Source organism: Argentina silus, assembly GCF_951799395.1.
Source record: "Argentina silus genome assembly, chromosome: 3".
NCBI classification, from domain to species: domain Eukaryota; kingdom Metazoa; phylum Chordata; class Actinopteri; order Argentiniformes; family Argentinidae; genus Argentina; species Argentina silus.
The window spans coordinates 5482626-5606917 of NC_139657.1; the positions used below are offsets into that span (position 1 = coordinate 5482626).

A 124292-nucleotide genomic window follows, 5' to 3' on the forward strand; every position below is an offset into this window, starting at 1 on the left:
TGTCCATTCTATTGAGAGCATGATGTCATATAGTCAGAATGCTCATCAGTACTACCAGACCAATGTAACATCAAGGCTCAGGGCCAGGGTTGTGGTCAAATTTCATGAAAGATTTAAAGACATTTGATATAAAACGCAGAACACATTGTTAGAATTATTATACAATACTCTCAATACACTCTTGGCTACCTTCTAACCTTCTATCTTTCCAACCTTTTATATATACGATCTGTCAACTACCTAGCATAATCCTTTTTTCTTTCCATCCAGTCACTACTGCTTCACTCAGTATAACCCATACTGATTAACCTCTTAATTGTATTTATCTATCTATACCTTCCCTTTCTCATCTATCCATCCTTCTCTTTTATCTATCAATTATCTCATCCATCCATCCATCCATCCATCCATCCATCCAACCAATTTAGTTTTTTAACTTGGCACCTCAATTCAACTTTAAAATGTGTAGTCTGACTACACTTAAATAACGTTCATTCAGATCTGTTATCGTATTTTCACTTTTTGCTTTACTCAAACTCATGCCGCTGAGTGCACCGCCTGAACCACTTAACCTATTAACTTCAAATCAACTTTTAAATACCCAGACTTGTTTAACTTGACTTGCTTGAAAACATCTTTTCGTATCATTTATACTTTTTGAGCTGTACTCGAATTTGCCAGAAATTCGAATGGCCATTTCCTCTGAATGGAGAATGTATCTCCTTTTGTATCTCATCTTTTAGGCTTGACCCCTCAATTCAGCTTTAAAATGTGTAGACTGACTACACTTAAAGAACTTTCAGATTTTTTAAACTTTAACTTTAAACCTTTAAGTTGCATATCCATCCATCCATCCATCCATCCATCTAACCATCTACCTATCTACCTATATCAATTCATCCATCCAACCAACTAACAAACCAACCATTCATCCATCCATTCAACCAACCAAATCAAATCTAACTACCATAATATCACACTTTCTTTCAACTACCCAGTTACTACTTTCTTTCAACTACCCAAATCTTTCTTCTGGAACTTATTTTTCTAGTTTGCATCTGCAATTCAGTCCTGAATTGACTGAATTTAAATTCAATTGATCAGAACATCCCTTTTGACATAAAGTAAACACATGGTTGCCATTTTGAAATTCTGAAATGGAATTTCTCATTTAAGTAGACACTTCTGTACTATGTGAGACATTTTTTTTAATAATAATAATAAAAAAAGAAATAACCCTAACTGTAGTAAACGTTTTCTTCCTTTCTCTAGCACTGTGACTGCCGATGGCACTTGTTGTTATCGAAGGTTTTTACTTACGATGAGTGATATAGTATGGTTGATTCAATTACTTAGGGTTGGGGTTAGGGTTGACAAATGTACTTGCTGTAAATCGCTTTGGATGTAACCATTTGAAAGCTCTGCAGCGATAATGTCAGATCACTAGATGGCACCATTGTATTGCTCTGGCTGCTTTGACAAAATGCTGGAGTACAGTACCATTCCGGCAGAGCTGACAACTGAAGCCTCAAAAAGGGACACTACAACATGTAGTTGTCCACAAGTAATGAAAGTAACTCAGCCACTATTAGATCACAAATTCATGCGTATTCCCTTGACTCACAAAACCAGTCGGTTATGTAGTGAGGTTAATTATATTGTTCAACAGCGGTGGCCCTGGTAACACTGATGTCTTTGTGTTCTGTCATCCCCCTGTTATGTCTGGTTTCGTCCTGCTGTGTGAAGCTCTGGAAATTTCCCTCCTGGAGGAGCATGAGTGGGTTTCACTCGACTGAGGCCTACCTGTGGCTGGGACTGAGGGAGGCATTCTCTGCCCCACTCAGTAGTTTTCTGTTGTGGTCAATGGACCATAATCCAGCCAGGCAGGCAGACTATGTTCATGCTGTGTGCACTTCAATGGTTCCACCCTCTCTGGAAGGTCCAGGGAGGTTGGGTGGCTTGTCCAGGCTAACTGTACATGCACAGTATATGTTTTTTTAATATATATATTTTTATATACAGAGAGTGCTGTTGGCCCTGTAAGGATGTTGTCTGGAAGTCTATAGAGGTCTTTTTACTTATGAAGTGTTACTGTGCAGAGCACAGTAAAACTTGAACAGGATATTTTCCAACAGTTGGCCTACTTTGCCTACATTCTTTGTCCACATGCTTGTTTGAAGCCGTTTATGAATACATGTACGATTGGTCAATTTATGTGTGCTTGGGTCATGCCAGTTTGATTCATTTAGGGCATCCTGTCACTGAAGTCATGCGTTGTGGATTAAGCTACCAAGAGAAGCATAGTGTCTCAATGTCTAACTGATGCTGTAGCAGTGAATAAGGACACTGTTTTAAGTTTCACTGCCGATTGTTGTCGCTTGCTTCAGGCCGTAATTTATTTGCATATTCATGGTATACATGAAGACTGAAATATCTCCTTGGAGCGCTGAAACAATGAGTGTATTACTCCACTGTTTGTCTCCCTGTTTCTGGTTTCCATGGTAATGCTGTGCCAACTACCAGGGGGGAAAAAAAAGGGTTAGCCTACAGTATGAGCAATATTGAGGCTTATGTATAAAAGGCCTCATTGAGAGAGCCTGTAGCATAGAATAACCCTGCTTACTACTCTACAGTCATGGTTGACTTTTAAGGCACTACGGTTGAAACGTTCATTCTCTTGATATTGGTCACTTCCTTCCTGTGCATGGTTTCAACTGCTCTTCCTAAGCCCCTCTCGACCTACTGTTTATTAGTAGTCCAAGGTGGCTGAAAATGACATTACGCAGAGGCTCCACAAGGCCTGTTTGGCAACTAGTCTTGTAACCCACACAGAGGCCCAGTATTCAGGCATGGCTATATCTACTTAACTACATGGCCAGATTCCTTCCTGTCTTCATTACCATTTTCATCAGATATCCTGACTCACACTGAATTGTTTCCCTTCCTTGGTGGACCTCATTCCCCGCTCTCATTAATCCAGTCCACCATAAACATCTGGATAGATTACATTACAGTAGCCTATAGGAAACTGGACACTAGCAAAAGTTCATGCTATTTTTTCATTTCTTTAGAAAAATAGCCGAGGACTACAGACTACAATCATTAACAGAAATATGATAATATACTGTTCAGTAGCCTACTGTATGTCCCATGGCTCGTTCAACAACACTTCTCAATCGTACATGCGACGAAGTGTAGATTCAACCAGTGTTCACCTTGAAGAAAAGAGGCCTGTGAACAGTGGTTCTTAAGCATGTGCTTAAGCAGCTTGTTGAGGAGAGCCACATCAAAAATCATATGGGTCAAACCATTATTTCAGCCCTAGGAGTATCCGAATCCATGGGGCTTGCCACAGAGTCAGAGAGCCTTCTCAATTCACCCATCACAGTTGAACTTTGAACAGGATACTTGACTGAATTCCGGTGTTTCCGTTTCCACTGTGCAGTACCCAGGTCTGGCCATTTATGCCTTTCATTGGGCCTGATACTCCCACTACTCTAGCAGCTGCGAATCGGCAGTGTTTGAGGTCTTTTAGCCTCGTCTCCCAAGGCTTTGATCCACAAGTTATTCGAAGAGGTACCCTTGGAACAGCGCGAGAGCAAGCGCACCGTGCGAGTTAAAACTTTAATAGAGCTCGGTGGCCTACGCCAGAGTGGTATATTACAACATATAGAATAATTTACCACTCTGGCCTATGTTTGTGCCACTGTCAGATCAACATTTCACCTTGCAAGGCGAGTGAGATAATCTTTATGACATCGTCAGTAGCCTATTTCATGGGCTAAAGTTACTTTCAGTTCAGGGTTATTTGTTTGCTGAATGCAGCACCTCTTCAAGTGAAGTTCTGAAGTGAAATAAGAATGTCCCACAGGACCCATGTCCACATCAACACAGTTAGCACAGAGAAACACAATACGAGTAGGTTGTATATTAAATTTTAATGTGCACAGCGTGATGTGAGATTGTGTACTGTAAAAGCAGGGAAGGAAAATGCATTTTATATAAAAAAATATTACCTTTTAGAGTTGAACTCATTCAAGCAACATGTGCTATATTACCATCCTCAAAAGACAGCAGGTAGACAAAAGGTGACTGAGTCAAAGTGAGCTTCATATGTCAGTATAAAACATACCCCCATTACCAGCAGTCTCAGGGGTGGGAGACGTCAGTTTGCTGCTAGTCTTTGCCAGCATGTGTCCACAGCGAACAAGCACAACAGAAGATCACAGCTAGGCGACTCAGGGACAAAAACTCAAAACTCATTCGGGACTAGGAAATAAAAATGACATGACAATGCAACCCATTGTGTGCATACATCGGAAAGGCTATAAAACACTGAATTAAAACAAAACCCATAACAAAATTCTTCATCCTCAGAGAGTGTAGAAAAAAAAAAAAAAAAAAAAGCAAGTGTGTTTTACCTACAGCTACAGCAATGTGCATTTACGTCGAAGGTCAGATCTTCACTGAAGAGGAAAGGCCTCAAACAAATGGTCTAAGAAGTCCAATAAAGCAAATAATAAAGCAAAGTTCAAGTGATATTTCTTTGAGATTCATAGGCTAAAACATTCTGTGTCACATATAAATGGTTACCATAAAAACTGTATCAAAGTAAGTAGACTAGGCTGGCGTAAATTTGAGGTGGCGATGGACCAGAAGTCGGTAGAGAGAGTGACCATGTCCATGTGGCTCTGGGCTGGGGGCAGGCTCTGCGGTGTTTTCCTAGCATTGTGTCTGTCCGGGCATACAGTGTGTTGGCTCGGTGGCGGGGTGCATGCAGAAACAAGGGCAGGTTCAGTGTGTTAGACTGGGAGGCAGGCAGGGGGGGCGGGGGGGGGGGGGGGGGGGTGATGGGGGGTGAGGGGGGATGAGAGGGAGGGGCATTCAGAGGTTTGGCTTTGGGTTTTTTGCTGCGTCAGGTAGGATTTGTCAGCTCTCCACAGCAGCAGGGACACTCATTTTCCCATCCCCCCCCACCCAAAGGCCCCAAACACACAACCCAGCAAGCCCCACAGAGGACACCAATATTGATCAATCAATCATTGCCCACCCCCATTTAACAAACTATCGTCAGAAAAAGGATCACACAACATTTCGGAACAATGGAAGGAATTGATAACATGAAAGAAAAAAAAATCCAGCAGGCAGAAAACCTAGGGGAGGCTAGTGTGGTGCTCCTGCAGGGACAAACAAATAAAGAATGAAAAAAAATAAAAAAAAAAATAAAAAAAAATAATCGAAGAACCCCAAGGAATGACCTTCGATTGAATCCTGTGCCCCTGTTGGTTAAACCAGCACTGGAGACGAAAATGGAGAAAGCAAGTCAGGGGGTCAGGTGCTCTGTGACCAACCCCTCTCACCTCGAACATGCCGCCCCGCTCTGGAAATGTCTCACCTCTAATTTTTTTTAGAGATTATATATCTTTTTTTTTTTAATCTTCTGGTGACTTTTCCCTCAATCTGTGGTTTTGTTTCCACCCCTCCCATCCTCCCTCCCCTTCCATTTTCTCCTCCTACACCCCCTTGGTGGTGTTGATACGGATGCTGCTGAAGCACTTGCCCATGGCCTCGAACAGGGGGTCGCAGAAGGTGTGCACGCAGATGGAGTAGACACGGCTGACACAGTGGATCTCGATCAGGTAGCTCTTGATGCAGGGCACCACGGCCCAGACGTGCACAAAGGAGAGGATGGCAAAGAAGATGCCCCAGATCAGCGCCAGTGGGATGCCCACCAGGGCTGTCAGCAGCCGGTAGCACCAGTACTTAGTCACGGTGAAGGTGGTGAAGCTGGCCTTCCACACGCCATCGAAGCTGTAGGTCCCCGGGGGCTCGGCGATCACATCTTCAAAGTCCACCTGTCAAAGGACAAATAGAAAGAAGGAGTCAGTGACAACAATCATTTGGGTAACTATGACGATAGGTAATGGCATCGATGTGTGTTCATAATTTTTTTGTTTTCGGAATCAGTAATGAGCCACGGGTAAACCGATGAATAAAATCTCAGTACCGATTACCAATGGATTTGATCAACTCAGTGAGCATCCATATTTTATGACATAAAAGCAATCATTGATTTCACAATATATCAAGCTAGCTTGTATCAGAGTAATTTATTGGCAAGATATATCAGCTCATTGAGCAATGTATAAGGAACATTTTGAAAAACACTGTCTTACAAAATAAAACCATAAAAAAACACGCTGATCCATCTCATTCAGTTTCATCACTCCCTGTTGTGAAGTTGCACAAAACACAAGATTGCTGAACTTTAGATTTAGATAATGACTGCTATGGGCCATCCCCCAGAGCAGCTGAGTGATTGCTACACTTGTCAAGGCTTTGCAATCCCTCCGCTGCTCTCTTCTCCTCTTCTCTTTCTCACCTCTCTTCTCCTCCCTCTGCTCTTCACCCTCCCAAACCATCTCGCCACATTCCTGACAGACAGGGCTGATACAAGAGACAGGGCCGGCCAGAACTGTTTGAGTCAGAGTTCTGTTGGAATGCATCTCTCCATGCAGAGGCTCTAATACAACCCAGTTCATCCATCACCTACAGGCCTCTTAGCTGCTGTTGAGAGCTCCCAGCTCTAAATGGAGCTCACTAGACACGACTGCAGTAAAGAGCAGCCTGATGGCCCCAGTGAGGTAAACCATGACATTTATTTCTTTTCCGTGTAAACAGACCTCACAAGCTATCAACGTTTTTTGTGTCTTGCCTCCAAGTGCCCATGACCTCATAGCCGTTTTAGTGCTGATTGTAAAGTGGAAAAACACACGCTGTGCACACACACACATTCACACACACACACACACACACACACACACACACACACACACACACTCTCTCTCTCTCACGCGCTCCCTTTCGCTTTCCGCAGACCCATGTAGAGCAAATATTTATTTTACAGTTACTTATTGAGTGTGTTTTGTCTGCAAGCGAAATTAAGCTGTGTTATGCCCGCAGTTTAAAATCACCTGTGTCTACATAAGAGCATAAGACTGGTAGAAAACGATCAATCAAAGTGAACATTCTGCCACGGCAACGGCAGGGTGATCCTAGCCAGCCCTTTTTATTAGAGACCTTCTCTATGTCTGACCATTTCAAACGGCACAGGCTAAACTTGTAGTATAAAATGCTAGTAGTTACAACCCTATAATATAAACCTCATCATTCTAAGCCACTAAACCCAGAAACGTCCGTTTAATTTTCTCGTGCTATACATCATTGAATTGGCAAAACTTTTCCAGCCCCTGGATAGAGACCAAAGGAGAGCCCTCTTTAGAATAACGTGAACATAGAATCACAAGACAGGAGGACATTTTACTTTTAGAGGGCTGTTCAATGTCACTGCAGCTATGATGGAGCAGCAGTGGAACAGAGGACACTCCCCCCAGAGAGACGTTGGTGGCTGGTTAGCGCTGTCCGCGCGGATGTGTCTGCTGCTCGGCGAGCCGGGCCGGGCCGGGCCGTGGTTAGACAGCAGCCTGGCCCTCGGCCTGCACCTAGAGCCACTCCAGTGTGCTATATAAAGAACCCTGCTTTACGAGAGGAAAATATTCTATTCTCAGGGAAAAAACGCATGGATTTCGGTGACGGTGCTTCTTTGATGTGGCAGGCTGAGTGAGTGCAGCTGCCTAACTGTAAGATCACTGCTAACATTTACAGTTCCATGATTCAGTTCCATGATGGAGGGAATGGTGTGTGTGTGTGTGTGTGTGTGTGTGTGTGTGTGTGTGTGTGTGTGTGTGTGTCATGGTGGATGATTTCAGTGTGGGATAGAGGGGGATTCCCTGCTTTTTTCTACGTAACATCATAGTAGGGTGCCCCAAACACACGCCTCCATTCACAGCATTACACACTAACCTAAACCACTCCAGGCTCTGAGAATACATGTGATTTCATATGATTATACTAGCAGCCTGCAGATTTCATTAGTGGAGGCCAAATCATAAGGCTATGTTCTATTCTGAGCGCACTTGGAGAGGCTGACTCACTATCACAATGGGTGGGATACTGCCAGAGGGAGGGAGGGGGAGCAAGGGAGGGAGGGGGAGCAAGACACTGTCAATGGAGGACGGACAGTTAGAGAGAAGCATTTTTTTTTAATTTTTTTATCATCACTACTTTGATCTAAATGACGTGCAATAGTCTTGTGAATCAAGTTCCATTTTACCATTACCAAAAAATATTCTGTAGGTTTTGTATGAATGAGCCAATAGAAAATGAAACCAAGACAACACTTGAGGGGGAAAGGTGGGGGAAGAGGTAGTATTTATCACTTCAAGAGAGGGAGAGAGGGGGGAGGGAGGGAGGGAGGGAGGGAGGGAGAGAGGGAGGGAGGGAGGGAGGGAGGGAGGGAGGGAGGGAGGGAGATCCCTTGGCCTGCCATTGCCCAGCTACTAGGGTGTTTCCCTCTTTTACAAAACCAAAGTTCACCACTTCAAATCACTGACCCTCTCCCAGTGTGGCCAGTGACCTCTTACAGATGAAAAAATACCCCAGCTGTACATGACCATAGATCTATCTGGCAGTTGTGCCTTGCAGTTCTCACACTATGCATGACAGGTGGTCAGTGCTGCTAAAGGATTTCTCTCAGCAAACTCATATTTTAAATAAACACAACATTTAACTGCGGCTTAGGGAGGCTGTATAAAACAACAACTGTGAGAAATGTTCCAACAACAGGAAATTCGTAATGTGTCCTCTGGTCCACACCGGGGCAAGTATGTTCAATTAGTCAAAGCGAAATAGGGACAGTGGTTCTGCAGACTCCAACTATATTTCTAACACCATTCTGTTTCTGACACTATTGTGGTCCTTTTGTTAACCAGCTCGGGTTCATGAACCCGAAAAAGGCTCTTAACTAATAGCTCATTGTGCGCGTGTAGCCACGGAACTTTGGTGCGCCTTTGACGCGCGCAGCTTACAGTGCATATTTGACAGCTCCTATTGTCAGGCGATCTCAAGTCTGAATTTTCCGTGCCTATTGATATACTGTATGGCAACACACTGACAATCGAACTCAAAACAAACTAAAATATAAACATGCTATCCAGTGATTTTCAAAACCCATGGTTTGGTTAAATAATGAATAATCCATAAATGAAAAAGAAAGTCTGATTATTTACTAATGAGGACAATTAGACAATTCCAAAATATAGAATAATGCAGATCCTCCGTGTGTAAACTTGTCTATGGGGTGGATTTCAACTCACCTTTACAACGTCGTCGTTTAAGTGCTTGGGGTCCCGGTTTACCAGGTCTATTTCTTTCGTGTGGATGTCCTGCATCGTCTTCTCGTTAATACTGTCGTTATCCATGTCTTTGTTATTTGGTTTGTATATGTTCCCTTGTTTCCTGATAAATGGCGAATGCAGAAATTCCTGTGAATCCGGAGGGAAGACGAGAAGTAGGGGGTAAGTTATAGGAGACGGGCAGAGAGAGGATAGACCGGAGCGCAAGTTAGAAGCTTGCCCCAGCCTAGGATGGTTTTAAATGGATAAAAGGGTAGCACCACACCCCTCAATAGCAGAGATCCGACTCCCACCGCAAGGGGTCATCACCAAGCGCTCACACAATGCGTGCGTAAAGATTGTTTGGCTACGCTATTCTGTTCAGTCAGAACCTGTTACACATTTGGAATAGTAAGCACATTTTCACTTACAACCACGAAGATTTCAGGATAGGGAGTTCGCAATATATTTGTAACAAAATAACTACACAGTTGCTACTGAAGATAACTGGAAAATTATGATTGTGGACACATATTACGCATGCAAATTAAAGAAAAATGTTTTGGTGTATTAAAATGGGGAACAAAACGCACAAAGTAGGAATGTAGATGAGAAAGCAATGTCTCATGTCAATGTTAATGGACGCGAAGAGAGCTGGCACATTCTACCCGTGTGAGTGGGAGCTGCGTTCTCAGCTATGTGCCAAAATAGATAACTATTGCCAAATATGAAAATGCTTCAAGGACGTTTTCGATAACATCCGAAAGAAAAAAAAACTGCCTGTGAACATTTGTAACACTCAGTCTAGGAAATATAACATAAACATAAAAATATGATATGAAACTCTAAAAAGGTTCAAAATGACAGTGCGCCAACTTTCTGATGAGAACCGTACCTCGTCTGTTTCGCCGTCCTTGAGTCCGCTAGTCATGCTGTCCTGCGCTTGAAGTGCGACCAGATCAGTGTGTTGTAGAAGCAAGACAATATCTTAACAGAGGAAGCAAAGCAGGAGGCGTGGGGACTAGTTACGACTGTGTCTCCTCCAATGATACTGGTATTACCTAATCATGTCCCTTTATCTTTACATTGCAGTCATTAAAGCAAAGTTGAGGTGAGAACTGTGAGAAATCTCAGCGCGTCGCTAAACTGAATGCGCATCTCTCTCAAGTCACCTGTGTAGACAAGCATCTGCGGGTATGAATCTGTAACCTGCCATTAACATGCCACTCAAGAAATTACGAAGCGCTAGTGGTGGAGAAACTGACGTGATTTTAACCAAATGGGAATTCATATAATTGGTCAGTGAATAGGGAAAAGAGCCAAAATACATATGTCATTTCTGTTACTGTAGCTTGCTTTTGAATAAAGCTACTGATTTCCCCCCCAGTGCAGCAGACAGTACTACCTGCCCTGGTACTCTTGTATGTTTACATTCTTTTCTCTCTCAGTTCCCGGGAAACTCACATTGGTTTGGAAATAACACCTGATACTGGGTTGTTTTGTTTTCAGGCTGTTTTCGATATGGGTGGGGCACCAGCAAAGACATTATAAATTAATTAAACAAAAGGTGAATTGAATCTCCACATCCCGATTTCAGCGGGAAAAAAGTTGATTTTGTTGAATATTTGTTCGCCTTTCACACCAAATCACTTACTAGAAATGTAGTATGTGAGCCTAGTATTATCTATGGAAGAACATGATCTGTGGGAACCAAATGCAGTCAGCTAAAATCTATGCGACTATGCAAAAAAACATGCAAATATACCACAATCAAAACAGTGTCGGAGCATTAATCAGAGAACAGGTTCTTTAAAGAGTGAGACATGCACCTTGTGTGTTTGTAAGCGTGTGTGTGGGTGTGTGTGTGTGCGTGTGTGTGTGCGTGCGTGTGTGTGTGTGTGTGTGTGTGTGTGTGTATGTGTGCATCATGTGTGTGTTTATCCATTATCAGTGTGAGTGCTATTTGTGTGAGGGAGATGGTTTTGTTCTGGAAAGAATACCTTTTGGTTCAAGATCATAGCATGTGCCCAGATGCACAAGAAGAACCATTCATCTTTTATTTGGCATAGAGTAAAGTACATCAATGCACTTCAGATAGGCCATAGAGCTGTGAGTTGTGGTGATACTGTAGGCAGAGGGTACATGTATTGACCCAGATGCATTCATGGCTCATTTAAATCCAGAACAAATGCAGAGACTTATATCTGGAGCTATGGGGCATTAGATTACTAGACTGTGCTGGGCGTCTTGATGGGTGCACATTGTATCACTGTGGTGAGATATAATCACTATTCCACTGGCGAACATTCTCTTGGTGCCGGGTTAAGACCTCATGATCAATCAGAACCTTTCAGAGAATTACAGAATATGCTGTATAGAATTATAATTCCCGAGATTGCTGTGCAGACCTGTACTGTAGGTTATTAGCAAGCCCCAGGCCATGTTCCATAGACCCACAGCGCTTCTCTGTATAGGAAAGTGTCTTATGCAATCAAAGCTGAGAGTCAATGATTTATGAATGCGTGCAGGCATTGAGCCCTATATCACAGCCCTCATCTTCTCTGACATAGAAGCACACAGCCACACTCTGAACACTTTTGAAAAGAAAATCTTTATTTGGGCAAGAGGAACACCTTGGTTTTCACAAGTCTGTTTTTATTTTTGTGCTATATTGAGTCAACCATTTTTGCTACAGTGTGTCATTCGAGAGAGAGAAAACCCCCAGCTACACACGTGTGTGTTCTCTATTCTCTATTCAAATTTCCTCTCAGCAGTAAATAGCCAAGTACAGACATATTGGCTGGCAAGTTGTCAAGTGTCTTGCTTAGCGAAAGGATTAGAACTTCCTGACACTGGACCTGGTTGACAATTAAAACAAAACATTTAGTCTTGTGTGACTTCTGTCGTATGAGAAGGTGAACTTGTGGCACTGTCTCTTAGATTCTTTCTGTATTTGGTTTTGAAGCTAAGCATGCTAGCTAGCTAGCTAGCTGCACTATTGCTAAAAACAAGCTCAACAGCACCATTAAAGCCTATAGGCATGTACCTGACAGTCCAGTCAATCAAGGCTTCACTGAACAGAATAAACCAAAGAGGTTTACTTCTTATAGTGCATCCCTCTAATCTCAGCTCTTTGCTCTTTACTCACAACAGCATATTTCTGTCCATTTTAGCAACGGTGTAAGGTAACATGGACAATCTAGAAAAATTACAATTGAACATGGCATTAATAAGTTAGAGAGCCAATACCCAAGAAAAGCCCAAACCTTTTTATATTAGACATAAAGTCCACTTCTTGTTATGTAAATGTATACAACTGTCTTGGGTCTTTACTGTAGGTTCTCATTGGATAGAAGCAAATGCACCGCGAGGTCAACAGCAGCAGCAAAAAGAGATGAACCTACACAAAAAATAAGCCTTCAAAAGTATGCAATAAGCTGCATCTTAGCATCTATGATCATCTATGTACACTCTATTAAAGAAATATATGAAAGGATTCATTCATCACATTCAACTTTTAGCTGAATTTTCTGGCATTTATATATACACAACATAAAAAAAGCTGAACTAGACAAATATTACATTCCCGACCCAGAGGTTAATAGGTATGCATTAAGAGCAAAAAAGGTGGTACCCTCATCCAAGTTTCAGTATATCTTTTCTTTTCAACATTTCTTTCTTTACAAATAATGGAATGACAATGAATTTGAATAATGGAATGACATGAATTTGAATAATGGAATGACATGAATCTGTTTTGGTCACAGCAGCAAAATAACTTTCTTTTTGGCAATATGTATACATTAGCCCTTTCTAAAGTATAACACTATAAACATCGGCATTATCATTTCACTTTGATAAAGGTTAAATTCATACACCTCACATGATGTTATTTTCTCTTTACATAGGGAAGTTTACCCCAATCAATCTTTATGACTGTACATAACTTATCGTCTATGGGCGGCAGCTACTGTAGTTAAATAATTCTGCCAGATATTTGTAATAAGTGTTGATGTTGGCTTTATAAGGAGCTAAAGTATGAGCCTTTTATCCATTCTCTCCTCCGACATGCATCTTTACACTGTAGCAGAGGATCTTGTATCAGTTCTGTGTGGTCTTCACTTGGACAGAGGACAGACACCGGCCCATACTGTGGAAGAGCGGGGCCACGAACATGTCTGTCAGACTGCTCCACACCACCTGGACCGAGGGCAAGGCCATCATACAGCTCTGGATCACCGGCATCACCACCCTGGATAGAGAAGAACCACAACAAGAGGTTCATAGTTGTCCCACATGTCTATTCAAATACACAACACCAGGGAAGGTAGCTGGAGGGTTAACGTCATTTACGCACTTTTTAAAAAATACATTTCTCCGGTGCAATATTTTACATTTACATTTATGGCATTTAGCCTTTATCCAAAGCGACTTACAACAAATACATTTGTTTAAGTAAGTGAATCATCTATGCATCAGTCATCATAAGATAAAGTAATCAATGCTCACACCAGGGGCCATAGGCAGTCACAATGCTAGAAGAAGGAAAAATTACTCATTTACTTACTTCTTTTTTTCCTTCTTTTTTTTTATCCATACAACATTATACAGTACTGTTCACACATCCTCTAGCGAATTCCTAACAAGTTCTATTTGCTACAGAGAGCCTCAAGTCATGCTCTCTGGTGTAGGCAGATTGCTCTTGAGGGCAAAAATGAGTAAATCATGTATAATGTTTTACAAACACTTGTAACAGACTTGATGAATATTTTGTGCCCGGTAGTGACACTTCATGTGTGGCGCTGTGACGAGGTACTCTCTTAAATCCAGCACTCCTGATTTTTAAAAGGCTCCTTCCCTCTCTTCCTTCCCTCTCTTCCTTCACATAACTAAGGCTCCTTCCCTCTCTTCCTTCCCTCTCTTCCTTCCCTCTCTTCATTCCCTCTCTTCCTTCCCTCTCTTCCTTCCCTCTCTTCCTTCCCTCTCTTCCTTCCCTCTCTTCCTTCCCTCTCTTCCTTCACATAACTAAGGTGAGACTAAAGACAGGTAGAGGCCTCACAGCTGGCTGATTCAAGCATACAGATAGACTGTGTCGAATGGACACCTTTTCTTATCAAACACGTATGTTAATGATGATACCATGTACCATCCAGGGGAGGCTGGTGGAGGCAGAAATCGGAGGATGGGCTCACTGTAATGCATGGAACATTCCATTCCATGCATTACAATGAGCCTGCCCTCCAATTTCTACCTCCAACCTCCCCCGGTATCATCTACTGTGGCCTTACAGTTATACAGTGGTACACTGAGAGGTAATGGGGTACTAGAAGTAGTGAAGAACGGTTAAAACTCCAAAATGTCATCCAGAAGTAAAGTCTTGATTAACTAGAGCGCAATGCCTTTACTTTGTGATATCTGCCTTACTGCCTTTAAGCATTACAGCTCCATGTAAGGGAATCTGTGACTATTATGTTTTTAACATTGGGTGCTTTCAGGTACAACTGTTTGTCAAAGTCTATGAGACGCACCACAAACATCTATTCATGAGCCATGGGGTCAACTGCTTTCCCTAGTCACCGTTCCATCCCCTATTGATGTCCATGTGACTATAGATGACCCTGATGATCTCTGCCACACAACGATTTAAAAGAAGCCATTCAGCTTGGTGAGACAAGGCATGGTGAGACAAAGTGTCCTAAAAATCATACTAAAGTTACAAAACATGTACACTATCTGTATCTAGACTAGAGGAATGTTGAACTCAACTCTGAAAATAGGCCTGTGTTGCTGCAAGTCAGACTAGAATGCCAACAATCTGGCAGGGGTTATGGGGGCTTTTTTCCACTACCAGTGGAACACTACATTCCTCTTAACTTTCCACAAAGTGCTCACTTTTGGGTATAAATCTGGTGTTGCTTCAGCAAGCGAGAACTAAGTGACTCTTAGGCAGCATCATGAATGTAAGCAATGCATGTTTTCACCCCTGGAAGCACCTGATTCAACATGTTGGCATACATACATGTTGGAAAGCCATGACATAATAATCAAACACATTCAAAGTTGTGCATATGACACAAGCTATATATAGATAGCTTGTGTCTAACATGTATATGTATAACTTGGACTATGTCAATGCCAGTCTGTTTAGAATGGCCAAAACAAATAGGACCAGCAAAGCAGGCAATGGAAATGTTGGCACCTTGCCGAGCACTGAACCAACAAGATAATGTCCATACCAAATATGAATACAGCTGAGCACTCCGAAGACAATACCGGCGATAAATGCCATGGGGATGGCAAGGAGCGTGGTCAGTAGTCGGTAGAAGACGTATTTCACCAGTTCAAACACGGCGTGACTTCCTATCCATATTTTGTCAAAGCTGTGGGATGAGCTGGGCTCTGCGATGACATCGTCAAAACCAACCTGTGGAATCAGGAAACCAAGCATCCATTCATCACTTGCCCTGTACAAACACACACACTTACGAACAAAAAAGTTGTCAAAGACAGAGATGAGATAGAGGATTAAGAAAGTAAAAAATAGTTTCACAAGTGATGGATAGATAAGCAAACGAACGCCAAATTAAAACGCAACTGTACAGGTAGGCTTATGAGTGGTGCAGTATGTAAGCATCAATTACATATTCATTAGTAGTCTTATATATTTGACAGCGGCAACAACGTCAAACGTGGGACTTAAACTTGGCTACCGGTTACAGGCGCATATCTACATTTTACGTTGAAACCCCGTGCGCACTAGTGTGCTTACCTTACCTTTAAGTGCGCGTTTATGTCATTTGGATCTCTGTCTGTAGTCGGTGTGCAGAACTTCTCTTTCTTCGAAAGAATCGGTTCTATCGATCTGTTGAACTCGTCTTCGTCCATAATAATACTTGTCTCGTATTTCTCCTTTTCGAGACCCATTTTCACTTCACAACTGTCACGGTGAGAGCTCTCGCTGGTAGCGCGCTCTCTGCATTTGGGGCTGTGGGCATCTGAAACGAAAGGCCCACGCCCCGTGCGGAAAGCGAAGCGGCGCAACGTGGGGTAGAGTAGACACAACAAGCCGAAGTCACGTCCTCAAACAATCTAGACTCCCAGTTTGAGCCAATAAAACTGCTTTTGTATATTAATGATTGTGATGATTTAGATGTTCAGATAATAGGATCACATGGGATCACATGCAATATAACTAGATGGAGCAGTTCATATTCCATCCAATCTAATTAGATTAACAGATTCTATTTATCAATCCCAAATATGTATTGCCCAATTTTCCTGTGCAGCAACTCACAAACTCACTGCTTGTGTTTTAGGGTAGCTTCCAACACATCCTATGCTCTGCACAGTAGTGCAATATTAGGCTTATTAGACATCCTATAAGGTGTTTTTCAGGGGTAGATGGTGGTGGTAGAAATCAGAGGACATGCTCATTGTAATGCATGTAATAGAATGATAAATGGTATCGATACCATTCCTCATTCCATTGCATTAATTACAATGAGCCCATCCTCCGAATTCTACCACCACCATCTTTATGACTTATTGCCTGGACACTGAACACCCATGGTCAATATGTTATCATATCAGTGTCATTATACACATCTTTCAAGTACAGAAATATATGAAGAAAACAAACAAACAAACTCAGCACATAACTGTTATTCCCAGCACTGCCAGTGAGAGATTAGATAATCATTGAGTATGGTGGATTAAACATGGGTGTTGCTTGAGAAAGGTTCACACACCGTGGTTTGCTCCAGGTGCTCATAGTGCATAGAAAATGGTGTTTATGTAAGAAAGAAACCATGAGCAAAATAGACACACACATACACACACACACACACACACACACACACACACACATACACACACACACACACACACACACACATACACACACACACACACACACACACACACACACACACACACACACACACACACACACACACACACACACACACACACACACTGACATCATGCCATGCAGGGCTACCCTTTACCAGTGGTGGGGGCAGAGGGGCACTACCACATTCAAACATAGCCTGTGTGTGTGTGTGTGTGTGTGTGTGTGTGTGTGGATGTCTTTCAGGGGAGTCCTGCAGGGACTGCCAGGATACATTTAGACCCCCCTCTTCCGCAGCAGAAAGCAGTTTGTTACACAGCAACTGAATACAGCTAGCACATTTCTTCAGGGTCCTTGTTCTTGCAGATTTGTTGCACTGAGGAAAGGTGACCTCCACCTGCTTTCTGCAGGTACTGGACATACCTGTGCACATTTCTAGAATTTCTAGAATTCTAGTTTTCAGATTTCTATACACGGTATACACAACAGTGAGTTGATTTTTCTCTGATGTTTTTGCACTGACATAGTGATCTTTATTGACACATAAGCACACACAAGCATCAACATACACAGTACAACTGTACACTGCACACATAGGAAATTGGTATTAATTATGTGGATTGGAATGCACACACAGTAGCCATCCTTTCCTTTAAAGCGTCAACTTCAAAGTTGCTCAACATGAAATTCCTTTAGAAGATATGTTCCTCTGAAGTCTCATTTCATACTGAAAGTGTGTGTGTGTGTGTGTGTGTGTGTGTGTGTGTGTTTGTTTGTGTGTGTGTGTGACCATCAACTATTTTTTCCAACACTTTGCATCTCATTTGGTGATGGGTGTCCTGTCTGTTCAGTGGACACATAAACATCTTTTGTTTAGAATATTTTGAAAAAACAAACACAAAAAAGTAGGCCAGGGCCATGACAGCGAAGCAGAAACCCAGCAGGGAGAACAGAGGCGCTCCCAGCCCCCAGCGCAGTGCACAATACAAACCCACAATCCCCCTGGATTAACCGTCAGGGCATTTCTGAAAGCCAAGCATTCGAGGAGGGAGGCCTGGCATGCTGGTTGGGTTCAGGGTTGGAATGGGGTCAGGGCTACTGATGGGGTGGGGTTTGAGGGGTGAATTGGGGGGAGGGGTTACTCAACAGTGTGGTTGATAGTAGGTAATAACAATAATAAGGTAATAACAATAGGTAACATCTAACGGATGTCCTTGATGCCCAACATGTTTCCAGATATTATTCAAGCACAAACACACAGGAGGGCTGCTATTTACGGAAGGCTGGAACTAGTGGTCATTTTAGCAGAGAAGCAGGCGCTGATCAATGACTGGGTGTGGTGTGACCATGTTAAGTCCTCAGTGATGTGAACTTGAAGCTGCTGACTCTCTCCACTGCTACCCCCCCCCCCCCCCCCTCCGCTTCTTCCTGAAGTCCATGATCAGCTGCTTAGTTTTGCTGATGTTGAGGGAGAGGTTATTTTCCTGGCACCTTACCTCTTCCCTGTAGGCTGTCTCATCACTGTTAGCGATCAGGCCAACCACAGTGGTGTCATCAGCAAACTCGATGATGGAGTTGGAGCTGTGCGTGGCCACACAGTCGTGGGTGAACAGGGAGTACAGCAAGGGACAAAGCAGGCTGCCCTGGGGGGCCCTGGTGGCACTTTTTGGTCACCTTAAAACAGGCGGGGATTACAGACTGGGACAGGGAAAGGTTGAATATGTCTGTGAAGACATCTGCCAGCTGGTCAGCGCATGCTCTGAGGACGCGGCCAGGGATACCGCCGGGGCCGGATGCTTTGCGGTTTAACACGTTTAAAAGTCTTACTCACTTCAGCCACAGTGATCGATAGCACACTGTCCTCGTGGTTAGCGGGAGCCTTTGTGGGGGGGTCCTTTTGTTCCCTCAAACCGAACGTAAAAGGTGTTGAGCTCGAAGCATCGTGCACATGCTGCCAGGCCCCCCTTTATAATCCGTGAACGCCTGCAGCCCACGCCACATACCTCTCAAGTCAGTGCCCTGATATTGTGATTCTACCTTGTCCCTGTATTCCCTGTTAGCGTCTCTGATAGCATTCAGGAGGTCGCATCTGGATTTCTTGTACTCGTCCAAACCCCCAGAGTTGAAGGTGATGGGGGTGCTCAGTGGCGTAGCACACTAAGGCGCTTACCATGTCATCGCAAGGTCCCTGGTTCGATTCCGGCCATCGACATATCCTTCAGACACAAGCAGAAATGCCCTAAAAATATATATATATAAAAAAAAGAGTTAAATGTTATGGTTCATGCTTTTAGCAAAGCACGGATGTCGCCGTTAACCCATGGCTTTTGATTGGGGACCGTCCAAACAGTGACAGTTGGGACAACGTCGTCGGTCCATTTCCTGATGAAGTGACAGTGACAGTGTCGGTGTATTTGTTTATGTTATCGTCTGCGGCGACCCGGAACATGTCCCAGTCGGTGCAATCAAGACAGTCCTGGAGCACAGAATCTGACCGGTCGCTCCAACGATGAACGACTCGCATCACTGGTGACGTTTGTATCAGTCTCTGTTTGTCGGTAATAACAGGATGGAGGCGTGATCAGATTTACAGAATGGGGGCTTTGCAGCACTCTTGAAATGGAGTGTAAAAATGGTCTAGTGTGTTGGTAACTCGCGTGGGGCAGGAGATATGCTGGTGAAACCTAGGTAGAAATCTCCTCAGGTTTGCCTGGTTGAAGTCTCCAGCCACAATGAAAGCGGCCTCTGGATGTGACGTTTCCTGTTTGTTAACTATCCCGTACAGTTCTTTGAGTCCAATGGTAGTGTCAACTTGGGGTAGGATGCAGACAGTAGTCATGATAACAGACGTGGTAAATAGAAGGGTCTGCATTTTAACATCATGTACTCCAGGTTGGGGCAACAGAGGGTTGATTGTGTCTCTAGTTGTGGTAAGTAGTAATCAATCTAATGTCCAGAAGTGCTCGGTGGTCATAAGAAATATTAGCATAAACGCAGAAACAAAAGGCAACAATTAGCACCAAAATCAGGAACAAAGACCAAAGTTGAGCATGCGCTGAAGCCACGGTGGCCATCCATGGCGCCATCTTGACACAAGATGCGCCATCTTGAAACCAGATGCTATGTATTCATGATAATGTTTAAAGTGTCTGAAACAGAACTAAATATACTGAGTAAAAAAAAAAAAAAGGTCACCCAGTGGTCAGATTTTATGCCCAGAGCTTTAAGTGATGCTTTAAGGAGTGAAGGACATTGTTTATCATACTGTAGATATAAATAGACATATTGTCAGCTAGCATACACCTGCTAATTGCAGCGCTGCTATTGTTTCCTATGCACATTGTTCCATGGACATTAGCATTTGCTGCTAATGTGACCAACAGATGATGATTAACGCTGCATGACTCCACAACAAGCGTCATCGATGACCTTCCTGTGTGCATGCCTTTGGTCGCTGCTTCCTGTTAATGTTTAATGAATTCACCAAACGGTCGCATTCCTGGACCTCTGGTATTCTCTGGAGTACTGGAGTTCTCCTACAGCATTGAATGCTTCCTCTCGCTTAATGAGGAATAATACGTGCATGCAGGGGACGGGGGGGGGGGGGGGAACAATGATATCAGCGCACTCACTGTGGACGGGGTACTTCCCGTTGGACGCAACCCAGAGGACCGCATCTCCCATAGTTCCTCCCGGCATGTGTGACGCTCACAGCAGAGTAGAAAGCAATCTGTGGTGTGGTTTATGACTAACACCCTTGGGCTTTTGTCACATAACTTCCCTAACTACCCTCTCTGGAAGAGAGAGTGAATTCCATCACCACACTTGAACCCTGGGTGACAGTTTGTTTGTTTATTTGTGTATATCCATACTCTTGCATGTAGGAGGTTTGTTTGTGTATGGTTCAGTGTAGGTTTGGGCATGTTTATGAACGTTTGTGAGTGTGTGTGTGTGTGTGTGTGTGTGTGTGTGTGTGTGTGTGTGTATGTGTGTGTGGGTGGGTGGGTGTGTGTGTGTGTGTGTGTGTGTGTGTGTGTGTATACATGCGTACTGTATAATTTGGGGTTGAGGTGTGTCTTTGCAGGACTTGAGTATGTCTTTTCAGCGGTGGGCAGAGCTGGCGGGGTGGCCTTGCCCAGTGTTTGGCATGCCCGTCTGCCATTTTCTGTTCCTTCTCTTACTCCGGGACTGACGCATTGAAAATTCTTTCCAGTAATAATGAGTGTGGCTTTCTGGCAGAGAGCTGCTAGTTAAAATAAGGCTATTCAATAAAGAAAAGCACCTCAACTAAAGCAAAACAGGGCCTCATATGCGTCATATGTGTGCCACAGAATTACATAGACTACATAGATACCCAGAGGAGAAGTCGGTTGAAGTCAAAACTGGTCTGAGTGACAGCATACTGTAGCAGCATTCAACAGACTAGAAATAAATGTGATTTCCATTTAATCTACTAGTGAGATGTCGATAGTGTACAGTACATTCAAAGATCGGTTAAACAACAGGTTATTTGGGTTAGCCTTGATATCCTTGATATCTCTAGGAGTATCTAATGTTTGCCATGGCAGAGGAGAGAGAGAACAACACATGAAGCTGTAAACCTGTCGAGCACAATCTGTTAATCGAGGCTGGGGATATAACCCTCACCGCTTTGGTTCACATGTAAAAACACACCTGGGCCACACCCATCGCCCTCGGCAACGTACTGTAACCGGAGGATACACAGCTTTGAAAAGAGAGATAAATAAAGTTTGGCCAGGTAAACAACTGCAGAGGACAGAGGAGGAGGAGGGGAATTCATGCCCACCCTCCGATCCCCCCCCCCCCCCCCCCCACACACACACACACACACACTCGTCTCTTTCCTTTGCTGCTGAGCTCAGTTGGATGTGGTGGGGGGTGGAAGGATGGGGGTGGTGGGAAGAGGGAGGGGAGATGGTGGTTTGGGAAAGAGGAGGGTGTTCTGACAGGCCTAGCATACTGAGGCCCTGACGTGGTCACCTTGTTGTACACGGTGGAAAATTCATAAGGTGCTCGACAGCCCCTCTAACCATTTTCCAAAATAGCCCAGATTGTGATCGCAAATGTTGGGCAACGCCTCAGACTCTCCTTTCAATCTCCTCAATCTCTTTTTTGACTCTCCCTTTATTGCCATGCCAGCTTCTCCTTTGTTCTTGCACTTCTCCATGAATGTTACCAGGGTCACAGACAGGTTGTCTGTGTGTTGTTGAAATGTTTCGCCGTGTCGCTTTCTGAAGCAACAAGCAGACGCAACAAAGCTCTGTCCAGTTCGTGAGCAATGATGCTGCTCTCTTCCCTCCCGGTTAATTTCACCACAGAGCATCTCTTTGAGTTAATGCAAGATGGATGATGTCGTTTCCTGTTGTCCCGTGGAACATTTGCAGGTGAATAAACAACTGACTTCAGAGAGCAGCTGTGCTCTCTCTTGCGCCTGGGACCGGATTGAATAAAAGATAAACGTCATGAAACCAGATGGAATTAGTTTTCCTTCCTTCTCACTAGTCCCTTATAAGCCAATGCAATAGCCTACCCATTCTCCCTGCACCACTCATAGGTGATAAAAACACAGCACACAATTGAGATTAGTCCCTTCTTGCCCTGCGGGGTAAGTGGTTAAACAATAGGTACGCCAACACTCATGTATCATCCACAATGTACCACAATGTACCACAATGTACCACACAGTTACCACGGTTTTATGTGCTCAACCTCAGAGACTCTTAAACCGTCATTTGTGGAACTTGCCTCCTGTATGAGATATGAGCAGTGACGTAGTGGAGGGTAAACACTTGTAAACACCATTTAAACAATAACATAAATCAGCATATTTTTGTATGTAACATTTATGTTCTTAATTTTCTCCATTGTCCAGCGGTAACCCGCCTTTTTTCTACCACTTCACGTCTGGGCATATGATATCACTGGGCAAGGCATTCATAATGATTGACATATGGACACTCTAGAGTTTTACCTCTCTGAAAATGGAAAATATTACCTCACGGTGGCATGGAATACTATGTACACCTGTAAACGGCTTCTTTCCTCTGTGAAAAAATAAACAGACTCTACCGAAGGGCTTTGGGGAAAAACTGAACGCTACATGACTTTGGATGTGGAGGTCACCATGCATGTCTTTAGCCTTTAGAGTCTGGGAAGCCGGCAGTCCGGCACGCTGGCGCAGGCTTATTGGCTGCTAAAGAGAAAGTAGCGACAACATTGTTTACACTGCATTCACTCTAATCTTTTTGTAAGCCCCTTGTCATCCGTAGACTGGCAGAGATTTCACGCCTCGTGGCAGGGGAATCTGAGCTGCAATTACCTCTCCCAGATGGGGTAAAACGAATACCTTCTCCCAAGTGATGTGTGCGAGTTCAAACCAGGTGGAAGACACTGGTGTTTTTTTTTTCTCCCTTTCTAAAGATTCCGTGAACCCGCAGCACATGTGAACCAAACATGACAGCATCGGAAGGTATGCACAGCAGTTGGGCTATGTGAAAAACAACGCTACCGATGTAGAGTCACCAAGGATTGAAAGACCGATTGAACAGTTGGCACCCACAAACATTTTCCATCCTAGTGAAGATTCTGGCACAAGATCTAGCCTCAGTTCCACACTGATAAGTGTTTACGACCGTTTATGACTGTCACTCAGTGTCTCCCACACAAAAATGATGTCACTCTTCATAACCAGTGAGAATTCATTATAATTCCCATTAGATGGCAACACAGCAACTCTCTGTGCAGTGCGAGACTGCTGAATGTACTGGTGTTGTTGCTTTCACCAGGCTTAAAAAGACTATACTCAGTGGCACAAGACGTCTTCACGCTTCTGTCGTTCTCAGTATTAGCAGTGCTTGACTTGATACCAACGGTCATTAGTGTGCGGCATCTCTGCTGTGGGATTCCCATCTGCAGCGCTCAGGAACCCTCTTAGAGGGGTAGACTAGGGCTGTGACGGTTTCACGGTGGTTGCCGGTTACACGGTTACAAGTGGACGGTCGTGAAAACAATTCGATTTACGCCTCATTGGTTTAGTGGTTTCTGTTGTATGGTGATGGTGATTGTAAGGTTTTCACCACCCCACACCACCCCACTGCACAGTAAACACATCGTCCGTGCTTCCGACCGTATGATCCCTCCCTGGGCTTTTGTGTTTGAGAGCATTGCACCCATAAAGGATGGAACAGTTCTATGCATCCCACCACCTGACACAGCCAGGTACAGGCATAGGGGTGATAGTACATCATTCATTTATGTGTGGGTAGGAGCAGCACTTGTACCTCCAAAGTGCGCCCAACCCAACGTAATGCTCCCCGTTTATGCTCTGTTGAATGTATATTCTCCACTGGGAACTATTACGCTCACGCTAGGCCATGCAGAGCAACCATACACAATAACACACACACACACACACACACACACACACACACACACACACACACACACACACACACACACACACACACACACACACACACACACACACACACACAGCATTACTCATAGTGGACCTGAAATGGAAAAAATTAAGTCTACAATGTTTGTGTTTCTCCCTTAGTGAGCATTTAATGGTTGATGGCTGAAAGACCTTCATCACTCCCACTCTGAACATTCCTAAATTGAAATTGCTAAAATGACAATTTTCCTTATTGTAAAGGGAGGGAAGGGAAGGGATCGGAAGGAGGAAAGGGCGTTGGGTAAACAATACAGTGCCTAGTATCCTCAGGTGTATCCATGATATTTATCTCTGTCTCATGGCCATAATCATTGTTGATATATTCTGGAGATTGTACATCTCCATTATAGTGGAGTATTTAGTTTTAATAGTGCAGTAAGCGCCCACTTATTCTGAACAATAAGGGAGTTATTCATGCGTTCATCCCTGACACAAATATGGGTTGGGGCACCACACCCCTCTCCCCCACGTGACTCATCACTCCCTCTACGGGATGCACATCTGTCCTGGTCCAAGCCACAAAAAAATCCACACAACTGTCTCCTCACTTTCTCTGAGTAAGTGTTTAAAGATGTTCGCTTTTTAAGAGGCATCCATGTTCCTATCGCTCCCTCTGTCAAGAGGAGGAATGCAAGACTTACTTGGCAAGAAGACGCTTGAATAGTGAGACATAAACAATTACTCTTGACTGAACTTTAACTGAAGAAATATTCCGCACTCCATATCCATACTACAGTTCCTACGACTTCAACATGCCCCAAATAGCATGACACTGGACGGTTGTATCATTGCAGTATTTGCACTTTACAAATGGACTGCATCCTCAGTTTGACTTTGTGTTGAGTTTGCCAAAGCTGCCTCATTCCCTGGCACAGGAACGAGCACACCTGATAGACACATGAGGGTGTGGTGTTGAGAGAGCCAATGGAGACACTTGGCTTAGTAACCCAGTGCCTCCCTGGTACTTTTCCACAGAAGACTTACCCTGGGATGTGAATGATGCTTTCACATAAAATGGTGGCCACCGAAATGACTGCTTTCGAAAAAAGGCACAGAGCTTTCCTTTACGGGAAACCTCCTGGTTTGATGATGCTCTGCTGTGGTGGGATACCCCCAAGGCAAGGCCTCCCAAGAGTCAACGAGGCAGCCTGGGTTATGGCAGGGACAAGGACGAGCACAGTATCTGGTTGTCATTTATCGAAAGGATACATTTACCGTGGAATCTCCCCACAGCGGAGGGCGGTTGCCATGCTGCGAACAGGCGGTTGCCATGTTGGGGATTGACCGCAGAGCCGGTCAAACAAACAGCCCTTCACTGAGTCACAGGCCTCCCCCAGTATGGAATCCCCTTGCTAAATTCGGCTGACTTGCCTTTAGCCTGTAATTACGCTCTCTCTCTCTCTCTCTCTCTCTCTCTCTCTCTCTCTCTCTCTCTCCCTCCTCTCTAACTCTCTCCAACCACACTATCTGCCTAAACACAGCTCACTCTGTTACTCTCCCTCTCTCTCCTCCCACTCTTCTCCCTCTCTCCTCCCTCTCTTCTCTCGCACCTTCAGGCTAGATCGAGTCAAAGGCTCTAGTGGGATATTTTTAGGGGTTCCCCTCCCATTTCTTTCCCTCGCCTCGTTCCACAAACACGCACTCCACTCCACTTCTGGAGGTAAACTCAGTTCGCTCACTCACTATACCCTCATCTTGCATGCAGAGTTTGTTTCTCTCAACCAGATGCCGGTGTTTGCTTTCCCCTTCCTTGTCAACGGACAGGCGAGACCAAAACCAGATCAGAGCTCCCCCTGGGGTTCTACGCTGTTTAAAGAGGATTGAGTTGGTTTGTGTGAACGTATATAAACAGGAACAAAAGTGCAGTGTCAAGGGCAGTGAGTTTTCTGCCACAGTATACAGTTTGCATCCTGGCATTTCTCACACTTGACTTGGAACGCTAAGTGTCTGGTCGATGTCTGCTGAAAGTCCAACACTTCTTTGACTTTTGATGCACATCAGCCCTGCGGAAAATAACCCTGGCATAAAAGAAGGTCTCTGACATGTGTCAACATACGACTCCAATCACCTGCATCATAGTTAAAAGACGTTTGTACCCCACTGGAAAACACACTTCTGTACCCCAGTAGAGAGGTGTGGCCACTCCGTGAGTATCTATGGGGCAACCAATGTTCCAAGGTTGTTCCACAAGGTCATCAAAGACCCCTGCAGACATTCAGGCTTTGTGTGGAAGGCGTTGGCCGCTGGGCCTTATTGTTGCACAAGGAATGTAAGAAAAGCCATAGCTGTTGAAATCAGACCACACACTTCCTCTGTTTATGAATGTAACCTGCAGAGAGTTTGAGGATGGGCTCAGTGGAGTTCAAAGGGCCTGAACCCGGTGACTTCTCATGGGAAGAATGGCTCGCATTCAACAGTAGTGCTGTGGGCCTGTGCTTGGTCAGGGGTGTTGTTGATGCTGAAAATGTTTTGGTGTGTGTGGTGTCCATGTGTGTGTGTGTGTGTGAGAGAGAGAGAGGGAGGGGGGGGGAAGAGAGAGAGAGAGAGAGAGAGAGAGAGAGTGAAAGAGAGAGAGAGAGAGAGAGAGAGAGAGAGAGAATCCGGTAGAGAGAGAAATAGACAAAGTGTGGGTGAGAGTGTGGAATCACCACTCCCCCTGTACAGTTCAACGATATGATATGAAACAAAAGGGAGCTGGGGTAGGTACGAAGCAAATCCTTTGCAGTCGGGCATTGCACACAGGAAAGGATAATTTGCATAGTTGTTCAATGAACACGCCTGCAATGGATGCAAGGTGAATTTTTGCATTTGATGCAGATTCTGTTGAAAATGTACTTGTAACTATATCTAGTATGTGCAAAAGAACATCCATTACCTCTGGTAACACTATTTGGATGAAAGCATTTGAAACCATCAGTGTCATGCTGTACAGTGAGTAGATACACACAAATGTGATTCAGTGGAGTCATAAATTAAAGTCAATATGTAAGTTGTCAAAATGTGTTGATATTGATATGCCTGGGGAATTTAATTTTGCATACCTGCTGGGGAATAAATATGATAACATTGTCTCGATGTCATGATAACTTGCTGGGGTGCTGGCATGAGCATGGTTATCATGGTTAGCTGTAAACAGACACAGAGAGAGTCTGAGTTGATCTGCAGAGCTCATATTTGATCTGAACAGTGTCCCTTGAGATGAGGAGAAAGGAGGAGTTGGTTTAAGGAGACAACTGGCATTAGTTCGGCTGGGTTTCCCAATGAGAAGGTTGACATTTCAGTTCATGCAGGTCATTGGGAAGGGCCTTTGTGGCCGGATCTTTGAAGTGTGTTCAAGCATGTTGATTGACAGTTGCCACTTAACTGTGTAATGTTGTTGCTCCTGGGCAGCGGTAAAACGCATGTCTTGTTCATAGTAGCACACATCTGAGTGTGTGTGGCTCATCTGTGTGTCTGTGTGTGTGTGTGTGTGTGTGTGTGTGTGTGTGTGTGTGTGTGTGTGTGTGTGTGTGTGTGTGTGTGTGTTTAAGGGGAATATGTCATTAGGAGGTGAGCAGTAGCCAGGAATCCATTAGTCTCTGTCAGTCATTATTGTGTAGCAGAACTCAGTACTTTCTTTGACAGCTCACGGAAAACTTACATCCGATTATGGAAAAGTCGTGTGCATGCCTGCCTCTGGCTACATTCCTTAAAGGGGAAATTTACCTGAAATGCATTTTCCTTTGTATTTTTGGTCAATCCACGATGCACGTAGTCTAGAACTATCATCATTTTTGCGTGCGCTGCATCATAGCTATCGAAACGCTATGAAACGTCCATTTGTTGATTGTTAGTGTAACAGTGTAATCATTGAATTAGATCAATACCATGATAATACCAAAATAATGAACTGGTTGAACTGGTTTAGTCAGGAAGAATCATGAGAATAACACAGTATATGTGAAGCACAAATGCTTGATAATAAGTGAAACAGAACACAAATCAAAAGCAATAATGACATATAATTATAATGATGTAATTGTAATGAAATATAATTTTACATATTTGCAAGAAAGTCTATACACCAGTAATTTCCAAGTTAAAAAAGTAAAAGTGGACACAGAATCGCTTCTTCTTTCAGTGGCTGTGCGTCTTTACACAAATGCATCAGTGAAGTACAAAGACAAATCCGTCAGCTCTTATGCTCCGCCATGCAAACCACATTCAAAACAAGTATTAATGTTGTCTCCTGGCTTACAACAAGCAATCGAGTTGCGCACAAAAGTGTTCCAAATGTCAAATCGGACCAAATTTGTCAGTCTCCCTGCACGTGGATATCATGCCCTTAAACATCAATCAGTTCTAATTGACTGAGAGCAAAACTATGGCTTGAGTAGAACGTAAAAACCTACATTTTGAAATACGAGTGTGGTAAAAAGGTATGTGTCTGTTCCTCGCAGGCTGGGTGTGCGCTGCATGGGCTTCTATTCACATGTAAATGCTTTGATCATGAAAATAACTTGTCTGTCGGTCTATGTTGCTGATATGGCTATTACGGTTGAAATGGGTAAGCTATACATAACTGTAAGATCAATTTCATAGACCCGCCAGACACAAAAACACACACATACACACACATACACACACATACACACACATACACACACATACACACACATACACACACATACACGAGACAGCAAATTTGTCTCATCCATTATCCTTATCATTACACATTGACTTCCCATTTTCGGATTGTTATCAACATCACTGGCCTTTATGCAGACACACAAAATATAACCTACGCACACACACAGGAGGAGATATCATAGGATGCTCATTGAAAACAAGGTCTAAATAGACTTACCTACAGTACAGGTGTCTCTGGCTTCTATTCACATGTAATAGCAAATTCATCATGCAAATAACTGTTATTTTCTGTCTGTCTATGTTGCTGATATCGCCATTACGGTTCAAATGGGTTAGCCATTCTTAACTGTAAGGTCAGTTTCGATTCACCATGATGAGCGTAAAAGCTACAATGAGGAGCGTTTTGGGAGCAGGTGTTAATCACGCCTCAGGACGTGACTTGGAGACGGGCAATTTGGAACATCAGGATTGATCAGCAAGATATCTTGATTCATTTTAAAATGCAGTTTTTTGTGAATGTGTCTATTATTGATGAATGAAAACAACAAATCTACTGGATTACAGGGTAAAATTCCCCTTTACACAGCTAAAATACACAATGAAAAGGTACATACCAGTACATACATACAGTATATTCATGTTCAGATTATTATATGTAAACAATCAGTCAGTCCTCTGCCAACTCATTCTACCTTAAACATTTTGTCTCAAATTCTGTTTGTCAGTTCCCTTCAAAATCACTAAGCATTTTATACAGCCAAATGTGAAATGGCAGCTAAATTCAACATTAGGCATTTTTTTCAGACATTCTTTCATGCCTTTGTCATACAAATCGACTCAAACAGATATATTACGTGTGGAGTTTGACATTCTCTTTCAATTTGTGTGCGTGTGTGTGTGTGTGAGAGAGAGACCGTATTTTTTTCTGCCCTGGCCTATTTTTAGTTACATTTCTTCTCTTGCCTTAAATTAAGCTTTATTTTGGACTCAAAGGTCAGAAGTAGAGACCGGCTCTCTTGGGATCGGTGGAGATTGAAGCAAAAAACGCAGTCCATCATTTTAGGGTTTTCGAGTCGACACAGCTCGTTGGTTCACATCCATCCAAAGATGGCTTTTTAGTCAGAGCATAGTGCCCTCCCATTTCTCATGGAAGCCCATGGAGGAGATCTAATGTGTGACAACATGGGGGGAGGACTCTCACCAGGGAGTTCAGACTTCAGGGCTCAATCTCTCTGCGTCACAGGGCTGGATACCAATACAGAGCTTTCTACATTTGATTAACACATTCTCTTCCCTTTGGTATTGCAACACAAACAGGAGTATTACAGTTTAACAGTTGTAGGCTACTTTTTCTAAACTGTTCCCTGCTGAGGTAATGGCAATCCATGGTGCACCATTAGGGGTGGTTACACGGGTACCAAGTGGCTAACTTAATGTACCTAGCTACTGTGCTAATGCTAATGAACTACAATAGAGTTAATTAGTCTGGCTACGCATGGCTGAAGTTGACTATGTTAGGCTAGTAAAACATTATAACAATGCCACAGCATATAACCACCCACTACATGACTAAAAAGCACCATAGTATTCATAGACGGATTTGGTGGTGCCAACTTGATTTACAATTTGATTTAAATGTGGCTGAGACAAAGACAGTGATCATTAGATCTTCCAGTGCGGACGGCGATCAATGCCCCCCTATTTCATGGTTAATAATGATTGATATTGATTTGCTTATCCCTGTGTGACAGACACTCGATCATATCGGATCATAGATTCCATTACGAATACCCAAAATGCTATTTTACCATGCCCTCAAGTTAAGATGAATCGCGAGGAGTTTATGCTCAAGCCAATACCTGCACATCACATTAATGCACATAGGAAGAATGAGAATAGTGTATCAACAAATTAAGCAATTTAACAGTTTGAAAGCAAACATATGACTGTATGTTTAACCATACGTTTAACTCTATGTGTGTCAAGGACAACACGAATAAAAAGCACCATAGCACCAACTTAACTAGTGTATAGGCCTATGGTTGATGAGACTTTACATAAACCCTCTGAGCCAAGCATGAGCTCACTCCCCTGGAATCCACCTCTCCCTCTTTCTCTTTCTCTTTCTCTCTCTCTCACTCTCTCTCTCTCTCTCTCTCTCTCTCTCTCTCTCTCTCTCTCTCTCTCTCTCTCTCTCTCTCTCTCTCTCTCTCTCCATCAGTTCACCCCTCTGGGATTTGAGGAGGCAGATATTGAGAACAAAGGTGTTTTGGGGGATCATTCTTTCTTGCTTACTGATAATGCTTACTTACTTACTGCACTTTGCCCATTGACTCAACACAAGATTCAACCTGTGTGCATTAGACAGTAAATGAACACAGTACTCTGAGAGACCACTCACACTTTCACTAGCAGCCCACGTAATGCCGATGCGATCAGCCGTCATGTTTTTGCTACTAGTTACTCTGATACTAGTAGCAAAAGTTACTAGTTAAAATCAAACTGTGCCACCTCAGCTGTCACCATGTTACACAGAATAGCATTTCTCCTGGATTCCTCCACACACTGTTATTGACTGCTATGTTCATTATCAAAGTTAAAGTAGGAGGGTCAATCCATTCTTGACAGAGCAGTTGTTCAATCACAGGAAAGTAAAAGTACTGCCTCCTATCACATGACTTTCAATATGAATTTTGGGCATTGCCCATTCATAATCATGCATCCTGCGTCTCCTATCTGGAGGCGAGAGCTCACAGAGAGGCAGAATCTAACTTTTCTAATCGTCTGAAAAAAACTCTGTATTCATTTCGTACTGCCTCCCTGGCCTCCACGCACCACACGCCCCTGCTCTCCGTACACCGTCGTACTGTGCCAGGGACGTCAACATCGTGCCAGAGCGAGACGGGCCTTCCTGGGCATTCCACTGAGGAAGTGGCGTACGGCAGATAACAAGGGAGTGGGAGAGAGGTGCAGGGAGAGGGGGAGCGTTAGCCAAAACTCCAGACGTGGAAACGTCGACTGGGGAGCTTGGGTCTCGGCTAATTAATAATGACCAGGAAACACGCTTTGTTTTTGTTGTGCAGCTGAACATGAAATTAGGGGCTTTATCTCAGCCTGTCAGGCGCCCCGTCCCTGGGGGTCAAAGTCGTGGACGCCGACCAGATTACACACCCTCCCACCAGAACTATCGGACCACCGGACTGGCCCACTCCAAACAAGAGGTGGGGTGGAGGAGGAGTGGGAGAGCTAATTGCTGTTCCATCCGCAGGAGGATGCGGTCACACGAACTGTAGTACTCCACTCAGGGAGAGCCAGGAGGTCCTGTCCACTATTCAATGGGTAACTGACTCCTTAATCGATATTTAATTCTCAGTTTTATATTCTCTCTTCGCCTTGTAGACTTGGTCTTCCTCCCTCTTATCTCATTGCTTTCTCTTGGCCCTGGGAACTTTCAGTCTGCCTTTCTCTCAAACTTTTATTTATTTTTTCTCATTCTTGCTCTCCCTCTCATTCTATTTATCTCTCTCTCTCTCTCTCTCTCTCTGTGTGCTCAGTTAGCCGTTAGTGCTAACAGTAGACCAAGGTGTCTCAGCCAGAGATGGAGCGTGGCTATATAAAGCCTCAGAGCGCAGGCCCTCCTTGCTCCATAGTCTTCCCACAGTCCCTGCTGCCAAGCCAACACAGAGTTTCCTGGCCCCAGTTCAGGAAAGTGCTGCTCTAAGCTGAAGGATGGAAACTTAGAGCGCTCTTTGCCTGGATACAATAAAACACACACAAACACAGGGTCTGGTGATTCAGAGAAGGGGGCAGACACTGCCACCTTTATCATCAGGCTTACCCTCCAGACAACCCTGTTATCAGGACCCCATATGCCCATTACCGCTAGACACACTGACGAAATCACTAATGATTTTTTTACTTTTTTTTCTCTCTCTCTCTCTCTCTTTCTCTCCTTTTCTGTCTCCCTTCTATGCTGAAGGGGAAAATGTCTGCTTTTTTTTTTTATTTTTTTTTATTAAAAAAAAAATAAAATGTGTCCAGTGAGTCACTCTTGCCTTGAAAAACAGAGTTCCCTTCTCCTCCCCCTCCTCCCTTCTCCTCCCCCTCTTGGTGGTTGGCGAGGAGGTCGTCATGCTGCCTGCAGCCGGCCAGCTCTCGAGTGGACAGTGTGTTCTCTAGTGGGTGTGTGTGTGTGTGTGTGTGTGTGTGTGTGTGTGTGTGTAGGTGTGTGTGTGTATGTGTGTGTGTGTGTGTGTGTGTGTGTGTGTGTGTGTGTGGGTGGGTATTCATGCTTATGTGTGTGTGTGTGTGTGTGTGTGTGTGCGTGTGCATGCCCTATCATGGAGACAGAACAGAGGGAGAACAACCACCTCAATCGACACCCAACTCCACATCCTCAAACAGAGAGAGGGAGAGAGAGAAAGAGAGAGCAATTACAAGGATGACTGGCACATCAAATTGTGCACTCAGAGCAGAGAGGTGATTTTATTGCTTCTGTTTGCTCATAGACCTTGGACAAAGAAAGTATTGTGAGGGTGAAGTCAGTCTGATGGACCAGACACTCACCTTATATAGATCCGTTTGTGATTGACAGTATGAGGCAATATACTATAGTACTGTATACTACTGCGGCCCAGACCTCCCTGCTGCACCTAGAATAGGATGGGCTTAGTACTGCTCTTTAGTGTGACTGCCCTTTGACCTCATGCCCAGCGACAGACATTTTGGCTCTTTGTCACAGGTCTTCCCTCATCTCTCAGCCCTTTGATGCCAACTGTGCTTCCTCACACCCACATCAGGAAATGGCATGGCCTTGGTCCATGCTTGACACACACACACACACACACACACACACACACACACACACACACACACACACACACACACACACACACACACATACACACACAACACACACACACACACACACACACACACACACACACACACACACACTCACACACACTCACACACACCACCACCACCAACACCACCACCAGACTGACAGCCAACATAGTCTATAGATGACGTATATCCTACCCCACCACAACCCCCCTTCCAACCCCAACCTTTCCTGGCGGTGGAGTTCTCTCTCCGTCAACACCGGTGTCTCCCTTTTCCCTCTTCCCGCCTTTTGCAAACAAATGGAACCCGTTCACACTGGGTTGCCATGACAGTGGTGAAGCTGTTACATAACTAAGGAGTGACCTACTCTTTCCCTCCTGCTATGTGGGTTTGAAGGCAGGATGTGTTCAGACTGACCGACATAACTGGGCTCTCTCCTACAGCAAGGGTTCCACTCACTACAGTGTATGGCTTCACTGGCGCACAGTTCAGTGAATTCAGATATGACGATAGCGAAATGGATCCTCTGTGATGTGCAGGGTCTGTGATCTGTATTTGTAGTGCAGACACATGCTCATATTAGACCGGTCATGTAGGGCACTGACTGGTTTACACTGACAGTACTGCATAGATGTGCTTCTATTTTAGCAAATGTGAGAGCATGTATTCACAAATCGTTTTATATATCATCATTTGTCATTTCACATGTATTTAAATACTTTTTACAATGTGTGAGTTGTACACTTTTCACTTACAATACTATTGGCAGTAATCCATCTCCATACAGTATGATTCCACCTGATTGGATAAGATACCAGAGGCTGAGTAGGATTGGGTTTTACAAGAGGGTGCAATCTATTCCCCCACAAGATATTGACACTGAAAATGTACTGAAAGGAATGATGGATTAAAAAGGAAAGGAAAGCCACATGATGGAAAATGTGGAGCTAAAACATCAAAGGATGAGGGAATTCCGTTGGAAGCAGGAGTGTTTATCAAAGGCTTGAGAGGGGAAACCCTATCATTGACGAAACCTCCTTCCAAGGCACACATAAACCCACACACACACACACACACACACACACACACACACACACACACACACACACACACACACACATGCACCAACACACACACACACACGCATGCACCAACACACACACACACACACACGCATGCACCAACACACACACACCCACCCACACCCACACACACATACATTTGGCTAGACATTATATCTCAGAGACAAAAAAAGCCATGGAAAAAAGACTAGACAAGCAGATGTGAAGCATAGGCGAAGTGGACGTCAGCGGCCAAAACCATCCGAGGACACCCCTATGGCCACGTGGGCCGGTCCAGATGGGCGGATGAGGCGGATGATGGAATATACCATGTGCGTCTGGCTGCGAGTCGGGAGCTGGGATTTCCTCCACATGTTAGTGGAACTAATAGTCTCCCTGAGTGTGTAAATCTCTCCGTCAAGCCAGCCACACACACCCTCATCCTCTGGCTCACATTGTCCTCCTCCTGCAAGCCTTGTGAGCAGAGCTCAGTAGCTGGAGGAAATGACGGCATGTTTTGGCGCCACATGTGAAAACTACACCCCAGAGAGCACTCTCTTGTTACCCCGCAAGGTCTCGGCTGACAGCTTCCGAGCATTGTAGCTGTGGGGGGTTAAGGAGGCTATCCCTCCCCTGTGATACTGTCAATAACTTCATCAGAGGAGGATGAAGAAACACAATAAGTTGAAGGGAAAACAATGCCTGAGGGCCAGCGTTTGAGATGGTGTAACTTTTCCATCAAGTTACAACTGAGGAAGAGAGCGTAGCCAAAAGAAGGCTTGTGGCGTTTGGAAGACCATGTCGGCCTTGCTGGTCCATTCAGTAAAGGGTGCACCTCGTACATGCACAGTACTCAGCATGACTTTGGGGTAGACATATTCTAACATATTAGAACTGATTTAAGCACACTGTGAAGCAAATTTAGGTTGAACAATGTGATAGGGTTTTAGGTCAGGGCAGTGCATCGGAGGGTTGAGTTGGACTTGTTAGTTGTACGTTGGTGTCTGTCAACATGTGTTGTAGCACAGTAGTGTGGGTGTGACATGTGGATGAAGCGAAGGTTAATAGGGACCAGATTTGTTAATAGGGACCAGATGTGACCAGATTTGTTAATAGGGACCAGATTTGACTAGATTTGTTAATAGGGACCAGATTTGACCAGATTTGTTTTTATCTGAGATAGACGCCATTGCAGCTAATCTATGCAGATCCAGCAGGTTGTCTACCAGATCCACCAGATCTTCTACCAGATCCACCAGATCTTCTACCAGATCCACCAGATCTTCTACCAGATCCATCAGATCTTCTACCAGATCCACCAGATCGTTTACCACTTCCACCAGATCTTCTACCACTTCCACTAGATCTTCTACCACATCCACCAGATCTTCTACCACTTCCACCAGATCTTCTACCACATCCACCATATCTTCTACCACATCCACCAGATCTTCTACCACATTCACCATATCACACCCGGAAAGATGTTAAACATCTAAAAAAACACATAAACATGATATAGCAAATTGCTGCGCGGCATAGCTCACCAGCCTCTGTTCTCTCTCCCCCAGCATGAGTGGGGCGAGGCAAGTGGGAGGGGTCAGAGTGGGAGGTGATAGGGCAGCTGTGGAGGTGGGTGTGGCCACATGTGGTCTGGCTTCTCTCGTTATGGTAAGCGGGGGGTTGGACTCGAGCCCAGGTCTGTCTCGGGTTCTAATTAATTCACTTACTGGATTAATCCGGCTCTGGTTATGATCAAAGTGTGGCTGACTATCCCTGGATGACCTTATAATCCACCGTATGTTCTTGTGTAACTAAATATCAAACTTCTGGCTTTAATTTCGGGGTTCCATGTCTCCTTTAATTACGTCTTTGGCAGGTCGGTGCTAGGCCTCTCTAGCGCCTTTAAAACATTATTTTGGATGTTTCCGTTGTGCAGCTGTGGCCACTCTATGCTGTTGAACTATAACTATGTTGTTAACTGTATATATGTATCATGATACGACTGTATAAAGTACATATGATGTGGTTCTTCTAGGTTAATTACCTCAGACTGCTGTGAAGCTATGACCACTGATCTTTCTGTATCTACAGTATGCAGTTGAACTTGTGTCAGTATGTTCCGATGTTGCTATGACTCAGACTGCAGATGGTCTGTCAGACAATGTAAACGTTCCATGTTAGATGGACAAACATATCTCACACAGGGCTCCTCTGGTGGAATCTAGGGAATGCCCTCGGCGAAGCCAAAATAAATATTTGAAACAATGGAGTGGAGATAATGCATTGCACCAGGAGGGAGAACAGCAAGTGCATGTTTTCCAACAAAGCTCAATCATATCGGTTTCATCTGGAAGCTGTGGAAAAGGTTAGAGTGTTTCTACTGGGTGTGGCTCAGGCAGAGAGAGATAGAGCGGGAGACACACACACACACACACACACACACACACACACACACACACACACACCACACACACACACAGATCCTGCACAAACGGATGAGCTATGTACACACACTCAGTCACTTCAGTGCACTTTGCAGCATAGGGCATCTTGCATAGCGACCAGGGAGAAATACGAGTGGTAATTCCAAAATCCAAAGCTCCATGGTTACATTACTACATTGTGAGTGGTTACGATTTATTACAGAGAGAGGGGCCAAGTGTATTCCCCAAACCCACACTCTCATACAGAAAAAAGGGACTCTGCCATCTAATGTCTCCCTGGAAGAGAAATGGGCAGGGACTAAACACTGGAGCCCACAAACCTCACATGCATCGTGAGAAAGAATCCCCCCTTACTGGCACCGTACCCACCCCTCGATGAGAGGGTTGCAATTCAGACTCGACTGTGGACATCTGGGAGTCAGAAGAAATTCTTTGTTTTAGAAGGAATTCATTTGGTCATTCTACTCCACCTCAAAACTGAGAAGGGAGGAAAGAACCCAGAACAATGGAGGATCTTAATGTAATGAATGCCATTGTGCCATTCATTGGACAGTGGCCGGCCCTTAGAATCGAACATAATGTACGCATCCTGATGTCATTAAGCTATGGAGTCTGATCATGGCTGTCTCCTGTGTGCGTTCATGACATGGTGTCAGAAGCTACAACAGCGTGGAAAAGAGAGACACATATTTACAAAAAGTGAATAGTTAGCATTGCGAGAGTAAAGAGAACATCCACAAGAGTTAACGATGGCAAAAGTTCCCGCCGCCAGAGGGTTTTCGCTTTGAGAAACTGAGTGAATGGCCAGAGTAGAAACAGTGTTTCATGCACTATAGGACAGCTACAAAATTAACACTAGGATGGAGACGTGCAGGTCAGCTTGTTGATATATGCCATGGGCAAAGCGGCGGAGAAAATCTATAAATCCTTAACCCTAACCCCCATTTGAGGATGAGGATGACAAGAATGATTTTGACACAGTCATTGAGAAGTTTGACGAGCATGTCATTGGAAGCTTTTATAAAGGGACTCTACAAACTATTTGAACACTTTGATTTCTTGGGAACTAAATAACAATACAAACCCTTTGGAATAACCAGCGCTTCAGAGATATTTCAAAAGAAAATGACGGAGTTGTTGAGTGGCCTCGATGGAGTAAAATGCTACATGGACAACATTCTGAGACGATGCGTCATGTGGTGGGGAGGAAGCCAAGACGAGGCCTTCAGAAAAGTAAAGGGCATGCTAATGTCTGCACCAGTACTAGCATTCTATGATGTCACCAGACCCTCAGTCATGAGCACTGACACCAGCAGTTATGGCATTGGAGGAGTACTGCTAGAGCACAAAGCAAAGATGCTGCCTGTAGACTGTCACTGCAGGCGGAGATATGATGTGGCCAGATAGCGAAGGAGTGCCTGGCATCAGTATGGGCTTGTGAGAAGTTGTCTCTGTGTTTCCTGGATATGTTCAAAGTGTTTACCAACCACAGACCATTGTCTTTGATCAATCACAAAGATCTGGATGAAGTCCCTCTGCGAATTATGTGGATTAACCCTAATGATGTGGTTCAACCCTAAAGCAGAATACCGCCCCTCAGGCAAGATGCTGCTCATTGCCGACACTCTCAAGACACCCGTCATTCCTCATAGAGCGCTCAGACATGGAGGAGGAAGTTGCAGCCTTTGTCGCGGCACTGGATGAGCACAGACCAGCTTCATCAGATTGTGCAAGAAAGCAGAGAAGATGAGGAAATACAAACAATGCCAACGCAACGCCAAGTTGATGATGACTGAGTTTCCCGACAGACCTTGGCAATGCATCACAGGTGATCTATGTGAGGTTGACAGACAGCATTACCTGGTTGTTGTTGATTACCTTTCGAGATTCATAGAAGTCGCACACATGCCAGATACATGAAGCTAAAGTGGCCGGGAAGCTGAAGAGCATGTTCACATGTTTCGGCAATCCATAGATCTTGGTGTCCAATAACGCAAAGCAGTTCAAGTCTTCAGAGTTTCATTCCTTCAAGGAAGAGTATGATCAGCAGCCCTCACTTTCCACAAGCTAATGGAGAATCTGAGAGAGCTGTCCAGATGGCTAAGAAAATCCTAAAGCAAGAAGACCCCTTTCTCGCTCTCCTTACCTACTGAGTGACACCATTGACAGCTACAGGCAGTAGCCCATCAAAACTACTCAGAGGTAGTTACAGATGACACTCCCAACCCTGGTAAAGACCCTAGAATCTAAGTGGCCAGACTTGAAGAATGTTGCCAAGCAGAACTGCAAGGCAAAAGAATCCTACAGGATCTACTACAACAGGTGCCACAGAGCCAGTCCCCTGCCACTGCTTCAGCCTGGTAACCCTGTGCATGTGAAGCTGGACAAAGACCAAGGCTGGACAACCACTGATAGCCTAGTGTCCTCCCTCTCACAATATGGTGCTGCTCTGCCCAGACCTTTGCTGAATCAGATTATGTAATGTACCACCTAGAGACAGGAGAGGAAAGAGCGATGTAACTGAGTGGGTCACATTCTTCACTCCCAAAGGTTACATCCTGCATAGCCTCCACCCTGACAGAGAGGAAGATTATGAGTGTGTGTGTGTGTGTGTGTGTGTGTGTGTGTGTGTGTGTGTGTGTGTGTGTGTGTTGTGTGTGTGTGTGTGTGTGTGTGTGTGTGTATTGTGTATGTGTGGCTTTGCATGTGTGTGGGTGGTTTGGGGGAATACCTTTTCCTAAAAATATACAGCACATAGGAATTTTCCAGCTGTCGAGTGAAAGTTGTGTGCGTGTGCGTGTGTGTGTGTGCATGTGTGTGTGTGCGTGTGTGTGTGTGTGTGTGTGTGTGTGTGTGATCCCCTTCCCCTTGGTAGTGCTTTCACGCCCCATGTGATTTAGTGAAGGCCTGTAAGGGAGGGTGAGCCAGGCCTTGACAGGGATTAACTAATTACATTGTGGAAAGCGTGGGGGCTTGCTCAATGGGGGCTTGTTCGCAGGGACCGGCTGCCACCAGGGGGTAATTATACAGGCAGGGCCTTAGAGAGCCGTCTGTCTGGGCACTGGAGTGGTGTTGGGAAACACATGACCCAGTCAGCAGAGGTTGCTGCCAGGATTGCTCAAACCCAGCCAGATGATCTGTGATAGATCACCCTGTAGCCTATGAAACAGTCAGCTCATCATAATCAGACAATTCAGTCAGTCAGTCAGTCTGTTAGCAAGTCAATTATCTAGTCTGTCACTCAACTAATCAGTCAGGTTACCAGTCAGTCAAACAGTTCAGTGAATGTGTCTCAATGCTTCCGAATGTGTCTTAGTGATCTGTCTATTGTTGTTACACATACAAACATGCGGGAACATATTTCAACCTGTACACAATATCTTCAGCCCCAAGTCTGTTTGTTTGTCTTCAATAATGTTGTCGTTGAATGAATGGTTGGCACGGTGATGTGAGTACACTGCTCCCATGCCTTGAGGAAGTTATGCAGCAGAGACAGAGGCGGAGACAAGCTCTGTTCTATCTGTCAAGCATGGATGTGTCCCAGTCAGGGGAGGCTGGTGGAGGGAGAAATCGGAGGACGGGCTGATGCATTACAGTGGGCCTCCGATTCCTCCCTCCACCAGCCTCCACTGGTCCCAGTGATTACCTCACGGCCTCCAATCAGAAGAGCCCGAGGTCAGACGGCAACAGCTGCCTAAACACATCTTCAACACGTCTCACTTGATTGAAAAATCAATCTTCGACTCCTCTGAAACTCAGGAGAAACAGCTTCAAAGACTTACTCAAACAGCCAACGTCGGCCAAAGAATTTAACATAAAAGGTTAAACCGCCAATTGCTCACATTTCTATTACTCTGTCGTCAATGTTTTCGTTGCTGGTACTCCTTAGCATACTAATCCGCTTGTCTGTAGTATGAGTTCATAGCTGGAGTATGACAGCTATGCTGTGGAAGCCTCTAACTGTCGGCTGGGTGCAGATGATGTGGAGCAGGTTGCTCCAGCCCAGGACACACAGCTGACATCAGCGAACGAATGGGACATGACCTGAGTGTTGCGGAAGCCATGAGAATGAACACGATGAACAGAATGTTCTAATGTGGAAGCTTTGTTGGCACAATGCATTAAAGGGACATTTCACCCATTTTGTACATCACATTCATTACAGTATACCCAGCACCATGCTAGTGTCTACATGTGAAGAGATTTTCTACGTTCTACAGTCAAAGTGAACTGTAGAATGAGAAACGTTCCTAAGACCCCTATGATGTAAAAGCACATGGTTTAAGGGGACACAATTAGTGGGACACAGGTCTCACGAAATCAATTACATGTCTGATAGGGAGCACATGTATGCTTCATATGTCTCAGTATCCCACAGAGCATTAACATCATGCTCATGGAATGTGAGAGCAGTCTTATCAGGACGCCCCATTCCTTCAGAGAGGGAAAAAAAAGTAAGAATGCCGTTGCTGTTTCTGTTTCTCCCAGAAACAACACATAACATTCTGTCTCACTACCAGCCACGGTGTTGTCGTGGTAACAATAAGCCTTTGTGCATTCCGGGATGTGTGGACAGTAACTGATCAAACAAACCAACGCGTAACGGAACAACATTGACGGCCTATGAAGTTGAGTAACAGAGGGGGGGGAGGGTTTGGTCAGTGGGGCGTATCTGGGGTGAAGGGTTGTTCATGCTGGAGATGGCATGGGTATAATGAGACCTAATGTTCAATGCTACAGTAAGATACAGCCATAAGATAGCAGAAACATTGTCCCCTGTATCCCGTACTAAGAAATGCCTGGATGATGCTCTGTGGGCCTGAAAGAGATGCCCTTGGCTGTGTGCCTTGTCTCTTCACTCCTCTGTCTCTGGCCATTCAAGTGCATTAACGTGGGCTTCGATGACACGTACGCACAGCTGACTAGCACGCACAGGCGCTGTTACCCATAAACGCAACGTGCCAAGTCCCATCTAAGAGGTGTCTGAATGAATGAATGAATGAATGAATACATTAATGTATTCCGGATGTCTGCACCTTCTATGGTACTTCTCTAGGGTCACAGGTCAAGTGTCTTTCCCCACATCACATGCAGTGTTGGTGACAGATCTCCGTACAGCTGATAATTCCAGTGAAAAGGAAGACAATGCCATAGAAAGTGCAATAACAACATTCGCAACACCACATTCTTTCAGCAAGCATGGACCAGCGTACCAAAAACATAGAGTGAGTCAGAAGATTGGCCGGGAAGTGATCACACTGAGCTGTGTTGGAACAGGTCTGTTATTTGGAAGGGATAATGTCCCAATATTATATTTTTGAAAAGAAGTATGAGTAATCACGTGCAAAGATAATCTCTTTTATCTGTGTTATTTATCAATGTGTCAGAAATAGCCCTACAGGGACATATAATCACCAGACGTCAGCTGTCTCTTGTTATGAATCTCCAGATTTTGCGATTACTGTTAGCAATACATTCATTGATGAATAATTAGCATACTTTCTGGGGGGGGGGGGGGTTTGCATAGTAAAGTGTTGTATTTCTTTTGATTATCCACCAAAAACAAAGTCACATGTCAATCCCTGGAAATGTTCTATCAATTAGAGAGAAGTGTGGACTTTGGCCTAGGCTAGTGGTGAGAAAGGTGTGGCTAAAGTTCAAAGGTCATGAGGTGTGCACTGGGCCAGCTCCGACACTCACTTCATCACTCTCTATCGGAATTTGTCGGAATGTCTGGAACAGAAATCTTTCCACTTTCTTTCTTTCACTCTCTCTCTCTCTCTCTCTCTCTCTCTCTCTCTCTCTCTCTCTCTCTCTCTCTCTCTCTCTCTCTCTCCCTCCCTTCTGACTGTCCATGGTGGAGAAAATCAAAAATGTCCTACATTTGAAGGAGAGGAAAAAAACACCAGACGGTACAAAAGGAGGGGTCTGGCTGTCAGCGATCAGGAGAGGTGGATTTAAAAAAAAAAATATTTTTGAGAGAGGGGCTTAACCCCCGGACCCCCCACCACCCCGCGACTTCACGACCAACACGGAGATGATACTTCACGTCAGAGAGAGCGGAGCAGAGGAGTACCAGCCAGAGACAGGGGGTCAATCCACGGAATCCCCAGACCGCATTCCATAGGAACCTGGCCTGTGTACACAGCTCACCTATGTGTCAGGAGTCAGTAGCACCCTCCGCCTCGGCGGGTGGAGTTAGGGTGGGAGAGGAGATGAGGAGAGGGTTACACCGCCATGATCCTGGACATTTCTGTAAACATCACACCCATCACTCCCTGTTCACTGTATATACTCGTCAAGCTTTAAAGGCTTGGCTGCAGACCAGATACAACCACTCACGGATGCGAGGAGGGTTATGAGGCATGGAAGGGTGTGTGAGTGTGTGTGTGTGTGTGTTTGTGTGTGTGTATGTGTGTGTGTGTGTGTGTGTGTGTGTGTGTGTGTGTGTGTTCGGGGTGTTCCATATCATACCTCCCTCTCATGCCTGAAGGGAGGGTCAGGGATACCCCTCTTCACCTCCCTCCCTCCCTTCCTCATCCCTCTTTTTTTCACCGATGGGCATGGTTCAGAAAGTACGTCCCTGCAAAAGAAAAAAATGAAAAGAGTATAAAAGAAACAGCACTCATTTTTTATTACCATACAAGGCAGCCACACATTCCTGCTGAAGACATTTACTGGCTCTTAAATTTTGTTCCAGGGGCTTGCCAAACTCTGGGGAGGAATTCTTATCTTGCTACAGGAGCAGTTTAGAGACGGAGTGAAATGGGATGGTTAGGAGGGGATTACTGAATGAAAAGGTTTAAGGTAAACAACCTAAGATGAACAGCGGGAGGTAAAATAAACCTCTTGGGGTAAGGAGGGTTTACAGTGAGAAGTGCCACATCATTTCACACATTGTAATGGGCCACAAGGTGTTCTGGATGTTTAACAGCAGCAGCTATGGTTTTATGGATTCGCTAATATACTGTATAGGGTGGAGGGACTGAAAACTTACACAGTAGGAAAATATGAATAAAATGTATCTCCATCCAATTTGATTTGTATATTTCAGTTAGCCTGTGGCACGACTGTGTCAATGTTAAAGGTAGAGTCATTACTCATTACTCATTACTTGGTGCGCTTGAGTGTGAGATATACACTCATAAGTAATACATTTGTGTGTGTGTGTGTGTGTGTGTGAGTGCGGGGGGGGGGGGGGGGGGGTAGCTCATTGGTTTCTATTTTTTTTTCATCTGCTTTTAATGAGGGGATTACACTCTTCTGCCAGGCAGAACGGAACAGTGGAAAAAGTCATCCCAACGCTTCAAAGTAGAGGGAGACTTTGAGGAGGGGGAGACTTTGAGGAGGGGGAGACTTATTCATGAAACGGAACAGTGCTCCAGTGCTGAGTGTACAGTGTCTCTATGTGCGTACTCTGATGCAGTCTTTGGGTGGCAAAAAGTGTGTGTTGTGTGTGTGTGTGTGTGTGCGTGTGTGCGTGCGAGCAAAATATATGGGAGCGTCTGTGGTAAGCACATTTGATGCAGTGCTTGCTGCGATCCTGGTGATACTACTGAACTACAGGTTTGAGAGGAGGGCTGACTGTAGTACGTCTATGAATGCAAGCAGGCCTTTTCCAGCTTTGGAAAGAGGAAGTACTGTGTTTGACAATGGCAGGAAGGGGAAACTTGTAATGAGAATCTGGGTATGGCTGCTTGTGTTACTGGTCAGAGGGCCCCCGTGGTAGCAGGAAGCGATAGCCATCTGCACATGTAAACAGCACGGATTTATTCATCATTGAACTCAAGTTAAAAAAATTACACTTAGTGAGCCTTGAGAGTGAAGTCCTTCTCTAATACAGTTACATCCAACCAAGTGCTGAGAGAGAAAGTGAACCGTCATAAATTTGAATTACGATCACACAGAACTCCATGCATGTTACATATCGACAGGGCCCTACTGAAAACAACCCCTAGTCCTTATGATTTGCAAAGAGACTTCCCCCTTGCTCAGCCCCGCCCCTAGAAACGAATCCCTCTCCCTTTGTTACAGGTAGCCATAGCAATATGACGTAGTCTATATCTAATGAGCAGGTTGTGTACTGTCATTATGCTTCTATGAGCAATAAAAGGATCAACAAAGGCTAGTTCAGTTGTATCTGAGTCTGAGAGAGTATCTGGATATTGACATTCAGTTGATCATTACCATCATCACAGCTAATGTACACAGCAATCAGGTACACTGGGTAAACGTGTGTGTAGTCTTTTCCAAGCTCAATATCACCTCATAAACACGCTTCGTTTAACTTGACTATCCTGATGACAAAATGAACACCTCTGTTTTTAGCTTAACCTCACTGAAGCTATTATCTTGGGAGAACAATTCCTTCCCATAACTCAATGTCACCAAAAACACCTCGGTGTGGAGCCAATAACTATACTGTAGCTCTCAAAGAGGTCAGCGGAAGTGCCTTAGAGTGGGCTAGACAGGAGGGCGGAGGGTTGACTTCATTTGTCAAGAGAAAAATTAAGCACCTGTCGAGAAAGGCAGGTATGCGGTGAGAGATGGATGGCTGCTCCAGTTTTTGAGACCGACAATTTGAACCCTTATTAAAGGTTAAGTATGTAGTTTTGCACTTTGCTGTCTTCTTTGGCCACACTGAACATTTAAAAAAACGTGTATAACCTTGTGAACAAACTAAACGTAAAATAGGTTCGGCCTCATTGTGGCCACAGACCACATTTGAGAAAGTGCTTTGTTTGTACCAAAACAGCACTTCTTCACTGAAAGTTCTTTACTGTATCATGTGATCTTATTCCTTAATCATTGCCTATATATCATGGCTATTGAACACTATGTTAAAGATCAAATCTATGTACCGGAGCTTTAAGAAGAGAGTCCTCATTTGGTGATAGACAGTTTTTCTGGCTGAATGGTTATTTGAGAAACATTTTGGGAGCTTTGTATCTATCTCAAGACCATATGTGCATAACTTTACAACACTTCAACATTGTTTTAGCCCTGACAGTAAACCTACCTATTAGGGAATAGTTCTGTTTACCTTGTATGAAGTGCATAGTTTGTTCTCCTACAGCAAATGCTAATTATGTTTTTCATACAATACGGTGTACTCGTCATAACTGTATACAGTACATGGCAGCATTTTACTGGGTAACTGCACCGGTTTCTCCAGTGGTCGTTAGCAAAAATACACGAGAGGCCATGTGTTATGACATTTTTATTATGGCTGTGACGTGGTCGTAGCTCACCACAGCCATGATAAAAATGTCAGAACACATAATGTAAGGCCTATGTAGCATCAACTATGACCCCCGACTTTAAGCAGAGAAAGATTTGTGGAATTCACTGTGTGATTCAAATGATTTATGCAAGCCATTTCGCACGTGCACACTGATCACTGAACAGGTGCTGCTGCAGTGTTGTTTTAACTGAGACAGCTCATAGACATCAAATTCATGTTTTGTTGGAACGCCAGAGCCTTAGACAGTGTTGTCCTCTAGGCTTTCAGAGCAGATATGTCAACAAGAGTGCCCCCTTTTGGCAAGCAACTAATCTTTTACCTCACATAGACAACAATGTTGAGAGAGAGAGAGAGAGAAGGAGATAGGAGGGAGGGAGATAGAGATTGAGAAATAGAGAGAGAGGGGGGGGGGGTGAAGAGATGGGATAGGGGTGTGAAGGAGAGAAGGAGAGATAGAGAGAGGGAGGCAGAGAGAGAGAACAGGTAGAAAGTTAGCAAATCATTCACAATATAATGCTTTAGGTGGGTTTAGTATGTCCTGGCTTATCTCTCTTGCCTGTCTTCAAGTGTAAATCATGTGAGGAATCTGGATGACATATGAACTAAGAGCCACATTCTGATAGCAGCAGGTATCTCTCCCTGCCTGATTCTGGGCATGACACCAAAAACACCCTAAGGATAGTGCCAGACTTGGGTGTGAAAGAAGAATGTGAGACAGAGAGAGAGAGAGAGAGAGAGAGAGAGAGAGAGAGAGAGAGAGAGAGAGAGAGGGAGAGAGGGAGAGAGAGGGAGAGTGAGAGAGAGAGAGAGAGAGAGAGAGAGAGAGAGAGAGAAACAGTACACAGAAGTCAAAGTAAAGAAAGATAGACTGGTGGAGAGAATGAGTCAGAGAAGAAGAGAAGGGAGAGAGAGGAAGGAGGGGGGGGGGGACACATTCGAGAAGGGATGAGAGAGAAAAAGGAGAGAAAAGGAAGGAATATAAAAAGAGAGACATATTCTCCAGTATGACTTTAGGCCAGTATGACTTTAGGCCAGTATGACTTTAGGCCAGTGTGAATCATCTCTAGGGTATGTCTCCCTGCTCTCGGTAAGCATGGATGAGGAGGAGGAAGAGCAGGGAAATGAGAAAGAAGGGAACACACCCTCTAAAACCCTGGGACCCACCACTATTCAGATTTAATACAAAAGTGAAAGAGAATACATGCCAAGGGCACAAAGAGTCAAAATGCACTGTGGACGAAAATGTACCTGGGTTGACACCATGGGAAATGCTAATGGAGAACTGGCGAATACATGTCCTTATCACATGAAATCACTTGTAATTACTCCCTTTCCAAACCAGTTCTGGAGGTTTCACAGGGCCGTGCTTCAAAGTCATCTCCTTCTAGGCATAACTGATGCACACACACAAACCACCTTATATTGAAATAAATTTAAACATAAAGCCGGGATAACCATACGCAGCTTGGTAGAGTACAGTAAATCATCTGGGGTTACAGTAAATCTCACAGACTGGAAGGTCACATTCAAGACAACCCCACTCCAGTATTATCTGGGAACCATTTAAGATAGACAGATTGTTCCAGCTGCCCAGGTCAGCTAGTAATTCCAGGCCTTTTCCATAATGACATTCCTAGAAAATGAGTCTTCTCTTCCTCCTTCCCTCTTTCGTTCCAGGGAGGAATGCGGGTGGTGAGTCTTATCTAGGATTCAAACAGCTGACATTTATTCAGAGATGGCTGCTGCTGCTTCTTCTCCTCCTCAAACAGAGGTGTGTAAAGACAGTGGCATTCCATTACCTTTGATCTGGAACAGCTGGACCCTGTGCCACTGACACATGTTACAATATTATACTCTTACACCCAGAGCAGGCAAGACCAAAGACTACTAGCTAGCCATCAGTGAAGTAAATATTTCAAATACTATGAAGTGTTTTAACTCATTTAGTGTTCAGGATGAATAAAATCGCCCAAATTGTCAATATTCTAGAACGCCATTTCTATTCTACAGTGACTTTATTCACCAAAAATGCATAAATGATGATGCTTCATTTTCTACCCAATCAAATAATTGTTGCTAGGTAAACACCACATAAAACACTTGGCACTCTAGGTGGCGAGTGTTCCGGAATTCTTTGGCAGTTAAGGTGTGCTTGATTTAGCTTGGAATTTGGACTTTTGGGAGTATTCCATTGGTTCCATTGCGTCAGGCTACCTAAATCAAGGGCAACTCAAGTTTTTGAAAGTATCTGACCCAGGTGTGGTCGCCATACAGCTAGCTCACAGGTATCAAACCTTTGCGGCCTCAGTCTGGTGACAGCAGCGTCGTACTGTAGCTATGCACCTGTAACCATGTACGTGTGATGAGTAACCTTGCCTGAAACCTACGAGACTTGCATCAGCTCCCTAAGCTTATGTCTTGCCTTAGCAGGCCAACAAAGTCTTTCAGCACGCAAATGCCATCTCTCTTTCTCTTTCTCTCTCTCTCTCTCTCCTCCTCCCATAGTCCTTTGTGAATGTAAGCATCAATGGTCTGACAACTGCAGATCCACCCACCCATGCTGGCAGGATAGTGATCACACAAAGCCCTAAAACAGTTACAGTCAATATTCAGAAACGTGAGGCATTAAAGTTAAACTTAAATATCTGACGTTTGAGTCAACCATGTAATCTGTCATCACATTATAAAAATTGTACACTATGCAAGTCACACCTCACACCAGAGGGGGCGATCACAACGGTGGCCACTGGCCGGTTCTCCCCCAGACAGAATAAAGAAGGAGGGTGTACGGAAGACGCGAGATATGTTAATAATGTATGTTAATAAAGGCTTAAAACCTTCAACTAAGCATTACTGTAGTTCACGTTACTCACTGCTTTAATTCATGTTTATTAATGTGCAACACTGCAATACTGCCAGACTATGCCTAGGTAGGTAACAAATGGTAGGTCATTTTGACTGTGACTGTCAATTGACTGTGATGCACATGAAACATTTAAAAACAAAGGATGAAAAAAGTGTGGGGGAAAACCAGGACTAAAATAACACTGGAACACTTACTGTTGTACCTGCCGGCGGGGTGAGAGGAACAGCCCTGGACAAAGGTAATGACTGGTGAGAAGTGCACAATTTCTGTCTTACTATATGTTTCTGGTTTGTAATACTTGTTACTTTCAACAAATGTACTATCAACCATAATTTCATGTACGTGTCGATTTGAATTACCAATGCTATAGGTCCCCGAACCGAGAATTCGAATGTATTAGCTATTTTTTTTTAAAGTTTTCTGTAAGTATGGTCCCATTGTGCACAGCATCTTGGATGGACAAATGTAGTGTGGCTTCCATACTACCTGGCCTGGGTTCAAATAGTATTTGAAATAATTTCGAATGTTGATTAAGTTTGCTGAGCACAATGAAACCAATGGAATATTCCCAAAAGTGTGAGCCCTGCACATCTGGCACTCAAGACGGGGCTCAAGCAAATGCTTAACGTATTTGAAAGTATTTCAAATATTTTTGGACCAAGGTCTGATACTGTAGACAGACAGACATACACCTCAGAGTTAAGTATTGTAACCATAGAGGTTGATCTGCACAAGCAAGGCACCCTGCAGAACATGGACTATGTACCTTAGAATGTGAAAGTGTTCCCCCTGCAGGAAATGAGGTTAACATGCTGGAGAAATGTAACCACTCTCAATTTCATAGACAGAGCTATAAGCACTGACCATCCATGAGATCACGATTATAATTTGAACCATGTTTTTAAGCTATACAGAGTTTGTTTACAATTGCATTGTTTACAAACAATGGAGTAAAACAAGCTTATATTTTGGGTATAAATGTATGTATCAATTACAAATTGCCCCTGTAATGGACACTCCAAGGAATCAGCTAACAGCTGTCAAAGCCGACAATATGACAAGCAAACCAAATTGCCCAACTTTCTTCCACTTACAGAGGCAATTCACACAGTAAATGCCCTTTTCATAGTCAACAAGCTTCAGTGAGGACAGTGGTTATGTGACACCATAGCAGTGGTTTTGCAAAGAATTAGCCACAGTAGCCTAACTGACACAAAGCATTCAGAGATAGCCCAAGATGTTTCCAGTCAGACTAAAGCTGTGGTTTTATGTGTCCCTCAGGCTGATTAACAGAACACTGAGTGATCAAAGCAAGATCAAAACTTGAAAGAGGGTCTTGTGAACAGTCTCTCTGCGTCGTGTGGCTGTTGCAAGACGCAGGCTTCAGCTTCAGGGGAACGAGTGGGTGCTGGATGTCCTGAAATTGGGTGCTGATGTCTGATTTTGATTTAATCTCCCTCTTTCTCCATGTGACTTTGACTCATAGCTTACGCAAGTCCATATTTGACACAGTGTGGTTGGCTTACACACACGTTCATGTGTTCAAGAAGATTTATTTTAGAAAGGGATGCCAACCTGCAGTCTCAGTGGAATTCACACAGATATGTGTTCACATATGGAAAAGCACTTTATAAATCCATCCAATCAATTATAACATTTGATGTCAGAGCCTCCCTAGTTCATTTGGAGGCAGAGTGTTTAGCCTGGCTGCCTGACTGTCTCTCAGCAGTTGACTATGCAACATTGTATGCTACAGTATTGTCCTAGCTAGCAAAAACATTTCGCTGGCAGAGCCTTCTGTCTTACATGGGGATCCTCCATCTCCCTCAGGACTGTGCAACATTATGCATCTGTCTCTCATCGTCAATGAAAACCACAGGCAAATCAAACCTCAACTTTTCTCCATCTCTCTGTCAGCATGGAGGGAGAAAAATAAGCTCTCATCTACCTAGGAAAATACCATTTGGCGGGGGGGGGGGGGGGGCATGGAAACTATACACACAATGAAAATTCCAATAGGAGTATGACATCAAAGGAAAGAGTAAGTTCCCTTTCAGAGAGTTTGCTGCAGCTTCGCATTAGGCTGGGGGTGATCCGAGGGTAGGTGGATGGGCCACACCCTGTGAGGCCTTATGGAGGTGAGGCTGTGTGGGGAAATTGCGGCACTGCTTTGGGCCAACTGCCATTAAAGACAATGGGCCACTGAGAGAGATGGAGCTTCCTTGAATTGTGAACAGCTTCCACAGTGGGTTAACACACATTTTTTCCATGAGGGAGGTTCGCTATGGAGTTCCCACCACAACCGGTGTGAAATAGCTGCCAAATGTGTCCAGCTAGCTTATAGCGACACATTGTTCCTGTGGGGGTTTGGGTGACCATGTGAGCATGTTAGCAACTGTGGCATTCACACGTGGCGTCATGAGTCGTTAAAGGGAACGCCTAAGGGAGTGTTGACTGTGAAAATGTGTCGGTACTGTAAAAACAAAGACTTGAGACTAATAATTGCGAAAACATTTATTAGGTTTGAGGAGACAGTGTGAGGAAAAAGTATAATAAAGTGCGATTCATTGCGTGTGAGAAAAAGGAAAGCAAATGGCACTTATAGACAGGGAAGAAAACAATACCTTCGGAGGACTGGAGGACGACAGAGACAGTAGATAACAGCAGTAGGTGTCCATGAAAGGGTCAATGTAGCACGTTGGCGTGAAAACCTACATTCATGGGGGTCTTCCAGGACTGGTTTTGAGAGCTTGATCAGAGTCACTCAGCACAGTGAGTGACTCTACCGTAACACTGACTGAATGCTTCCAGTAAAACAGAAATACTGCACGTATCACTGGCAGGCTATTGCTAATCATACTGCTCTTGCTAATAATACTGCTGCTTAGCGGTGGAGGTCTGGTTGTTGGCAGAGCAGTAGCAATAATGTACATACCTGAAAGAGAATGCACTAGATCACCAGGTATGAGTAGTACACACAGTTGCTGTTAGCTAAAAGAAAGATACAGAAAGTCCCAGTGTGCTGAAACCAAATCTAAAGGTCCCAAGCATACAAAATGAATCTCATAAATTAAAGATACAAAACAGTGCTTTTAAAGTGAGAGACAGAAAATCGTAAACAGGATTTCTGTCTTGTCGTAAGATGACGTCAAGTGATAGATTTAAGGCAGTATTTGTTTCTCATACTTGTCAAGACAAACCACTACGTATGCTGGTTCTCATCAAAACCACATTTGATTTTGCCATTAATTGTGGCCGGGGCCAACGATCCCAGTCTGGACCATCTGTCTGCCGTTGAGGTCTGGACCAGGGCTCCGTTCAGTAGGGCACAACATTGTCGAACATTCAGATAGAAATATACCGTATAGAACAGACATGCCTCTCTGACTCTCTCAATCACGTCAGCTCTACTCATGGCATCTCTATCTGCAACCTTCACCACGTCGCTCCCTCCGGAACGGAACCATGGTTGCGGTCAGTCGGTTGGTCGGTCTAGGCCAAGGTCTTCTTCTTGCACTCCACAGAGCAGAAGAGCATGCCCTGCACGGCCATGAAGCGCTGTCCAATGAGGCACTTGGAGCAGCAGGAGCACTGGAAGCAGTCAGGCTCGGCGTGCCAGTGGTGCTCCCCATAGGACACACGCTGGGCCTCGGGCTCCACTGGGTTCTGGCAGGCCGTACACCGCTGGGGACGGGGGAGAGAGAGGGAGACAGATGGGGGTTTATGTTTCGCTCATGCTCATGCTCATGTATGGAGCAGCGGTTTATCCCACTGTATATAATCATTCACATATCACAGAGTATACAACCACACGCACACAGTCATGATCACACACATTACACATACACACAAACTTTCTCTTACCACTGCATGGGACTTCATGTAGCAGGGCTTGCAGACGGGCTTGTCCTTCTCCATGACGTAGGTCTCTCCAGCCAGAACACAGTCACATTCGAAGCAGCAGAAGTGCTTCAGATGCCAGTTCTGGTCCTCAGCCTGCGTGTACTCATTGCTGAATATCAGCTGCAGACACAGACACAGACACACACAGACACACACACACGTGAATATCTATGGAGCCCCCCAGAGCCTGATAGATGGGTTAAGACCTGCCTCTAGAAACATGACTAACATGAATTGTTTGAAAACATATACCAAACATATACTATTTTAACCCAGGCCAGGTGAAAAACGCATTCATTAACCCAGAGGCCAATACGAAAATTACACACGACAGGTGAAAACCTACTCTTCCCATAGACATGATACGCTGCTTTGACAGACCACCTCCTGTGTGCACTTGTCCACGGAAACAATTTGTTCCCAAGGCTTCTAGACTTCCTCAAGGAGCATTGGCCAATGGCCAATTTTTTAAATTAACTTCCGCTGAAAGAAATGATTTGAAGAACTATTTTGTCTTTCACTTTTGCAATAATCGCTTCCAGTAAGTGCATCCCCCATGCACCCCCGCCAACCCCCCCGCAAGCCCCACTCCCTCACCTCATCGCAGCCTCCGCAGCGAGGCTTCTCGCTGTCCCCGTAGTGGCGTCCGCAGAACAGCTTGCCCTTCTTCCAGAAGTAGATCATGTCCACCAGCAGCTCCCCACAGGTGCAGCACACGAAGCAGGCTGGGTGCCACAGCTTGTCGTAGCCCGCCCGCTCCGCGTACACCGCCGGCTCACCCTGACGCATGGGCAGCTGACACTGGTGGCATGACTGGAGGGTAGGGAAGGAGGGATGAAGGGGGGGGGGGGGGGGGGGGGGTGTAAAGAGTGAGAAGAGGTGGAGTGTGGTGAGGGACAGGAGGAAGAGAGGGAAGAGAGTAAATGCGGGAGAGGAGGAGGGGGAGGAAAGGGGGGGGTGGTGGTGGGAGGGTTGGTGAATGACAGGAGGAAGAAAGGGAGAGTAAATGAGGGCAAGATGGGAGGAGTGGGAGGGTTGGTGAGGAACAGGAGGAAGAAGGGAGGGGAGGAGGAATACGTTAGGAGGAGATTGCTGCCAACCTACAGAACACAATCATCTACATTACCGAGGCTTTCACTAAAACAATGGCAACAGTGCATAGCCGTGTTATGTTCTCTTAGGCCATTATGCACTTTAAAGATCACAATCATCATCATCATTCTCATTATGCTCTTTAAGACACTGCCTGACAGCTCACATAAATCCAAATATTCCCTCACTTGGGATAACTAGTTGCATATGGTTGAGAGACATGGATGGTTGAGAGACATTCCTCGGGCTTACTTAGAAGCCAATACTCTTGTTTCAATGGAAAAATGTTTTCAGTCATGCCCCACAGCGAAACCATCGCAAACAAATCACTATGCAAAGCTATACAAAAGATTCTGCCATTCATGTTTATACTTCTGGCTCCATCTTGTGGCCTAAACAGAGCAGACATAATCTCAAATTTGGGTCTGTTCAACATGTACACACACACACACACACACACACACACACACACACACACACACACACACACACACACACACACACACACACACACACACACACACACACACACACACACACACACACACACGATAATAAACTGCCTTGTTCAGATCCTGTCTGGTCTCGAACCTAATCAGAGTTTCACAACACGCCCTGTGTCTAAAGTCTGAGACTGTAATTACTTCAATCTCACAGTTGGGCACACACACAAGCACATGGACACGAGAGCTCACAGCAGTTTTGTGCCGGCATCAGTGAGACTTTTAAATGAACATTGATTCTGTATTCATCATGTGCTGTTTCCATTGATCCGAATGCCACACATTAAGCTTGCGTTAGTTCCGGCAGGACAATTTAAGTAGAACGGTGCAGCTGTCCGTCAGGTCGTCCCAGTCATGGGCTCCCTGCCTTACGTTATTTTGTAATTTATATTGTTTAACTTCAGGCAGGGAGCTATACAGAGTGGAGCCATCCAATTACGCCAAACTTAATGTATTACCATTTTTCATTGAACAATGATTAAACCGATGTAAGTGTCCTGACTGAACTGAAGTTCTCTCTCTCTCTCGGCATACATTACTTACATAGTGTCCAGTGGGTCCAGCCAAGTGAGCTCCAGGTTCTCCGGGGGTGCCTATAGCCCCAGCGGTGGCAGCCGTACCCTTGTCTCCTGACACACCGTCTCCGGCCCCAGGACTAGGCCATAGATCAGCCCCAGGTCCAACATCCCCAAAACCTGGTTCTTGTATCCGTCCAATCGCAGACCCAGCGCCAATCCTGCCTCTGCCCCTACGACCTCTTGCAAGTGCAGGAGCTGCTGCAGGTCCTAGCCCAAACCCAGCCTCAGGACCTCCAACCCCAACACCTGCAGGTCCCCCAGCCCCTTCCGACCCTTCGGCCTGGGCCAGCACCATCTCCTCGGGCAGCATGATGTCGCCCACGCCCAGGGCCTCGTCTTTGTACTTGCGCACGTACTGCTGCATCTGCTTGACCTCCGCGGGGCTCAGCTCGTGGCACTTGTCCGGGTCCTGGTCGTGCTCAGGCAGTTGCTTGTCCATCTGCTGGCGGCGGTAGGCGGCTCCCTCCGTGCCAGCTACGGGCCGCTTCTCCGGGGGCAGCAGCTCAATGTAGCGCACTGCCTGAGGGCCAAAGCAGAGAGGGGAGAGAGAAAAATCAGGATTAGATCCTTGTTAGGAGACAGATAGAGAGAAAGATGTAAGAAGAGAAAGTATGGGGTGGAGGGAAAAGAGGCAGTGGAGATAAAAGAAAAGACGAGAGGGAGCGAAAGGGGGATGAAGAGTTTGTGAGGCTGACAGAGAATGAAAACAAGTGTGAAAATAGACAGAACAAGAAAGAGAGAGAGTAGGCTTCAGAGGTCTGGCTCTGCCTGCTTGTAGCATGTGACTGACATTAAGCTTTGGAGCTGATCTTGTTAAGGGAGAGGTGGTGAGAAGCAGCTGTTTAGAAACATCCTTGGACTTCTCTTTAATTACCACTATTTAAGAACACATGCCTGTGGAGTGATATGAGGAGACTGTCACTAATGCCACTGAACTTGATGTAATAAGAAAATAAGTGGGACCTCTAGTGGACAGTCTCTTATATTACACTAAATCACCAATGCATTTGCGAACTGAATAAGCCAGCGGTTGAATCCCGATAGTTCCCCCTCATTCCTTGCATCCTCTTTCCTCACTTCCTTCTCAAAAAACATTGAAGGAGAAGGGTAGAAACCTTGAATCTTCTCCTCCGAATCGTTTTGAGAAGGAAACGAAGATCCAAGAAATACTGTAGAGAAGAGACTATTGGAACTCACAAAAAATGCTATAATTTATGTCCACTTCATGCCAAATGTCAAAATTGACTCACGCTTCTATGAACACAGGTTATAATGACAGTATAAAAGACCTTGTCCTAAATGTAGTACGTAATTGGAAAATGTTTTAACAAGAAAGGGCCTTTCTTAAACTCCTGCTGCTGGGTTCAGCCTACTACTGGTACCGGTTATCAGATTCCTGAGTCTATGGTAGTAAAACCCTTACCAGGTACTGGTTGGCCCCTGGCGGTGCCCACTCATAGGTGACAGACTTCATGGGAATGTCCTTCTTGACCACACTGGCTGGCACCGCATGGGCAGCGACTGGCACAGGATTAGCCCTGACTGGAGTGACATTGGCAGGCATGGCACCGGCACTGGCTGGCACAGCACCGGCATTGGCTGGCACAGCTTGGGCACTGGCCGGCATCCACTGGCTGGCTGTGCCAGGGGTAGGGAGGGATATGGTGACCATGTTGCCCTTGTAGGTGGGGATTCCGTCCGTCTTGAGCTTGGCGATGAGGCCCGTGTACTTGGTGTCCTCGAACAGCTTGCCCACCTTCTTGTTCTCCTCCGAGTTCATCTGGACATCGTGGTCCGTCAGGCCGCACTTGCAGTTCCGACATATCTTTCTGTGTACGGTTAGAGGAGAAAAGAACAAGGAGGTTGGATATTTTTCCAAATACCTTCAAATGCCTACCTCTCCTTGCCTCCTTTCCTTGATGATCATTGATTATGCAGGTGAGAGGACTGGACGGTTTTGAAACTATATTACTTTCACTCATAGTACATATTTCTTTTCAGATCAGTTGTCATGGAAGAGATTCCAACAGGAATGGGAGCAAGTCATTACTTTTGGGACCAAGAGGAAACAGATATTTCTCTGTGTTTGTGGAGGATAAAGCAGCATTCACATGATGAACGCAAGAATGGCATTGCGTCAAGCGAGCCATTGGGCTTGTTTGACTGAAAACCTGAATTGAATTGAGAAAGTGTACCTGTGCAGTCTCAAGTTGGACAATGAAGTGCAATTCTGACTGCATGGCTCGAAAACATGGCGGTGACAACATGACGCTATTGAAATCCTCAATAACACCTATAGATTCTCTTTAAATAATCACCACGTAAAGGGCTTTTTTCTGACTCGGGTACCACATGTCAAGAAAACATTCATGATTGGTCATGAAAAATGCTTCCCACAATGGAGGGCTTGCTGCTTCATGCCGTTTCTGAGAAACAACTGCGGGGCTCCACAGCACCTTGTTCCAAAAACTGTGAGCCTCGATCTTGCGACTCGTAAATCTCAAGCAAGACCTGTCTCTGCATAACATGCCTCCTCTCAAGAAACACTACGTCATTAGACAGGACTGCAAGGCATGCTCTGGCATGAACAAACCAACAAAATAATGTGGAACATAACCGGAAAAGAAGCTAAACTATTTTAGCCTTTCTCTAAACAGTATAAAGTGACTTACATGTGGCTACATTTAAACAAGAAATAGCCTATAGAGTAGCAGAGGATGACGAAGGTCTTATGGTACAGGGGGGCGGGGGCATTTATATCCTGTATGATTACTGTACAGTCAGTAGTTTGTTGCAAAATAAGACTTGATCTTGATTCAATCAAGGTTCTGTTTGGGCGAATTTAGTTTCCCCTATTTTGAAAAAGATCATCCGAATCTGGTGGTTTAAGGTGTATTTTAGTCATTGGTGTGTGTGTGAGTGCATGAGTGTGTGTGTGTGTGTGTGTGTGTGTGTGTGTGTGTGTGTGTGTGTGTGTAGGGTAGGGTAGCACAGGGTTGGGGGAGGGGCTCTAGGGGACAGAATGCTGGCCAAAGTGAGGTCACCACACTACACTTAAGTTTAAAAATGAGTAAGGTCATTGCCTTCGGGTCACATGACCCACATACAGCCTAATGCATTTACTTCCTTTCTCTTTTACACAGAACCAATCAAACAGAGCCTTGCATGTCTGACCAACAACCATCATTCACCAAAAGACCCCAGTGTGACATTGTGATGACGTTGCCTTAGCAACCGGCCGCAGTTGGCACCAGGGTGCCTGTTGTGATGTCTTCAAGAAAGCTAGCTGAGTGTGGATAATTTCTAGGGGAGGCTGAAGGCAACAATGCTTGCCTAGTGCGGGGGGTACATAACTCTTCTCATGAGTCTTTCGGCCAAATAAAGGAGTGCATTGTAAGAGAGGGGACCCGAACAGGAAGTCCATGGAATGTACACAAGTCATACTGTGTTCCAGTCAGAGATAAAAGAGAACAAAAACCGGACTGCACACAACATGCCTAGGACTTTCCTTCTTGTTGTAGGGGGGACATACTGTAAATGGGTGGGGTACAGAGCAGTACAAACCTCCAAAAGTGCAGCTCGAACCCCTCGCATTTGTCCTTGCATTTCAAACACGCAGCTCCAGCGCCGATCTCATGCCCAAGGGTCATCTGCCAACAGAGCACATCAATGGGATTAACACAGTAAAGTCTTGAGAGTTTATTTTGCAGCCTTTTATAGCTGAAGACATTTGCTTGACATGGCACAGTCAAAATACCTGCAGTTGGTGCTACTGACACAGTAAGAGTAGCCAGCCAATCTCTTGTCATTAATGAATGATGATGATGCATGGGGGGCATTTAACAACTTCTTGGGTTCAGGCGGGAATTCAGATAATTGTACCATCATAACTATGCCCCTCACTTTCTTCAAGATTTTATGTTCCAAGAAACATAGTTTAGTCCACTTTTTCAAGTGTCTGCATTCTTTTTCGATTCCTTTTGCTTCAACGCTTATTTGGGGAAAATACAACAGCACCCCTCAGACTGACTTCTCCTTCAAACATTGGTGTCGTCCATCTTAAGCCATCGCGGCTGCCTGTGCCCATATATGGTCAAGTATTTCACAATGCTGAGGGCCCTGCACTCTCTGCTGTTTGAAGAAGGCCGCTTTTTGGCCCAGGCAGTGCTGAAAATGTGGATCACCCCTCAGGGAATGTGCAGCCAGTCGATACTGAGAAATGCCAAGCTCAACTTGAGCTTTTAAGAGCGTGACCCTGTAAATAATATTTACATTAACACCCCCCTTCTCCACTTACCAACCTCAGACAATCTAGAACTAAATATGTCTGGCTTTTATGAAAGTGGATAGTCTAAGTCTAGCCATTGAGCTGGGTCAGTCATGAGTATCAAACTAATGTAGGCTATTCAAAGAAAGTCCAGCTGAATGTTCATCACTTGAAAATATAAACATGTGCGAATTGTTTCTTAACTTCTTGGGAACACCATTTTTGGAAGAGCTCAGACAGTGTTTGAGACTCCCTGCCCAGGTGAGTCAGTCTCACAGTCACAGTCCATTAGGGAGTGATATTGATCAATTACTGTAAGAGAGAGCTAGGCCTACTCCTTCTATTTACTGACAACTTGCAATTGAGGGTTTTTTTTCCTGCTATGAAACATTGCCATGATTCATTTCCCACCACACCAATGACAAATTCGATAGGCCAACCCTGCAGCCACGAGTGCTAGTGGGGCAAGTGATGGTAAATATATTTTTGCCTGGCTGCTATGCCCATAACAGGTCTATGTGCAACTTATGTGCAATTATGGGATATGTTCGTTCAGGAATTTCAAGCCACAAAGGATTTTATGAGACTCACTTTAATTTCATATCATGCCTTCAGAATTCATTAAGTGAATTGTTGTATTGAAGGAGGGCTTAAAGCCTAATCGAGCGCACAACCAAAACAGGTCGCTTTCTTGAGGCAAGGACAATCGCAGCTTGACATTAATTATTGCGGCTCCATGCTGATTTAGTGATCTTCTGAAAGGGAAAGGCTGCAAACCTCTCACGAATAGGACCAAACCGAAGGGGGCGGCATCCTTGTCTGTGTACGTGCGCGTTAACTACAGACAGGACCTTGACCAAGGGTGAGAGCATACAGACATGGTGCATTTGTCTGCGATTATACACAGCCTTCCACTTTCCCGTAGCAGAAGACGCCCATAGCGTGGAGAAAGTCTTATGTTTAGACTTAAAAGTATTAATAGTGAAAACTAAATTATGTTTTACTGGAAATAGAGAGAGCTTTCTATTGTGTAAAAAATAAAATGCTGCAGCAAAATGACAACATTCTCCGCAGCATGCGCGTGGGACAGGACCGGGACGTTCACATTCATTCAGATGAAACACCAGAAGACGTTTGCTATGTTCATATCGAGTGTTATTCCTGAATCGGCTAGCAATATATGCTGATATGTCATATCAGGAAACTCAAATGTAGTTCCTTTGTCCGCTCATATAATCAATTTTGACTCCACTACCCATCGTTTCTACCAGCCGAGTACAATTCAACATTTAGGGAAAGATTGCCAGCTAGCAAAGGTATGCCACCTTGCTGTGTCTTTCTTTCACTTCGGTCCTGAGATTCACACCTTTTCAGGGCGTTGCCATCAGACTTATCAGTCAAAGGGGGGAAAAGGCTTACCTTCTTTATTTCCTTTTCTACTTCCATTTTCAGTCCAACTATGTATGATGTGAGAGTCCAGGCTAAATGTAACCACAAAAACCGTTGATTCTACTCTGACAACAAACTTCAGATACAAATTCAGTAGTTCACTTTGCCACCGGGCACCGTCCCGTTCATGTTACTAAGAAGGGCTTCCGCTATACAGGCTTCAACTCTAGACCAATAGAAATTGAGTGAGAAACCAATAAAACACAGGACTGCCAATCACCGTCTAGGGAGGAAGGACCCTTCAACAATGAAACCATAATGGTATGTTCGTTTGGTTTTCGGGAACTCTTAACTCCCAGCTAGTGAAGTCATAACTACGGCATGGACGCATTCGAGTGCTTTTGAAGTGGGATCAAATCTTCAATGCGAATTTGCTAATCATAATGAACGTTAACAAACTACAAACATACATTATACATATATGTGTGATCGTTAATAATTAAATATGTTGAAACTGTATAGAAAGAAGATAATAATGTTAAAATGTCAAGGCTGTTTTGTGGGCTGTGGCTGCATTGTCAATGCGATATTATTATATCTAGTTTTCGTTTAGAATTGTACTATATTTTATATTTTATATGTACTATCTAGAATTAGATTTGTCCTTTTTTGGGAAGTTGGTTGGGATAGGACAGGAGCACACACACTTGGTATTTCATATAAATGGAATGTGTCATGTGCAACACATTTCATATTTCAATGTTGCATGTATGTCCATCCCAATCTAAAGCCCACACACTGTGGTTCGCTAACAGCTACAGTATCATGCAGATGCAGGAAGCGTGTAATGATGTGGTTAGACTTCCTGCGCATATCTGCTGGCCTTTTCAAACATTGGTGTGTCACCCGGATGGCCCAGCCCCACATGGGAGCTAGTGTGTGACAAACAGATTAGTCTCTAGGTAACTACTTTATCTGTATCAATAACAACAGCATTTTGAGTTTCAAACACTAGAGGAATTTCAAACTGAATTGAGTTCTCTATGTTTTGCATTTGTATGTTTAATCTTATTGCCTGTGTGAGAGAAGTAAAAAAATAAAATAAAATAAAATATAATCCCTTACCAGGTAAATTGACTGAGAACATGTTCTCTTATGCAGCAATGACCTCATAAAATGAACTTGTGGTGAGGCCAAATGAGGTGAAATGGGGCTCTTTAATCTCTACATGCAAAGGTTTCAAATTGACAGGTGATCCCATTTGTCCCCCCTCCCAAGTCATGAAAAGCTTATTAAAGATCATATTCAGGACACCATCCATGTTTAACAGGGTTAGAAATGTTCTTATGCAATTAATAAGTAATAACTGCATTTCCGGCAAAGTGGCGTCACGCTAGAATGACGACACCTGCGGTAAGACAATGTACAGAGTGCTGTCCGGTAAAAACAGCTTTATGGCCATCTAGAATTTGGTCACAATACTAAAGCAAGTATGCTAATGTGGTTGTTACTTTGTTTTTATTTACATGTCAAATCTATAGGTGCATGATTCCCCATTGCTCTAATATGAAGACAAACTGTTGTTCTTGTTGTTGTTGTTGTTGTTGTTGTTGTGTCTTCCCAGGTACAGTGCAGTGCAGTGCCCTGCATAAATAATGGGACAGTGAAGCATTTTTTCTCCTTTTGGCTTTGCACTCCAAAAGTTTGAAGATTTGAAATCAAACTATTAGGGATGAAGTAGAGATTGGTTTCACCATTCAGAAATTACAACACTTTTTAGACATAGTCCCCCTGTTTCAGGCCACCAAAAGTGATGGGACAGATTTATCGAATGTCCAAATTAAGCACTCATGTTTAGTATTTGGTCAACAATTCTTGCATGCAATAACTGCCTAAAGCCTGCGACCCATTGACCCCACCTGCTGGATATCTTTTCTGGTGATGCTCTGCCAGACCTGTACTGCAGCCATCTTAAGTTGTTGTTTGTTTTGAGGACATTTTCTCCTCTTCGGCAAATTAAATGCATGTTCAATAGGATTGAATGCCACTTGGAGATTGACCCGTCAACAACTTTCTACTTTTGTCCCTGAAAAACTCCTTAGTTGCTATGACAGTATGTTTTGGGTCATTGTCCTGCTATATGATGAAGCGCCATCCATTGAGTTTGCATTTGCTGCTGCCGTCAGCAATTACATCATCAATGAAGACAAGTGAGCCAGTTCCAGTGGAAACCATACATGCCCAAGCCATAACACCCTCACCACCATATTTCACAGATGAGGTGGATATTGGGCAGTTCCTTCTTTTCTCCACACTTCACTCTTGTTATCACTCTGGTATATGTTAATCTTTGTCACAAATACCATCACGTAAAAGCTGAGAACCACTACTTTAACCTCATAGTAATTGTTTGATTTAAAATAGACCCAAAAGAAGAAAAAAAGCTTCACTGTCCCATTACTTATGCAGGGCAGTGTATGTTACATTCTGTTTATTTTGTTTTGTACTATCTTAGCTTGTCTAGCTGAGTTACAGTACCTTTCAGGCTTTGACCTAGAACATAGAAGTTCTATTCTATTTGAGGACAGGCTTTATTTATTTTGAATGGTTTACATTCCAAGTTGGTATTTACATAATTGCAATGTTGGTTAATATGACAATATTAAAAATGTTTGGGGAGTGGTTCCACTACATGTAGTTCAACGATCAGTTTAACTGCATTTTGCAGTAGCTTGGTGGTAGTTAAACTAAATTCTAGTAGTTTTTCCTGTAGTTAACTCCTCTTTTGCCATGTAGAGGTGTAGTAAGCTACTGTCACTCACTACATTTTTCCAAAAGAAAACAAAAAACGGTGGAATTTAACTATTATTCCAGCCCTCAAACTTCGATGTCCCTACTATTTCTCCTCTTACTGCCTCCGGTCTTCCCGCTTTGCTCCACCTCACAATTCTTCTTTTTTTTTTTTTTTTTTTTTTTACACGCTTACTGTCACATGGACTGGTCATCTTTCAGTAACTGACTGTTTTTTGTTGGATAAGGTAGTTTCGATGTAGTGAACTACTTTTTCAAAGTAGCTTTAGTTTGACAAACTATAATTCTCTCAAGGGTAGCTTTAGTGTAGTTCAACTTCTTTCCTCGTAAAGTAATTGGTAATCTAGTTAAATACATTTTCAGAGTAGCTTCCCCAACTATTATTTTATCGGAACACTATACGATCACATGATTAATGTGAATTCGAATTTTTATATTTAAGAATAAATATTTGTATTGCTATTGTAAATATTATTTTTGAAAAGAGAGAAGAAAGAAAACCCAAACTAATGTATATCTTGTGCAGGAGATCTATTAGTACATTATTGCCCATTGCTCTACTATGAAGACAAACTGTTGTTTTTGTGTCTTCCCAGCTCCAGAATAGAAACCCAAGAGAGGAGCCAGTCCTGTGTGTCCGTCATTAATGACCATTTGACAACTGTTACACATGCATTCTACCATATATTTTGATATACTACGCCTATAGCACTTATTTTTGAGCTGGTAATAGTCAACATGAATAACCAAATCACCATGGTTGAAATGTCCCATTTTAATGCAACATGACCTGAGCCATACTAGAGTGCAGTATTTCTAAATGTATTGTGGGTGTGCCACCATACAATACAGACTTTGAATGAATAATTTACCAGCAGAGGTGGAAAAAACCCCAGCATGTGGCATTACTCTGCCATCGGTGTTATCAGCTTGACTGCATACAAGTTTAAACAGTCACCCTTTTCATTAAATGGTCAGAGGAAAAGGTTTAGAGATCTGGCAGTGAGTGGTATAGTCTCAAATGATTAGCTATAAATGAATCAAACTGGTAAAAAATCCCACTGTCTTTGTATTGGCCATCAAAATGTTTAGTGGTCACCTTACAAAGCATGTCAATATACTGTAAGCTGCATAGGAGGAACAATGATATCTTTGAACAAGTAACAAGTGTGATATATTTATAGTAAGCTACCCACTACCTCTTAGCAGTTGCTTTTCACTTGAAAGAACATGTTCCTTTTCCATTTTCATGAGAAAGGCCTCCTCTTCAACGATCTGTGAGGTATGGTGTGCCCTCTGCTGCAGTTTGTTTAAATTTAACTCCTTCAAAGAGTATGATGATTACAGTGTTGCTCTGACGCTAACCAAGAGGAACTGTAAACACTGCTTGAAACAACTTCCTGTATACAGACTGGCCCAAACTCTTCAGCTATAAACAGCTTTTTCATTAGTTCTGCACTACCGGGCCACAACATGTTGCTATAGATTTTGACTAATATGTTTAGATTTTCTTTGTCGAGGTGCTTGTGTCAAAACCATGGAAAAACATACTTCTTTACATACAGTATACATTTGCTCATAAAGACAACATGAGTAAGTGCAAAACTCAAAAAGCAAAAAAATGCTGACAAAACAAATAGAAAATGTGAGAAAAGGACACATCTGGTATCTCAGTGTCTCCTAGCTGGTGTGGGAAACATAGCAGCAGGTATCAAACATTGACAACTTTAAGCAAGGTTGCAGTTGGGTCACGTGATCAGGCTGATAACATAAAAGGTGGTAAGCATCACATGTAGCGCTACTTTTCTGGGCAAGATGAGGAGACTGCTCGTTCTGACCGTGCTGTTTGTGGCCGTTTTCGGCAAGGAGTCTTTTGAAGGGTAAGTAGTCACACAGATGGCACTCATTTTTGGAAAACTGTTGGCCACAGCTTTGCCATGTTTGATATGTCATACATATATTACAACATACTGTAAGTTGCTGAGTAAAGGTTAAGGAACAGTCAGTAGAGGTGACATGCAGTGTGTTGCTTACATATGTGTTTCCAAAGCCATTGGTTGCAATATTCCATCTCTTATCTTGATGATAGGCAGTCTTTATTGTTTTCAAATAACTTCACTTCAATCATTAGAAATATATGTTCAAAGAAGACACAACATAGAATACCTCACCATTCACAGTTGTGGGAGGGCAAATAATACTCTGCTTCAGTTATTATGGTTTAGGGAAATTCATGCAATTCATGGGGTAAGCAGACGTTTAGCCACAGCATGTGTGAAGAAATCTCTCTTTCTCTCAACTTCCCTGTCTGACTGTGACACAAGCATTGGCCAAAGCCTCAGTGTTGTAATGTCTTTACAGCGATCAGGTGCTTCGCATCACTGCGAAGGATGAGATCCAGCTCTCTCTCCTGCAGGACCTGACTGAGATGGAACTGCTCCAGGTGTGCCATGATAATGATCACCTCACCATCACTTCAGGGCTAAGAAGCCACACATCCAAAACATGTGGTTAAGAGACCACTCATCCCCTCATCCAATACACTATATACCATACAACTGTGACATTTCCATTTCAATATAATTAAATATAACATATCAGAGTCAGAGACACAATATCCTCATTCCATTACAAGCATTACAAGCCCGTCCTCTGATTTCTACCTCCACCAGTCTCAACTGATACAGTTACATCACTTATTGGACTAGATCATACTTTTATTTGTTGGTCTGACACATGTTTCTCCTCTCTCCCAGCTGGACTTCTGGATGGAGCCCACTAACCCCTCCAACCCTGTGGACATCAGAGTGCCCTTCCATAGCCTGCAGGCCGTCAAAGCCTACCTTGAGACCCAGGACATCCAGTACTCCATCATGATCAAGGACCTGCAGGTAGGAGACCTCTCTGAGTTGAGGAGGAAGTGAGTGGGTTCAAACTCTTAAGGTCCTAGGCCAGGGTTAGAGATCAAGGGAGAGGCCCAGGGAAACACTTTAGTCCTCCTTCATCTTGCCTGGTCTTGAAAGATGTCTTTGACTCCTTTGCCAACAGGTTGTTTTGGACGAGGAGCAGGAGCAACTGCAGAGGGCAGCTCGTTTTGCTCAGCCCAGAAGCACCGACAGCTATGACTATGCCAACTACCACACCATTAGTGATGTCAGTACCCAATACACAAGCAATGGCGTTATGGGACAGTCTGTTTCCACTGAGCACATATTAGATGAGTGTTCAGGGAAATACCATGATCTCAACTGTCATTGAAAGACCTACAGTAGCTATGATTGCCATGGGAACAACATAGAGTTACTGTACATGCCTGTTGCTGAAATCTACTGTTTGAGATAATTGCTGTTGTCTCTCTAGATCTACCGTTTCCAGGATCTACTGGTGGCTGAGAACCCCACATTGGTCAGCAAGATTGTGATTGGCCAGAGCTACGAGGGACGCCCCCTGAATGTGCTCAAGGTATTCACCACCACAGATCTGTCGCCTCAACAATGTTACATCATAGTAGACGTACAGTAGTAATTAAATGTATCATACTGATTATACACTTCAATTATTTTGGTAACTGAACTGAATGCGATTCTGGAGTGCACATCGGTGCTAAGCAGGTAGGGATATTCAAAACAAACTGCCAACCAACCCTGACATGTAAGTGGAGGGGGAAAATAAGTTATGAGCTGTGAGTAATGTCTGTATTGGTTGATTGTCATGGGTGTTCTTTTCATACTCCCTCCCCTCCCCCCACTCTCTTAGTTCAGCACTGGAGGCTCCAACCGTCCTGCCATCTGGTTTGACACTGGGATCCACTCCAGGGAATGGGTCACACAAGCCAGCGGCACCTGGTTCGCCAAGAAGGTGCCTCACACCTCCACATTATTTAACCCTTTACCCTCTGCCTCCCTCTTTTGTCTCTACATGTATCGTTGCCAATGTTGTTCTCAGCATCCACTCACGATACCACTGCATCCTCCCCACTAATACTAATACTGTAAGGACAGTCATGATATGATCGATCTATGTTCCTGTTTCAATGGCCAGATTGTGAATGACTACGGACGTGACCCTGCCCTCACCGCCATCCTGGACAGGATGGACATCTTCCTGGAGATTGTGACCAACCCTGATGGCTACTACTACACCCACACTAGTGTGAGTCCCCACAGTAGAGAAACTGGCTATTACAGCTGCTATCATCAATTGTGAAATGACACAATTATATCTAATGGGCAGCCAGAAGGTCTGATGATCATTCAAATTGTGGACTTCTAATTACATGTCACATACAGTGTGTGATATTTATCATGCACAAGGCCATGGTATTCCATAATGTTTGTAATTCAGCTCACACATAATAGCTGCTCACAAAACCTAAATGAAGAAAAGTCATCTTGACCGTATGTCAAAAAAAAAAGTAATCCTTCCTTCTTCTAGCATTGTGACTGCCAATGGCCCCTGGTCCTAACATAGACTTTTTCTTATGATGATGGATGTATAGATGATTCACTTACTTTAGACAAATGTACTTTGTATAAAAGTGTCTGCTAAATGTAAAAAAAATGTAAAAATGTAAATGTGTTAACACAGAACCGCATGTGGCGTAAGACCAGGAAGCCCAACCCTGGCTCTTCCTGTGTTGGAACTGACCCCAACAGGAACTGGGATTCTGGTTTTGGAGGTACGTCTTTCCATTTGTCACTTGAATGTCACATCACTTTGTAATTTAAGTTCTGGAGTATCAATGGTCATGAATTGCAAAATAAACCTCTGTCTCATTCTCAATTTGATGTATTCCCAGACAAAAGTGGTGTCTGCCATTTTTGTGGTTTGTTTATTGCTGCTATACTAAGTTTAACTTTTGTTGTGGTTTCGTCTGTCTTTTCTGTACGTGTTATGTCTTCTCTAGGTCCCGGTGCCAGCAGCAACCCCTGCTCTGAGACGTACCATGGATCCAGTGCTCACTCTGAGTCCGAGGTCAGGTCCATCACAGACTTTGTGACATCTCACGGCAACATCAAGGCCTTTGTGTCCATCCACAGTTACTCCCAGATGCTCCTCTACCCCTTCGGTTACACCTCGAAACCCGCTAAGGACCAGGCAGAGCTGGTGAGTCCAGCAGATGTGGACTACCCCCAGGCCACGTCTCAATCATTTACGATTTGTTTTTGGGGCAGTGTTTAGATGCAGTTGCCACAGTCAAATCAAATACTGTAGATGTTTAATTTGTTATGTCCCACCCCCATATTTGAGATAATGGACAGTTTTTTCCCATGTTTATGTGTACATGGAAATAGATGTTGACATATTTCAATAAAATAATAATAATAATAATAATAAAATAATTTGAAGAGGTGCACAAATAGATATTCCATGTGCTTACATTGCTGTATTATTTGCCCACAGCACGACCTGGCCAAGAAGGCCATCACTGACCTTGCCTCCATGTACGGCACCAGATACAGATACGGCAGCATCATCACCACCATCTGTAAGTATCAAACACGTGCAATATCACTACCTATTCCCAGAGTGGTATATTAGAAAAGTGGCACCAATGAAATTACTGGAGGCTTCAAATGGTTAAAAAAATTCCTTCCTGATTTACCCAATATTAATTTATTGGGCTAAGATATGTAAGTGGGTGGGGCTAACAAGACCTCAGACTATGGCTACTCATGGCTACTCTCAAGTAAAACAATAAAACTACCACGCATTTGGAACATCTTTCTTTTGAATTGACTTAACCACACGCGTTTTAGTATAGCTAGGAAGTTTCGCAGTTGAAATTACAATATCTATTCAGTTCGAAAAGTATCATCTAATTTAGCAATATTTCTCAGACTGGCTACCCAGGCAAGCAAACGGTTGCCTGGCAACGTGCTCCATAGGTTTGTGTGAAGGAACTAACTTCATAAGCGTTAGCCAATAGAAAATTAACCGCTTCATTGGCGGAACTCTATTCTATACTCTATTCTAATATACCACTCTGCCTATTCCTAGTTTTAAGTGGTCCAATCTACTTCAAAGCCATGCTTTATCAACATGATACCACACATGAGACATAACCTGAGCAAGTACAATACATTTGCACATGTAACAGGCGTCACACTGCTGTGAAACAGTCGGCTATGTTAACCAACTACGCCACTAAAAAGTTACCAATTCGATGACGTGAGTGGGAGTATTTCAACTTGAAGAGAGAGTTTACCAATTCAGTTACACACAATCTAAATCATCAGCACATTAACAGAATAACCAGCATAATGGCTGAAATCAATTCCCTTTTTGTCTGTCAGACCAAGCCAGCGGTGGCACCATTGACTGGACCTACGAGCAGGGTATCAAGTACTCCTACACCTTTGAGCTGAGGGACACCGGTCGCTATGGTTTCATCCTGCCAGCCAATCAGATCATCCCCACAGCCTCTGAGACTTGGCTGGCTCTGATGGCCATCATGAATCACACCATGGCCAACACCAACTAGAGGACAAGATCTGCTGGCCCACGTTCTGACAGTGCTTTATGAATGTAGCATTGTGCATAAGTCAAGCCAGTATCACACCATCATATCCACAATAGCTCTATAGACCCAGAGACCACAAACAGACAAAAATCAATAAATGTTGAGTGTTACAGAAAACATGTTCTTCTATTTCATTTTGTACATTCCAGTTAAGCTCTTCAGGTGACATTACAATTGTGCTTAAGAGGAGAAGCAGAGAGATATAGAGGTTGTCATGGTTGAAGGTCTGATAATATTGGCCGTCATCACTATGATGATACTATTATCAGGTTTAATTTATATCTATTTATACTTAATTTGTTATTGTTTATTTGACCTACTCCAGCTAATATTTCATCCACAGTTCCTGGCAGACGAAATAATGATACATCATTATTTTTTACAATATATTACCACGACAACATCATTTCTTAAAGTTTTTTGTCCTATGTCCAAATTAAAGTATGTTGCAAAATGGTTAGAAAATGTTCCTCCTTTCAACCGTATGTGAAATTTCCTATAGTTTCCACATTTCCTGACTTTAATGTGAAATGTAATTAAAAATAAGCTCTATCAGAAACAGTCGATTACAGTAATCTTGTAATTAACTTTCTTAAATTGCTTGTTGAGAAAAATAGCTCACATGCCTACTGCTCTGATCAAAACATATTAGTGTAACATATTAGGCTAACTATAAAAATTATAACTCTCTGGGCTGAACGTTCAATGTCGTGGGGGGACAAAGGACAAACACAATCGGCCTAAAAACAAGCTCCAGGAACTTCCCTTAACACTTGTTGTCCTAACGGAGGTCCATGGGTGCGATGTGACACTTTATAATAAAATAACTCTGCCGAAACCCATGTCACCCTTGTTACGTTCCTACTCCTGCATGTGCGTGTGAAATAAATTGCTTAATGAACCAACATGTTTGTGCTGTGCCGGCAGACATGTTGGATATTATATGAAACTATCATATGAAAAAATATTGTTTCATCCAAAATAATATTTGTACCAAATTTGGTGCTTTAATCCACCGTGCAATGATTTCATCATATTTTGACGCTAAGGAACTGGACTAACATACCCTCTTTCATCTATCTATCTATCTATCTATCTATCTATCTGCCAACCTTCTCTCATTTATCTGCCTATATGCCACCCTATGGACATCTTTTATCCACTGGTCCATCATACTATCTCACCTTCTTTCAACTACCCAGCAAATCTATCTATCTATCTATCTATCTATCTATCGATCTATCGTCAAAACCATTTTTTAAAAACTATTTCCACAACCAAAATAAGACTTTGCAAGCCCACAAAGTCTCTTTTATTTAAAGCACCATGTGGCATTCACAATGTTGATCAAGTACACTGACATTTCAAAACAACCAATTTTATTCTACAAGTATATACTTTATTTAACATTCAATGTACAAAATGTTTTTAATATGATCAACCAGTTTATGTTTTGTCTGACCGAGTTAATGAAGAACCCATTCAGCGTAGTAATGTAGAAATGACAGCCTTCAACAATCTTCTTTAACTTCAGACGCGCAATACACACAAACACACCTTAGAGGCTTAGAGGGGTAAAACACCCCTAAAACTCAATATCTTGACAGTAAAAGCACTTTTTTTAAAGACCCTGTGATTAGTAATTATCATCTCTCTTTCTCTGGTACAAAAACAGACAAGAAAAGGACAAGAAAACATTCTTCAAATAAAGGCCACACACTCAAAAACATACCAATACTGTTTCACATTTTTTCCCAAATGGATTAGTGGTAACAAAGTGCACCTTTCTATCATTTACTACCATCCCATAATGCCCACCTCCTTCCCTCAGGCGATACTTCATATTTCGTGACCTGTACCTACATGACAAACGCCTTGAATAAATTGTGCACACACAAACTTGCAGTGCGTTTGCATTAAGGAAAAATATATAACACCATTCCATATATAAGCAAGACGTTTGCAGAAAAAGGCAGTTCCTTTCGGGAACTAAATATATAATTTATCGCAGAAATAGCATCTCCTTTATACATCTTAAAATAAAGAATATACACTGTGCCATTCTGTTTAAACGTGTACATTATTTGTATGTAGCAGTGCACAATGGCATGTAGATCGAAGGCATTATCCGTGTGTATAGTGTAGTGTATATTTAATATTTGCTAGGTTATCCTTCTCACAACAATTCTCATTGTTGTCTATTTGGAATGTATCAACCAACAACGCAGGATATGGGACTAAACATTTGCACCCTGTTCGCAAGTAAGTGATGAGGGCTAATTAAGAACATACTCCATAGCAAAAAATGTCTGGATTGGCTAACTGCTAAAAACCAAAAGACAAGAGATTGCATGCAGAGCGAAAACTGGCCACAACTCATTTTATGAAAGCAACACCTATAAGTTAAAGGGACACTTCACTTATGTTTAACCTCATTTTCATTATCTCCAGCACCATACCAGTGTCTACATATTTAAAATCAGTGATTTTAGGAAAGGAGAAAAAGTCCAACGAAAATTACCCCTTATGATGTCATGAAAACATTTTTTTTTAATTTCAGAAACTACGGTTTCCAGCCAAAGGGAGTGCATTTGTGGCTCACATCATAGGGAGCCATTCCCTAAGGACCTTTTCTCTTATCTTTTTATTTTTTACTACAAAACATAGAAAATCACCATTTTCACATATGTAGACACTGGTATGGTGACAATGAATATGAAGTTAAAAATCAAAAAATTCCAAAACATTTAATTCAGTGCAAACACTGTGCAACAAATTATAATCTAATATGACAATTAACTGGTGCTTGAAATCTGACTAAAATCATCCAGAAAATAAAAAATAAAAAACTACACAAAGCCACTTCATAGCAGAGCCTTTCAAAGGCCCAAATGCATAGAACAGGGGTGCACAACTCTGGTCCTTGATCGATGCAGTGTCTACTGGTTTGAACCTGTAGGTCAAGATATGTGTGCTCAATGACGATTAAATAAGTACCGGGGAGAGACAAAAAATCTACAGGACTGCAGGCTTGGAGGACTGGAGCTGTGCACCCCTGGCACAGGGGGTTGGTGCCCTTTCCACAGAGGTGATCAGGGTGGTGATACTGAAATAAGTAGACTTTATTTGGGTTAGGGGGGGGGTTTAGTGAGGGTTATTTCCATGGCCTGCTGCTCTGGGATCTGGCACTTTCAGACCCAGCCAATGAGGACGCCTGTCGACTTCGGGCGCTGGACGCTTTGGACTGGGCACTGCTGGTGGACATGCGGCTGAGCCGGCCTAAATAAACAAAAGTAACACAGAAATAGAAATTCTGATAAGAGACAAACATACACACACAAAGTACATCATGGTAGCTTGCAAGGAATCATGCTCAACGTTATTCTTCAAAATGTTGTCGCCATCTACTGGTAGACACTTCACAATTCAACATATTGGTAAGGCAGTGAAAGGTAGAGAAAGTATTATAATGAATTACTGGTTAATTTTCAGTCCCCTTCTCTACGCCTTTTGGCAGATGTCACTCTTAACCCCCTCCTCTAGCCATCTACTATGCTTGTCCCTGGTTGTCTGAACCCCCATATTCTCCAGGCATTAGTGTCATCAGTGACTCACTTTTGGTGTCGGTTGGGATGAGCATCTCCTCCAGATAGAGTTGGATCTTGGCCAGGTCATCTGAAGTGAACCTCCACTTCCTCTCCGCAACCAGGAACACCTGTCTGGGCGTAGAGCGTTTGCGCCCCGCCGTTGCCGTGGGAGATGGGAGGCACGACGCCGGGATGGAGCCAATTGTTATTCCCTCTGGAAACTTCTGAGCGATCACCTTCAGACCTGAGGGAAGGAGGGAAGGAGAGAAGGAGAGAGAGAGAGAGAGCGTGCGTCGAGGTATAACTAAGATACCAGATTAGTTCCAACAGACAGTACCTACCCTTTAGCTAAGAGAGTTTAAAATACTCTTAAAGCAGATGAATTCTAAATTTGCAAGCTTGAGTTCAAGTTCAACATTATCTGCACCTCATGTTTTACAAACTCACCTCCTGAGAGCATGAAGAGGTTCTCAAAGCCTCTCTCGCACATGGTGGTGGCAGCCTGGCTAGCCATCCTCTCATCCTCATCATAAACTATAATGATCTTCCCTGAGGCATTTTTCTGCAAGGGGTGATGGTTAAGGGTACATTTACTGGTGGTAAACAAATATATTAAAACTTGTTTTTTGTTTGTGACATTTTACTAATCTTTGTACTAAAGTAATAACCTATCCAGAAATACATTTATGAACTGTATCATACAGAATGCCTGGTTGTAAAGTTAATGGTAATGATGCTCATTTTGGTGGAAAGATACATAATCCAGCACTTCTTTGGTGTAGGGGTTCATTGTTCGTGAAAGGGTTGCGATGGGGTAACAGTATGCTGTGGATAAAAAAACACAACCACAAGTTTGTGTGGAGAAAAAACGTAAACATTATTATTACAGCACAACAATCAATGTGATAATGATACCAATATCAGCCAAGATATAATTGAGAATATAATTCAATATCAAGAATATAAAACACAGAACAAGGAGATACACAATTAAATCATATGCAATCAGGGATAAGGCCTCTGGGGTGTCATACCACTGATGATGTGGCACTGGTCGTACTGTTCTCTGTCCCGTACGTCCAGCAACAGGTAAGGGCAGTCTGGGTAGGGTCTGTCTGTGACCTGGGGGCTGGACACGGACATCAGGGTCACCGTCTTCTGCCCTTTCTTATCCAGGTCCAGCTCTCCCACACCACTTATAACACTGGAAGGGGGGACGGGGGGGGTCAAAGGCTTTTTGGTTTTTATGCATTTCTCTATCTGAATTGCCTGTCTAACTCTATACCTGACCTAGCGTGAATTGAAATGAACTGTGCCCAACACCTTGAAATCTATACATCACTTTCCCCTGTGGTGGTTTTACCACTGCACTGTCCTACTTTCACCCCCATCTGTCCCTCAGTGAAGGTGAACTAATGCTCTGCCATTAGAGAGAGATCCCGGTTATGGCCCCAGGAGAGGTGATAGAGTTACAGTCTTATGTTCCTGTTAGCAGTAAAGAGTGCTCGGGGCCCATGGGGAAAGACTGCTATCGAATGGAGGGGGTTATTGTGCAGACACAATGGGGAGGATTGTCAAGGGAGGAGGAAAAAACCTGCTGGGATGTTCGGATAGATGTGTGGGTTGAATGTGGAGAGGAGATAGGGTTACAGGTGTGCTTGGGATGATGGGTTGTGGTCATGGATGTGTGTGTGAGTGTGTACTGTAGGGGTACTGTAGTGGTGTGTGTGTGTGTGTGGGGGGGGGGGGGGGTAAAGAAGTGCATGTGTGCTAGAGTGATTGAGTGAGCGTGTGTAATGGTGGAGAATTGGTGGAGAAAGAGAATAGGGTTGTATGTTAGGTGTGTGTCTGAGTGAGCATGCAGTGAGGGGGAAAGGGTGAATAGGTGTGTGTTAAAAGTGGGGTACGGTGGTGCTGAAAGCTACCTTTGAAGCGTGGACCTTGGGGAGTAGCCAGCGTCCCCTGCGTCGTTGTTGTTGTCGATTAACTGTACTGGCGTGGCCAATGGGGAACCGTTGGTGTGCTCAGACAGACGCTCCACGTCTGCTTCAGAAAACACTGACATATTGTCTGTGGGGGAGGGGAAAACAGCGTTGCCTAATGTAATGACCTAAACCTGGCTTGCCGATTCATAGTGCACATATTAATTCTCACTTTAACGTAGGGCTAATTGTGAAAACATTAAAACATTGAACTTTTCTCCATTACCTTCTAGCCTGGGTGTTTCTCCATCACTCACACATTCGTTCAGGTCTGATACCGATGCTACCTGAAGTACCTTATGAAAAACATTTGATAGAAATAAGTGATTGTGTGAAATTATTCATTAGCCTACTTCACTTTTTAAGTTTCAATTAGAACCCAACCCACAGCATTTCTCCCGCCTAGATTCCCTCCACCTTACAAGATACAGTTCAACAGTAGTAAACTGAGTGGATGCTACTGCAATCACTTACAAGATCTATGTAACATCTCACTTACCAGCTGTGCAAATGTTGTCACTTTAAGCCTTTTGAAAAGTTCATCCTTTCTGTATCTGTAATCTAAAAGCAAATTGTCATTTCATTACACTCAACATAACACAAAATTCAGGGATACAAGGGAGAGTGATTGGACATTTTCCCAAAGAATCCTGAAGATTTTTTTCTCCAAAAACTAGTAGAGTCAATCACCACAGACCTCTCCTAAGTAGGAAATCTCACCTGGGTCTTGCATGTCACCTGTATGATCATCTTCTTCCTGTACCAACATATTGCTAAAGCTCAACTAAACTGTGTCCGTCTCCGTAATGTCCTGGGTGAAACTGAGGCACCTTTGCTCATTCCAGGCTGCCCACCCCTCTTTTAACACTGACATTGACACTGAGGTGACCCAAAGTACGACCTCACACTATCTCACTAACTCTCTGTCAAAAGCTCCTGCTGGCACCTGCACAATGTAGCCTAACACCTCCTACATCAAGCCTGACAGAGAAATTATTGTGGTCAACAATACAATCGCCCAATGCCGAATGAAGGCATCAGTGTTGTTTATCCCTGAGAAATCGGAAGAGCCAGCAACAAAATGGCCGCCATGCACAAAGTGCCCATTCACTCATATGGACCTGGTCACCAGGTTGTAAAATATCAGTAGGACAGGGCTTCTCCGGTTTACCTCTGAAAGTGCATGTACTAACACACCAAAAAGAAATTGATAGTGGACTGGAACTGTTCCTCAGAACAGAAAATGCACAGTGGGCCTATCTCAACTCGGTTACAAATAGCTCTACTTAAACCAATAAAGAGGACCTTGAGTAGGCTGCTGCTCACTGTTTCTTGTTTTAGATAGGAACAAAATGAATGTTTTGTGGCACAGTGACAACCATACTGCCATTTCCTCTGAACAACAAAACAATTGTTGGTTGAGTTCTTTCATTAGGGCCTATCTTTGTATAAAAGGACTTTGGCCATATTGATGTGCAATGATCTGATTCAAATTGTGAAATCAAAAAAAGACTTACTTTTCTTGATCTCCTCCAGCCTCTCCATATACTTTGACAGGCTGCATCCTATCAGATAAAGAGCAAGTAATGTACAACATTGACAAAGAAAGCAGAGATTCTTAGCTTATCATTGCCAATAAAAGCAAAAGTCCTTCACTTATCAAAGTTATTTTTTTTTAACGATAATTGATATAAGAGTCATCTGCTATGGCACATGTAGCTCCAACACACTTCATAATTTCATGAGATTATGTGGAGAGTCGTGCTGTAGCTATTGAACATGCAGGCCAACTAGTGAAAGGATTCAAAACCAAGGAAAGGCAACGTAATCGACATCTAATAGAAGGCACCGTGGAGGAGTTCGGCCCTTACCTGTATCCAGTCTTGATTTCACATATTGGTATTTGGGATTCTGGGGAATTCTCTTTTTCATGTACTGTTAGGTAGGGAACATACAAAAATAACAGTTATGTACTGTGTAGGAATACATCATAGTAGCTATGCATGCACCTACTTATTCAGCAACAACCAAGCTTATAGCTAGTGTGCAGGGTGCTCTGCTGATAGAACGCAGGGAAACAGAGTCTGTTCAAGGGGGTACTATTTAATCCTAGGGGTGTGAACATGTACTCGAGTGCACATACCTGGACTCATAATCTATCAGGAAAAATCCCTACTCTACTTTTTTTCATTTTGTTTAGCCAAGCTTTGTGTGGCGCTACTTCGACCAGGTAGATAAGGGAGAACGTAAAATGCAAGTGTTTTGTTTCTCCTTAGCTGTGAGAGAGCACGAAAGGGAGGGGCTGGTGCGCTCACTCACACATACACAGTGGGGGACTTGGACTAGGCTCTGTTATATCCATTTTAAATTAAACTGGCCCCGCGGCCACCAGGGGGCCACCGACGAAATTAAAAAAAAAAAAATGTTTTATTGGGTTTGCAATGTGCATTTGGAAACAAATAGACATTTAAAAAAAAGCCTTTTGGATAGGCTAGGATTATCATTAGCCTATACTGTTTACCTGGGTCTGCAATATTATTGCGTTTCAAAATACATGCAAAAAAAAGTATTTTGCAAATAACAAATGCCTTTGTTTTGCTTTATTGTGATGCAGTTACAGAGTTATATTGTTGCCTATCCTATAGGCCTAACGGTGAAACTGTAATTTTATTTCAGCACCTCCACTTGGACAGCAGTGTCACACATCGCACTACTTTGAGGTAGAGCTTCATTGCACTTCGTTTATTTTTACTGGTGGTAGCGTTGTGGGTAGCATAGTGGCGTCCCACTGACTCCCGTAAAAAAGTGCTTAAATACAAATAGCAAAATAGGGGCCCCACAACGGCAATTTGAAAGGGCCCCCTACAGTACGCACACACAGCACTGCGCTGGAGGAGTGAAGGAGAGATCTATTGGTTTTCTATTGTTTTTTTTCAATTTCGTTATAGATGATAAAGTTGGTGAAGTGACGGAAGCCTGTTTTTTTTGTCCAAGATAACACTAGTCACCCACGTAAACTGCTAGTTTTCCAGCTAACGTTTTAAAAATGTTTATATTTCAGTTTTAAAAAAATGATGTCACCCCCGAAGCCATTCTGTTGCCAAAAAGCTTAGCAGCTCTGGTGAAACATTCGATTCAGAGCCGCGCAATGACCACTTTTTAGTCGTGGGTACGACTGATATAGATCAAGACAATATGTAAGAGGTAATCCTTGATAATTGTTTAATCATACATGGTAAAAACATGGAGTTTGGATCATGATATGTATAGTAATGTAATAATCTATGCAATGAACATATTTACATGAACCAAGGCTAGGGTGAAATAATAGTTATGTGTAATCACCTTAGTTAGGTGGCGCAATTCCATCTAAGCTCTATCTCAAATATCCACATGAATGGACGATGACAGAGCATCCAAGCCGGCTAAAACGCTATGTATCCACTTCGTCCTTATAGTCATAGATGTATGCATTGACAAATAATGAACGCCTGCTCTTCTCAGTCATACACGTATGGCTACGTTGTCCTCAAACCGTAAAGGTAAACTTAGTACCTAGTACGTAGCTAACGACAGTTAGTTACAGTAACACGAAGCTAACTCGGAGGTTGAAACATTATAGCACGGCAGTTTAGTAGGTGGCATCGTGATGCAAGGAGGTTATCTGTCGCTACTCTAACCTTACCACATAGACAGGACTATAAAGCTTAAAAATCGCTAAATTGTGCAGGACTACATTAAGGTAATTGTGTTATATTTACCTCTGTATTGCCAATACTCCGCTTGGACGACATCTTTTCAAACGGAATACTGAAATCAAACATCAATTTCCCAGTTTAACAAACTTGGCGCTGATTGATCCAAAGGATATCATGAACCAATCAACGAAGCTAATGCTACGATGTCAATTCCCACCGTTCCACAGTTTGCTGTAGTTGCTTAGCAGCAAAAGACGCTTAGCTCCTCCCTGGTCCTACTTTCAGGTTTTTTTTCTTGCCACTGCAGAGGAGTCCATGTAGATGTGTGCTGTGGTGGAGTCGTCAGTAGTTATTCAACAAGCATTAACAACATGTTTTGCTAACATGTGTCATATAAATAGATCGCAGAGCTTTAACAAGTCGACAGCGATTGAAACGAAGAGTGCTGCGCGGAGGAATTAACTGCATTTTATACTTCACCCTATCGGGGTTCGATTAGCAAAGTCTGCAATAAAGCGCGCTCTGTTTGACAGATGGAAGTTTACAGCAGAGCTACACAACTTTCCCCGCTTAGCCTTATCTCTCAAAAAGCAAATGCTCTGCAAGTTTAAGGGTTAACGAAGTCAATGCACTCAATGGCATCTGTTATGGTAAGTTTGTATACTTTTGGATTATTATGAATAAGCTCACGAGCTTAAGGTTGACAGCCCTGATAAGTATGCTTGCTGGAGGTAAGAGGATTTAGCCTGCTGCTGCTAGCCATCTTGAAGTGTAGCTAGCTAACTAGCTAAGCTAATGAATGCCAATGTTGTAGCTTGTATAACGAATGCCACTGTTGTAGAAGACATGGGCCTGTCTGACTATGTTCATTGACTGTTTTAGCTGAGTTACGAGGCTTCAACAAAGTTACATGGTAAACAGCTAGCATGTAAACAACAGTCCAAATGCAATAACAGGAAGTTATGCCACAAAACAGCTCTCAAAGGCTTATCAAATGAGATATCTAGCTAGCTGGATACGATGTTGAGATGCATGCAATGTTTTCTGTCATTCTGTCATTGCAGGAGGATCCCACCCTTGAGAGGCACTTCAAAGGCCATAAAGATGCTGTCACCTGTGCCGACTTCAACCCCAACCACAAACAGTTGGGTAGGTCCCCCCCACTCCACTTTCATATTATGTGCAGTCTGTCTAGACATCTGTGGTTTAGTTCACAATCTGTGATTGTATCATTATCACTGTGTTTCCATATTGCTTGCAGCTACGGGGTCTGTGGATCGGACACTGATGATTTGGAATCTGAATCCCAAAGCCAGGGCGTTCAGGTTTGTTGGACACAAAGACATCATCACTGGTGTCCAGTTCTCCCCCTCCGGTGATCTGGTGGTCTCTGCTTCCCGGGATAAGACTATTCGACTGTGGACGCCCAGCATGTGAGAAACACCTTCATCTTTCACAACAATGTAGCCTGGGTTCTGTTTTTGCTATAGCCAGCTCGATATTTGGTTTGATGCAGTTAGATTGAGCATACATAGACTGGCATCAAAACTACTGTTAATGCATAGGAGAATGGAGATGAACAGACATTATACTTCCAGGTACACCTGCTTATCCTCTTGCTCTATCAATGATTGGTGTGAACCACTACCTATGAGCACTGTCCCGAACTTGTGTGTGTGTGTGTGTGTGTGTGTGTGTGTGTGTGTGTGTTCAGTAAAGGAGAATCAACGGTGTTCAAAGCCCACACGGCAACAGTGCGCAGTGTAAGCTTCTCTAACGATGGCCAGAGACTGGTGACAGCCTCTGATGACAAGTCGGTGAAGGTGTGGAGTGTCCACAGGCAGCGTTTTGTCTACTCACTCAATCAGCATACCAACTGGGTGCGCTGTGCCAGGTAACGACCAACACTACTGTGTGTGTGTGTGTGTGTGTGTGTGTGTGTGTGTGTGTGTGTGTGCGTGCGTGCGCGCGCGCGCATCTAGTGGTATCGTAGCAAAACAAGCTACTGCACTTTGAGTAGTTTTGACAGTGAAGTTGGTGTTTTCAGAAAAGATTTACTCTAAAATGATGGCCCTACTGGGATTTGAAGCAGTGACTCGACTTTGTAGTCCCTAACCGTTTAGTCTCACAAATTCTCTCTCGATCCCTGCTGCAGGTTTTCTCCTGATGGGCGGCTTATTGCTTCCTGTGGGGATGATCGCACTGTTCGACTGTGGGACACCTCCACCAAACAATGCATCAACTGCTTCACAGACTATGGAGGGTCGGCACACTTGTAACTTGTTTTTCATATTCTGAGTAATATTCCACAAGTTCGAAGTCCATCAAATCTTGTCACTCTTGAGGTAGCCTCAGCATTGATTTTAGAAAGTTGTTGTATTTACATCACTGTGTTTTAGCTTGTTGGATTCCTACAAGATTGTGATTTGTTATTTTACATTTGAAATGATGTTCACTTAAATTAGAACATATTCCTGTAAAATGTCAGTGCCTTTACCTTATTAGATGTTTTTAGAAAATGACTCCGCTAGATGGTGCTGTTGTGCTTTCCAATGCCCTGGAACTATTTGAAATGTTTGACTAATTTGATAAGTTTTATCTTAACCTTCCTAGGTCAGCAACTTTTGTAGACTTCAATGCCAGTGGCACCTGCATCGCATCATCTGGAGACGACAACACACTTAAAATCTGGGATATAAGAACAAACAAACTACTCCAGCACTACCACGGTGATGCATGTTGCTACTACATATCAGTGGAGGCAGAAATCAGAGGACGGGCTCATTGTAATGCATGGAATGGAATGTTTGAGACCATTCCTCATTCCATTCCATGCATTACAATGAACCTGTCATCCGATTTCTGCCTCCACTCATACATATGCTTAGAATGCTACAGCATTGGACCTTAGGTAATGATTTTTGTCTCTTGGATTAGTCCACAGTGCAGGGATCAACTGCTTTTCCTTCCACCCGTCGAATAACTACCTGATCAGTGGCTCCAGTGACAGCACAGTAAAGATCCTGGACCTGCTGGAGGGACGCCTCATCTACACCCTCCATGGCCACAAGGTAGCTATACAACAGTTCAGTCTCTATACTATGTGAATGCGTCAATTAGAACATTGGTTACCATGTTAGGTAGTAGAGGTAACCTCTTCATCCCCACTACCCCCGTTTCTCTCCTGTAAAAAAAAAGAAGTAATTCTTCCTTCTTCTAGCATTGTGACTGCCAATAGCCCCTGGTCCTCCCATAGATTACTTTTTCTTATGATGACTGATGGATAGATGATTCACTTACTTAAACAAATGTATTTGTTGTAAGTCGCTTTGGATGAAGGCGTCTGCTAAATGCCATAAATGTAAACTGGTTGTTGGGTAAAGCTAAAAGCAACCTTCCATCTCTGGACGGATATGTAGTTCAATATGAGTAGCACACAGAGCAGAATTTTAATATTTTTCTTTTACATTGTGGTCTGGAGTGCACCGATTTGATTTGTCATTTGGTTTTTGATGTGTCTACCAGGGTCCTGTCCTCACAGTGTCCTTCTCTCGGGCAGGAGACCTCTTTGCCTCTGGGGGAGCTGATTCTCAGGTGAGTGGGATTCAGTTACCAGACCCCATATTAATCTGAGTATCTAATATAAAAACCAGCACATGTATTCAATATGATTTAAGAAACTAATATCACCACAAAACTATTGTTCCCTCACCATATATACCACATCAATCACAAGGAAACTCATGTTGTGCAGATTTGCATATCACAAAATGTGCAAAAAAAGATAATTCATTCAGAGTGCCTGCCATGATGATAGAGGAACACTGTCTTCCAGGTTCTAATGTGGAAGACCAACTTTGACGCATTTGACTACCGAGAGGTCCTGAGTAGACACAGCCAACGGGTCACCCCTGACCCACCACCTCATCTGACAGACATCTACCCACGAGGACCACACCTCCACTCCCCTCAGCCTGGGGCCATAGAGGTCAGAGAGCAAAACAGACTAACAGATAAATCAACAAATAACCTTCTTGTAACCAAACATATCCCTGAAGAACTACTGTATGTTGTAGGGACTCTGGCCTAAGTTCTAGGTATAATTTATTCATCAGGATAAGTGGCCTAGAGGGGTATGTCACGAAGCAAGCTAAGGAAGTTGGCTAGCTAACTTTGGTCACCCCATGTCACGAAGATGGCTCACCTTTTATAAGTAAATTGCTATGGCAACAAATCCTGAAGCTCTAACCTGCTTGGGAGATTTAGGCTTAGTTTTTCAGGAACCTAGTTTCCCCCTTGGCTGTAATGCAGACAAGGTATATTGCCTTGTGCGTCTTCGCAAGCAGTACTTTTTTGTACACAATTAGTGATGCAGAAAATCTCAGGAAGAACACTGTATTCCAAGCGATTCTGAAAGTCTCTCTTGCCTTAAAATGGGCTGGATGTGTTTGGTGCATTCCCTGGTCACTGACCTGTGCGGACTGTCGGAGGGCTTTTATGAAATAGTATTTAGGGCAGAGCTTCTGAGCCCAATTGTTTTACATTTGAATTGTTTGGCAGGATTTCCGAGACTTATCAGTGCCATAGATCGTACCCACATAGACTGAGTTTGACATCACAGTTGCATGTGTGGTGCTGCACAACTTAGCGGCCATAAGAAAGAAGAGAGCTTTTCCTTTGGACCCAGCTCATCCTGATGCAGATTACCTCATCAATGTAGACCACTAGGATGACAGGGCTGTGTTAAAAGTAATTGAAAGATGTTTGTTATGGCAAGATGCTACTTTTTGTTTTGTATGTTAAATTTTGGGGGGTAAAGGGAAAGTAGCACTTGAAAAACAAACAACCAGAAAAGTGCTCCATTTTGTCAATTTATTTATTCTGTTCATTTCCGTTATTGGTCTTGACGTTTCTGAAGAAAAAAAAAAAGAGGAAATAACTGTAAGACATATGCAAGATAAAGCATCTCTGATTAACCCAGTATTGTCAAGTGATCAAATTGAACATACCCTTTTTTCATACTCCAACTGCTCAATTTCCAACTGGAGTTTGCGCATTTTCAGCTTTTTATACTCCATTTCCATCTCTAGGGAACGTTTATAGATCGCCCGTATTGCCCCAGACTGAGAAACAGTTTGCAGAGGAAGAATACAGTCTTAAGTTTACAGTGCATGCGTCATATGAATATTAGGAAGAGGTTGCATGTTAGAACCTCACCGCCTTCCCACAAGTCTGGGCCCTAGAGGTTGGTGGAAATGGGTCTGTGCCCTTCTGGAGAAGAGGTGGTTCTGTGCCCTTAGGAAATATTACAATGAAACAGTTCAGTGAGAATAAAGCAACATTGAAAAGAACATTAAGTTTGAGACACTTTACAGAAGTAACATTTTGACCAGTTAAATGACTTCAGCAGGCCTCTCCGGGCAGGCTCTGACTCATATATAGTGTATTCAGTATGGCATGTTATGAAAATGCAGCAAGGTAGATGGCATTGCTACTTGATCAAGGTAGATGGCATTGCTACTTACATCGTTGGCAGCCTCTGTTTTCATTGCCTGCACAGGGGTTTCCAGGAGGGTCACAGAATGCCCTGTCACCGCATGAATAGTCTAGAGTTAAACAATGTTGCTTCATCATCAATTAGAACATGGGGCTAGGTGACCTAGATATAACCAACCTTTGACAAAGGAGCTCCGAGTGCTGGGTCCGATGGCCGAAGCAGGGTCCGAGGAGCTGCCCCCTGGGATTGCCTCTATGATGGGTTGCCTCCGGTTGTGTTCGTGGGCGAGCTCCTCTGCTGTGATGTGCTCTTCAGGTGTTAGACCCGCACCCATCTTCTTCCTTTCCATCTTTTTCCTGTTTGCTGGATTGATTGAATATTATCTAACCTTCATCTACTTCAATTATATGCCATCAGCCTTTGTGCTAGGCCACTTACCAGTTTGAATAATATTCTTGTATTTTGTTTTAACTTGTTGCCAAGTTCGTTTGATGCCTCTGGGGGTGCAACTAAACACAAAGAGAATGCATGGTTAATGTTTAATCACATTAAGGGTCCATGTGTAGAATTACTTGATAAGCCAGCAAATTGCTTGGTGTCTTTCAATTAACTCTCTTCTGTTAACATTCATGGTCGAGAAAATATACTGTATAATACTACTTACAATTACATAGAGCAGAGATCCTGAATCCTGGTCCTGGAGAGCCGTAATAGTACTACATGTTTTTATTCCTGCTCAGCAGTGACGCACGTGATTCAGCGAATCAAGGTTTTGATAATCAGTTGATAATTCAATCATGTGTGAGAGGAGCCGGATACAGATCTACAAAAATCTAAATTACCCCGCCAAGACACAGTTTGTAATAAAATCCTTTTTTCACTGGTTCTGATGGTTTGTCAGTTGGTTCTCCCCTTTGACGGGCATTAAGCTTGCCAAATGTCTCTTGCAAAGGCATTTAATAACAGCGAGCTAAGGGAGTTAGCGACTCTGACCGAGTAGGAGATAAAGTTAACTTTGACCGAGTTGGAGCTAAAGTTAACTCGCTTCGTAGTAAGTATACCCCTCGAGTAGTTGAAAAGTCCGTTTATTTATTGTTTGCAAGGCACATTTGGCTAGCTTGATGACAGTCAAAGGGGGCAACCACACAACGAAGTGCTATTGAAGGAGTGACCAAATCGAGTTGGAGCTAAAGTTAGCTCGCTAACTTCCTGAGCTCGCTTCGAAGTATAGTTGAAAAGAGCGTTTATTTTTATTTATTTTTTACTTTGGACGGGACATTTGATGCTTGATGCCAAGAACGAGGGATAACCACCCGACGAACCATCAGTCAGTGAAAGTTAGATTTTATTACAAACGGTGTCTTTGCGGGGTAACTTTTATTTTGGTCCATGACGATGTCTCCAGCTCCATGCAGTTCATCAGACTTGCAGAGGAGGATGCTATCCGGCTAGACCCTTTGCGGCTATCCAGGACCAGGATCGAGTACATGGATAACTCTTGGATTAAGTCAGTTTCAATTAATCGATTAGTATTTATTTATTAGAGTACTTACGCATTGACACGGTCGGCAATGTTCTGCCATGCTTCCTCACGGGCTTTGGCAGCAGAAGCTGTGTTGCTCTTGGCAGCTATAATAACTTTGTAGTCCTCAAATACTGTCATTATGACCAGCTGCTCCTCTTGGCTAAAGAATTCGGCTCTTTTCGTCTCCTCTTTCTGGTCCATAGTGATGATCATCGTTAAATATGTGTTTGACCGCCGTCCCCTTTGTAACGGAATATGAACGAACAGTTAGCCTAATTATTTAAACCTGAATTGAATTAGCTGCGGGGGTTGGCTCGCTGAGCTGAACTTAAGTTGGGCTGAGTTGATGATGTGAAGCCAACAGATTTAAGCGAACTTCCGGTTTGGCAAATACTTAAAAATAAAAGCGCTCCCTCGAAATATAAAATGTCTATTAAAACGTTCAAAAATAGATATATCTGATTGTATTTTCACTGATATAGATGCAGTAACCAACATATATTAATTGCAGACGAAAAAAAATGAAACATTACTGTATAAATATCAGTGAAAAACTATCCAATATTTATAATTGTTTTGATCTGGACTTACATTTTTACAAGAATCGTGTCCTCATTGCTGCCAGCTTCTGCTACTTACTGATGGTTTAAGGGAGTTCAGAGTCCGTGTGACATCGAAGAAGCCTGAACTTGATAAATCAAGGCTTCTAATTCTGGATACAAAAAATAAATAAATAAAAAAACTTTGGTTAATCTTGAATAAATCTTGCTTCGTGACATACTCCCCCTGTTTTATAATCTTTTTGTCAATGCTTCTTCTTAGTAGTCCAGTGTTATGATAAAGGTATTTCTTCTGAGGGTGGGTTACATTTTTCTTTTCAGAAAAGCCATTTGTTTGTGACCTAGGCTACCATACTCCTTCTCCTTAGATCAGCCCTGTCGTTGCAGACACCCAGACCACCGACCCTCATGTGATAGAGGTGGGCCAGGCCCTCTACCCAGCCACGGTAAGCCCACCCACGCCAGGGAGGTTATTAAAGAAAGCTTAGAAAATTCAAAGTTCTCTTAAGAAATCTTCTTTTACATAGCCAAATGGAATGTTGCCATGGAATGTTGCTGCATCTCAGATTTTGTTTCATTATGACAAAACAGAATGTTATATGGATAATTATGGGTAATGTAGTATTTTGTTATCTTAAAAAAAATAAACAAACAACCCAGTTACATCAAAATATGATGTCACAATAGCTTCTAAGTTGCAGTGGCCCCGACCACCTAAAATCACAAAAACTGGCAAATAAACAAAACTACGCAATGGAGGAAAAGTACCCCAGACGCTGCTTATGGGCAGATTGGTTCGTCTGAGCCCATAATCACACCAATTGAGATTACTGGTCTGGTCTTTCGGAATTATACAATGCCCAAGTATTGGGAAAGGAAGCATTTTTTCTTTTGGCTCTATACTCCAACAGTTTGGATTTGAAATCAAACAATTACTATACAGTCAAAGTAGAGATTCTCAGCTTTAATTCAATGTCGTTCAGATTGCTTTCACCATTTAGAAATTACATTTCTGAAACATACTCCCCCTATTTCAGGGCACCAAAAGTATTGGGGAAAAAATCATATGTCCAAATGAAGCATGTTTAGTATTTGGTCGAAAATTCTTCGCATGCAATAACTGCCTGAAGTCTGCGACCCATTTTCCCCACCAGACGCGTACCTTCTGTGGTGATGCTCTACCAAGCCTGTATTGCAGCCATCTTCAGTTGTTTTTTGTTTTGAGGTCTTTTTGCCTTAAGTTCCCTCTTCAGCAAATGAAATACTTGGTCAAATGGATTTCAATCTCAAGATTGATTTGGCCACTATCGAACTTTCCACTTTTTGTCCCTGAAACACTTCCTAGTTGAATGCACACACTGCATCCCGGTGTAGCACTCCTGTAATAATGGCTTCTTTTGACTTGCAGTGACAACTCTTTGGTCTTCATGCTGACAGACACCGATAGTTGACTCCAAAGGCAAACTAAAGCCTAGAATCAATACTAGACGTTGACAGCCCTCATATACCTGCACAAATGATGTGACGGAACACACCTGACTAACCAGAAACACCTGTCAAGCCATAAAAGGGGTTGTAATTTATAAATGGTGAAACCAATCTGAATGAAAGCCACACTGAATTAAAGGTGAAAATCTCCACTTTAACCTCTTTAACCATTTGATTTAAAATCCAAACTGTTGGAGTATAGAGCCAAAAGAAGAAAGGATGCGTTCTTTACCCAATACTTTTACACAGTATATAAGATAACATCTCCTTTGCCCTACAGCGTTATGACAAGCCAAATGATGGTCTATGGTGCTATTTGAGTTTCACTGGTGTAGGCTCTGATGCGAAAAACCTAAATGTAACATCTACTGTCCACCAGGTGGCGATACAGACCAGTGTTCTTTGTTTTTATATCGACATGTATGACCACAGTACAAATACCTTCTGTGTGCTCTCTGTGTCTGCTCACTGACCCACATGTACTTGTTGGAGGCCACTATTCCAGGGGCATTTTCCCTGTGACACAGTGCAACACTGTACTGTGTGCATTTTTGGAGTTCAGTGATGGCCTCACTAGTATAAAATAAGGAATATTTTATACTATAGTTAATACCTTTAACTGAATCTCTGTCTAACTGTCTGAGGGATTTGGCAGGAATTATATTTTGTGGGGCTCGTCAAGGATTTGAAGTTATTTGTACAAATAAGTAGTGAATTGGTAGGCCTGAATATGGAAATTAGAGAAACTGAGCTCTGTTGTTGATGTTTGATGGCTGCTACCTCTTGATGTAGTTGAGGTAACCTTTTGATGGATCTTCATGCACTGCCAATGGGGGAAGTCTCAGAGGGAAGTCGTGACTGAACAAAGTCAAGTGAAATTAATTTGAATGATGAACCATTTTAATGCTGAACCGTATCAGGTATCTGGACGCACAGCCCTTAGCACACGAAAGCTAAGCAACCCTTCAAAACTCTCAAATGCCATTGATAATATAATTTTCTAGAGGAGGAGTATGGTTTGTTTGTGATGGTGGTGTAAACTGTATTGGGAAAGATTGCTACCTGTACACTCAGCGTTTAGACACCCTGTAAAAGATCCACCAGCCCACGATGAGGAGCATGCATACACGTTGAAGCAGCACGTGCTGCCTTCCTCTCATCACCACCCTAGCTACTCCTCTCCCTGCCTTCCTTCACGATGCCTCTGGCTCACTCGTGTTTGGGTGCCTGCATTTCTCACCTCCCCCGTTTCTCCACATCCTCCTTATTAGAGCCACTTAGTTTTGTATGTATATTGTGCACCTGTATACTTACCTTTTGTTATTTTCTTGCCTGTGATGAATGTACTTACCTGCTTATGGCTCCCCTGTTTGCCTTTACATGGGATTGTGGTGATTGCCGACATGTGATGGGGATATATGGGGGAGGTTTGAGTCAGCTGGGCAGGAGCGATTGCTAGACGTGGGAACGGTAAAGTCTTTTGACCTCACGCACTTTGATTCACTGAATTATCTCTATGCTTTAAGTTCTTTGGAAAATACTTTTTGTTTGCCCCTGTAAAGGAGAATGCATTCAAATGTTTTGTTGCAAACCTGTGCCTGGATCTTCGCAAATATTTTTGCTTATTGCTTTTGAGGGAATACGGAAAGTGGATTGTATGCGTCAAAACAACCCTCGCTCCAGCTTGGGCAGTGGCTATTAGTTTGGTAAAGAAGCCTCTATACTACTCCTCCTCTTCCTTCCTTCCTCCCTCTCTCTCTGTGTGAGGTTCTCTTGGCCTGGCTCCCTGTGCGAGTCGCCCGAGCGTGGCTGAGTGGAGGCCCATGCTCGCCAGCAGAAAGAGAGAGAGAGAGAATGAGAGAGAGAGGGAGAGGGAGAGAGAAAGAGAATGAGAATGAGAATGAGAGGGAGTACACGTGCCTGTGCCAAGGCCTCCAGGGGCTCCCTAACCAGAGAGCAGCGGCCCTAATAATAGACTACTGCTCTGCCTGTCTAACATGCTGACAACATCCTCTGCCACACACACCCCTACACACGCACCCCCCCCCCCCCCCACACACACCCACACACCCACACACGCACACACCCCCCCCCCACACACACACACACACACACACTCATACACTCACTGCATCTAAGGCAGCGAACAAGTTTGTGTCCCCAAAACAAACATTCACTAACTGACTCATTCCCTGCCGTAGTCATTTGTCCTTGTGTACACACACACACACACACACACACACACACACACACACACACACACTCACCACTTAGCCAGCTGAGGCTTGTATGAGCCGACTGGGGGTTCAGCCCGGTCCAGGATGCCCTTGGTCCTTCCCTGTCAGCTCCCATCACCGGGGTGGAGCGTGGAGCGTGAGCTATCCGGGGGTTTGCTCATCCCTATCCCTCACCCCAGAGTACTTCCCCTGCCACCCTGGGTCCGCGTCTCCTCCCTCAGCTCTCCTCCCGACCATTCCCAGCATAGGCAGGAAGGCAAGAGGGGGCTGAAGTCTGCTTGAAGGGGTCTTTTCCAAGTGACAGCTCATGCCGTCATTTCCTTTTAATGTCATTATGTCAGGGCTGTGTGTGTGTGTGTGTGTGTGTGTGTGTGTGTGTGTGTGTGTGTGTGTGTGTGTATAGAGTTCAAAGACTGTTAGGGGTATGTGTATGCCAGTGAGGCTACATGCCAATGTCATGTATTAGGGTTGCACAATATGTCGTATATCTATCACAATATTGACATACAATACAGAGCCTACAATGTTGCCTTTTATTTGACACTCACTCAAGAAAACAAAAAGGCCCTCGAGATGCACTTGACTGGTACATTTGCTCTGCATGCATGGATTTATCTTATTTGGTTATCGGACTCAGTTACTGTTTTTTACTTTGACACTTATTTTCAACCACGTCGAGTGGAACGATCAGGTGTTGACCTCAGTGTTTGATATTGCGCAGGTCATTTTGTCTGTGTAGTGCAGCCCTGTCGCATGCCATGCATGCGTGTGCCAGTGTGTAAGGTAATGAAATCATGCTTGCACACAAATGAATGTGTTTTCCTGCTCGTGCATCTTAACACAATATCACATGCCTTTTGACCTTTCGTGAGTGAGTTTGTGAAGTGTGCCACGGTATGTGAAACGAAGCCATTGATGTAAATCCTCACTTGCTTCTTACACTGCCTCTCTCTTTCTCTCCACACACACACACACACACACACACACACACACACACACTAATTAAGCGTTCCAGTGTGCTAGCAGCATTAGTAGGGCTCAGCGCTTCTGATTGGGGGACAAGCAGCAGAGGCGACATCATCATTGGATCCCCACGGGCAGGAAGGGGAGGGGGGGTGCCCACATCTCCATTGACTCAGAGTGCCTACCACTAGTCTTGAATGAATTCCTTGACTTCTCTCCCTATCCTGCAAGGAGAAGTTCACATGTGAAAACCACATGAGGGAAACCTATCCTTGTTCCTTCCAAGCTGTCGGCAGTCATGAAGGCGAGCGGAAGCCATCTAAGACTATTGGAATTCAGCCCAAATGAGAGAGTACTCTGAAGAGAGTGTGCACTACTGAGCGTAGGAGTGTACAGTACACCATTGATGGATGGGATTAGCTCTGTGAACACTGAACATCACAATGGGGGACGTTTTTTTTTCATGTGCAGTCAATCATCAAGCATATTGGAGTGGAAATCCTTGTGTTCTTGCAGTGCAATCGCAAAGAGGTTCCTTTTTGTGATATTAGTCCATATTCTATGTACACTGCAGAGTAAGATAAGCCACCGTTGAGTATGGTAGGAGTATTCTAAACGTGTGCACTTTGTTGAAGGCCTCTAGTGTACACTGGATAGGGTTGAAGTAGTCCACACAGTACACTGAGCCTGTTAGGAGTTTATTTCGGGTAGGTAGGAGAGAGAGCATATGAACGGACATCTCCATAGTTCCTGCTGACAGTGAGGGAACAGGCAGGGTGAGAATGTCAAGGCACAGAGGGGTATAAATAGCCAGACAGGTCTATTACAGGTATTGGGGACACCTCAAAGGCAAATGGTGCATTCATGTTTCTCTACTGTTTCTCTGTCAAATCTCCCCGTCTCTCTTCTGGCTGGGTGGCTGAAAAATAACGCGAGTTTACATCGAGTGTCAAAGCAATTGCGCTCAATTGGAATCACATCAACTGAAAACCACATGGAGTAGGCAGGCGTGAAATTAATCCAGAGCAAACGTGTGTGTGTGTGTGTGTGTGTGTGTGTGTGTGTGTGTGGATTAGATGTCAAAGTTTAGCTTTGGTTACGTAGCCCCCTCTTCTTACACACATGCGGTACCCCTATAGAACTTTGCTGCGACGCCAACTCAACCAGACAAGACCCCTCTACCCACATGCCTCCTGTCTTACCCTCTACCCACATGCCTCCTGTCTTACCCTCTACCCACATGCCTCCTGTCTTACCCTATACCGAATATCATGTGTGTGTGTACATGTGTGTGTGCGTGTACACTCATATATGCGGGTGTCTGTTTTTCCATAAGTGTGTGTGTGTGTGTGTGTGTTTGTATGCATGTGTGTAATCATATTCTCTGTGTGTGTACAAGAACCTGCCAGAGCTTCCTTCCTGTGCAGGAGAGTACAGGATATTGGATGGCCCGGAGGTGTGGATACCAGGTCTAAGTGCTGTGGAAGAAGAGCACGAGTGACGAGACATGACGGAACTGACTAAAGATAGAAGCGGCCCCCGGGGGGAGGTTCACTTTCCACCAGGAGAGCTCTCAGAGATTTCCTAACAGCCTGAGAGTGAACACTATACACACACACACACACACACACACACACACACACACACAATACACACTGCACACACACACTACACACACACACACACACACTGCACACACACACACTATACACACTACACACACCACACACACACACACACATACACACACTACTCACTACACTCTCTCGCTGCCGCCTGAGCCCCATCTCATGTGGGTGGGTTGAGTGTGTAGTGATGGGTTTCTCCTCATATTGAACGCTTCTAGTCTGCCATGGTAGCCAGGACTTCTTATAAAACACATTAATCTCAATAGAGCCAGCGCGAGGCCTGCGAAAATAAACATCTTGAGCAATTAAACCTCAATCCTCTGAGTAAACAAATGCCGGCAAATTAACAGCATTTTGAGTTGGGAAGATAGCACAAGCTGGTTGTTGTGTTTTTTAACAGCTTGCATCTTTTTTCTTTTCTTTTTTTTTTACCTCAGGAAATTGGTATTATTATTTCTTACATTTGTGTCTATTATGATAAACCAGTAGCCTTTTCCCTTTTAGATTGTCTTTATTTTCCCACCACATAGTGGAATTCACAGTGGAATATAAAGTTGCCTTTTAATCAATCAAGTATCTTAGCAGACGTTTGGTAACTGAATTTACGCAACGTTTCCAGAGCACTTGATTGCTCGGTGAGAAACGAGATGGAAACTGGCTCATGACACCGCATACATCCCGTAATTATTGCTTTGCCAGCCGGCTTTCCCAGCAGCCTTAGCCGCAGTGGCAGCGTTGACATGTGCATGGCCAAACATGATCTCACTCATCAAAGATACAGGAGGGGCAAGCCTTATCACTTATTCAGTAGGGTTCTCTCTCAGTTTTCCTCCCTCCCTTCCTTCCTTCCTTCCTTCCTCTCTCTCTCTCTCTCTCTCTTCCTCTTCCCCCTGTCTCTTTATCTCCACCTTACGCAATGATCACTCAGACGAGGGAGGGGGCCGTTGCTTGAGGGCTGCATTCGACTACGTAACTCTTCTTTCGAATGCTTTCTTTTTTCTTTTTTTCTGTTCTAAGCCAAGTGGTTATCAAACCTGCTCCCTCTTGAAGCAGAGAGCTTTCAATTCCACAGGATATATACAGGATATTCTGTTTCCCCTTCCGTTATTCATACGGGCCTCGGACATGCCTCAATACTCTGAAATGGCCGCCTTGTCTTTTCTTCATTGCCACTAATTGTATCAGAATAAGATCTTGTATTTTGCCGTTCATGTCCACCCTCTCTGAATATCCTCTATTATGTTAGTTAGGTATGTCCTTACTGTAATATGGAATGCATGTCTGCTCTCCGAACTCACAGATAAATGCCTGCAGTTAGCCAATATTATACCAAAGCTAGTATTCCCTTAGCATCAGCTTACCTCAGTTCCCTCCTGACAGTACCCCGTGTCCTCCCTCTCGAAATGTCCTCTCTCAAGGGTACAGACCGTGTCCTGAGGGGCCTCTGCTGAGAATGCGCTGACAGTCAGTCGACACAGGAAGCTAAAAATAGCTCCACACAGGTCTATTACAGGTATTGGGGACACCTCAAAGGCAAATGATGCGCTCTTGTTTTCCCCTGCCCTTCTCCCTCTGCTGTTTTTATCTCTTGTCTTAGGGGAGATGATGAAAATAGAATTTGCATCAGGAATTCTAAGACTAGGTATACTTTGGTGACAATCTAATGATATTGATGGGTCGGTCCAAGAGATCATGATTGAACCTATTGTATTATTATTGACATACTGTTTCTACAGTAACAGTCTGAATATAGTCACTGGCTGAAACCTATTTTCTATTTGTTGTTTTTGTAAGTATGGATGTGTATGAGAATGCAGCAGGTTAGACATATTTGCCACTGCTAGTTATATTTTGGTTCACGGTATACAGACCATGGAGATGTACAGTAAAGGCCTCTTACTGTATTCCAAGGTTGGGGCAAATTCCTTGTCAATTCCATAAATTCCGCGAGTGAATTGAATTCCAGTATGCTGGCCCAGTGGAACGTCACTGGAGACACCCAAACAAACATCCAGTGCTGTAAAACTGACATGAAAATGGTCGTGTTTGTCTTCAAAACTTACCCCTGCCATAATGTAAATCAAAAGTATCAAAGAAATGTTTTCTCTGCTCAGACAGTTGGAAACTGAGGGGGCGACAGATGAGGGAGACCATGCCATGGTGGTGGTGGTGGGTGACATGCCAGGGTGGCGGTGGGTGATATGCCAGTGTGAGATCTGATGTCTTTGTGTTTTTGTGTCGTTGTTTATTCACCCATGGTTACAGACAGTACGTTTACATTTGCCGTGCTCTTCACATCCGGGGGGGGGGGGGGTGTCACACTGGCATAGATTACTTTTTCTTACGAAGACTGATGGATAGATGACTCACTTACTTAGACAAATGTATTTGTTGCAAGTCGCTTTGGAAAAAGGTGTCTGCTAAATGCCATAAATGTAACACTTCCTTGACTCCCCCCCCCTCTCTCTCTCCTCAAACAGAAGCCCAAGCACCTCAGGTTACCTGTTTGCACCCTACACCCGCTGTGAGATTTTCCATTGTATTTGATCTATTCCAATATCGGATCCGGTTTGCTGTCTTTGTGAAACCCGGCTACCTGGTGTTGCTATTTTTGAACAGCGCAGTGAGGATATGGCCCGTTGAACTGCGTGGGCAGATCAAGCACGCCAGCACTCTGCCACCGGCTTAAAGTGTGCTTATTTCTGTATCGCATATCCAGCTGAGGAAAGCAAACTATTGATTTGTGCTGATTTATCTAGAGAGGAGTGTTTACCTGTAGACTGCAGGTGGAGGTCGATTGAAACTGGGTCGCGCTTTCTGTGCATTTGGGAGGGAGAATTGTTTTTGATTCTATTTTTTTAGCTGGTGTGTGGGTTGAAATTGGTTCCCTGTGTTTAATTTGTTGGTATCATCCTGTACGGAAGTGTTTCTAAATGCTTGAATGTCTGAGTTTGAGATGGTTTGGAAAGGGGATTCTGTTGGATCACATCAGTTATTTCCTAGTTCATATTGTCCAAATCCCCAAACCATATTTTATGCTAAACAGGAAGACATTGGAATGTCGGATCCAAATCTACTTTTCCCATTGGCTGCGTGTGTGATTGTGTGTGTGTTTGAGTGTGTCTGTGTATGAGCAGGGGTCTGTGCTTTCATGTGTTTGCGCTTGTGCCTGTGTTAGTGTGTGTATTTGAGGGGAGGATTACCGGGATAGGGATAGGAAAACAAATCCGCTTCCTGTGAGGGGAGAGAGCCACGGGGTCATGGGCTCCGGAGGTACGGGTGAAACCTGACACTTGCCGGGTCCCACAGGTTAAGCCCCCCCATCAGAAGGCCGGCCCACCTGTTAGGAAGTCATTCATCTCTGCTCCCCAGAGAAAGGGGGTCGCATATCCCCCTCTGTGCCCCCCAAGCCCCCCCCCCCCCCCCCCCCCCCAACAGTGACTACACCAAACAATGAAACATAGCAAACAGTGTGTTCACTGTTTCGTCCTTGTTCCCTCTTCACTTGCTCTTGCACTTTCTCTCTCATCCCGCTGCTCCTGCTCTGTGTATTACCTTCCCAGTCTTTCAAACCGTGACTCTATTGTACAGCCACCTCCTAGCCTGTACCGTGTCAGGTGGTCCATGAGGCCAGAGAGAAGGCATGCTGGAGACTGTTTTTGGCACCATACCCTCATAACCTAAGAACAAATCAGTCTCAAAACATTCCCAAACCATTCCTAAAGTAACTCGAAATCAAATCCAAACCATGTAGTCCAGACCTCAATTTGGTATGATGGAAACAATCACAAAAGTTCCAAGTATTTGACATACATAACCATGAAATAAGAAAAAAATGGGGACCTATCATCACGATTTCTGATATTGCTTTTGTGTTCTGTGATCCTTACTTTTGAATTCCCTCATGGTTTTCCAAACATAATAGAACCCACACAGTCATTTCTACACATTTAGTTTAACATATTATTCTTCCTTTTGACCTTAAACTTCTTCCAGTGTGGAAAGGTTTTTTCCTTCATAAATGAGCTATTTTGACCCTGCAGCCATACAAGTTGTCAATATCAAGTTTTTGTGCATGCCATTCCCAAACCTTACAGCAATGATATGAGACCTATATGAAAGTGATTCATTCGTAGCCAACTGTAAACATGATATGCTGGACAGGGGCGAAAAAATACCAACAGCTATTATAGGCAACTATAAATGAATGGATACCTGCAGTAAGACAGTGAAAATATACAGTGCCCTGTGTAAGTAATGGAATAGTGAAGCTGATTTTGTTCTTCTTTTGGCTCTGTACTCCAAAAGTTTGGGTTTGAAATCAAACAATTGCTATGAGGTTAAAGTAGAGATTATCAGCTTTTATTTGAGGGTATTATTGAGAAATGACATCACCTTTTATACATAGTCCCCCTATTTCAGAGCACCAAAAGTAATGGGACAATTGGCATGACAGGGAGAGCTGTCAATGTCTAGCCTTTATAGTCTGCTATTGGTGTCTGTCAACTTGAGGACCAAAGAGGTGTTAAGATGTAAGTCATGGAAGACATTATCAGGCTGAAAAATCTGAAATCTGTTGATTTTGCCAAAAACAACAGTTTGGAACATACAACACAAGAAAAGAAAGCACTGGTGAGATGAGCAATCGCAAACGGGCTGGTAGGCCAAGGAAGACTTCCACAGTAGGTGACCGAAGAATGATCACCATAATTAAGAAAACCCCCCAGAAAAACTGTCCCACAGATCAGGAACACTCTCCAGAAGGTAGGCGTGAATGTGTCAGAGACTACCATCCGCAGATTACGTCACCAGCCAAACTACAACAGAGGATCTACCAAGCTGAATTCCACAGCTGCCTTCAGCTGTAGCTGCAGATACAAACCTGACCACACACCCTACTAGCTGAGTTCTCATTACCATCCTAGGATTTGATCCCTGGTCCTTCATCCATACACTGAAACCCACCTAATGTAAGGCATGAGCTCTGTCTTATTCTAACCTCCAATGCCGACACCCGCTTCATTCACAGGGTGTGAACCAGTATGAATCCTATGGGCTGAACTTTATCACCCTCTTCTTAGGATATGAACCCTAACCCGATGACCCTTCACCTCACTCATAGAAAACGAATCCTAGCCCTGGACGCTGAAATCCTACCACCTCATTCTCTCCAAAGGCTTTGAGCCCTAATGGTGTCTTTGCTCTCCGTGGACTGGGAGGTGGGCCCCTGAGTGGTCTGAGGGTTAGGAGAGGAAACTGGGGCCCAGTTGAAAAGAGCACTTTGCCAGTAAGGCTCCACATTCCACCCGGGCCTCCCCTGTTTGATCCTGACCTGTTGCTAACTCTGACGTGCTACCCACGTCTATCTCAGAGACCCTCCAAGTGCTGAGCACAGCGAAAATCTAGGTCAGCTCATCCGTCACGTTTTCACGTCACGTTTTCCAGCACGAAATAATGAAGGATTTGCGTATGGGTGTGAGTGTGTGAGGACTTTTCTTTTTTTCTTTCTTTTTTTTCTTTTTTGGCACTTCCGGACTGTTGGCCCTCTCTTTGATCTGATTGTTTGAGAAGGTTATTTTTTAAGAAGGTTAAGATTATGTTGTTGAATAATGCCAAGTTTTTGTGCAAACACGCAGGAGAAATGGCAGAGTCCTTAATGCCAATAGCTACTTTTCGATAGCAGTGCCAGTGCATGTTTTCATGATTTGTTGTTTGCTGTTTGCAGTGTCTGGGAACCCCCTGGGAAAGGTTAGCTAGCTTGGAACATGGTCTGAGAGAGGGACCTAGGCTAACCTAACACTCCCATTGTTTTACAATGGGCCAGTTAGCAATTAGTGTCTGGCTTATCGTGAGTAGTGAGTGAGTTTCCCGTCAAGGTGCTTTACAGTCCATTTGGTATGAGCTCAAGTGCTAAAGCAGATTAGCAGGCATTTGTGTGGCAATGCAGCTTGGCTCAAGTCAAATCCTGCATAGCAACTCTGCATAGCGACAGCAGCTTCCTGTGCACTGATGCCTTTACCAAGTATTCTGTTTATTTTTTCGATTCTTGAGCTCTTTGAATTCATGAATGGCTTGTTTTCTACTACACTTGGCAAAGGCACGTTCAATAAAGGACTGTGTCTCCGAGTGTTTCCTCTGTGTGAATGTGTGAACCCTTTAAACAGTGTCCTCATGGTTCTTTTTATGTTATTGAAAGTGGTGATGGTTAGAAGAAACAATGCAGAGGATCAAAGTCGTTTGTACTGTATCTGAATTGCATCCATCTCTCTCTCACCCCCTCTCCCCCCCCCTCTCTCCCCCCTCTCTCTCCCCCCCTCTCTCTATCATGTTGTTTACTTTACCACAGTCAGGGTGAACAGGTTGGCTTTTCTCTCTGATGTAGATGTTGAGTCACGGTTTTGTCTGGCGCTGTGTCCAGATTACCTGGGCAGATTAACCTCCCACCGTCCTGCACACGCACGCACACACACACAAACACACACACACACACACACACACACACACCTAAGCCTCCATATGGCCACCTAGAGTTCATATCCTCAGAGTTCATTTCCATCACTAACTGTATACGTATCTCCCTTCTTAATCTTCTCATGTCCATCTAAAATACATGTTAGTGTTAACCTACAACTGTCCAGTGTTATATAACCCAGAACAGGATGAGTGACTACATTTTAGTGTTACATGACTTCTTAACACACCCTACAGTTTACTGTAGAATTCAGTCAGTGTTGCGGTATTACTATACTGTAATATATTGACGAATAATGATGGTAAATTCTTACAAGGCACTTTCATCCCAGCTAAGAACCATTTTATCTTCCTATTCTATTCTAAATGTGCACCAATCTGGCTTTAGACCTGATCATGGCACAGTCTCAGCTGCTACGCTTGTCTTCCATGATGTGTCAAATTGCCTAGATTAGAAAAAAGCATTGTGCTGCCTTATTTATAGATCTCTCCAAGGTATTTGATACGGTTGACCATTACCTACTCATTCAGAGGTTGTCTGAAATAGGCCTGGATCAGGCTTCATGTAGATGGTTTGAAAATTATTTAACGGAGAGAACACAGTGTGTTCCACAAGGATCAATTCTTGGTCCGGTTCTTTTTACTCAACAATATTGGATTATCTGTAAATATCTGTAACCTGCATCTATATGCCAATGACACTGTTGCATATATGCTATTGCCCCCACAATTGACCAGGCTTTTTCTGAGCTACAGTCTGCATTCGCCATCCTGCAGAGAGCATTTGTTGTGCTGCTGGAAAGACAAAATATATGTTATTTACCAAATCACAGAAAAATGTATCTGATTTATGCACATGTGCTTTGGGTGGTGCCCCCATTGAGCATGTCCCTGCTTATAAATACCTGGGCATTTGGTTTGACAAAGACTTGACCTTCAGAAAACATACAGAGGAGCTTGTTAAAAAGCTAAGATTTAAGGTGGGCTTCTTTTATAGGAATAGATCTTGCCTTTCCCTGAACAGCAGAAAGCAATCAACCTTCATGATGATATCATCTACCAAATGCAGCAGCCACTCCTCATAAACCTTTGGATGCCATCTACTGAACCATAGCGCCCTTCGCTTTATCACAGGTGATCATTTTAATACTCATCATTGCATACTTTATCACAAGGTTGGCTGGACCTCGTTGAAGTCCCATAGATCTCTTCATTACTCCATTTTTGTGTATAAAGCCCCACTGCATAAACTCTCAGCTTATCAAACCTTATTATTAAAATTCAAGAACAAAATTACATAACCCGTTCTCAGAGTTTGTTAACTCTTGAGGTTCCCCGGGTCTCCACGGAATTAGGTAAATCCACTTTTAGATATGGTGCACCTACCTGCTGGAACTGCTGGAATCTACAGAACAAAAATTCAGTTGGATGTTCTGGTGCTGCTTGGGCAAATTAGGGTATTAATTGAGGACCTCCTTGGTGAAGGATATGAATGTTTCTCCTAATATATTGTGTTTTTATATGATTTCTGTATTGAACTGTGTTGTATTTTTTATGTGTTGTTTTTGTTATTGTGTAAATATTGAGGACCTGCAAAAGAGGCCTTGGTCTCAGTGTGTTTCCCCTGTGTAAATAAAGGTTAAATAAAATTACCATATCTTCCACAAACCTCTCATAGCCTTAGTGAAGCAATTAGCTATCTGGATAAGAGTGTCCTAACTGTGATCCTCTACAGTCCTCTCTCTGTATCCATCCTGCCATTACCTTTATGACCCGGGGCCCCTTGTGACCAGCTATATTTGAACACTTAAGTGAGCCTAATGAAAGGAAGTCACCCATTTACTTCCCTTTTATTTTTAGAAACCCTCATTGCCTCTGTAGAGAATTGTTGGTATACTTCAAAGGCCCCAGTCTGAATTGACAGCCTGACCCATGTCAGTGTTCGAACGCCGGGACTCTTGTGACGCTCTTCCAGGGGTTATTTATGGAATGGCGCATGCTATCACTCAGGAAGCGCGGACAACAAGCGCAGCAGTGATGTCCCTGATTTTGGCATGGGTCAATCGGATTAGGCCCCCCAAATCAAATTACCTTCAAGTTTTCCCTGGAATTCAGCTGGACACCCGGAGTCATATGTTTTCGATGTGGAATAACGTGCAATTATGTTTTTTTCCGCCCGCACCAGACATCATTTAGAACAGCCTCATCCACTCCTGCATACATACAAACAAGTGCAAACAAAATCTACTTGTTAGAGGGCAAAGGTTAAAGTCACCCTCCAAGATTGCTGCCATATGTTTAGTTAAAGCCACCTGACATATTATCTCTTTTCTTTTCCTCTTTTTCTTTCTCTCTTTTTCTCTACTCTTCTCTTTGGATCTCTGGCCCCAGCACTAGGCCCTCTCTCAGGCCCACACAAGAAACCTCTGACGTTAGAACAGACTTCCTCTTTTTCATCCTTCACTGTAGAACACAATGGGCTCTGTCTATGGACACAGGAGGAAACACTTGTCTGTCTGTCTGTCAGTTATTAGCTCCACCTGGTTAGGGTCAAAGTTGAACGAAGGTGAGGTCTTTAACAGGGTAACCCGTGGTCTTGTGGAGGTGGTTCTTCTACAGTACTCTAGTTGTGTCTTTCTAGGCCTCTCCTTCCAACTCTCTAGACTTGTCCTCTTCCTCCTCTGCTATGTTCTGTCACTCCTCTCCCTTCTCGGGAGCCGTCATTCTCCCAGTCCTCTTGTTTACCCCTCTCACTCCTCTCATCAACCCTCTCACCTTGTCTGTTCCCTCTTTCCTTCTGCCAAATATATCCCCTCTTCTCTCTTCAATCCTTCCTCCAAACTCCATCCCTCCAAAACTCTTTCCTTCTCTTCATCTCTTTGTTGACCTTGTTTGACCCCAGGGTGCATGTCTGTGTGTGTGTGTGTGTGTGTGTGTGTGTGTGTGTGTGTGTGTGTGTGTGCGCACACTGTGGTGTGTGCACTATTGTATGTGCGTGTGAGTCAGACTTTACTGCTGAAGTTTTTCTCACATTCTTGGGATGCCACAGCATTCCAATGCGGTCCCCTCTTCCTGTTCCTTTCCGCCGGTCGCTGACTCTCCCAGTTATTTACGAGACCCCGGGAAGCCGATCCCACCCCCAGGACTCTAAAATTAGGGGGGTCAATTCACACCTTTTCCAAAGCAGCCATATTTGATACCCGCCGTTCCGGTGTTGGTGTGAGCGCGGCCTCCTTCCTTCATCTTCTTCTCCTCCTGTTCTGCAGAAAGAGCCAGGTTCTGTCATCAGTTACTCGTTTTCCCGTGAGAGAGAACCTTGATTCATTGACTGATTGAATTAGGTGTGCTAATGCGCTTAAGCCTGTGAATGAATTTTTAGGACTAATGCCACGTCAGTGTCAATGAGGTTGGAAGATTAATACTTGGATTAATTATGTATTATTATTATTATTATTACTAGGAACTTGTCACTCCTAAGTGAAGGTTCCTTAAACATTTGTATACGTCAGTTTGGTCTACAGTGGAGGTTTTGTGAAAAATGGCTGCCACACTTCACCCAAAGTTGGTGACGTAGTTGGTGATTGGGGTTGGTTGGTTTAGAAAGCTACTGGGAGAAATGGTCCGATTAGGGCTTTTGACATTTTCGATCAATCAGCTTTGGCCACAATGAAGAACTGTAGATCTCTTTGTTTGTGGCAATACCTCCAAAACCGCATAGTGCGTCAGCTTACTAATTTGCAGACGGAGCTTTGGTTCTAAGGCTGATTTAGAGTTAAGCAGGAAAATTAAGCATTAAAAATCATTAAACACATGTTTAGAATGGAGTAGTTTCTGTTGGCCGCAGGACTTTGTTGATATGTAGGAACGGCAAAAAAAGGGAATCACTTTCGAATAGGTACCGAAAGATTTGGAATGATTCCCAGCCCTCCTCATAAGCTCACACACTGAAGCCAGAGACAGAGACACACATCCCCACACACACAGATACCCCTTCCCTCATACGCACACACACACACACACTGCATGGTGCCTCCTTCGCTCAGGGAATGTGCCCTGGTAGGAGAGTGTCCCGTTGTTTGATGTGAAGGATCCTAGTAGTGGATGTCAACCCTATTTAGCTCTCCAGCCGATGACCTACCAGCGCTGGCACCAACAGAGAGAGAGGGGAAAGGAGAGGAGAGTAGTAGAGAGAAGAGGGGAGGAATAGAGAGGAAAGGAGGAGAGGAATAGGAGAGGAAAGGAGGAGAGGAATAGGAGAGGACAGGATGAATGAAGGATGAGGGGAGATAAATTGGAGAAACACAGGGAGAGCAGAGGAAAGTACCAGTGAGCCTTGTCGGTTGTTGCCCCTGTGTCTTGGTCAGACTTGGTCAGAGAGTCTCGCAAACTAAGCTTTTCGATTTTAGAGTTGTGTTGGGCATCAAAAGTATTGCAGTTGTTGATGTTAAGAGTGCCAATATTTCTAGCCAACATGGAGGATAAGACCCTGTTCTGTCATTTGGTTGTCTTTCTTTGCAGTACCATTGTGTGGCTCTCCTCATAGTACCTGGAAAAGACTAGAGTAGTAGTCTCAGCAGTAGCCACCACATGACAGGGCATGGATCAGCATGATCCGTCAGAGTCCGTGCACGCTGGAAGCTGTGGGGTGCGGGGAACGGAAAGTAAAAGCATGTACTGTACCTGAAACGTGACTTCAGCAGCACCACGGTCCCTTTGAACCCTACACATGTGACCCCTTCCTGTCCCCATACAGAGAGACAGTCTCTTGTATGCCACTGTGACAAAGGGCCGAGGGGCTGTGTGTGTGTGTGTGTGTGTGTGTGTGTGTGTGTGTGTGTGTGTGTGTGAGAGAGAGAGTGCAGCAGGGTCCCAAATGGCGAAGGACAAAAGGCCACCCGTTGCTGCCGGGGCCAGGGCTGCTCTCGTTCCCCCCGTACCCCGCCGACACTGTGAAGGGCAGGGGCACAGCGTGACCTCTCACCCCCCACAGCTCCACCTGCCAATCAGCGGGCCCAACTCTCCCCTCTAACTCGCGCTCCCCATGTTGCTGCTGGTGCCGCTGTGAGGCCCTGTATACCCCATCACTCTACCCTTCTGTCAGTCATGCAGGCAGTCAGTCTGTTCTGAACAACAAAACACATGCTTTTCCGTTGTGATACCTACTCAGGGATCATCAATAATGCAAGAAGAAGATCATATTGTAAACATATTTTTCTAAGAGCCGGTTTTGTTTGTCTGGCAACTGATGAAACGGTATTCAGCCATATGTGCTCTTGCTACTCTAACTCAACTGACAAATTGTATACAGTAGAGCTGTGTGTGTGTGTGTGTGTGTGTGTGTGTGTGTGTGTGTGTGGGAAGTCCAATAAAATGTGAATAATGTGGCTAAATCTTTCCAAGGGGCTTTAAAATGGGCTAATCTTATGCAAAGCCACAATGACGCTCATTCATTTCCCGAACCGTGAGAGGAATCACCTCAACCTCTTCAGACTTGGGTGGGAAAGTGGAGCTGAGTGACCTCCAAGTATGAATGTGAGAGAGATTACACATGTTAACTTTTTTGTTGATTTGATTACACTTGAGACCTTGGTGGGAACGTGGCTGAAAACCCTTCAACACTAATATGAGAGTTATTACTCCTCTCTGTAATACCGTAGCCTCCTTTTGCTTCCAGGAAAGGTAGCCTATTCAAAGAACACTTCTGTGAATCAATTTCAACCTAATATGCTTCCAGCATGCTACGCTGTCTCCAGGTGAATGCAACTCTGGGCTTTGGCGATTATCTGTAGAATCTTGATGGTTGACTAGTTCCTCCTGGGAAAATGTTGTTGAATAGTTGACTATTCAATGTGCACAAGAAAGCAGGATACTATAGTAAATTGTATTTACCTAGAACTGCTAATGTGATCTTTGAGTTAAAAAAAATAGTTTAATTTTTGGTGTCATAGTATGATAACACAAGCAAATGCAATAGCTTCCCCATTTCCTCGGTCACATTTAGTCCGAATTGGTTTATGCTGTTCTATTGTGTCAGACAGTGGACTTTAAATGGGTTACCAAGCGACAAACAGATAAGAAAAAGAACATCACTTTGCACGCACGGTTGTGGTGGAGGAACAGAAGTGGAAAGGGGAAGGAAAGTGGGAGGAAGAAGACAGAGTAAGCAGAAGTGACAGGCACGTACTGTACCTGAAACGTGACTTCAGCAGCAGAAAGTGGGAGGAAGAAAACGGAGTGGAAGCAGAAGTGCTGACGACTGTACAATATGTGGAAGAGCTGAAGAAAGAGAAGGAACAGAAAGTTCCAGAAATTAAGAGGAGAGAGAAAAAAACAAAACAAGCCCCATTACCGATAGCATCCAAATAGAGGAGCTAAGTAGCGCGCCAAGTATAGAAAAGAACAAGGCTTGTTGAGGGACGGGCGGAAGCAGACAGGACATTGGAGGAACGGGTGGGCAGTGTGCAAATAGTGCAGAGAAAAAAAGAGGTGGAGAAAGTCAAACAAAGATGGGGTGAATCCACAATGGTACCTTACTGCAAAAATGTAGGCCTCCATAAAGACATGGGCTGAAACAAACCTGTGTATGTGTGTGTGTGTGTGTATATATATATATATATATATATATATATATATATATATATATATATATATATATATATATATATATATATGATTGTGTGTCTTAGGTCTCTGTGTGCACACAGTTGTTCGTGCCTGTATGTGTGTCAGGGTTAAGATGATGACACTGGCTGATACAGAAGGCGCTACGCGTAGGATCAAGCGTGTTTGCTCTGTAGGTGTTTGCAAAGTGGAGTACGGCTTTGGCAGGACACAATGTTCCCACTCCATTAGCCCTAACCCAACATAATGGCTTTCTTACCCTCCCTCCCCCCCCCCCACCCCCCTCTCTCTCTCTGCTGGTGAAGACCCCTGGTCGTTCAGTGGGAGAGGGTAAAACTGTCACGTATCTGGATTGAGATGGAAATGAGATTTAGAAATGCATAAGTGAATCATGCATTATTGGAAATGGTTTCCATTCTAGACATTACCTCGATTTTGTGTGTGTGTGTGTGTGTGTGTGTCTGTGTCTGTGTGTGTATTCAGTAGTATGGGACAAATAGGCCTATTGCCAACTGCCACGAGGGCAACATATTGTTTTTCACGTTAAGAATGCCCTTGTCGCTTGCCTACAATGCCAATGTAGGTGACCCCTTATCTGTGTGGAGGGAGAACTGCGCCAGAGCCTTTAGTGTTATTACTGTTAATAATTGACCACGCCAGGTCAGGGAACATTAACCGTTGATAAGAGTAGTACATGTACCGTGTAGATTTCAAGCCATTTTTTAGGGCTGTTTATCATAACTAAACCACTCAAACGTAAGATTTGTTCTGCTTTGAGTCTGTCTGCATTCGTCCGTCGTGTTTCAGGTGTCAAGGTCAGATTTACTTTGAAGCCCTTGTCAGCCCCTCCACTGCGTACCGACACAACATGTTTCAAGCAGTCATAACAAAACGACAGACAAAAAACATTTATTTGAAGCAGTTGGAAGTAATGTTTTTTTGCTCATCACCAAAGCTGTCAACTCCTCCCTCTTAACTGGTAATGCCCCCCTGCCCTAAAGCTTGCTGCTGTCACCCCCATACTTCAAAAACCTGGATTGGACCCGGACACCCCCAACAACTATATATCCCTGTCTCAAACCTCCCTTTCCTGTCCAAAATATTGGAAATATTGGAGTTGTAGCCTCCCAGATGAAAATCTACCTGGACTCAAAAACAACCTCTACAAGCCATTTCAGTCTGGCTTCATAGCCATTTCAGTACTGAAACAGCACTCCTAAAAGTCATTAATGATCAACTGCTCTCTGCTGACGCCGGATCCTTCAGCATCCTCAGTGACCTCACTTGACCTCAGTGCCGCTTTTGACACCATCGCCACTCCATCACCAGGACTAAACATTGGACTTGGGGGGGGGGGGGGGGGGGGGGGCTTCTCCACTGCAGCCCCTACTCTTTGAAACACTCTCCCAAACCACATCAAATAATTCAGCGCGCTCTCCTCCTTCAAACGATCCCTCAAAACCCAAATCTTTTTAAACTTGCTTTTAATCTTTAACTATTGTTATTGTAGTTTTTACTGACTGTGCTTTAATTTTACTTTTTATGTATCCATTAATTCTTGTTCTCTCCATCAAATGTAGTAAATGTATTTGAGTACTGAGAAAAGCACTATACAAAATAAATGCATTATTATTGCTCTGCAGACCCGCTTACCTCTGATTCCGTCTGCCTGCATTTGACCCACACACCAATCGCTCACATACACACACACACACACACACACACACACACACATATTTCTCTCATGCACGCGCGCAGTGAGCCGACGGAAGGCCATGATAATCAATTACCCACGGGGAGGGCTGTGACATCAGCTTCTCAGAGCCAGCCGAATTTAATTTCCTGCCCCTCATCCGCTTGGTAATGCCAGGTTAATGGCTTCCTGCTCTGATGCATTATGGCCACGCTGCCACTGTGCTCATTTGTGTCTGCCACAGTCTGCCCCTGTCTACTACACGGCTGTGGCTGACCTGAACTCGTGTGTGTGTGTGTGTGTGTGTGTGTGTGTGTGTGTGTGTGTGTGTGTGTGTGTGTGTGTGTGTGTGTGTGTGTGTGTGTGTGTGTGTGTGTGTGTGTGTGTGTGTGTGTGTGTGTGTGTGTGTGTGTGTGTGTGTGTGTGTGTGTGTGTGTGTGTACAGTTTGCACTAAGGCTGGATCTGCTGTTGCCAGCCCCACGTTTTTCTCACACTCTTTCCCTCTCTCACACACACACACACACACACACACTATCCGGATCATCGTCATTATGGGTCTCTCAGCAGAAGTGCTCATTAAAACCCATAGGTGCTGCAGGTTCACACACAGATGAACAGTATGACATGTACTGTGCTAGCAACATGTTCTTTTGCTACCCGGGGATTGGCTTCAGCCTCATTACCCAGTTGATAGCAGGGCTGTTTTATGCTCATGTGGCTGCTCCCTTGTCTATCCTCATACACGGGTCATAACGTGGTTCTTCTGAGGCCTTATGTTAGGCTCCTGGTTCTTTCATGGTCGTGTGTGGACTTGCTAAGTTGTTGTCAACACAGGATGAAGAGGATTAAGTGGTGTGCTGAAAGCAGGATGCTTTGTCATTTTTAGCGTAGATCCTGTTGCCAAGACCACCTGCATTTTGATATGACCAGCGATCGAGGTGTGTACAACGATGGCTGCATGAGAGGGCCTCCGTGTTTTAGCTGGATACGTCTCGTCGACTCTGCGTGAAACACACTCCAGTGCAATTAAGACAGTCAGCCACCATTTGAAAATCAATGTGAGTCATACCTCTCTCCCTCCTGCCTTCTCTCCTTCTCTCTCTAGTGTCAATCACTACATTATTACCTTGTTTGATCCCATCTGAGTGATTGATAGATACACTCACAAGATACACTGCTTTGAGTTTGTGTGTGTGTGTGTGTGTGTGTGTGCGTGTGTGTGTGAGAGAGACACCTCAGCCTCAACACAGCCTCCTGTGTTTCATAGCGAGCGCCAGCCTCAGGAGGCTTAACCTCCATTTCCCTTTATGCTTTATGATGACTCATATTCGCATGACGTCGTTACATAAGAGGGGCTGACTATCCTCTGGAACCCCTCCAGAGATGGTCACAGCCCATTCAACCCCCGTCGCCAGCTGTAGAACGTAAACAACAACAACAACAACGACAACAATAACAACTGTTACAAATTAACCTAAAAAAACACTAAAAAAACGACTATTGAATGAATGAAGGGTGCTATTTTCACGGCTAGACCTGCCTCTTTTCCAGATCAGACCCATCTCTATATGCCAACCAAACAACAATAACAACATCATCAATGACAGCACAAGTAAATTGAAGTTTAACCAACACATCCAGCTATCAAGCCTTTTTAACCATGGCCTCTGTTGCCTGCAGTATATAACCTAAAACATCAAAGCCAACGATGGCAACATCGACAAAAACAACAGTTACACTTGAACCCAAACAAGCAGCTCGAAATAGCAAATCGTCAGTTGCACCGAGCCCTTTCTTCCCTAACCATGAGCTACGGCTACCAACAGAACAGCAGTTACAATTCAACAAAGACATCTAGCCATGGAGTGGGCCTTTTTAAAGAGCGCCATTCAGCAGGTTTATCCAATGCGAACAGTCCACATCATGACTTCTCTGCCAGTGTGACTCATACCTCCTTAAGGAGAGAGAATTAATTGAGGGTTAGTTCAGTCTGATATCGGAATACGGAGCGCGGCAGAATAATAGTCGCCGTTATTTCCTGCACAAACTCCCTGCCTGACAAAGGCTCCCGTCACCATACCAACCCCTAACAGAACAACAGCCTCTCGGTTCTTCCCAGGACAAAGATATTTACGATGTTACTCAATGTTGACAAGCACTGAGTCAATGTCACAGATGTTCATTAATGGTCTCCTAGTATTAGTAATAGTGTTTTTAATAGAGCTTGCATTAAAAGCAGTATCTCATGCTTTTAACATAGAGGCCTCTTGTTTGTTTGTCACAGAGACAGGCATTGTAGAGCTCTCAGCAGAGAGCTATTTTAATATGGGTGTATAACGTGATTACATTATGTTACATTTACGTTGATAATTGGTTTGCATTCATCATCTCTGCAGGACTGTGGGACCATTCATTCATGCGCTGACCATGCACACGACAGTGACGAAGAATGAGTCTGAGTTTCACCAGCCAAGCTTTTTGCAGTTTGTCAAAGTGATGTCATATTGCAGTGATATTTGTCTCTGTTTACATTGATGTCTGCAGGACCGCTCGTTGCTCCTGCAGCTCATGCATGCGCTGAACATGCCCACGCCAGTGGAGCACAGAGAATCAGGTGTTTGAGTAGAACGTCCTCCCTGCGATGCACCGTCTGGGTGTTAGACGCAATTTAGGCTGTAGCGTCTCTCTTTCTAGCGATGAGTCATCGGCGTGCTCTCAGCGGAGCTCGGTGGCAGACTGCTCTCTCATTCATCCTCCAGAACTGGGTCAGAATGCCTGGGTCTCACCTCACGGTGTCTGCCTGCTGCCCCTCTCCCCTGTAAGGGTTCCCCCCTCTCCCTCCCTCATTATGTATTCACACGTAAGCTCTTTTAGGGGGGATGTTTCTCTTCTTCCCTAGGCTTGGAGTGTTTTTTACTTATGATTTGAAGGTCTTTCATGCATTCATGTTCACTCGCCATTGAGAGAGAGTGAGTGAGAATGAATGAATGCACCAATGAAATGGGATTAGATAAAGAAGAAAAAAAATAGAGGGAGGAGGGAGAGGGCATTGTGTGTGTGTGTGTGTGTGTGTGTGTGTGTGTCCATGTTTGTGTGTGTGTTGAGATTGAGGTATCAGTCAACCTGTCATTAAATCTTGACAGCTCAGTGCTGTTTTTATTGCTGTGGCCAGTAGTTAACTGTTCCCGTTTTGAGGCGCTTGCACTGGTCACAATCACAATATGACATAACCTCTTAGTCACAGACCAGTTCTGAAAGATTTTTTCATGGCATCTGTGGAGCAGGTTATTTTTGCCTGTGTGCGTGTGGGCGGCTGCAGTGCAGAGGTATGAGACAAGCGGGAGAGAGAGAGAGACAGAGAGAGAGAGACGGAGAGAGACAGACAGAGAGAGAGAAGGAGAGAGACAGAGAGAGAGAGAGAAGGAGAGATGAAGAGATGTAGAGGAAGTAGCCACTTCCTCAGAGCCACATGACCCACCTTTGGTTCCCTCTTCTTTCAAAACAAGCTTTTCAAAAGCATAATAGGCTCAATGGAGCACAAAGGCTCAAATCCAGTCAGATCAGATCAGCTGGAGATGTTTTTCAGTGTGTGCGTGAGAGAGAGAGAGAGAGAGAGAGAGAGATGCCCCCTCAGACTGTGTGTCTGTGTGTGAGCATAACTGGTAATAAATGATCCCTTTAGCCGCCCACTGCCTGATCTGTTATTTGGAAAGCTGAAGAGGAAACAGAGCTTTGAGCGCTCTCAAAGCTTTACCTGTCCCTTGACTTCCTGTTGAAGGTCAAAGGTGAGGGGGACAGCTGTTGCTGTTGGTTCCCACACAGGAAGTGGCCTACTTTAACAGGACACTGTATTTTGATATCGCTCCAGCTTGCCAGAATTGCGGCTATTCATCTCAGAGTGACCACATCCTTGTTATGGTATCAAAGAACCCTCGCTGACAATAGGACAAGAGAAATGGAGAGGGATTTAGCTGTGTAGTTAGCAAGCTAGCTGTGTAGTTAGCATGGCAATGTGGCCTTATCTCTCTTGTTGCATGTTGTGTTGTGTTGCCGTGTCATCTTAAATGGACAGAAATAATTTCAGAATATTGAATATGCTTTCACAAATTTGGATTATGGGCATCATGGCAATGCATTTTCAATTTTGATTGACAGCATACTTTGTAGGTGGATGCGAGAGCCGCTGTGTAATCTATACACCCATAACCTGAGCAGCGTTGCAGCTAGTCGGCCTAGATCTTTACTTCCTCAAGACAATGCATCCTGTGAGTAACTGAAAACACGATAAAGCCAAACACTCGGGGTGAGAAGAGGTGGGATCAGTATCAGAGTTGTGTGGTTTCCTGAATCCAGTTGTTCTCTTCTGAATGATCCCTGGTTAATGTGCCAGGAAGCCGCGAGCACGTGCAGGCTAATATGAACCATAATCTTGTGCTGTGGGCCGGGGGCCAGAGAGCAGTCTTAACTCCATTAACCAGCCTCCAGCAGGTACTCACTGCTGCTCCTTAACCTCCGCTTTGATCTCCACCGTTCAAAAGAAAAAATGTTGAAATGACCTGTGTGTGTGTGTGTGTGTGTGTGTGAGCACGTGTATGTGCGTGCCCGTGCGTGTTTTGGAGAGAGAGAATGGGTGGGGTTAAGGGGGAGCTAATGCCTCCTTTGATTTCAATAAGGTTTTCCTTGTACTAGGAGGCTGACTTTAATGGCATTACATGGCATCCTGTGACAAGGAAATGTTCCCTTCCCCTTCAGCAGACGGGCCAGCCCTCTACTCTGCTAGACAAATGTGTTTAACACTACAACCTCCGGGCCCTCATTACTGACCATAGCCTCCAGAGTGATGTCTGGGGACATCCATTATTTGACGTTAGTGATCTCAGTGTAATCATTTAATTGAATCAATACCATGCAAAAAGAATGCACTGGTTGTGTTTAATCAGGACTTAAGAATCATTACAATACCACATGTTGTATTTTAAAGAGCTATATATTGAATATGACATAATGACTTACATAGTTGGTGTAACTGTAAAAACACTAACATTTCAAATGTAATCAGTTTTATTTGTACATCAATTAGAAACTGAAAGTATATGCAATTGGGCGCAATAAGCGTTTTTTTGTATGAATAAAAGTGTTTCAACCTGCGGTCGAATGTGAAGCGCCAATGCTTGGTAAAAGGTAAAAAAAAACTAAAAAAAACAAATGTGAAGCAATAATGACATTGTGATATATTAAATATAAATGTTTCTGTATGCAAGAAGGTCTATACACCAGTCATTTGTTAAAGTTAAAGAAATTAAAGTGGATACGAAATCCTTCCCTTTGCCTTTACGCAAGTGCGTCAGCAAAGTCCACAGCCGAATCTGCCGGCTCTTATGCTCCCAGATTCAACATTCAAAACAAAGCTTCGGATGTTTCTTTGTGCAAGATCCACAGGCAAGTCGGTTGCACATTCCACGTCTCTGGGGTTTTTCCGTGTGCATCTGCCCAACTGACACTGTCTTTTTGCGGGCCGGAGTGCGCCGGGCTGCGGTTGATGAGTTGAATCAAGCGGAAGCCCTGGTGCTGCTTTCCTGGCCCCCGTTTAAATGGAGAGTCTTACTTAGTGGGCCTAACGCCCCATCTACTCAGCTGTCTTCCTTTGTTTTGATTGTTTGTTGCTTCTGTTTATCCTTTATTCCAGTTAGTTTATCCTACTACGACAGCTTTCTTTTTGCGCCAGGAACCAACAAGCACCACAATATTATAAAAAACAAACAATGCAACTATTTGAAACTTTTAAACTTTTACACTCAGCAAGGCCAGCATATGGACAGTCTTAAACCATTAAATGAGAATTAATGTCTTCTAGACTCCATTACCGTGGCCTGCGGTTTATATAATCCTCTGCTTCCTGTGTAGCCTGTCCAGCAGCAACAAAACAAAGGACCAAAGAGTGCTTTGATTGGCCTATTGTTTATCCTCTCCCAGACCACTCAGCTGAAAGAGCTCATCAATATTCCTAATCAGAGGGGTGCGATGGAGTGCCCAGTTAGCGGCTGCCGAGGCTGACATGAATGATTTGGTCGTTGGCATTAATGGGGTATTGGGTACTTGTTGGCGGGCGCGGGGTGAATATGTTACAAGGCTAAGTGCCCACCTGTGTCCACTTGAATGTTCACGACTGGCATGACCGTATAAGGCATGGGGCCTGACGATCAGAAGCCTCTAAATTAAGATCAGAAGTCCTCTTGTTGAGGCTCATATTATTTGCTAATTGTGCCCCTGAAGAAAAAGGCAATGGTAATCCTTTTGTGATTAGACAGTGAGGGTTATTAGATTTGCTAATGGCAGGTTGTCTTTGAAACAGTATCCCTTCCCTGAAAGGGCATCTCGTGACAGTCTGTCGCAACATGCCCCCATGGACCCCATTCACTGTAGGTCGGTTATAGTTGAATTAAACTAATAGCATTGCAGTCTATTTAATTGTGGTCTGTTTCTGCCCGACATCTGATCTGACTGGATTTGGGCACGTCCGCATCTGTAGGCCTACAAGTTCTGCTCTCAAATCAGTGGGAAGCTGCACTCCAGTGGCTTTGTTTTGTTTCGTTGTGCCTCAATGGTACTCATCTCAATACTGCAGTGTTGCAGCCTTCAACCAGTATATTTCATGTTTTGAGGTGATGTCTCACAGTCAGAGTATTACAACCCGTTCAGTACACCTTACATCATATGATATTGCAGTGATAGTAGCAGTAGCAACAGGTAATAGCCCCCAGATGCCAGTTTCAGCTTCAATGTTTTCATATTACTACATTGTTGCATGTTGCAGGCAGAGCACTGCCGCGCTGTCGTCTTATCTGAGAAAGTTTCCTTTGTGTGTCATGGCGGCCTCGCCCACCCTCCTCCCACCGACCTGACAGCAGAGCTGGCACCGCGCCGCCACCGATGGCCTTGGTTGCTGTGGCAATGAGCCGTGGCCCACGGTTCCACATGGCACGGGAGACGAGCACAGACGTGCCCCCTCAGACTGTGTGTGTGTGTGTGTGTGTGTGTGTGTGTGTGTGTGTGTGTGTGTGTGTGTGTGTGTGTGTGTGTGTGTGTGTGTGTGTGTGTGAGAGAGAGAGAAGAGAGAGAGAGCACATGCATTATTTTTCAAGTTTGCATGCGTGCGCACGTGTATCCAGCCAGAGTATCCTGCCTTTTCATTTTTGATTGCACCCAAACTTCCTGCAAGAGAGAAAAAAAAAGGGGAAGAAGAAGTGAAAAAGAGAGAAGGATGGAAGGAGTCGGGTCTGGGTCTGCTGAGTGTAAATGAGCAGAACAGATGTAACCCAGATGTGGCCGGGGGGCCAGAGAGAGAGAGAACGAGAGAAAAACAGAAAGAAAGAGAAGAGCCCAGACAAGAGTCCCCATTCACACACTGACAGCTTTGTTCACCTCCAGTCAGGACCTACCCCTCCTTCTCCCTTCCTCTCCTCTCCTGCCCTCCTCTTCTCATCCCTTCATCCCCCCCCCCCACCAGTCCACTCTCCCCCCTCCCCAGTCTCTTTGATGTGAGGACACTGCACAGGAAGCAAGGCCGGAATCGATTCCTCCATGCATTAGGCCAGGAATGTGTGACCCCCCCCCCATCTCCTCCTCCTCTCTTTACCTCCTCCTCTTCTCCTGTGTCTGTTTTTCTCTCCTTTTTTTTTTTCTTTTCTTTCTCTGTCTCTCTTCGTGTACCCTGTGCCCCCCCTCACCCCCCCCCTGGCAGGAAGCTGGGTAGAACATTGTGTTTATCTGTGTCAGTGCCTGTGTTAAGACACTGCTCTTGATGTGGTGGGTTGGAGGGCAAAGGAGGCACAGTGTGTTCATTTGTGATTGTGTAACGCTGATCTGAAATCAGTACGCCGGTGCGTTTTGTTGATCTGTGAATGGGCCTGGGTTGTGTTCCACCAAGCAGAAACAACAAGTGAGCCATTAAACACAGATCTCTTTTTTTCTTTTCTTGTTTATATATATATATAGAAGAAGTCTAATGTTGAGAGAATATCATCATATTATTGTTTTTTTGTTTTTTTTAAAGTAAAGTTGAAGACATTTCCTCATGAACGAGAGAACACAGAGTTGCCTCACAATTAAATATTTCAGAATGTTAGCTGGCCATAACTCGCTGATCCAGCTTGAGAGAAAGAGTCCCTGATCTGAAGTCATCGGCGGGCCAAGAGAATGAGTCACCCTCCCCAAGTCTCACAGGCCATAACCGCCCCAAGGTCTCCCCTCCTCTCCTCCACGGTAAAAACATTAGAAGCCTCGTGAAAGGGGGGGAGAGGAGGACAAGGGCTAAGCTGTAGCATTCGCGGGGTTAATTAATTTGCAATGCTTTATCACCGCCATTACCGATACTTCCTATACATGCGTTTCCGATGAGCTCTTGATGAAGCATGCTAGACTGAGTTAGCCTCGCCAAGCGCTCATTACTTTGAGCGGGATTAATTGTTCTCTAATGGAATCTTCCTCCATCAAATTCAGCACATCGCTATATGTTGTTTTGTTGTGGTTTTGAAAAGGCGAAGAGATCACCCGTTGAAATGCAATTGATTGAAGACGACCATTTTTCTCTGTCCCTCTTGTCCTCCTTCTCCGTCACATCTCCCCCCCCCCCCCCATCGTCTTCCAGAACGTCAACAGGTACAGTAACGGGTTGCCAGTGCATGGGGACACTGGCGGCCATGCCAACGGGTTGCCTTCACGTCGTGTTGCCAGCCGCAGCCACAGTCCCAGCCGCAGCCACAGTCCCAGCCGCAGCCACAGTCCCAGCCGCATCCACAGCCCCAGCCGCATCCACAGCCCCAGCCGCATCCACAGCCCCCGCCGCAGCCACAGCCCCAGCCTCAGTGACAGTGGTGGCAGTGGGAAGGGTGCTGCAGCAGAGGAGGCCTACTCCCAGACCCGGTCTGGACGTGGTGGACGAGGGAGAAGGACCGAGGAGGAGGAGGAGGGGGGGAGGACATACCCTCTGGAGGTGCGCTCGGGCCTCCCCATGAGCTTCAGCAGCACCCTGCAGCACATCGTCCAACAGCTGGACGTCCTCACACGGGTGAACTGACAACCTCTGTCTCTCTCTCTCTCTCTCTTTCTCTCTCTCTCTCTCTCTCTCTGGCAACCCTGGCTAGATGTCTTCACCCATTCAGTCTTCAGTCAAGGGCTTGTGTCACGAGGGTTGAACGTTACAGACCATTCAGATACAAATGTATTGTGTAAACAGATATGCAGGGAGTCATGTCTACTCTTCACTCTATTTCTCTCTGTCTTTCTCTCTCTCAGACAGTGTCAGTCCTGGAAGAGCGCCTCACCTTGACGGAGGACAAGCTGAAAGACTGTCTGCACAACCAGGCCCAGATTATACAGCAGGTGCGAGTGGAGGAGAGGGAGAAGAGAGAGAGGGAGGAGGAGGAGGAGGAAGAAGAAGAAGAGAGGGAGGGGGAGAGCGGATCTCCTGTCTCTTCTGCATAGGACCAGCCCCCTCCTCTCCACACACACACACACACACACCAAAACAATCTCACCCCTCCTCCCAGCCAGTTGGACCAAGGTGTGTGTGTGTGTGTGTGTGTTTTGGGTAGAGGTGAGGGATTTGAGGGGGTCCTTAACCTCCATCTTGGTGGTCCCCTCTCAGGGGTCAATGACTTAATCAGGATCGGGGGCGGGGGTTGAGGTCTTCCGTGTTGGAATGTGCCCCCCCCCCCCGCCTCAAATGACTCCCAATTTACTCTCTCGACTCTTCTAAGGACATACAGCTGTATCGCACAGTACAGTCTGTGGGACATTCACTTAAACCAAAGCTTTGGGACTGGGTTATGGACGTGTGTGTGTTGTGTGAGCTTGGATGCGTATATAAATGTGTGTGTGTGTGTGTGTGTCTGTGTCTGTGTGTAGGTTTATGAGCTTGTGTCCGTGTGTGTGTGTGTCTGTGTGTTTGTGTGGGCCGAACGATCCGTCGGAGGCCCCCTGAAAAATTCCCTTGGTCCTGGTGGAGGACAGCTGCAGCTATGAAAACAGACGCTGGTGTTTGGACAGTGTGGAGGGAGCGGAGCATTCCTCTGGGCTCCAGAGGACAGGACAGGCCCAGGGCAGGGCAGGCCACTGCACAGCCGCCTCACGCCTCCCTCCTGTCTGTCTGTCTGTCTTGTCTGTGTGTGTGTGTGTGTGTGTGTGTGTGTGTGTGTGTGTGTGTGTGTGTGTGTGTGTGTGTGTGTGTGTGTGTGTGTGTGCGCGCGCGTGTGTGTGTGTGCGCGCGCGTGTGTGTGTGCACGCGTGTGTGTGTGTACGCACGCGCCTGGGCGCTCTTTTTCATGCAATATGTCAGATATGTGTATAACAACATGATTGTGTGCATTTGTATCTGAATCGTGTCTATTTTCTCACTTGTCCTCATGTATTCGCTTTAATACTGATTACATTTATACAAATAAATTGAATGTATTGCATAATGTCATATCAGCAGTTTCTGTGTATGTATGTATGTATGTATGTATGTATGTATGTATGTATGTATGTGTGTGTGTCTTGCTGTTTATGTCTATGTATATGTTCAATATGTCTTTGTATGCCGTCTCTATGCGTCTGTGTAGCTTAACTTCGATGCCTGTTTATTAATATACAGCGATATGCATCTCAGTATCCCTGGCAGGGTATGCATGTACATACATGTATGTATATTCTCCATTTTTAATGAAGTATCTTGTGCCTGTTTATGTTTTGAGTGAGCTGTTCCTCTGAACAGAGGACACGACTTCTTGTTTACGTTTCCAGCAGTCGAGATGGTGGTTAGAGATGGTGGTCGAGACCCGGGTGGAAGCAGTAAAAAAGCCACACAAAGGGGTTCTCTCCGGTGGCTCCTGTTTGCTCTCCCTACCACATCCTTCCTCGTGGCCCTGGTCCCCCCCCCCACCCCCCGTTACATAAATGTATTTAACCTTTATTTATACAGGGGAAACACACTGAGACCAAGGCCTCTTTTGCAGGGCACCTTGTCCACGATATTTACACAATAACAACACAACACATAAAAAATACATCACATCTTTCACCAAGGAGGTCCTCAATTAACACTCTAAATTGCCCAAGTGGCACCAGAACATCCAACAGATTAATTTGTTTTAGATTGTTCCAGCAGTTAGGTGCACCATAGCTAAAAGAGGATTTACCCAATTGCTCCTCTGTATGTTTTCTGAACGTCAGTCTTTGTCAAATAAAATGCCCAGGTATTTATAAGTGGGGATATGCTCAATGGGGGCACCACCCAAAGTACCTATGCATTTTTCTGTGATTTGGTAAATAACATATATTTTGTCTTTCCAGCATTAAGCACCAACCTCAGCCCAACAAATGCTCTCTGTAGGACATTCAATGCAGACTGTAGCTCAGAAATAGCCTGGTCAATTGTGGGGGCAATAGCATATACAACAGTATCCTCGGCATATAGATACAAGTTACAATTATTTACAGATAATCCAATATTGTTGATGTAAATAGTACAAAGAACCGGACCAAGAATCGATCCTTGTGGAACACCCATTGTTAAGTCCGGAAAACCTGATTGAACACCATCAGTTAAGACATACCGCGTTCTGACAAAACGTCTGGGTTTGCCTCTTGAGTCCATGTGTTGATGAAGTCCATTTTATTTCTTAGGCGTCAGGCATTTAAATGTAGTAGTCCAAGCCCATTCATCATTTTAAAATCGTCTGGTGTTTCTAGGGTGGGCAACTCCCCAGAGGCCTAGGCCAATTTGCTAGCCTGTGCTGGAACAGGGTTTATTGGCAGTGTATGAAGGAAATGGATTGGGGTTACTTTAACAGGGCTAGGACTTGTAGAAAGTGGCTTGTAGAAAGAGGCCTAGGCCTGGGGACAGATCCACTGTACCGGCAGGGAGGAGCGAAGGATTTAGGGTTTCATGCTACGTTTAATGCAAAAAGCGACTCCAGGCACGTGCACACGTGCAGACAGTACACACACACACACACACACACACACACAGGCATACGCATACTGTCCAACTTTCATTTGCACCATGTGTATACACCCATACTGTAGGCCTCATTTGCCAGAACACACGCACACGGGTGTATAAACCCTATTGTGTTTCACCCTAATCAGTTATGCACAGTTCAAGCTCCTTAAAGTCTCCTTTAATGACTTCCTAGAGGTGAGACTTCCTGTTGATGTTATTGTGGGGGCCCCTCATTAAAACAGATGTTTTTGTTGACCCACAGACCAGTGGAATGCATGTAAATCTGAGCTTGGAGGGGCTTTTTATTGCGAAAGAGTATGTTTGCGTGTTTTGTGTGTGCATGTGTATACGTTTATTGGCGTGTGTTGGAGGAAGTGGCTGCTCATGTTGTTGTGATCATATGGGGGCGAGGGGGGGGGAGTGTGTGTGTGTGTGTGTGTGTGTGTGTTTCGTGTGTGTGTGTGTGTGTGTGTGTGTGTGTGTGTGTGTGTGTGTGTGTGTGTGTGTGTGTGTGTGTGTGTGTCAGATGTGAGGCAGAGAGGATCAGCCACTAACGCTGCTGTTGCCTCTGCTGCCCAGGGGGGCACACATGGTAAAACGGTTCCCTCTCAGAGACACGAAGAGGCGGAAGGTAAACATTATCTTTACCCCCACAGACTTCAGAGGCCTCTTCTTCTTCTTCCTCCTCCTCCTCCTCCCCCACCCCCCTTTTCCCTCCACTGGCAGGCGCTGAAAAACAGAGGGATTATCTTTTAGGAAATTCCCTCTAACCCCCTTCAGGGGATGAACAGATAAACACAGGCCTGGGACAAAGGAGGGAGCGAAGAGGAGAAGGAGAGGGGAGGGGAGGGGAGGGGGCTCCGCCCACGCCTATCAGATTGCAATAAGGGCCTCTGTCTTAAACTCAGGATCTGTTTGTATCTCGAGGTAAACGTACTGTACAGTACACACACACACACACACACACACTCAGTGACACCTGTTCAAATACAGCCAGTAGGGTTAGCCGTGACACCTGAACACTGTTAGATCTGTCTGTTTGCATGGGTTTGTTTATGATTCAGCATGAGTTGCTATGGACCGCACATTAAAATATCATTTTCCCCTTGATGCACATACTGACTGACATTTGTTACATTCGTTTGAGTGCACACTTAGTAGTTCTTGTAACAAGTCACATGCTTACTTTTACCCTATGTTCACCTGCATTGTTGGACCGACAGCATGGGCGCCATGTTTGTTACAGGGTGTGCAAGCTGAATGACGTCCTCCTTTATGCTGTCCTAAGCGGTGTTGGGTGATACCACTGTTGCTAATTATGTGAGGGCTGGATTCCCTACATGGAAGATGGAAGATTCCTAATTATTGTGATTTAACATGTTCCAAATAGATTGCTATCCATGTGTTTCATTCCTCAAGACTTATATATGATCATCATGTTAGCTCTTTGATACCTAAGAAATGATATGTGTGTCATCCCTTGAGTGGATATTTGAATCTGGCTAATTCCCTATAATATCCATTCGCCATTCACAAATTCACCCTTCTGCAGCCAAATGGTCTGGTTTTCAGTTCTGTTTTGCTATACGAACTCAGTGACTTTATATTGAGTTTCTTAGTTTATTTTATGTACAGTTATTATTTCATTATGCATTTTACCTTGGTTGCTTGGTTGTACTATCCACACGCTTGGGAAATAAACCCCCTATTTTTGCACCCTACTCCTGCTTCTTGTGTGTACTACTTGGCCCGTCCATCACAGCCCCCTGTACAAAAACATAGTGGCCGTCTCTATTAATCTAGCAATGGGAAAGGTATACAGATGGATACATCCGCATTATCCCATATTAGATTTGAGCTTTCTTTACAAACAAGAACATTCAGAATCATGTCTGATCTTAGACCAAAGTTAGCTGTCGGCCATTTTCTGGAAAAAAATGGCCTCGAACTGTAGACTGATACAATATGGCATGAATTGATTGATACGACTTCATAAGGCATCATACATGCATTTCATGTCATAATGCATGATGGCGGTTGGCTTTAAGTATTAACGTCCCTTTCACAGACAGGATACTACGCAGAGTGCCATGACACCTTTGCAGACAAGGCCAGGCTCAGGCTCATGGCCTGTTTTTCCAGGGCTTTGTGTGTTGAAAGCTCATCTCCGGTGGAGAGGGAGAGGGGGGGATGGAGAGAGAGAGAGTGAGAGAGGGAAAAAAGCTGACTTCCGCAGAGAAAGGTTCAAAGAGACCGCCGCTCCTGCATGATCTGTTTGTTGTCATTTGATCCCTGAGTTGTTTTTCTTTCTTTTTTTTCCTTTTTTTTCATCAGGGGAATAGAGAGGTACATGAACATGAGGGCATCAGCCACTTCCTTAATCTACTTCCTCTTTTTCAGGCTGTGTGGACCAATTAAATGGTTTTGTTCAACCTGTAGCTGTCTGTGTTCCCTACAGTATATTTTGGCCACTCTTGACATTAAATACTAGAGGTCGTACACTAAGATTTTTTCTGTTGGCATAACCCACTTACCCTTTAATAAGCCAGTCAATAAGTCAGTGCAGTAATTGGTGTACTTATCGCTAAAAGAAATTGAATGGTGATAAACAAATGCCTATACACTAACACACTTACACTAAAAGATAATTACATAAATTATTTAGATTTATTCAGATTTAGTGACACTGGAATGTAATGTAAAATAATCACACTTTTGTTTTGTAAACCCTGTACCATATTGGACGGCGCAAAGAGCTATTTTGACCCACTGAAACCACGGGTGTCAGTAAGAAAACAGAAGTGAATGTACAATATGTTCAGGACACCCTAAAATAGACAATAGCTGCATACAAGAGGAAGTCAGAATAAGATGTGCTTTTGGCATTGCGTGTCAAGAATTGAAAAGGTTTCACAGCGCCAGGTTCTGCATTAGTCAGGAAGGCAGTATTTTTAGTACATGTGATAGAGTTTTGATTTGATTGCATTTCTTCTATGAACAATATTATTATTTTATTTTTTAAGCTTTGTTTCTTTATGGGCATGGCCTTATTTTTCCTGGACACAGATTAAGCCTAGACCTGGATTAAAATAAATATTGAATACTTATTTAAATAATATTTTCAATAGAAAACTCCATTGAAGCATTTTGGTCTAGGATGAGACTTAATATGTGTCCGGGAAACCAGCCCGATATGTTTAGAGAGAATTATGTTTTTTGAGTACATGTGTATATGTATTAGGCCAATGTGTTGTGTTTGCGATATTGAAGCGTAAGCCTTTGAACTCTCAGTGACCAATACCTACGTTCTCCACCACCACCCTGTCCTACACACTTGGCCTTCAAGAGACACACAATAGAGATTTACTAAGGTCAGCACTTTTTACCAGTTCCCAGAAAAAATAAATAAAAATCCCTTTTCCCATAAACCCTCATGGGCTTCCGCGTGGCGTGGCTATCTTGTGTTTTTTTCCGGTTTCCGTTTGGCGGACCTAGGAAAACGTGGGAACACTCTGTCCCCGACCTCTGATAAGGAAGCAGTGGACTTCCCACCTTCCTGACGTGTGATTGGCCAAAGGGGCCGTGGGCCACAGTCCATATGGGTCAGAGGTCGCTGTAGAAGCCTGCACATCCTTCCTGTC

At 44.1% G+C, this 124292-nt stretch overlaps 7 protein-coding genes across 7 annotated transcripts; 2 read left to right on the plus strand and 5 right to left on the minus strand.

The window, feature by feature from the left end:
* Window positions 1-3927: 3927 nt before the first annotated feature.
* Window positions 3928-10194, minus strand: cav1 (caveolin 1). Its single transcript, XM_083665974.1, has 3 exons — window positions 10129-10194; window positions 9216-9383; window positions 3928-5855 (listed from the first exon to the last, which is right to left on the minus strand). The coding sequence occupies exons 1-3, from the start codon at window positions 10162-10164 to the stop codon at window positions 5514-5516; spliced, it is 546 nt and encodes a 181-aa protein (XP_083522100.1). The 5' UTR covers window positions 10165-10194; the 3' UTR covers window positions 3928-5513.
* Window positions 10195-11825: 1631 nt separating this feature from the next.
* cav2 (caveolin 2) lies at window positions 11826-16255 on the minus strand. The gene is made up of 3 exons (XM_083665780.1): window positions 16008-16255; window positions 15470-15657; window positions 11826-13485 (listed from the first exon to the last, which is right to left on the minus strand). Exons 1-3 carry the CDS (start codon window positions 16155-16157, stop codon window positions 13335-13337), a joined length of 489 nt encoding a protein of 162 aa, XP_083521906.1. The 5' UTR covers window positions 16158-16255; the 3' UTR covers window positions 11826-13334.
* A 35895-nt stretch (window positions 16256-52150) lies between these two features.
* tes (testis derived transcript (3 LIM domains)) lies at window positions 52151-61573 on the minus strand. The gene is made up of 7 exons (XM_083666024.1): window positions 61414-61573; window positions 59292-59377; window positions 57151-57556; window positions 55693-56247; window positions 54152-54367; window positions 53516-53674; window positions 52151-53335 (listed from the first exon to the last, which is right to left on the minus strand). The coding sequence occupies exons 1-7, from the start codon at window positions 61438-61440 to the stop codon at window positions 53144-53146; spliced, it is 1641 nt and encodes a 546-aa protein (XP_083522150.1). The 5' UTR covers window positions 61441-61573; the 3' UTR covers window positions 52151-53143.
* A 4436-nt stretch (window positions 61574-66009) lies between these two features.
* Window positions 66010-71342, plus strand: cpa5 (carboxypeptidase A5; the record flags this gene model as incomplete). Its single annotated transcript, XM_083666180.1, has 11 exons — window positions 66010-66074; window positions 66556-66637; window positions 66951-67085; window positions 67243-67347; window positions 67555-67656; window positions 67951-68052; window positions 68236-68346; window positions 68782-68872; window positions 69101-69300; window positions 69598-69682; window positions 70491-71342. The coding sequence occupies 11 exons, from the start codon at window positions 66010-66012 to the stop codon at window positions 70676-70678; spliced, it is 1266 nt and encodes a 421-aa protein (XP_083522306.1). The 3' UTR covers window positions 70679-71342.
* A 796-nt stretch (window positions 71343-72138) lies between these two features.
* On the minus strand, window positions 72139-78218 carry cep41 (centrosomal protein 41; the record flags this gene model as incomplete). The annotated part of the gene is made up of 10 exons (XM_083666025.1): window positions 72139-73996; window positions 74333-74548; window positions 74752-74866; window positions 75062-75129; window positions 75339-75508; window positions 76230-76374; window positions 76513-76582; window positions 76786-76847; window positions 77804-77851; window positions 78158-78218. 10 exons carry the CDS (start codon window positions 78216-78218, stop codon window positions 73872-73874), a joined length of 1080 nt encoding a protein of 359 aa, XP_083522151.1. The 3' UTR covers window positions 72139-73871.
* A 2183-nt stretch (window positions 78219-80401) lies between these two features.
* poc1b (POC1 centriolar protein B) lies at window positions 80402-119133 on the plus strand. The gene is made up of 12 exons (XM_083665971.1): window positions 80402-80634; window positions 81049-81133; window positions 81246-81417; window positions 81699-81878; window positions 82140-82247; window positions 82598-82713; window positions 82922-83055; window positions 83510-83578; window positions 83820-83972; window positions 87935-88012; window positions 117316-117735; window positions 117963-119133. Exons 1-12 carry the CDS (start codon window positions 80611-80613, stop codon window positions 118149-118151), a joined length of 1728 nt encoding a protein of 575 aa, XP_083522097.1. The 5' UTR covers window positions 80402-80610; the 3' UTR covers window positions 118152-119133.
* On the minus strand, window positions 84851-87407 carry LOC310801814 (uncharacterized protein). The gene is made up of 7 exons (XM_083665972.1): window positions 87035-87407; window positions 85920-85990; window positions 85659-85844; window positions 85510-85571; window positions 85202-85279; window positions 84994-85107; window positions 84851-84896 (listed from the first exon to the last, which is right to left on the minus strand). Exons 1-7 carry the CDS (start codon window positions 87217-87219, stop codon window positions 84879-84881), a joined length of 714 nt encoding a protein of 237 aa, XP_083522098.1. The 5' UTR covers window positions 87220-87407; the 3' UTR covers window positions 84851-84878.
* Window positions 119134-124292: the final 5159 nt, after the last annotated feature.

Excerpts from the sequence above, each read along its gene's own strand:
- tes (XM_083666024.1), bottom strand. The coding sequence starts at position 61,440 with ATGGAAGTAGAAAAGGAAATAAAGAAG. Across the intron at positions 56,248-57,150 it reads CAGGGGCCAACCAGTACCTG|GCAGTGCGCTACATTGAGCT; the intron begins GTAAGGGTTTTA and ends TTTGGCCCTCAG. Across the intron at positions 53,336-53,515 it reads ACATGAAGTCCCATGCAGTG|CGGTGTACGGCCTGCCAGAA; the intron begins GTAAGAGAAAGT and ends CCCCGTCCCCAG.
- cav1 (XM_083665974.1), bottom strand. The coding sequence starts at position 10,164 with ATGACTAGCGGACTCAAGGACGGCGAAACAGACGAG. Across the intron at positions 9,384-10,128 it reads AGGACGGCGAAACAGACGAG|GAATTTCTGCATTCGCCATT; the intron begins GTACGGTTCTCA and ends CCGGATTCACAG. Across the intron at positions 5,856-9,215 it reads TAAACGACGACGTTGTAAAG|GTGGACTTTGAAGATGTGAT; the intron begins GTGAGTTGAAAT and ends GTCCTTTGACAG.
- poc1b (XM_083665971.1), top strand. The coding sequence starts at position 80,611 with ATGCACTCAATGGCATCTGTTATG. Across the intron at positions 82,714-82,921 it reads ACTACTCCAGCACTACCACG|TCCACAGTGCAGGGATCAAC; the intron begins GTGATGCATGTT and ends CTCTTGGATTAG. Across the intron at positions 88,013-117,315 it reads AGGCCCTCTACCCAGCCACG|AACGTCAACAGGTACAGTAA; the intron begins GTAAGCCCACCC and ends ATCGTCTTCCAG.
- cav2 (XM_083665780.1), bottom strand. The coding sequence starts at position 16,157 with ATGGGTCTCGAAAAGGAGAAATACGAGACAAGTATTATTATGGACGAA. Across the intron at positions 15,658-16,007 it reads ACATAAACGCGCACTTAAAG|GTTGGTTTTGACGATGTCAT; the intron begins GTAAGGTAAGCA and ends CTGATTCCACAG. Across the intron at positions 13,486-15,469 it reads CTCAGCTGTATTCATATTTG|GGTGGTGATGCCGGTGATCC; the intron begins GTATGGACATTA and ends TTCTCTATCCAG.
- LOC310801814 (XM_083665972.1), bottom strand. The coding sequence starts at position 87,219 with ATGATCATCACTATGGACCAGAAAGAGGAGACGAAAAGAGCCGAATTC. Across the intron at positions 85,572-85,658 it reads TCGGAGCTCCTTTGTCAAAG|GGCATTCTGTGACCCTCCTG; the intron begins GTTGGTTATATC and ends ATGCGGTGACAG. Across the intron at positions 85,108-85,201 it reads CCCAGACTTGTGGGAAGGCG|TCTGGGGCAATACGGGCGAT; the intron begins GTGAGGTTCTAA and ends ACTGTTTCTCAG.